This window comes from Talpa europaea, assembly GCF_964194135.1.
Source record: "Talpa europaea genome assembly, chromosome: 2".
NCBI lineage: Eukaryota > Metazoa > Chordata > Mammalia > Eulipotyphla > Talpidae > Talpa > Talpa europaea.
In genome coordinates, this window is record NC_140068.1 from 4233681 (window position 1) to 4374850 (window position 141170).

The following is a 141170-nucleotide window of genomic DNA, read 5'->3' on the forward strand; positions in this document are numbered from 1 at the left end:
GGCTCTCCGGCCTTCTCTCATGGTCTCTGCTTCTCTTTCACTCTACTGTTCTGCTCTGCTGGCGTCCCTGTGACGCCGCCCTTATGAGCCCAGTCTCTCAGCCCAGGTGTGCCCACTTGCGCATGCCCACACCCTACTCCAGGTGCCCGCCATCAGGCATGCATTCAGGACTGCAGATCCATCATCCATCCTGACGGCGGGAGGACAGAAAAGCCTGACACTTGACTTACCCTACACAGCTCAGTCTTAGCTTCTGCAGACAAAGTGTTGATGGTGCACAGCACACTCGCTCCCGTACAGCTCGTCCACGGTGCTCTCGCCCAGACTGCTCAGGGGGCTCAGGCCTGGCTGGCCTGGCCCTCCAGGGCTGCCTGGGAGGGGCCTGCACTCAACTGGGAATCCAGATCCTGAGAGGTTTTGTCTAGTTGGCCTCCTGTCTTCATGCCCTCCAGAGATGAAGCTGGCACTGTCCCCAGGGTGCCCAAAGCCGTCTGTCCTCACTCTGCCATCAGCCCTGTGGGCCTGGCGCCCGTCCCCAGGCCAGACCTGCCCAGCTCGCCGAGAAGCACACCTCATGCCTTGACATCTAACAGTGAATTGTTTTTATAACCCAACCAGGACTTTCACTTGTACCCAGAAAGCCAAACTCTGAACCAGGAGAAATGTCTTTGCACAGAGGAGTTCATTCCAGATGGCCATCAAAGGACTCGGTGGCATAGGCCCCCCAAAAAAACCAGCACCCCAAATGGCGGGAGAGCTGAGATTTTCTAAGTGGCAAAGGAATGGGAGGGACATGTAGAGCCTCACATTGCCAGCACGAGAAGGCCGGTCTCGGGGACCAGGACCCCTTGGTTGGACTTCCCCCACTGTGTGTTTTTTCAGCCACCAGCAGACGCTTGTTTCTGATGCGTTTTATTAGGAACGTAACACAGTTTTCCAAGTTCCCAGGAATGCAGGTGGAGCCCGTGAACAGTTAATCTCCAGGAGGGGTGGAGGGAGAGAGGACAAAGGGCTGTCAGAGCTTAATTGCACTTGTTCCTAACTTTTAGTCTAGGGAGTATATTCGTTTACTTATTTTTGCAAAATGGAAGGGATCCAGCCACATTTTTATTGTGGTTAAAAATAAAAGTTACTGGGCCTCCACTGGTGGTGCAGCAGTTGAGCACTGGGCTGCGAGGCTGGCCTCCGCCTCTGCAGTGCCAGTTCAATCCCCGGCCGCTGGCGAGGGTCCCACATGGCGCGACAGACCTCTCCTGCCGCCCCCGCTGCTCCCCTCAGCAGTGTGCTTCGTCATTCTGCCTGTTCTGTTCCCCGCTCTGGCTCTGGTGAATTCTCTCACCCTCCCGCGCTTCTGACTGTACCCAGTGCTTGTATAAATAAACAATCTTTAAAAAAAATAAACAACTTAATTCTTAATCTTTAAAAATACATACATACATACATAAATAAATAAATAAATAGATAGATAGATAGATAGATAGATAAAAGTTACCACGTTGACCATTTTTCAGGGTACAGTTTGTGGCCTTAAACACACTCACGCTGTTGCATGACTGTCCCCACCACCCATCTCCAGAACATTTTCATCTTCCCAAACTGAAGCTCTGGACCCATGGCATGCCCACCCTCCGCCCCCAGGCCCTCACACCCACCCTCCAACTTTGCCTCTGCAATTGATGTCTCTAAGCCCTCAGAGGAGTGGAGTTGCACAGATCTGTCCCTTGGGGCCGTGACCACCACGTCACTTAGCATCATCCTCTCCTCCTTCAAGGAGGAGCCTCCTGGCTGATGAGCTGATGAGCCTGCATCATTTCGCTTGGCTGGCACAGTGACTTTGTAAGAGCAGGTGATTTTATGCAGTGGTAGAGGATGCCTCAGTCAGCCCTGAAGACACCCCGAGGCTGTAAGGGGAGCAGTGAAGAGCCACCTCCAGGCCAGTGGGTGGCGCTCATGGCCAGCGGGGTGGTGGAAGTTGGGGCTTTCCGAACTCTCCCCCACAAGCAGGGCTGAAGGGACAGAACTAAGGCTTTCGGGCCTTTTGACTGGTGATGCTGCTGGGCTTCTGGGAGTTAAACCACTGGCGAGGAAGGAATCTTCAGAGAAGCCACCAGCTTGCCACATATGGTGTTGGCTTGGGCCTCGGTCTGCTCAGCGGACACTATGCGGGTCCGTCAGATGGCCTCTGGCACGGACCGGCCTGTGAATACTCTCTCTTCCCAGGTGTAAATAACTCCTGTCATTGTCACTTCACACTGGGTCTGCTTTGGGTCACATTCTGCAGTTGTCAGTGTGTAGGTGAGAACCCACCCTCCGGGCCACCCCCTCCCCCAGGTTGCTGGGTTTCAAGGAGCCCGTAGGCAGATCCCGCACATGCCGGGGCTCCCTGCCAAGGTGTTCTCATCACAGCCATGCCGCAGCCATGATGAGGAGGCAGGTGTGCTGGGCACAGGCAGAGCCACAGGCCTAGGCACCGTCACCTGAGGCGTGACCCTCACCAGTGAGGAGTAGGAGGCAGTGGTTCAGCACCAGGAGGGTGGTTCCCGGGTGGGTAAATGCACCTCTCGAGGGTCCCTCCGCTCTGGTCATCACAGACCCTCTTCTTTCCTCTCCGGGTCCCTCACACCCTCCCGTGTTCCTCAGGAGACCTCCTGAACTAATCGCTTGCATCAAATCCTTGCCTCGGGATCTGCTTTGGATGAGCTGTAACTAAATCGCCAAGGATAGATAACAGGCTCAGAGAGTTTCACTTGTTGACTCTTGCATGGCCAGTTAGTACCTTTCTCCCAGTCTTCCCCTCCTAAGTGCCCCTCCCTGCTCCCTGTAATAAGGCATTTCCATCTGGGTTGGCTGAGGTCGCAGGAAGGGAGTGTTAGCAGCAGGCCTTTAAATCACCCCTCCCAGACAGGTGGGGGTGTGGGGGGGAAATACATCACCTCAGCCAAGGCTCCCTGCAGAGATGTCACCCCCAATGAGGCTGCTTTGTAAAAACGCTATGCTTAGGAACCAGTCCTATTCTCAGCAGGACACACCCAATCTGTTGAGACTGTTTATTACAAATATATCTGGAATTTATAGATTTATGGGGCACGGACGACTGGAGAAGAGGGAGTCACATACACTTTCTGTGTGTGATGAACAGAGCACAAGATGGAGGCGCCCAAACCAAACCCCTTACTTGGAGAACAATCTCTGTCTACCTTACTCAAAACTCATTAGTTAATTGGAAACCAAGAATATGTTCTCAGGAAGGAGGAGGGGGCATGGGGGGCTGCATCTCAGGTTTGGGGTCCTCCAGAAATGAATGTTTCATGTGTGCCTGTGCTGCTTCTCCCTCGGAATCACTAACCTTCTATAGGGTAAAATCTATAATTCACATTGCATCTGCCTTTACAACTCAACTCTTTGTGTTAACACACCTATGTGCACATTAAAAATTAGTGCAGGGGGCCTCCCTGGTGGCGCAGCGGTTGAGCGCTGGGTTGCGAAGCTGCCCGCAGCCTCAGCGGCACCGGTTCGATCCCCGGCTGCTCCCCGGCCACCGGAGGAGGGTCCCACATGGTGCGCAGACCTCTCCTGCCGCCCGCTGCTCCCCTCAGCAGTGTACTTCGGTCCTTCTGCCTGCTCTGCTCCCCGCTCTGGCTCTGGTGAATTCTCTCACCCTCCTGCGCTTCTGACTGTACCCAGTGCATGTATAAACAAAACAAACAAACAAACAAATAAATAAATAAACATGCCTCTATAAAAAAAAAATTAAAAAAAATAATAAAAATATTTAAAAAAAAAAAAAAATTAGTGCAGGACCTTCCCGGTGGCGCAGCGGTTGAGCGCTAGGTTGCGAAGCTGCCCGCAGCCTCTGCGGCGCCGGTTGGACCCCCGGCTGCTCCCCGGCCACTGGAGGAGGGTCCCGCATGGCGCGCAGACCTCTCCTGCCGCCCGCTGCTCCCCTCAGCAGTGTCCTTCGGTCCCTCTGCCTGCTCTGCTCCCCGCTCTGGCTCTGGTGAATTCTCTCACCCTCCCGCGCTTCTGACTGTGCCCAGTGCTTGGATAAATAAATAAAAATTATAAATAAATAAATAAATAATTAGTGCAAGAGGAGCCCCTTTTCCAAAGGGACTCTAATTAAGATGAAGGCCAAAAATCCACGATATATGTGGGGGGGGGGGATGCTTAGTATATTGTCTTGAAAGGTAAAAGTAAAATGATGACAGAATTTATTTTGTAGTTATCAAAACTTACCGTAGAGTTGTACACCGAAAGCGATTACAGGAGTGTATGTCAATTACATCTCAGTAAAACAGGGACATGTATTGTCATTTCAACCACATTCTTTTAAACAAATATAAAATCAATTACTGATTTTTTTTTTTTTTTGCCTTTTAAAGAGCTCATTCTTAGGGGGTTCCTCTCAGAACACCGCTGCCATGGGCAGGGACTCTGGACACCCTCTCTGGCTGGGCCCAAGCCACCCCCCCACCACATCATCCCTCGTGGATGCCCGCCCAGTCCAGCCTCGGCTGTCCCACCCACTAGCCCCTCACTGAAGCCGCCAGGGACTGCAGTTGAGAAGCCCCCAACGGAGTCTTATCACCCCTTGACAGTGACAATTTTCTGTTGGTTTAAGTCACCGAAAAGAGCTATTTTGGGGCACGGTTTTCTGTTAACGTTGTACATAACATCCCCTGTCATCCCTTCCTTGGTGGTTATTATTGTCCAGCATCAAAGATTGGATAATTCTTGCAAAAGTACCAGAGGACTTCAGTGTTCCCAAGGGCACAAATCCCCTTCTTCAGGGGAGCCCTCGGCTCACCGCGTCCTTGGTCTGCTCCTTGGGCTCAGCCGCCGGCACCTCTGGCCCTGCCCCTTTGCTGTGCCGTGGTTCTCAGTGCTCACACCTTGGTTCTGACCAACTTCACGGCACCCCAGATATTCGGCAAAGCTGCTGATTTAAGCCCGCGGTCCGTTCCAGTTGGCTCGTGCTGACTTCAGGCACCGAAGAGAACGACCAACAGAAAATGCCGAGGCGGGAAAGAGCGTCTCGCGAAGCAGGGATTCACACGGGAGGGCACCAGCGCTGCACGTGACGCGGGAGGTGATCAATGATTTCTCTACTTGGAGACTTTTACCCCCCCACAATCTAATGTTAGGGAGCCGAGGTGAAATAAAAGTGTTTTATGACTCCCCCTTCCTCCTGTCTGTGACCCCAGCCCCCACGCTGCTCCCCCAGATTCGGCAGCCTTAACACCGGGGTGTCTAGCCTGCCAAGCTCCTTTCCACGAGCAAGAGAACAGGGAGCGTTGTCCATGCCTCGACGGGCCGTCCCTTCTGCGTGTAGTTGGTAATTTTACAAGGGAACGAGTGAAAAGCCAAAACGTAACCCAAAGGAATCATTTCCTCAGTAGTGAGACTGTAGCACGCCCGTGAGGCTCGGCCCGGTGCTGCTCACGCAGCTCTGTCAAGGCAGCTGCCCAGCCCGAGCCCACCTGCCCCGCACAGGGACCCTGGGCTGTCCACTGACTGGAGCCAACAAGACCATCCGCAGGGGACGGGGCGGGTGGGGTGGGGCGGCGCACAGGTGCAGACCATCCTTCCTGAACATTCCACCCTCTCTTGTTCTGGACTAAAGCTGATGGGGGCGGCGGTGCCCGAGTAACGTGCTCGTGTTTGTGATGTGGCGCAGAGGGAGGCCGCGCAGTCGGCAGCCATGACGTGGGCTCTGAGAAGGGAACCGGCCGTCAGCTGGCGGTGAGGGCGGAAAGAGATGTTGAAAGCCTGGGAAGGAAAAGTCCGAGGGGCCACCCAGCCACTCGGGCTCCCGGAAGGTGATGGGGGAGCTGGAGGTAGAGGGGTCTTCTCTGAGAAAGGGACATGGTGCGCCTGGGAGGCTGCAGGGCACCCAGTGTGGACGTCCCGCGGCTGGTGGGTGCTCGGGGCGAGCCCAGCACAGAGCGCCGGTCGGGCAGCACAGGCTTGAGGGTCATTAGAAAGTGACCGTCATGGGTCAGGAGACGGGGTGGGAGAGCAGAGGCCCCGCCACTGAGGCTGGAAAACACGGTCATTTAGGGGAGCAGCGGGGAGAGCGGGAAGGGAGAAGACCCCACAGAGGAGCGGAGAAAGCGGCTGAATAGAAACCCAGCCCAGGCACTTCCAGGAAGAGCAGGGCCATGCGTGGCTGGAGAAAAGACTCCCCCGGTGTGGCGACGCGGAAGCCCCCTCGCCGGCCGATTTCAATATGGCCATAAGGTGGACGCCCCCGGGGGAGCTGTGGGGGGTGAACTGTGGTGAGAAGTACGGGCGGTGAGTGTGCGAGAGGCTTCCCAGAGGGCTGTCTGTGAAGGGGGGCGAGAGCTGGCGCGGGAAGCCAGAGTGAGCCGGCCGGGTGCGGACGCCCCCTCGGGCCAGCCCTGAGGACAGCCGTGCCCTGGCCTGGGCTTGCGGCCCACGCAGCGGAGCCAACCAGCGCGTGGCACGTGCCCCGGTCACCTGGCGCTGTTGCTGCTGGTCTTGCCCGTGCTAGGCAGGTGTAAGGAGGCCCCTGGGAGGGTGGGAGCTGCTCTGCCAGAGTCCCCGCGGGCCCCCAACCCTGCGCGGGAGCTGCCCTTCCTGAACCGCCAGCGTGATGGCAGGTGTGTCCGCGTTGTTCTTCGCACTCAAGCTGCCTTCTCGGTTGGGGGGAACTTAGCTGTGCCCACAGCCACCGGGTGGGAGCTGAGCAGGGTGCGGGGAGTGACTTTGGGGTAGTTTGTTTTTTCCTTTAGAGGTGGGAGCAAGTTGGGCCTGTGGACACGCAGGGAGGCGACACGGGACTCGTCAGCGCGGCCGGCAAGGAGCACCTGCCCTTCCAGGACGGCCGCGCCATGAGAGGAGCGGAGCCGGCCTGCGTGTCTCCTCTGCCTGCGGAGCCGCTGGGGGCCGAGCAGACGGGCACAACCTGCGCATCTTAACGGTGGAGGAGCCGGGAGGACTCAGCCAGTGGGGAGGGGGAGGGGCGGCCATCAAGAGCCACCAGAGGGAACGTGGGCCTGCGGAGGGGCATTTTCCAGGCATTGCAAGGAGCTGAGTGGCTGGAGGCGGCCACATCACTCTGGAAGATGGCTGAAGGGGCAGCGCGTCCCTGGGCCCAGAGCACGCAGACCCTGCAGGGCCCCATAGGACCAGGTGTTTCATCACCCTAATCTGTTCCCCACTCTGTTCCTGGTGAATCCCCTCACCCCCGACACCTCTGGTCTGTACCCCAGTTCTTGTATGCATAAATAAATCTTTAAAAAAAAGAATTTGGGGGGCCTCCCTGGTGGCACAAGGGGTTAAGACTCAGCACTATGAAGCTGTCCGCAGCTTCTGCAGCACGAGTTCAATCCTGCCCAGGGAGGTGACCCACATGGCGCAGCAGACCTCTCCTGTCTCCCGCTGCTCCCCTCAGCAGTGTGTTTCAGTGGATCTGCCTATTCTGCTCCCCACTCTGTCTCCGTTAAATCCTCTCACCCCCCACACCTCTGGCCTGTACCCCAGCTCTTGTATGCATAAATAAATAAAAATAAATGATTTTTAAAAAGAGAGTTTTCTTGTTGATATGAGGGTGAAATGGTCATCTGGTTGCTGGGAGAACAGAAATTTGGACGAGGAAAAAAATCTTCAAAAGGGAGGAAAGGAGCAGAGGGGGCGGGTCATCCTGGGCTGGAGGGAGGCTCTCTGCCCAGCTTGTTGGTGTAGGAAGCCAGGTCACGAGAGGGGCACAGTGACGGGGAGGGTGTCAGGACATCTGGGGAGAGGAAGGAGCTTGGAAGAGCCCCCAAGGGCTGGGAGGGCGCCCTCCGGGCGGTGACAAGGAGCAGCTTGTAGGACCTGGAATGTGCCCCTGGTTTGGATGGAGGCAACTGGCCCAGGGCCCGGGCTGGCCAGCGAGGGGCAGGGAGCCCGGCACGACGGCGAGGGTGCGGGGACACGGGCCCGAGCACACGGGAGGCGTGACGCAGGGGGAGGGACCGCCAGAGTGAGAGGACGGGAGGGGCGGCGGCGGGACAGGAGAACGGCCCGTGCCACTGTGCGATTCATTTTCAGAGTAGCTGGGATGAGGCTGCCGGGGCTCTCAGCCGGGCTCCCCTCCAGTTCCCGCTCGCGGCCCCGCCCGCCACTCCGTCTCATCTCCTTCCCGTCAGCCCGAGATGGCCAGTTTCCCGCACTCAGTAGCCGGGCCTCTGCGCCGTCTCTGCACCCTCCTGGGTATTTTTCTGCACCTGGATCCAAGGCTCAGAAAAAAGGGGAGCAGAGGGTGACAGGAGGCGGCTCGGAGATGGAGACCAGGGGAGGACTTGAGGACAGGGAGGCAGAGGGCACCCGTGGACAGGCCGGGGGCTGATGCCAGGGGTGCAGGACAGGCCTGGCAGCCAGGTCCAGGGACTGCAGACACGGGCACGGTGACAGGGGAGACGGGGGTGGCACGCAGAACCGCAGGTGCCTCGAAGGCCCACTTCCCCGGCCACCGCAGAGGCGACAGGCGCGGGCCTGCTCTCCCGTGCGGCCACGCGCTCCCTTCACCGTCTGCCTGGCCTGCCTCCTCCCTTCTTAGTCCTTTGAGTCCTCCCTGCCTTAAAGCACCTCCAGGAGAGCTTCCCGTGAGGTCACCTTCCTCCCGCCTGCCGCGGGACGGTGCTTATACCCCGCGTGGATTGGCGGTGCTTGGTGCTGCAGCCGCGGGCAGGTTCCGCAGCTCCGTCTGGGCCTCGCTCGGCCCGGGGAGTTCTGCAGAGGCCGCCCAGGCCACTGGGCACAAAAGTGCAGACCCACCCTCACCACGGACGGGCACTGTGTCCCGGCAACCTGCTCCCTGAGCCAGGGTGTCTCGGGAAGGCGCCTCCTCCCTTGCCGGAGAAAATTAATTGTCCAAATGCCTGGGGGTGCATTATGCAGCCTGCGCTCCACATTTGCATCTTCACCTGCTTTTGCGTGTTTCTCGTTTTAAACTTATAGTTCACTTTTGGGGAGGGGCCCAGGGGAGAGAGGGGTCACCACACGGCCAGACAGACGCCAGCGTCCGTGAGGGACAGGATCCCATGAAAGGACCAAGCAGTGTCGTCTTGGAGCTCATCCCACCTTGTCTGCAGAAGGACAGTACGTCGGGGCTTCCTGTGGGTTCCTGGATCTTCCTCCAGCGAAGATTCCTTTGGGTCCACTCGAGACCAAGCACCCTGGGGAGGAGATGGACGAGGCAGGTCCCTTTCTCGCTAACCCTGAGCAGCGACGCCTCGGGCCGAGGGCAACAGAGGTGCCATTCTGATCTCTGGATTCTGTCCCTTTCCAGGGAAGAGGCTCTGTTTTCAATCAAAAACAAGATCATTCTAAATGCCATCGCCCCGTGCCCATCTGGGCTCCTGGAAGCGAGCTGCTGGCGTCTGAATCAGATCATCCCCACCGACGGCCCACCGCCCCCAAGCTCTCCGCTGGGAGACGCTCCTGGTTCCCCTGCAGAGTTGCCCCTGTGGAGACGGGAGTGTTTCCTTCCAAAGGAGGGTGGGGAAGAGCAGGTGGCACCGAGAATCATTTCATCACAGCCTCTCTGACCCTTCAGAGACAAATGGTTAAACTCACCACGATGAGCTATTCGGTGGATTTGAATATTTTACCCCAAGAGCTGCAGGAAGAAGGGCCACTTTCCTGGGCACCCCAGAGGGGCCAGCAATGTAATGGACAGGCCGAGGGGCTTCCTACCTAAATCCCAGACCTCCTGTCCGAAGACCTGGGTGTGGCCGGCGAGCACCCAGCACAGAGGCTGAGGAAGCTCTCAGCAAAGGGGCTCCTGAGGAAAATCCCAGGCTCCCTCCCAGCCCTTCCCGCCGCCCCTTCCAGGACGACACAAGGAAAGGCCCAGAAGGAGAGGGGCCCAGAGGTCAGAGCCCTGTGCCTGGTGCAGGGGAAACACCCATCGTCAATAACCAGGCACTTCACAAGGGGGGGACACCCCAAAGCACAGTCACCTCGTAACCTGTGAGTTGAATCCTGTTCATGAAAAGGTGTCTCAAGTGTATTCAAAGCAAATGTTCCTTGCAGGAGCCTCCACGAGAGGAGCCCACAGGCAGCTCCTGCAGGGCCCATGCTGCTCGCCCGGTGATGTTCAGCCGGAACCGGGGTGGGCAGCGTGAGGCCTGCAGCCTCTCCACAGGTCTTCGCATGTCCAGCTCAGTTCTGTTCTGATGGAGCCGTGTGTGTGTGTGGGGGGGGGCGTGCGTGTGCTCGTGCACGTGCGTGTGCATGCATCTCCCACCTAACAGAGCGGGAGACTCAGATGTCGCTGGGCCTGGGCACCATGCCAGCACCTGGCTGCTTTTCTTCCTCCATCAGCCACGGGCCAGCGAGCGCTTTGCAGGTGGGACACAAGGCTGGGGGGAAGCGCTCGCTGGCGCAGCCCAAGACAGCCTCACTCCCACACCCACGGTCGCCGTGCTCCCTGGGGCCTTCTTCTCCCTGGTGGAAAATGGCCCTGGGAGGGCTGAGTGGCGGGAAGATTGTTTGGTGGGCACGGACAGGACAGCGCTTGACACGCATGTGAGCATTTCCAGAAGCGACGCACAAGAGGACAATCTCAGTGTCGACGAGCATCTCATGCACGGGGGTGGGTGTCCTGGCCACACGGGGGAGAAAGCTAAGGCGTGCTCCGAGCACAAGGCAGGGGCTCTGCGCCCACGGGCCCAGGCTCAGACCACAGTCTCGATGGCCGCGGTGTTCCCGCCATCGTCCTGCCGTCTGGGCTGCGTCTCGTCCTTGAAAGCCCTGGTCAGCACCACTTTCAGGGACTCCTTGAACCTCTTCTTCTTACTGCTGCCCACAAAGAAGTAGATAAAGGGGTTGGCGCTGCTGTTGATGGTGGAGAAGAGGAGGGAGACGTGGTGCAGGCTCCGGAAGGTGGCCCAGTACTCGTAGTACAGCAGGTAGAGGAGCCGCATGGGCATGGCGCAGATGAGGAAGATGACGATGGTCACCGTGATGACCAGGTACAGCTTCGAGGAGTGGGAGGCCCACGTGTTCCTCCGGATCTTCACCACCAGGACGGTGCTGGACACCAGCATGAGCGGCGTGAAGACCAGGAAGCTCAGGACGCCGATGAAGACGATCACCGCCCGGCAGTCCCCGCGCGAGGGGCTCTGCTCCTCGTGGTCGATGCACTTGACATACTCCATGGTGGTCACCAGGCAGGACAGTGCCCACAGCAGCGCACAGACGCAGGCCGACTGGTGCTTGGGGCGATGGCACCGGTACCAGATGGGGTACAGGACGGACAGGCACCTCTCCACGCTGATGGCCGTCAGCAGGTAGAGGCCCGTGTTGTAGCCAAACAGAAAAGTCACCGATAAGGTGACGATGGTGTAGTAGCCGGAAGTGAGCTCCATCTGGAAAGCGTAGTCCACGGACAGAATGAAGATACAGAAGAGCAGGGAGATGTCAGCAATCGACAGGTGAGTGATATAGACCGTGAAGGGGTTTCTCCTCATCCGGAAGCAGAGGAACCAGAGGAGGACCCCGTTCTCCACGAAGCCCACGGGGGAGATGGTCATGATCGCCCAGTGCACGACGGGAATGTCCCCGCGGGGGTTCCAGTCGGAGGCGTTCTGGCCGCTGGAGGCGTTGGGGAGGGTCGCGTTGGCCCCGTCCATGAAGGGCCTCGGCTGGGGCTCTGGGGACGACTCTGGAAATAAGTTTAAAACACAGGAACATGGAGGAATTTGAACTGTGCATTGTAGCTTTCATTGATTAAAAAAAAGTTTAATCAGCTCCCCTGATAGGGATAAAATTAGATGTTTCCCCCAGAAAGGGTAGGGGGTTAAGGCCTGCCCCCCAACACCTCCCAGTTCTGTATTATTAGCTGCTTGTGGTTCAGCACCACAGAGAAGTCAGAATTCCCGGAGTCTAGTGTCTGGTCCACACTTTCTGTGCCTCCGCTGCTGACCCCAGGGACCGGGTTCATCGCATTAAAACACCGTGACAGAAGTCAGGTTTGGCAGGCCACCGTCATATTTAAATGCATAAAGTGCCGTCAGCGACTGGTACCTGCTCTTCAATATTGTAACCGTGTTTTTGAAAGCGCAGACAATTAGGAGGCATTTCTGTCCCATGTTCCCGATGTCGGTGACAAAGCTGGCGCCTACTCAGACCAGGTATGCCCGCGAGCCAGCCCCACCCCTGGAACAGATGGCGAGCGGAAGGAGGCACCGCCCGGCAGAGGCCTGTGCCAGGAAAACCCCGTGGACGGACAGTCAGCAAAGCCCCAGCCTGAAAACAACCCAAACACTAACTCTTCAAGGCTGCAAAGCAAAGGTTCTCAGAAACTTTTCCCTCACGCTTTAGAAATGACACAACAAATAAATGCACAGCCCACCTCTTCCTGCCGCAGAGCAAATACACTTTCACAAAGGAAACAGCTGTCCCCAAGCAGAGGCCCTGGAGCCAGCCCAGGGGACTGAACACCTCACCTGACTGCAGTTTCAACTCTCCCAGGCACGTGGTCCTGGTGGCCAGCGTGGGATGTCCTGGCCAGCGTGGGATGTCCTGGCCAGCACCGAAGAGCTCATCTTTCCCACGCCCCAAAGGAAGCTGAGGTCATCGGCCAGACCTTTTCCATTCCCCACTCTGCGTAGGTTACCGAAGCCTGAGCTGATTCCCTCTTCCTTTGTCTTCCCTGCTTCTGCCTGTTCAAGCCTTTCATTTTGTACAGCTTCTCAGAGCAGCTTTCTGCTCCCTAGGCAGGAAGTTGCCAAGACAAGACCTGGTGCGCTGTCACTTCAGACCTGGTGCGCTGTCTCCAGCACCGAGAGAAAAGGGTTAGACGAAACCAGGCTGGTGCAAGCAGGGGTGGGTTTGGGGCATCGAAGCCAGTAGCAGGGAGCGGTTGTGAGGATGGACACCGGCAGCCAGTGGAGTGAGGAGAAAAGAGAGGTCACCAGAGAGATGACAGATGGTGGGCAGGAGGCAAGAGCCCTTTCTTGAGGACCCCAGCAGCGCCGGAGACCGGGAGCCCCAGCATGAAGGTAGAAGAATGGAGAAGAGGGGGGATGGGAGGGGGGTGGTCGAGGGGGAGGGGTGGTGGGGTGGAGGTAGGGGTAGAGGAAGAAGCAGGAGTGGAGGGACCTTGAACTATCCTGACTTCCAGGGCTTTGACGAAACCTCAGATGCAAGGCCTTCAGCGATGTCACACACCTAGCGCATTCGCAGTGGCCCTGGGGGTCGGCTTTCTCTAAGTTTGCTCTGATGAACCAGGAAAGAGGCATGTGCAGGTCTCTCCAGAAATCGTGACTGCAGGGAAGACTTTGGGGTGATGAGGAAGGCGGGTGGCATCTTTCAGAATGCAGAGGGATCTTGGAACACAGAATTTCTTTGACACGATATCCACAGGAGTTTGTCCCTGACCTGTGTTCCTGATCTATGAAAATGAATATTTGGGGGTGCAAGGGGTTAAGTGCAAGGTGGTGCAAGGGCTAAGTCCCTGGTGGTGCAAGGGGTTAAGTCTCAGCACTATGAAGCTATTGCCAGCCACTGCAGCATTTCAGTAGATCCACCTGTTCTGCTCCCCACTCTGTCTCTGGAGAACCCTCTCACCCTCCCCCCTGCACACCCCAGTTCTTATATGCATAAATAAGTAAAATAAATCTTTTTTAAAAAGAAAATGAATATTTGGGCTAAGGCATAACTTCTCTTGATAAATAAACACTGAACAATTTTTTTTTTAAAACAAAGAGTAAGAAGAATCAGCTGGAGTACAAGCGGGTGAGAAGTCTGGAGGGATGCTGTCTGATAGACATGTTTGGAGCCACATCTGTGACTCAAGTCTTTCTAGAAGCCATGTATAAAAAAAAGTAAAACGAAGCAGATGAAATAAATTGAATAGCATATTTTATTTAACCCAATGTATTCAAAATATCATTTCAATATGTAATCAATATAAAAAATTCATGAGCTATTTTACCTTCTTTTTTTCACTAAAGTATTCGAATTCCTGCATGCTTTTATTTAAAGACTCATTTTTATTTATGTATGCATACAAGAACTGGGGTGTAGGCCAGAGGTACGGGGGTGAGAGGATTCATCAGACACAGAGTGGGGAACAGAACAGGTGGATCAACTAAAATCCACTGTTGAGGGGAGCAGTGGGGAGACAGGTGAGGTCTACTGCACCATGTGGGTAGCTCCCTGGCCGGGGATCAAACTTGTGCCGCAGTGGCTGGTGATAGCTTGATACTGCTGAGACTTATCCCCTTGCACCACCAGAGAGGCCCAAATTCCTGCGTGTTTTGACTCTTAGGGCCCCTCTGGCTTCAGACCAGCCATGGGCTTATCAGCCATGCAGGGCAGTGACACCCCTACGGGGCAGTAAAGGACTCAGCCATTGGAAAGCCAGACCAGCTCATCCAAAGAAGTCAGAGGTTCTCATATTTTAAGGACATCCCTCAATCACTGGGTAGAAACACAAAATTGGGACCTAGTAAGAATTTTTAAGAAAATTGACAAGAACAGGAGCCTCCCTGGTAGCGCAGGCGGTTGAGCACAGCGCTGTGAAGCTGTCCGCAGCCTCTGCAGTGCCAGTTCGATCCCCGCCGGCCTCAGAGCAACCCACATGGTGAGCAGACCTCTCCTGTCTCACCCGCTGCTCCCCTCAGCAGTGTATTTCATCCGTCTGCCTGTTCTGTTCCCTGCTCTGTCTCTGGTGAATCCTCTCACCCTCCCGTGCATCTGGCCTGTACCCTGGTTCTTATATAAATAAAAATAAATCTTAAAAAAAAAATTGACAAGAACAGTGTTGTGCCCCAGACACACCCCCACAGGCCACACTGCCTCCCAGTGCCAGCTCCTGCCCCGGCAGAAGAGCTCTCCTGGTCTGTCCCCCTCCTTTTGCTTGCTTTGCTCTTCCCTTCCAAGCCTCTGCCCTGAATCCACCGCCCACTGCTTCCACCTGACTCATCCCTGAAACAGCCGGTACCAGAGCTTCCTTCCGCACCACTTCCTATTTCTAGTCAACTTTTCTTCCTTGCCCCAAAGTTTCTAAATCCTCTCACAAAAATCAATCAGGAAACGCATGTCACACATCAGATCAAATTGCATTTTTCTTTTAAAGTCAAACCAAAGAAACCAAATATACTTTCTGAAGATAGGCCATCTCTATGGTCTGAGAAAAGGAACATCTGTTCCACTGAGCTAAGAGTAAAGAACAAAGAAATTGGTAAGACACAATCCCCTGCCCAATGTCTCAGAAATGGGTGAAGGAGAGCTTGGCCACACAGGGCAGGCACGTGCAGAAAGCAATGTCTCAGGTTTTGAGCAAGGCTCTGCGGGGCTGTGCTTTGAAGGGTCCATAGGAGTCAGTTGTCCAAGGAAGAGAAGGACCTTTTATGGAAAGAGACCAGATGGATGGAGGCCTGAGGGGCAGGATGTGCATGGTGGGGCCAGAGGAGTCTGGTGACCTTGGGTAGAGGGACGACTTTACCCGAAAATGAACAGACAGACAGATGGACGCCTGGGCCTGGTTATGATGCCTCATTAAATGTCAGGCTTATTTTACAGACTATGCTTCACCAACTTTTGTGCTTAAAAATTACCTGGGGTTGCTTATTTAAAATGCAAACTCTGGGGCTCCCACTGTTTCATGAAAGTGGGGCCCTAGAATCTGAATTATCGCGGCTCAGAGAATTTTCATGCAGGTGGATCATGGACCACGGTCTGACACGCACTGCCATCTGCACTCGGGAGCCGGTAACAGTCTTGGCACACATGGCAGGTGGGGTTAGCCTGAGCTGAGCTGCAGGTGGGCGAGCCTGGGTGCACCCAAAGGCTGCCTGGCAGGGACAGTGGATGAGGCAAAGGGGCTGTTGGAATAGTAAACAGTCCTGGGGAGAAAGAACAACTAGGATAATGGCCAAAGGCGAGAGGATTCTAGACAATTCCAAGAAGACCCCCAGGCCTTGGTGACCATGAATGGGGGGCAGAGGGCGGGAGAGGGGAGGGCCCACGGGCTGAGTTTCCCACCTGACGAGGCTGGCAGATGAGCGGCTGGTGACTGAGCTTGGGAGCAGAGGCAGGAGCTGAGAGAGAGGAAAAGAACGAAGTCAGTTAGTGGGGATCTGAGAACCTTCTGGAAGATAGTCACAGGGCAGATTGCAGGTGAGCTCATCTCCTGAGGGCCTGCATGCTTAATAAGCAGAACTTCCTAAGACACAGACGGGAAACCTTTAGAACATTAATCATCATGGCGCATTGGCTGACTGTGAATTTCAAGTGCGGAAGCCACCCAAGCCAGGGGCTCCCCCTCTGTGCCCTGCCTCTGGCCTAGACACTGGCCAGGTGTCCTCACTGACAGTTGTTTCCTGCTCCGGCCCATCTTTCCCAGCTGCTCACACCGCCGCCCGGGCCGCGCCCAGCCCTCCCCCCGCCACTCTGAGGCATTCCGCCATCGCCTCAGAGCTGTGACGGTCTTCCCCGGGGCAGACGTACAGGCACATCTGCCCACCAAGCCACAAGCTCCTGAACAGGGTTTGCGGCCTTCTTGTCTGGATTGCCAGCGCTGGACACACAGCAGACACTCAATACGTGCTGGGTTATTCCCAGAAATGAAGCCCAATGCCACGGCCCTGAAAAGGCACTCGGTGCCCCGGGAAAGCGAAGCCCGGGAGCCCAGGTGAGCCCAGGCCGTGAGGAGCCTTCCCGGGGGCGCGTGACTCTCATGACGGGCAAGCTCTGACCACGCGTCATGGGGATGGAAGGAAAACGTCTCTGAAAACCGATTCTCCTGAGTAACAACTTTCCCGATTGCTCCTGCTGGGTTGCTAAAAAGTACATGTCCAGCTCGTCAGACCACCTGGACTCCGGTCCCTCAGACGAAACAGCAGGTGGCGAGAAGCGTCTGGGACGTGCCCGCAGCCCCTTCCTCCCCGGCCCCTCGGCGGCTTGTGAGTTCCTCTCCCGCGGGACCCCACGAGCTCTGAGGTTGGGCAGGGGAGGAGAGTCTCGCTGACAAAACCACCTGGTTGGGAACCATTTGCTTTGGTGCCTCCACAGCTGCATCCTCAGGAGGGAGGGCAGAGCGGTGGCACCGCAGAGCTCCGGGGTTCACCACTGCGGGGCCCTCCGCGCCCCCATGTTCCAGGCCCACAGTGCTCTGCCAGGCGCTCAGCCCAGCCTGCACAGCGGCACCCCAGCGGGGGGCAGCAGAGCTCGCCCCCCGCGGCCCTCCGTGCCCCAGTGTGGTCAGTGACCCCGAGATCAGCGGTGGAAGCTCACGGTGACACAGCACAGGGGGCAGCGAGGGAGGACGTCCTGGGGAGCACGACGGGCGGGTCTAAAGGAACCCCTGGGGAGCAAGCAGCCCGCTGAGCACCAGGATGCCTCCGTGGGGACTTCAGGGTGCGTGTGCCTGCCCTCGGCTGCTGGCCTCCGTCAGCTGGGGGCCGAGAGCACGGGGCTGCCCTGCGGGACAGGGAGGAACTCGGGTCACGGCAGGCCAAGGTCAGCGTCACTCGTCACTCGTCACACGTGGCCCCACAGGCTCCTTTGCTCACCCAGCCAGTGCCTGGTGCTCCCTGCACTCCTGGTGCTCCCTGAACTCTGTGGGGGGTGGGGGTCCTGCTCCCAGAGCCAGCTGGGGCAGGGATCCAGGGCCCCCGGCTTCCAGCTGAAAGCTGAGCCAGGCTCCCACTTTCAAAAACTGTCTGGAAACCACGGGTCTGACCACAGCCCTCCTTTTCCAGGCCACTGAGTGGAAGCCGGACAGACAGTGAGGCCGGAGGCATTTCATGAGCCACTTGGGGGAACCTGGCGGCTGGGGGCACCTGAGTCTTACCCCGAGCTCCCCATATATCCCCAGCCTCGTCCTCCCTCACCTCACCTTTTCACGCCTCCCGGGTACCTGTTTCAATCTAATTACTGTTAATCCTTCCTATTTATGGACTTGAAGGCATCGTATTTCCTGCCTTACAGGCCTTTTTTTATTTAATTAACTCCCCTGCCGTCCCCAAATTCTCATCACTGAAAAAATGCTCACCCCAACAGGCTCATTTTATATTCCATTTAATCTTAACACAAAATGGGGCTACTTTGAGTCTTTTCATTGCTTTTTTTCCCTAACTATAAAATGGTATGTGTCCATTGAAGAAAATTTGGAAAATTCAGTGGGGAAAAAAATCACACATAAAACCATTACTCAAAATTAACCTGATTTAGCATTGGGAGATTTTTTCCAGTAAGTCTTTTTTCAAAGTCTCAAGCACGCTCTTTTTTAAAATTGAGATTACATTTATAGTCCATTTTGGTATCTTGCTTTTTTCCACTCAATATCTTGTTGTAAACTTTTTTTTCTGTCGCTATGAGGAGTCGCTATGTGGATGTTACCATGATTTATTTTTAACAGTCCTCTAACCTTGGACATATGGGTTGCTTCTCATTTTTCATCTTTTTTTTTTTTTTTAAGCCAAGCACTGTATGAACTTGCTTAGATGCAAATTTTGTGCACATCTTTAGTTATCTTCCTGGGACATGTTTCTAAAAGTAGAGTTGCTACACCGAGGGGTATACAGATTTTTCAAGATTTCAAAGCATGCTAACAAATCGTCTCCAAGAAGCTTTGCCAGTTACACTGACTTCAACAAAATATACATTTCTCTTCTCCCACAACGTCTCCATCTTTCAACTGTTCCGAATGTGGTAAGTGATGCAGAGGTGCCCCGTTTGGGTTGCTTCCCCGCACTGCTAAGGAGTCGGCTCTTCTTCCACGTTAATGGCCACTTGCGTTTCTTCTCGGATGGCTTCTTTTCTCAGGTTCTTTGCCCATGTCTTTGACTGAATTGCAAGAATTCTTCATAAATATAACACTTTGTCATATGTGTTACAAATTCTTCTCTCCCAGAAATGACGGGATTCTATAGACGAGCAAAAAGGAAACAGATTGGAATTTTCTTAAGATCATTCCTTGCCCTTGCAAGTCTGCCTGCGAGTATCTGCTGCTCCTTGAGGGTCAGCGGCTGAAGCGATGGTGTAGATACTGCAAGCCCCCCGATGTCTTACAGGGGCGCCCCTACCCCGTGACTCGCTGAGATTTCCCGTTTAGTAAGCAGCAACCCAGAGCAGAGCCTTTGACAGCCAGGGCCCCAGCCCGCACTGTCTCCTCCCCACGCCAGTTCTGTGTCAACAGTTTGTCTCTGTGTGACGGTCACTCAGCCTTGCATGAGACTGGGCACCTTCTGGGACATTTAATGCCTGAATAGCAGCAAAAGCCATGGCCACAATCAGCTCAGATGCCAGTAATTATGAAAAGCCTCAAAAGATGGACTTTTTGTGTGCTAAAGGGTGGATGTGTTTATTTATTTGGTTATTATTTATTAGAGGACATATTTTTTTGTATTAAGGTACTATCGACCCAATGCCAAACTCATAATGATGCCAAAACAAGGAGGGAGGAGCTGTTCTCAGAAACCCTGTCTCTGTCCCCCATTCTTCTGTGAAATGGAGGCACCAACCACCATGGTGAACACACAGGGGCTGCTGCTGGCCGGGGAGGGTGGTGATTAGGTGGTGATGACTGATGCCAAAGGGAAAATTCAGGAATCCACTCATCAGACAAACAGCAGAAGTGTGCTTGTCACTCACCAGCCTCGTGCCTTTACACAAGTCCTCCAAGGGGGTCGGCTATGTCTTACCCCCTCACACATGCACACACAAACACACACTACAACACACATACATGCACACAGGACACACACCCCAGCACCCTCCCGCACATGAACACACATAAACACACATGTGTACAAACACACACACTCACACACACTCCCACTGCACCACGAAATTCAAATCAAGAGCACCAAGGGAGACACCCCTCAGGGATATCAGACCTGCCCCCCGTCCCCAGGGTGGGAGGACTCTGGATGCAAACCAGCAACCAGGCTGCCCTCTGCTGCCCTTCCAGGCCGGGCCGTGGGGGTTGCCCAGGCACTGCCCCCCTGTGTGTTCCTGCGCCGGCCCTCCATGAGCCCTGGCTCCTCTTAGTAAGAAGGATTCTTAGAAACCGGGTTCTGGGCATTGGGGTACCCATTGCTACTGGGGTCACTGCTCCCAGGCCTTCTCGTGGACTGAGCAGAATAGAAGCAGATCTGGAGCCCTGTACACACACCACCTGTGGCTGACACCCGGATGTTCCTTCCCGACCCAGCCCAGAGGTCAGTCCATGTTCTCCTGTCCATGTTGCCTTGTCTGATGGGGAGAAACTGGCGCCTGAGACCCTCTGAATATTGACTGATTTGCTCCATCTACTGTGTCTGCCACCTCCCACCCCACCGGGCACCTCTCAGCCTTACTGTCAGGTCACGGCCCCACCACACTCCAGAGCTCTACCCTCGCCCTCCGGAGAGTGGCCCCGCATCTCACCGGGTCACCCCACCTCACCTGCTCAGGATGTGGCCCCTCACAGAAGCTGTGGCCACGCAGGCTGCTGGGGGAGGGGGTTGTTAACACCCACGCCCCTCCTGCCAAAATGGACAGGATTGCGGGCAGCGTGGCAAAGACAGGTCTGAGGATTCTGCTGCTGTCCCTGCAGGGGGGCGCCCCCGGGCCACGCTCTCTACCTACTTGGCCACTGGATGTGGATCCCATGCAAAGCCCAGCCCCTCTCACCCTCAGTGGCTTCACAAAATTGGCATTTTCAAGTTTTTCTGGAAGGCTGGGGTGTGAGGAAAGCTGGAGAAGGAAAAACACTTTGCCAACACGAGCCTCAAGGAAAAGCCAGCAGGAACCCCAGAATCAGCGGGCGCAGAGGGTGTGTGGTGGTCCCCAAAGAGGCGAGGGTGTGGGCTTTGCAGGCTGGCGGGTCCAGGCAAAAGTGCTCCCCACATTCCCCTCTCTGAAGCGAGAGGAGCAGGTGCACGATGCAGCTGGCGGAGAAGCAAGAGGAGCAAAGAAGGTAGAGACAGGGTGGGGCCCTCTCAGGCCTGTGAGGCAGGAGGCGGGGTCCACATGCAGCACCTTCACATTGCTACAGTTTCCTCTAGAGACCAGGAGGCAGGCCTCATGCCCTGCCACGCTCCCGTTCCCGAGGCCACAGTCCTCCCGGGTCCTGGCTTCCCGGTGGCAGGGAGAGAGGGAGAGGAAGACAGGGGGGTAGCGGGGGGAGAGAGGGAACAGAGAAAAAGCCAACAAAACCAGGGTCCCGGGGGGGCCACCTGAACCCTTTCCTTGTTCCTTGGCAACCGCGTGGGGCGCGATGCCCTCGCTGGCCCATCCAGGCGTGGGGCTCCGGAGAAAGGGCACCCCCCTTGGTGACAACTCAAATGGAAATTCCTCCCCCGTGTGTGCAGTAACCTGGACAAACAAGCCCGTCTGTGAGACGGACTTTCCATGGCACTGAGGGATCTGCAGGGAATGTCCAGGCAGGGACAACCGTCCTGCTTTGAGGCTTTGAGGCACGTCACTGCAGCCCCCAACCCGCGCCATCTGCACGGAGAAGCAGGAACGACTCGCTTCTCGCCAAGTGCAGGTCTCAGGGGGTAGAAGTGGGGGTGACTGTGTCCCGTCAGGGGCATTTGGCACAACTGGAGGTTTGAGTTTTCACCAAGGGGGGGCACCAGCGGGTGGAGGCAGGGAAGCCAGTAGGCACCCAAGGTGAACAGAACAGCCTCACAACAAGGGCCGCTCTGGCGAAAGTGTCCCCAGGCTGCTGCAGGGAGGCAGCATGCCCCCCCTCCATGCTGCCCGCACAGCAAGCCTGCACCCTGCATGTGCCCTCGCCGGGAAGCAGACAGACCAAGACGCTCACAGAGACGAGCACGAAGGAGCAGGGGGTCCCTTTGACCAGCCCCTCGCCACCCGGGGGCTCACAGCCCACCTCTAAGCCGAAGGTGGTGCTGGCGCCGGTGCCCCCGAGGGGAAGGCAAAGGGAAATCAAGCAACTTGCCTCTGGCTATGCCCAGGAGCATCCAGCCAAGACAGCGCCCAGAGGAAGAGCACCCGGCCAGTGCCCTGCCAAGCCCCGACCCTTCGCAGCCCCCACTAGCTCATCAACAACCCGGCAAACCTCCAAGTCCACCGTCAGATTGAAGAATTGATCCGAAGACGCTGCCCCTGCCCCGGGTCCAAAAGCAAAAGCTAACGGCAAAGTTTCAAGCCTGAAGTTGAACAAGTGTCTGGGGCCAGTGAGCCCAGCAGAGCAGCCAATTTCCCAAAACAAGCGCAGGAGGAGACTGGGTTTCACCCACACAGCCGGAGCATCCCGGACCCCACAGGGGCCCCCAGCCCAGAAGGAGTTGCCAGCCAGGAGCTTGGTGAAGGGGGGTCTTACCCTGCTTGTCCAGGGCGGCCGAACGGCTCAGAACAGAGGTGCAGGCTCCGTCGCTCCGCTCACCAGAGAGGTTCAGCGGGCGTGGCAGGGAGGCGGCCCCGGCGCGGGGCAGGGTCTCCGATGCCAACACCTCCGAGGACGGCTGCAGCCTCCCCTCTCGGAAGAAGCCCGAGTCGCTCTCCCACTGCTGAAAATATTTGAGACGTGCCAAGCAGATGGTCCCACGCTGATCGGCAGCAGCCGTGCTTCAAATGGCATCATCGGGTGACACACGCCAGTGAAAATCTTCAGGCTGGTCCCGGGCGGGAACAAGTGGTGATAGAGCGAGAGGAGACCCCAGGACGCCCCAGGCCGGCCAGGGCTAAGGAGAGGCCCCAGGAAAGCTCGCGGAATCGCGTGCAGAGGAGCTCGAACCAGCCCGAGAGCCTGCCTCAGCCTGCAAGTAGCGCGGCCTCTGGCGAGTCTTGGAGACTCAGTTTCCCGAGCTGGAGCGTGGAGCTCATCGCAGGGCTGCCGAGGCTGCCGCGGGCCGTGGGCTGTGGGTGCAGACCTGCAGGGGGCCCGCACCGTGTTCCGTGACGACACACCGCCCCCTTCCTGCAGCCCGGCTCGGAGTCCTGTGCTGGCTGCGGTAAGTGCAGCACAGCGGATGGGGGTCCCCCAAGCGGGCCCCGGGGCGGCGGGCACCCCGGGCAGTGCTTGGCAGCCTGGCTTGGAGACGCCAGAGGCGAAAGGCCCTTCCTCGCCAGGCACTCAAGTTCCTCTTCCCGCTGACCCTGGTTCTACAGACCCGGCGTCACGGCTCCCAGGCCGAGCAGGAGCCCGGGTGGTGGGAACAGCAGGGCCCCGCGGGGAAGCCCCCCGCCCCCACGGCAGCGTTTCTTCTTCCACAGGAGCGCTGCCTCCTCGTCAGCGGGTCAGCGTGGCAACAGGCCCCTGGGGCGGACTGGCTCCCAGCAGGGCGGGCAGGCGGCTCCAGCGTGTGTGGGAAAGCAGACCGCGGACCCGGTGGAGGACCAGAGGGGGCCAAGCGGCCGCTCGGGGAAGTCCAGCCTGCGGCTCTGTCCCCCTGGAGGGGAGGAGAAAGGGAGCCGGGAAAGGGGGCTCTCCCCAAAGACCCACACACCGCAGGCCAAGTAAGGTGGTTGAGAAGCCACGAGGCAAGCAGGTGAGCAGCGAGAGGGGGCCCCGGGACAGGGGCATTACCTGGCGCAGGTTCCCAGGGTGCAGGTCGGTTGCCTGAGGCTTCTCACTTCCCAGGGGACACTCGGAAGCCGGAGCGTGAGCTGGGCCCTCTGAGGCAAAGCAGGCAGGAGAGAAGCAGCGCCGGGGGCGGCGAGGCAGACCCGCCGAGCCAGGGCGACCAGCAGGGAGCAGGCTCCCCGAGGTGGACCAAAGGGGTGCCTTCAGGGACCCCAAGGAAGAGAGGGGGGAAGGAGAGCGGGGGGCACGAGGCCCCGCTGCCCAGCGTGCCGTCTCAGGAGCCCAGACTGGACGAACATTTCCCCTGGTCCCCCGGGGCCTGCAGCCCTGCGCGCACTGGCCGGCTGGGGGGAGACTCCAGCGTCATTATTTAAGTCAACAGAACACGGGGCCTCCCCGGTTTGCTTTTCCAGCTCCTCGCAGAGCAGAGGAGTCTGGCGGAGACACGTTACCAATTTGGACACTGGTCGCAGCACTAGGTGAATGAGGAACAAACCACAGGAAGCTGGCGGGGCCAGATGGCGCGCGGGGGGAGCCGGCCAGGGAGGCGGCTGGCCGGGGAGCCTGAAGAGATGGCGGCTCTTCCCCCGGAGCGGGTGGGCGGTGGAAGGCGCCAATTGTTTGTGACTAATTGGCAGCCCTAACAAAAGCAGGAATTATTGCACATGGAGTTTCATTTATGGTAGATAATGATTTCTACTTAGAGAAAATACAGCGACTCTCCGTAAAAATAAAACTGCTTGCATTCAAGCCACAAATAGGTTGGCTATTTCTGTGCCTGGCTTGTCTTTGTGAGTAATCAGCCTCCTCTTGAGAGGTAGGGAGCTTGGGGGAGGTGTGGGAGGTGTGGGGAGAATGGGGAACTCGGCCAGCGGACGCTGGGGCAACCAAGAGGCTGTGATCCCCAATGTCCAGTCTGGAAGAGTCTCTGGTCCCTCATGTCCAGTGTGGAGGAGTCTCCGGCCCCAAATGTCCAGCGTGGATGAGTCTCTGGCCCCCGTGTCCAGTTAGAAGTCTCTGGCCCCCAACGTCCAGTGTGGAGGAGTCTCCGGCCCCGACGTCCAGGGTGGAAGTTCTGGCTTTCTACTCCATGAGTCAACTCACACCTTCCAGAGTTCCCTAGAGAAATAACATTGTTTTCTCATCAAGAAAATCAGGGAAACATGGTAGAGGCGGCCAGGGACAGGGCTTTACAGGAGCGAGGAAGGGGGATCTGAACTCAGAAGGCCAGAGAACGGACCCACAGGTGGCAGGACCCGCCGCGGAACCAGCAGCAGTTGGCTCCGAAGTTCCAGGCCCGCTGGCTCAGTGCTGACCACGGCGGCCACTTCCCAGGACGCCTTCCCTGCCCACAGGAGCCTGGCCTTACCCCAGACATCGGGTCATGAGCAGCCCGAGCAGAGCGAGGCTGGGGGCTCCCACCGGCAGGGAGGCCCTGGAGGGAGGGGTGCGCTGCTGAATTTCCCGGGAAGGGGGCAGGCCCAGCGGGGCTGGGAGCCTCAGACACGCAACATGGCGAGCGCTGACTAGCGCAGGTCATCTCGGCTCGCCAGGGGCAAACACCTTCAGGAGGGTTAGCTGGGGCCTTGCAGACTGAGCATGCCCGGTGCTTTGTCCTCTCCGGGCATGGACGGGCTCTCGGGGCCGTGCGCACCGCCCGCCCGCTCGGGACCTGGCGCAGGGACCTCAGACCTCACCGGCCAGATCGAGTCCAAGATAAACCCTGAGAACAGAACTCTCGGGGCTGATCCGCAGCCTCAGGGTGTCGTCCCCAGGCCTCTGTGGGTCCCTCTCGAGTGAGGCACTTCACCTCCCGCATCTGAAACATCAGGTCTTCCCCGGGGGCGCTGCTCCCCCAGTTACACAGGCCTGGGGAGCAGACAGGCAGGCGCGGGAGCAGGCCCTGCTGAGCTAACCCTGATAAGGACCCAAACAGATCGCAGCCACAGAGAAGACCCAGCAGTGGGAAGCTGGGTCCCCAGGCCTGAGTCTCCCCAAACTTCCCCCCACCCCATTTTGAGAAGCTGCCAGGAAGGGGACCTTCCCCCCAGCATGCACCTTTGCAGAGTGATGTGGGGGGTGTGGCGTGACCTGAAGGTCAATGGCGCTAATCACAGCCCTCTGTTCCCGGGGATCGGCACAGACCAGCACCCCCTCCTTCCCGGCCTCCCCCCACTCTCTCTGCTCCCCCTGATGCCCCTCCTCCTGCTCCCTGCACACAGTCAGCACAGGAGCCTTGCCCTCCAGCGTCCTTACCTTGATCGTAATCATGCGCCATCCCTTGTGCAAGCATGAAAACATCCAGTTGTGAGAAAGGGTATTTTTGGAGCATTGCCTTGGGACGTGGCGGCTGTCCATGCCTCTGGATGTTCTAAATATTACCCCAAGTTCAGCCGAGTGCTGGGCCGACATGGTCTTGGCCCTTCCTCAAGCTGTCATTGCTGAGTTTTCCTGGGGAGATACTGATCGGCTAGCATTTGGGGGCTCCTGTAAAGAGAGACACACACAAAAGAAAACTGTGTCCGCAGCAGCAGTGGCTCGCACCCAGCCCCCTGGACCTGCCCTGCTGGCCTTGGGGGTGTCTGCCCCAAGGGGAGCTGAGTTTCTCCTGAGTGCAGCCAATTTGTGTGTGCTCATTGTGAAACGGGGGCAATGCGAAATCTAGCAGACCACGCACGGCCTAAGCTTGAGTTAGCTCAGAAGGACAAGTTAGGGCTGTGGGAAAATTCCAGCCAAAACAATAGAGGCCGGTTCCCGTCAGAAATAAGATGTACCCTTCGTTCCTGAAACCTGGGCTGTGGTGAAACGCTCAGCTGCTCGTAACAGCACAGTTTGGCTTCTGTACCCTGCTGGCTGTGGCACCTGCAAACTCCTGGGTGCGGTTTTTGGCTTAAAAACCCTTCCCAACCCCTGCTCAGGGCTGCTCCCTGCGAGAGGAACAGTCGCCGGCCGGCTAATAAAGCCTTTTTCTACATTGGATTTAGACTCAGCTCTGTGTCTGGGGGAGACCCTACAACCCCCATGAAGACCGCACGTGTTTGGGGTTTTTCCTTTGCCAGCTAGAATCCTGAAGACACACATCTGACCTGCCTGTGCAAATGCACTACATGACCAGTTATGAAAAGAAAGCGTTAGGAATTATTGATTTCATCAAAGGTCAAATCTGAGCACCCTTAAACTTGAAGTCAAAGGCGCCTCCCACATCCCACACATTCGGGGTCCCATCATTTCAAAGATCGGTTGTGTTAGAGTTCTCTCGTGTCTGACTTCCCCGGGTAGGAGAAAGTCATTTGGAGCAGCCACATCTGCACCCTTGAGCGGCCTCGCCGGGCGCTGAGAACGCCAGGCCTGAGCAGGCACCGGGGCTGGCGGAGAGCACCCTGCTCCAGCCCCTCGCCGAAGCCATCCGGCCCTGTCCGTCACCGTCGGCGCCGAGCAAACCCGCCCCTCATCCCAACACAACACGCCGTCGTCATTGCAGGGCCCGTCTTGGACCCGGCGGGTGTCGGCGGGTGCCCTTGGTGACCGGGAAACCCACGGGGCCTAAGAATCACTCATCTATCAAGGCCTAAGAATCACTGAACAATTTCGGTGGCAGCTTACAGTGGTGAAAATGTCCCCAGGGAGCCTGGCTTCACTTACCTGAAAATAACTCCATGTGGATCCCCAGACTATCTGCGGGTTCGCAGGTAGGAAGTCTGTGTCCATACACCCCAAGGCGGGATCGCTTACCCTCTGCTACCCACAAAATAAGAGTTACATTGTTTCTGGGTTATGAGGGTCCTAGATTTTCTGGGTTTGGGGGATCCTTGGTCCTTGACTTTGGCCATGAACAAATTCAAAGCCGTGTCTTTAGCAGAAGCAAAAGCAAAGGGTGCTGAGAGGCAGAGCACCCAGGGGGAGCACCCGGGGGGCAGAGTCCAGGGAAGAACAACTGCCAGGGAGGGCGGGGAGCTGCTCTCTCTGTCCCTCTCCAGGGTGCACTAAGCAGGTGCTCCCAGGTGTTGGCTTATTGGTCCAGGCAGCAGTTTCTATGTCACCCCCTTCTGCGCAGCACCCGGTGCGGTTGGGAAGCAGGTTGGGGCAGGGGTCTGCCTTCGCTCCTCTGGGCATGTCTTGGCTCTCCCCAGGCTTCCTTGCTTCTGGCCAGTGTTTCCTGGGGTCCTGGCTATTGCTGGCCATTTATTTTTCTGATAGGCCTTACCCTCTCAGCCCTAACTGTCTAATAAACTATTTCTGGCAACTGTCGCTACTTTAGAGCTACCTTATGCTTGGTTATAAAAATTGTATTGGATGGGCCTCCCCGGTGGTGCAGCGGCTTGAGCGCAGCGCTGTGAGGCTGTCCACAGCCTCTGCAGCGCAGGTTCAATTCCCAGCCGGCCAGGGAGAATCCCACAGGGGGAGGCAGACTCTCCTGTCTCGCCCGCTGCTTCGGTCCATCTGCCTGCTCTGCTCCCCGCTCTGTCTCTGGTGAATCCTCTCACCCTCCCGCGACTCTGGCCTGTACCCCAGCTATTGTATAAATAAAAAAAAATCTTAAAAAAATTGTATTAGACAAAAACAAAAATGTATCGAGTCTACTGGATACATCAGGCAAGATAAATTAGGCAAGATAAATGAAAACAACTATAATTTGGTGCCACCTTTCATCACTGTTCAGGGTAAACAGCCTCCGGTGGTTCAGACTTGACCACTCGACATGAGGTTGGCTCAGTCCTTGACCTTGGTGTTCGCTCTTCCGTCTTCCCCTCTCCCCATGGGGAGCCCCGGAAGCAGCGCAGGAAGGGACGGTGCTCCTGTTCTTCTCAGGAAAACGGGCTGGACAAGGGGGTTGTACTCTGGGCCAAGTGAAATGATTTCTTTTTTTTTTTTTTAAAGAATTATTTACTTATGCATAGAACTGGGGTGTAGGCCCGAGATATGGGGCGTGAGAGGACTCACCAGACACAGAGTGGGGGGCAGAACAGGTGGATCTACTGAAATCCACTGCTGAGGGGAGTAGACGGGGAGACGGGAGGGGTCTGCTGTGCCCTGTGGGTCAGCTGCCTGGCCGGAGATGGATCTCAGGCCATAGCAGTGACAGCGCTGAGACTTAACCCCTAGGCCACCAGGGAGGCCCCACCAAATGAAGGGATTTTCAATATTTTCAGGGAATCAGGGAGCGGTCCGGGTAGTTGCAGAGACCTACTGGTCAGTCAAGCCCAGTCAACCCAGTTAATGTCATCATCAGTCTGGGTGATGCTCAAATCCCTTAAATAGTTGTGATACCCTGGAACTGTAAAGGGAATTCTCTGCGGTGACCATTCTAGGAAGTTCTAGAACAGGAAAGTTCTAGGAGTAGGAGCCTTTCCTCACCCATTCCACTGTTGTGTTTTAAAAAGGAACCAGCAGGCCCAGAGGAGGTCTTTCGAGCTGGGCCCCACGAAGACCCAACACCTCCCTTGCATGCAGCCTCAGCCTCTCCCCAAAAAACAGCCTACACCAGTCCCTGGTTTCTTCTACCGCTCTAGGGGGCCACCCACAGGGCCTGACCCCTGCCCGCTCCTCAGGGAAGGTGACTTTGAAGAAACAATCTTTTCTGCCGCTAGCACCTGGCTCCTCCCTCTCTGACTACAAAACCTTCCATCTGTACAACCCCCGCAGAGCCTTTGCTTGCTCTGCCTGATTCATGAACATTTACCACTTAGATCTCTACATTTGTCTGGATGAATTTTGTTTTGAACAGTTGTTTTTATAATACAAACTGTAAAAACTAGGGCTCACAAGGTCTGGTGGGGCGCAGCAATGACAGAATAAGCATTGTAGGGGGGATTTCCCGGTCCTGCTGGAACACGGCACCCCAAAGCGGAGGGCTGACAACAAAGACACGTCCTCTCTCGTAATCCCGGAGGCCAGGAGCACAGAATCTGGGTGTCAATGGGCCACATTCCCTCTGAGGCTCTGGAGGACTCCTTCCCTGCTGCCTCTGCCTGCTGGGGGTGACTGTGGATCCCAGGTGTCCCTCGCAGCCGCGACCCTCCATCTCGCCTCCACGGTCACGTGGCCTTGTCTTCACGAGGCCGTCTTCCCTGCAGACACGAATCATGAACCCAGAGTCACTCCACCTGCTCCTGCAAGGCCTCAGTGCGAGTAATTACACCTGCCGTGTTGCCTGGCCCATCCAGCTGTCGGCAGGAGCCCTTGGGCGTGGTTAACTCTCTTTCCATCTTATTTTCACGGAAGCTGTGGGGGTGACACTCACCTGTGAGTCACACAGCGCTGAGGGCGCTGACATGGAACCAGAAAAACCAAGAGCCACTCAGACTGCGTCCAGAATCGAGGGCCTTTCCCCACAGGGCCCGAGACCTCCAGCCAACCCTGCCTGTGTGCCCTGTCCAGTCTACCCAGTGACCCCGCGCAGCCTGCATCCTGACCCCCAACCAGTGGGATTCGACTCTTTAGCTTTCCAGCACCCCACTTGCCAGAATGTACTGGAAGCCCCTTTCGCCATGCATTTGGGGAGGCAGGTCTGAGTCCTGGGGCTCCTGCTCTTGCTGTCCTGGCTCCCGATATTTCCCAACCCTTGGTGGGGTGTTTGTGGCTCCCATGCGCATCAGGTAGACAAGCCCTTGATTTGTTGGTGACACAGTGACCCGCAGTAAAATAAGATCCCATCCTGAGAAACGGGGCGCTAGTTTTGTGGATTTCAACATGTCTCCTTTTTGAGGGGGCGGGATACAAGTCCACCCTAACACCTGCTCTCTGGAGCGCACTTGCTCCTGCGGGTGCCAGGAGGGATGGCGAGTGTGGGGCTCTGCTCAGCTGACTGGGGAGCCAGCCCTGCTGCCAGCCCGGGGTGCCCCGTGTACCGCAGCCTCCCTGACTAGCTGGACCTCCCGGGCCGCACCCCACCCGCTGTGGTGTGAGCTCAGGGAAAACCAAAGCATTTCACTATCATCAAGTCCCGGTGAGCGGCACTGTGGGGGCCCTTGTCAGCGCTACCACAAAGAGGACCCCGTTTTCCCGTTTCTGAAGCCAGTTTCAAAGACCGGTTGAGGCGAGAGTTCTCCCTAACGTCGGGCTCAGTCTCATGCACACAGGCCCGAAGCCTCCTTAGAGAATTCTTTTTTATGTGTAATTGTTTATGTTGAAGGGTACACGTTATAAAGGTTAAGGTTTGAGCCATTTTTAAGGGTCCGGCTCAGCGACATGGGGTCCGTTCATACTCCCTGCACTAAGGCTCCGGATCCACTAAACACTCGCTCCCCACGCCCCCTCCTGCTCTGGGGCCTCACGTAAGTGGAACACGCCGTCCTGGTCCTGTCCGGTGCAGGCCGCTGAGGGAGTCGCCCTCAAGCCTCACCCCTCACCCCTCAACCCACAACAAGGAAGGGGACAGGTAGGGACATACTTTGCTGGTCTGTTCATCCGTCCATGACCCCGCGCATGTGGGGGGCGGCCGCCCATTTTATGAGGGCTGCGTTGGGGGTCAAGCTTACAGATCAATTCCCAAATAGCTCCTTCCCGTCTGGGTTCAGGGACAGTCGCTCACACAGCCTAGAAGGACTTGGCGGACGCTTGTAGCCCGAAACTGCATTTGGGCCAAATCCAGGGTCCGCATCAGTTCAGCTTCTTCAGTGCAGACAGAAGAAATAAACTCCAGCTAATTTGAGTAGAAAGGGGGCTTATTAAAAGGTCACTAGCTCGCTCACAGAATCTCCAGGAGGACAGAAAAATCCAGACCGAGTTAGGATGCCAAAAACAACGGCCTGATGCTAAAATCGTGCGGCAGAACCAGCGCCATCAAGACACTGCCCCGGTCAAGCCCCTGGGGACACGGCTACTCCCAGGCCAGCGCCCGGCCCGCGGCCCGGGGCGGTCTCCGACCGTCACCCACCAGCGGTGCTCAGGCCCCTGTTCCCTCTTGTCACCAGCAGCTGAAGCAAAGTCAGGACCAGGCAAATCAAATGTCTGTGCCAGAGTCAGACACCCCAGCCCGCGGAAGGGAGGCCCGCGTGAGGCTGTCCCTAGGGTTGAACCCCACAGTGTAGGAAGAGACCCCACCTCTGCTTGGCCAGAGGAGAAATGACAGCCACGTCAGGTTTAATGCCCTCCCCCAATCCTTGTCACAGGAGCTGGGGCCCCAAACACCCAGTGCTGCCCTAGGGCTGATTCAGGGGGCCCTGCCCGGAGCCCCACACTTGAAATGCCCCAGTGGCCTTCCTCCAATCAGGTCCCGCCACCAAAGTCCACACACTAGACCATGGGTCCCCGCAGCCTGTGGGCCCCCCTGGAGGTGGTGCTGTGGATACTCAGGACCTGGTTCCCTGGGTCAGGCAGCACCGAACCCGCTTCCAGGCCTGCACGGACCTGGGCCTGGGCCGGGGCCCACCACCCCTGAAGGTAGAGCCCCGGGTGGAGGGACGTTCCTATGTGCCCTGGGTGTGAGTGAACGCACTTGTGCTGGCAGGACACCCCACCCTCAGGGTGAGGCCCAGGCCCAAGTGCAGGAAGCGAGGCAGGCTGGCCATAGACCAGGAGCCAGCGCTGCCATGGGGACAGGTTCCAGAACATTCCAGAACGTTGAACCTGGCCTTCCAATTGTTACCAAGGTCTCTTTGTCAAGGTGAAAGGGTAGGAGATATTTGATTTATCAGCTCAGGAGCTTGGGTTGTGTGTGGGGGCGGGAGGGAGGTGGTAAAACAGGTATAGTATTTGCCATTTTAATCATTTTTAAGTGACAGTTCAGCGGCATTAGGTACAATCGCAATACAACCATCACTGCCATCCATTTCCAGAAACTTTCCACCAACCTGAAGCTCTGTGCCCCACAAACACCACTGCCCTCCCCTCCTCCCTGCCCTGCTTCCTGGGCACCTCCAACCTTTCCTTCTCCAGGGCTTTGCCCTCTCAGCCCCTCAGGTGAGCGGGACCATGTTTCTTCAGCGTCCGGCTTCCGAGCGTGGTGTCCTCGGGCTCATCCGTGCTGCGGCCTGTGTCCGGGTCCCCCCTATGGCCGACCCCGCCACTGTGTGCACCTCACCGCGTCGACCCACCGTGGGCAGACGCCGGGTCGATCCCGCCCTCTTGCTCATGGTCATGACCCAGGCAGCCGTGAAAGGCGGCAGCGGCCCTGCCCCGATGCGTGGGGGTCTAGAACCAGGAGTGGACTTGCTGGGCCCACCGGGACCTGGGGTTTAGTTTTCTGAGCACCCCAACCCGTCTTCCACAGTCACTGTGCCATTCTGAATTCCCACCGGCAGCGTAGGAGAACCCCGCTTCCCCGCGCCCTCGCCAGTGCTTGGCTGCGGTTTTTTGACAAGAACCTTCCTAGTGGCTTGTTGCATGTCTACATGTGTTGGCAGGGGCCTCCCTGGTGGCGCGAGGGGCTAAGTCTCAGCACGATGAAGCTACCGGCAGCCACTGTCGTATTAGTTCGATCCCCGGCCAGGGAGCTGCCCACGCGGCACAGCAGACCTCTCCTGCCTCACCTGCTGCTCCCCTCAGCAGTGGATTTCGGTCAAATCCACCTGTTCTGTTCCCCACTCTGTCTCTGGTAACTCCTCCTCACCCCTGCACCTCTGGCCTGTACCCCAGTTCTTGTATGCCTAAATAAATCTTTTTAAAAATTAAAAAAAATATATGTCGACAGGAGAGACTCCTGCAGCAGAGATGTGTACAGACACCTGGAAGAGAATGTGAGAGACACGCGGGAGGCGGGTCCCGGCGGCAGAGACCATGGCAGCCCTTGTCGTGACCTCATGGAGGATCATGTGGTACATTTTGAACTCTGGGTGTCTCCTCTGCCTCAGCTCTCCGGGCTCCGCCCAAACCCTTACTTGTGCCCCCGCCAGACGCCAGGAATCCATTATTTAAAGTCCTTTCTTCTCTTCTCTCTACGCAGGACGATTCTGTTAGAAATCTGGCACAGCAATGAACATGTAAATAGGTATTTTGACACAAAGAATGTGGGTCTCCACGCGTCCCAGTACATGGGCCCTACGCCGCTTGGCTTGGGCCGGTTCCGACCCCCACCACTTTATGGGGAGGTATCAGCTCCCAGGCAGTCCTAACACGTTACCTGCCAGGGGCTGCGCGGGTGAGAGGTCACTCAGGTGACGCCAGCTCCCGGCTGACTGGGCCATGAGTCAGTGGCGGGGTCAGTCATGTAGAAACACAACCCTTGTTAACTTTCCAGGCCTCAGCTTACTGTTCTGAAACCCCCTGACCTTCCTTATTCTGGAAACATCGTTAACCCGGGCCCCCAAGGCTACTCAGCCCTTCTAGTTTAGTTTCCTCCAGGTGAGCAGGCAACCCAGATTTGCGATTCAGTCATTCCAAAGTCCAACCAAGTCCCTTCTCCCCGCCCTCCGCAGAGCCCACTCTGCTGCATCGGGCCGTGGTGCTGGGAGCAACGGCAGCCTGTGGCATCCAGCGGCCGTGTGGGCCCAGGTCTGACCCACAGGAAGGTCTTGTGGGAACCACCTGTGTGAAAGAAAACGGGAGGAGGGCAGCCAGAGTGCAATTCCAACCCGAGGGAAGCACTCCTGGGGTGCGTCCCTGCCCCCCCACCCCTGTGAGCCAAGTTGAGCCCACGCTGGCTGGCCCTGGAGTCCCCTGGGCCCCAGCATCCTGCCGGCTCGGCCTGGGCTGGGAGCAGCCCCTGGGAGCCTGGGGACATGTAGAAGTGGCCTTTCTGGCACTGTCACAGCCCCAGCCTTTGGCCTTCACCCAAGCTGCTGGCCACTGGGCCTCTCCACAGCGCCTCCCTCCTGGCCTGGCCCGGGGACAGCCCCTGGCTTCACCATCCCTCTGTCCCCAGCAGAAACGTAAACGCCCGTTCTCAGCCCTGCACAGCAGCAGGCGGCCACCCCGACACCTGCACCGCACACCCCTCCGCCAGCTCCACCCTACTTGCTCGTCAAGCAGGATGCCCCAAGGCCCCATCCCCCAGGCTTCCAGGCAGGAAACTGGGGTCTCTGGGTGAGCTTCCCCCTGGGGTTTGAATGAAGTGTCCAGTGTCCCCCATCCTGGCGCCCTGCCCAGGCCCCATGCCCAGTGCCACCAGGGACTTGATGGCTGACTCCGCTGCTGGACATTTGCAGCCTGTCTCAAGACAGACGGGCCGTGCTGTCGTCTCCAGGTAGCCTGAGAGTCCCCAGGAAGCTTCTAGGGGCTCAGCGATCCCTTTTTAACTGTTTTCAGCCCCACTCTGGGCAGTGAGGTCTGTCCCAGCAGGGAGAGTGGTGGCCAACCAGCTCTCCCAAGAGCGAAAGCACATCAAGACAGATCTCAGAAGCAGCTTCCCGCCCTCACACGCGGGGAGGAGGAGTCTGAAATGGCTCCCCCAGTGGACGAGAAACTCTTCGGGGTTTCTTATTTTTTGGTGCCATCAAGTGGTGATTTAGGTTTTCAAAAACTGGAAATCATTCTGCTGGTTGTTTTGTCCGGTTTCCCTGCTTTCACAGACAGGTGGATTTTGAGCTGTTATTTTAGGGGGATTTTACCCCCAAAGTTCAAGGAAGATCCCTTTATCTTGGCAGACCCCAGATTCATTAAAGGGGCTGTTTCGGTGTTATAATTTTGGTGTAAAGAAGCTGCTTTGAAAAAGCCAGTGAGACTGGATTTCCCAGCAACACCCAGCGGCCAAGCGGTGCTGTCTGACTTCCACGGGCTTCCCTGAGGACGGCGTGGACCTGCCCAGGGTCCAGGAGACGCTCCTGCAGCTCTGTCCTGCAGCCATGGGCCCTCCTGCACAGGTCACCAGCCAGCAAGGGCCTGGGTCAAGGGCCACTATAGAGTAAATGAGGTAAAAATCAGGCTTTTTTACACCCTCCTGCCGCCAGTCTCTATGGAGGCACCTGAGGTCTTGCACGCCCCTCAGGGTGATAGACACCTGGGCCCAAAAGCCTGGGCAGCGCGTGTGTAAGTGACCTGGGCCTAGACGGGAGGGCTAACCAGGCAGCGTCACTCTGCAACAAGGAGCAAAGACCCGGGGCCTGAGAGAGAGGGGTGCTGCTCGGCGGGAAAGAATACCTCCGAGGGAGCAGCCCTTCTCCAGGGAGGATGGAGCAGGCCACCCCTCTGATGGGGTGTCGGCCTTGACCTGGGTGTGCCTCATCCTTCTCACGGCTGTGCCAGTTTGCCGGAGGCCTTGAGAACCAACAGTGACCCTGCCCAGCCTGGGGTGGTTGCACAATAGCCACGAAAGGCACTTTTCTTGTTGCCCCCAGACTTGACAACGTGGCTGCAGGTGTCCACTTGCCACAGAGAAGACACACCCGCTGCCTCTGAGGCTGCAGGTTCGCCGGCCCCCAGGTGAGCTGGGACATGGGCCTGAAACACCAGCTCTTCTGCCACCAGGCGAGGGCGCGTCCGGGTTTCCAGATTTCCGTCCGGGTCCTGGTTATTCTTGTGCCCTTCCCCAGGGCTCCCGAAATTTAGCAGAGGGGCGTTTTGTCCTTAGCAGAAGTCAACGCCAGCCTCCCCGAGCACGGGGGACGGAGCTCCCTCAGGCGGGGAGAAGAGTTAAACAAATTAAAAAATTTTTCACTTTGAAATAACTTTAGACTCACAGAAAAGTTGGAAAAACAAGTTTCCTCCTGTTTGTCTTCCAACCTTCCTGTCAGAGGCACAGGAGGAACCTGGTACAGTCCTCCCCATTCGGGAACGTTAACCCAAGCTGCCTCAAGCCACATTTTCCAGGCATGCGGGTCAGGCTGGAACTGGCTGGCGCCATTCGGGTGCAGCAGGGCCGCCCTGCCTTGCCTCGAGCCGGACCCAGGGTGGGCGCTCCGCCAGGGTGTGGGTCTTGCATCCTAACTGGTTTGGGCAACAGATCAAACCCGAGCCCCCGCCGGCACCGTTAGGCTCACGCCTGCATCGGCGCCAATCAAGTCTTGGGAACCGCTGGTTTGGAAAATGGGCCCATCGGGGGGAAAAGGCGAGTGACAGGACGCAGGACACAGGCCACGGCTTACGAGAGGCCGGAGGCTGCTCGGGAAGGCTTCAGCCTTGACTCCCCTTGGAAGGAGCTTCAGGAGGGGCCGACTTCGGGAGACACACCGTGTGGCGCGGCCTCGGCAGCACCTGTGACCCCCCAGCCTCCACGGCTTAGCTGGATCCCGGGCACCACTGCGCGCCAGCTCCAGGCTCTCGCCGAGGGGCGCTGTAGGGTGAGGAAAATGTATCAGGCTTTCCTGCCCTCCCGCCATCAGGGTGGATGATGGATCCCTGCTGTCCTGAATGCATGCCTGATGGCGGCACCTGGGGTAGGGTGTGGGCCGAGGTAGATGGGAGTCACCTGGGCTGAGGCGGGGCTTTTAAGGGCGGCGTCATGGGGACGCCAGCAGAAGCTGAGAACTAACAGAAGCCAAGAGAGGAGCAGAGAGAAGGCCAGAGAGCCCAGAGTGAAGACTTGTTGGGGGCTGGGAGGCCTGCCAGCCTCCCGGCCCCCCAGCACCCTGCCTGCCGTATGCCTGGTGAACCCCAATAAAAGCCTGCAAAACCACTGAGGACTCTGACTCCTCTACCCGGTCTGCTGGGTCAGAAAACCTGCCCCGTGTCCCTTCCTGTCCCCACAGGCGCCATCCCAAACAACTTTTGCTTTGGACCACGGGGCGTTGCGGGCACTTTGGGGTAACACAGCCAGCCACTTGGGCCTTAGAACACGTTCCTCCTTCCCAATCCCCCCTTTATAAACAAGCTCTGTTGTTGCCCCCCGAGATGGAGCCGAGTCTTGCGATTGTGAGCGTCCCCTGCCTTTGCGCCACCTCAGGGTGTACGAGCAGACTAACCTGGCGCCTACCTGACGACTTTTGGGAAAAACAAGACCAATGAGTGGCTGCCAGAGGGAAGGGGGCGGGTGAGGACGTGGGGATGAAGGACACACCTTGGCTATGAAGGCTGGGCCTGGGCTGCCGGGGATGGAGCGACACACGCGGCCTTCTCAGTGTCGCGCACCTGCACGCCCTGCCCGGCCCTCCGCCACCCGGCTGGTCGTCACCTCACTCTGAATACGCACCTCGAGTGAGTGGCTTTTCCGCCAGGACTACTCAAAACCTGCTCCCGGGGAAGTTCCAGATCTCCCCAACCTGCCGGCCCTGGTAGACGGATGGTCCGCGCCAGCTGAGCTGCCTGCTGCGAGGGGCCCGGCCCCCCATCTGCACCCAGGGGGAGGAGGACTCCAGCCCTGGCATCCCCCCGAAGGCAGAGCCTCTTTCCTGCTCCTGGAGGGACAGGGTCAGGGGCCAGTCTCTGGCCTCACCAGCCTCCTCAGGACCCTGCCCGTAAGTCCGGCCACTGCCAGCTGCACCGAGCCCCCCGGCATTTTATGCCTGTGGACTCAACATCGACAGTGAAAGGAGGGGGGTTGCGGCAGAAGTAGTCAATCGTTTACTTATTTTCCAAAGGCTGAGTCCCGAGGAATGTGCATGTTTATTAATCAGCTAAATGCACGTACAATCTGGACATCACGAAACATACAGAACAGGAAGCTTAAAGGTGAGCATCCATGTAAATAAGGCTCTCGTATTTTCTTTCAAACACCAACGAAGGGCTTGGCTTTTTTGCAGCACAGCTGGAGTGAAAGGTCGCCAGTGTGGGGAGTGTTCAAGGAACGCCGAAGGGGCCGCAACCTGGTGTGAGGTCCGTGGAGGGTAGTTGAATTAATCAGGCTTCTTATGCCACTGGCCCCTGTGGCTACCACCTCGGCCTTGCTGGTGTGAATACCGAAGGCGTGTGGGCACGGGAACACGTGCCTGACTGTGCACCTGGACGATGGGTGTGCATCCTGAGCCTAGAGGCTGGGGTGAAAGCAGGGGCAGCAGCGAAAGATCAGCGGCGTGACTACAGCAGAGGCGAGACCACGAGCCGGAGAGAGGACACCAGAGGGAGCCCAGGGAGAGTGTGAAGATTCACGGGGGGGCTGGGAGGCTCAGTTGCCTGCCCGCCTCGCAGCCCCCCTGCCTGTCCCTTGCCTCCTGGCCCCCCAGGCGCCCTGCCTGCCTGGTTGCCTCAGCAGCCAGTCTCCCTGAAAGGGTCAGATGGCCTTTCTCCATATGCCCAGAGGCGGCCTGTTACCTCTGGATGGGAACTAGAGGTCACTCAAGGCCCTGTGAGTGGGGGAGGTCTGTCACCATTTAACTTAAGGAACAGATTGTTTGGGGGGGCCTCCCTGGTGGTGCAGGAGTTAAAGACACAGTGCTAACAAGCCACTGCAACATGAGTCTGATCCCCAGCCAGGGAGTGACCCACATGGTGCAGCAGACCGCTCCTGTCTCCCTGCTGCTCCCCTCAGCAGTGGATTTCAGTGGATCCGCCTATTCTGCTCCCCACTCTGTCTCTGGTGAATCCTCTCACCCCCCCAACCCCTGGTCATTGTGAAACGGGGCAATGCGAAATGTAGCAGACCGCGCGTGGCCTAAGTTTCAGTTAGCTCAGGAGGACAAGTTACAGCTGTGGGAAAATTCCAGGCCAAAACAATAGAGGCCGGTTCCCATCAAAAATAAAATATATGTACCCTTTACCCTTTGTACCTGAAACACGGGGTGTGGTGAAATGCTCAGCTGCTTGTAACAGCACAGTTTGGCTTCTGTACCTGCTAGCTGTGGCACCTGCAAACTCCTGGGTGTGATATGCAATAGCACAGTTTGGCTCTGTACCCTGCTTGCTGTGGCAACTGCAAACTCCCAGGTGCGGTTTTTGGCTTTAAAAACCCTTATCAGGGCCTCCCCTGGTGGCGCAGCGGCTGAGCGCTGGGCTGCGAAGCTGCCCGCAGCCTCTGCAGCGCCGGTTCAATCCCCGGCCACCTGCGAGGGTCCCACATGGCCCGCAGACCTCTCCTGCCGCCTGCTGCCCCCCTCAGCAGTGTATTTCGTCTGACTGCCTGTTCTGCTCCCTGCTCTGGCTCTGGTGAATTCTCTCACCCTCCCGCGCTTCTGACTGTGCCCAGTGCTTGTATGAATAAATAAATAAATCTTTGAGGAAAAAAAAAACAAAAACCCTTATCACCCCGTACTTGGGCGACTCCCTACGAGAGGGACAGTCGCCGGCCAGTGACTGATTTAGACTCTGGTCTGTGTCTAGGGGGAGACTCTACACCATCATTACAGAAAGGAAAGCTAAGTCCACACACGAAAGCATCTCCAAAGACTTCTTTATGGTTGACGTTACTGACAGAATTTCACTTTCAAAACAAAAACATTCCCTGTGGGGCCCAGGCAGCTGCATCTGCAGGTGGCGTGTGATTCCCACAAACCCAACCCAGCAGGACCGGCAGGGGCCTGGAGGGGAGAGGGTAGGGTGGGCCGGGGCGCCTGGAGGGGAGGGGCAGGGTGGGCCGAGGTGCCTGTCCACCTTCAGGACCGTGGTCGTCCCAGCAGAAAGGTGACGAGGGCCCAGGTGATGACCACACCACAGACCCTGCAAGACAAGGACACGGTCACAGGTCCGGGCCAGGCGAGCTCTGGGTGAAATGGAGGGTCTGGAAGCATCGACTGATACATGGGTTGCTCCTACCTTCCCTGCCTTCCCCATGGTTCACCCAAACGTCCTGCCAGCCTTCCCCAGCGGCCCAGGATGGCCTCTCGGGGCCAGGAAGGCTCTGGGAGGTGGACACATTGCCCTTCGTGGTGAATCAGAGATGGACAGAGGCGGCCAGGTTTCTCGGCCCAGACGCCGACTTCTGTGCTACCTGCCTGCTCAGCCAGCCACGCTCATGGCTGCAGCGACTCCGCCTCTCCAGGGACTCAGGGCAGCGCCTTGGGTTCACCCCTGACCCCGTCCAGTGTGTCAAACAGGGTGCTGCTGCCGGCACCCAGCTGGTCCAAGCCACCGTGACCCGTTCGCTTCCTCCCCAGCCCCCAATCTGTCTCAACACAGTGGAGCCTGCAGTCCCCCTCTGCTAAAACCCACCAGCATCCCAGATGCCTCCCAAGGCGCTCTGCCCACTCAGACCATCCCCTGCCCCTCCCTCCACCAGGCTCTTCGTCTTGAGGGCCTGGCCCTGCTGTCCCCTCAACCTACTGTGCCCTGTACCTGGCTCCCCTCCCTCTCCCTGGCGTCTTCAGCAAGGGCCCCCATCTCCTTGACACGGCAACCTCCCCCAGGCCCCAAGTCACCCCCAGCCCCCTCTTGGTTTTAATAAATACCGATCAGCAGGCACAGCGTGGGTGCCCGTGTCTTCACCGCTAGTTACCTCCCCGAGAACGTGAGCTCAGTCCCTGCCACACCCCTGGATGGGCCTCGGCCCCACCCACCCCTGCAGACGCTCCCGAACACGCGTGCAACGTCTCTGTCCTCCCGGCGTCCCCGGCCATCCCCTGGGCACTCACTGCAGCAGGCAGTTGACGTCGGGGCAGTGTCTCCAGTAGCGGTACAGGGACACCTGCAGCGTGGGGTGGCCCCGGTACTCCTTCAAGATGCTCCGGGCGCTACAAAGCGAGGGCCCTTGGGTCAGGCTGCTGGCAGTGGGCCCAGGGTGGCACAGGGTGCGAGCTCAGGCCCATGGCTCAGGCACTTACTCCTTGAACTTGTTGGTCAAGAGCAGGAACTGGCTCCGCGTCAGCCTCCGGACATCAAACTTGCAGAGGTTCTGGAACTCGCGGTAGACCTGCTGCTCGCTGACGCCTGGCCACCTCCGGACGCTGAGGATGAGGATGGGAGGCCGAATGCTGGGGGAGTCCGGACCAGAGAAGTTCTAGAAGACAGGAAGGTGAGCGGAGGGGACTTTCCTTGGTTCCGCTGCCAACTTACCCAGGCTGAGATCCTGAGAAACTGGGAAAGACTGAGGACGGGGGCTTGAGTGAAGGAGTGAGTGTGTCCAGGACGGTTCTGACAGGAAAACACCAAAAAAGCTTCTCCACTGGGTAGGCGTGAGCACCACTTCGGCCCTAACTGGGGTCCTTATCAGAGCTCCTCTAAGCTAGCTGCTGCCCAGCCACACCTCTGACCCGGAGAAAGAAGTAGAAGGAAGGCTACTCACAATCTTGGGGACCCCAGCTCGGATCAGATTCACCTGGTTCAGGTAGGGAGCCAGCACACTGAGGTACAGAGGGAAGGAGAGCTCGGGGATGGACGCGGAGCTACATGGACAGAGAAAACCCCACAGCATCAGTGCCCGGTGGCCAGGCAGTGACCTCGCCGGAGCGAAGCTTCTGGGAGCAACAGGGAGGTGATCTCACACAACTCCCCTCCCACCCCTCCAGGCCGGGGGGCCACGTCAGTGTGCTTCCCCAACTGGCCGATCTCCAAGAGCGCCCTCAGTGGCCGAGCCAAAGCTCAGCTTCCAGGTGGCCCCTGGGGGTGACAACTCCCACTGTCACACATAGCGCAGGCTCAGAGGGTCACAAGAGGCCGCTGTTCAGGGGAAGGTCCTTGGTTCCAAGTGGCCGGCCCTCCTTGCTCAGCCTCCACATGGACACTGCAAAGGGCACAGACCCCAGGGCTGGGCAGGGTTAGGGCAGGTCCCCTGAGCCAGGGACAGCTCTTAGGCAGTGATGACCAGAGGCCATCACGGACGGCCCAGGGCTCCATGGTCACAGGCTAGGCACCCAGGGCTCCGTGGTCACAGGCTAGGCGCCCAGGGCTCCGTGGTCACAGCCGCTGACGTGTCAGAGGCGAGCTCTGCGCACAGCAGCCATTGCTGAAGCGGACAAACAGGCAGTGGCCAACTGAGCAGATACGGCACAAAAGTGCTTCCGAGTCGTCCCAGGGCCAGCCTGCTGGACCTGTGTCACAAAGGTCATGCAGGCCGGTGCTCGGGAACGCAGGGGGCTGGAGCCCACGAACCCTGCCCTGTGGGCGTCGCGTCTGAGGCTGCCCCGCGAAAGGTGAGAGTCTCACCCCTTATTCCAAGTCACCCCCTTCTCCCGGCCTGACCGCGGGACCTGAGCACTTGCCCTCCCAGCCCCAGCGACGGGCCGTGGGAGGCAGGGCAGGCGCTGTCTGGGCCTGGAGGGCAGGGGCAGCCTCTGGGGGGGACGGCCCGCAGACACACCCTCCGCACCCTCTGCTCCACACCGCAGGACAAGAGGCGCCGTCACTCACCCGTGCACTCTCCACAGCAGCAAGTGCGCCACTTTCAAGAGAACTGGGGGGGAAGCCAGAGGCGTGACTGACGGTGAGGGTCAAGCTGACCTCTGGTCACAGCTCGCCCGCGGTTTAGTCCCACAAGAACAGCCCGGCTGGAGACGGGAGAGCCCGGGGCGGGGGGGGGGGCACCCAGGAGGGGGAGAAAACCCCGTCTCCTTTGAGAAGGGCCGAGTCTCACCTGAGCCGCACAGGAAGGCGTCGTAGGCTGCTTCGTGGGGGTACTTTGTCTCCACTGAGACGTCGTTCCAGGAGCAGAAGAGGGCAAGGAGCCGTTAGCACCTGGCTGGGAAAGGGCTCTGTCCCCCACCCACGCTAGTTCCACCCCTGCGTGGGCTCCACACCCCAGTGGCCCTTCCACATCCACAGACCCCGGACTGTGGCTCCTCCAGAGACGCCCGAGCTGGTCTTCACCTCGGTCCTCCCGAGCAGCTAGGGCTTCCCTGGGAGGGGCGGCAGAAACCTGGGAGCCTCCTGACAGACTAACCCCCAGTGTGAGGGCAGCAGACCACACCCCCCCCCCCCCCGGGATCTCCAACACCTTGTGGGGGGGGTCCTCAAAGGAGGGAGCAGGTTCTGGGGAGCACAATGAAGCAAAGGAGGGAGACCCCCCAGACCCGCCCAGCTGGCTAAAGGGGGAGCAAGACAGGCTCTGCACCCAGCGCTCTGCCCCCAAGGAAGTGCTCGGACACCCACCGTACTTCTCGCACTTTCTGGCGTGGATGATCTCTGGCCCCGAGTTCTTGGTGGGATTCAAGCTGCTGTTAAAGAAGAAAGATGGGATGGAGGCCGGACCCCGAAACAGCCTCTGCTGTGCTCCCCGCCCCCGACAATAAACATTTCCTCTACAAATAGAAAGCCCAGCTTCAGGGGCAGCCGGTCAGGGCTTGGTCACCGGGCAGGGGACAGGCAGACGGGACGGGGTGCCGGAGCCCCTCAGGCTGCTCTGAGCTCGTATCCCTGCCCACACAGACTCCAGGACGTGGGGCGATCCAGGCGGCCCTGCCCTGGAGCTCCCCAGGCACGGGGCTGAAGAACAAACCCTCGCAGAAGCACACCGTGCCCCGTGGACCAGGGCCCGCGGTGCGGTGGTGCCTGGGGGTGAGGGCACTTGGGACCGCAGGCCCGGGAGGCGGGGAGCACACAGCACCAGGCAGGGCTTCCGGAGCCCCGGGGATCTGAGCGGAACAACTGTCTGGTCAAGTTCATGCTTTAGAAGGTCACGGGGTGGGGACAGGGGAGGAGGGAGGGCGGGGACACAGGCAAATGGACCTGCTCTAAGGCTGTGGGTAAGGAGAAGGCACGGGTTCGAGGACACTGAGGGAGTGAAACGAACAGGACTTGACGGGAGGAAGAGAGGGCAGCTCGGCCCTGGGGGCCCATTCAGGGGGCGCTGGCCCCTGGGCAAATGGCACGGCTTCGGCAAGGAGACTCTCCCTTCATCTGTTTTCCAACAGAAGCTTTTCATGCCCGTCCAGGTGCTTAGCCTCTGTCAGCGGCATGTCCTGCACCCGGGGCAGAGGTTAGCCGGACCGCAGGACACAGCCAGACACGCCACAGGGAGAGGGCAGGGCCCCGCGTCCTTCCCCATGTGGGCTGGCCCAAGCTTCGCGGCACCAGAGGGGGTTCTCACTTCACAGGTGGGCAGGCGGCGGCCCGGAGAGGAGAGGCGTTCTCTCAAGTTGCCTGCAGAGTCAGTGAGCAGCAAACTCGAGGTTTAAACCCCGAGGTCAGAGTCAGATCCAGGCCTTAGAGGCTCCGCTCTCACACGCACAGGCTGGTGCCGTGCTCGGCGCCTCCAGGCCCAGCACACCAAGGGCTCCAGGCTCAGGAGCAGGTGTGGGGCAGAGAGGATGCCAAGCTGACGTGGGGCGGGGGGGGGGGGGGGGGGAAGGGCTGTCCAGCAGCAGCCAGAGGCTAAGTCCTGTCGCCACGACCACAGGAGGGGATCCCTGAGTCAAGGGCCCAGTGAGCAGGAAGCAGGGTGGGGTGAGCAGAAAGTGGGGTGAGGGAGATGCTTGAAAGGAATTTAAGGGATGGGTGCAAGAATGAGAGGCTGCAGGAAATGAATAGAAAGAGAAACCCAAGAGCAGGGACCCCAGAAGGCAGGGAGGGGAGAGCCAAAGGCATCGGACACCAGGTTAACAGTAGCCACCTGAGTGACATGAGTGCCCCCCCTCCCAAATGCCTCTGGGCATTGTCCCATGAGCCAAATGACAGGACCCTGCCTGGGCAGGCTGCCTGAGAGGGAGCTGCAAGAAAGGAAGCCTGACCTCAGTGGGCTGAGGGGAAGTCGAGGCCTTGAGAGAGGCTTGCTGCAGGGAGAACAGTCGCAAAGGGTGGACAGCCCAGAACAGAGCCGTTTCCCAGGCCAGGACAACAAAGGCTGCTGCAGAGGACAATGAGTGGAGAGGCTGGAGACAGCCCCGGGGGGGGGGGGGGCTGGGGGGCCTGGCCGGGACACACGGCAGGTCCACGAGTGCCGACAGGTAGGACAGTGACAGAGATGGCAAAAACATCTGCAGGGAGTCAAGCGACTTCTTGCCTTTGGCCTCTTATTTTCTCCTGGGAAGTGAGGACCAGGAGGGCCCGCTTAGAAAGACCATGAAGGAGGAGGGGGAGAGGAGGCTGCCCTGTCCGAGAGAGAGAGGTGGAGACGGTGGAAACAGCATCTGCTAGGCGGAGCCCACACACCCATGACTTGACAGCGACCGACCCCGACCAGCAGGGGCTAAGGGAGTCTCTTTCTAAAAGGGCCCAACCTGGAGCTGCTGAACTCCGGCCCTCCCACCTCTAGCTCACTGGTGCACCCCACTGGAGAGGGAGGAGGTAGAGTCCTACCTTTCCTGTCCGGATCACCCCGCCCCCTGCACCCACAAGCCCCCTGTGTGGCCGGCTGGGAAGAAAAAGCAGGGTCACTTTTCCCACAGGAAGTTCAGGGACTGACCTAAGTACTAGGACCTGCCAACCAAATGGCCAACGTGCACCTATTATGTGCCTCGCTTAGCTGCAGGCCTGGGACCAACGTCAGGCACAGGAGAGAGGCCTGTTCTGGAGCCAGAGCCCCCCGGGAGCCCGTCACTCCCAAGAGCGGAACCAGATCAAAAAAGGCCCAGCCACAGAAGAGGCCGCTGCCCCAGCAGCTGAGGGCGCTGCCCCAGCCCCTCCCCCAGAGCAGGCTCCTGGAGCTCAGCCCAGCTCCAGCCTGGGCCACACAGGGAGGATCCTCTGCTGGGGGCCGTCCTGCACATTCAGCACCTCGCCTCTCCCCCTAGATCCAGCGGTAGCCCTTGGGGTGACAACCACCAAATGTGTCCTGGGGAGCACAAGTGCTCAGCACCCCCCACCCTACCGTGGCTTTCTTACCTGTTCAGGACTTCATAAACCTCTGTAAGACTGGAGACCCTGGGGAAATTCAGGTCCTGTGATCACGGAAACAAAGCAGGTCAGTGAAACCGCATGTGGGCTGGCCCAAGCTGGCGGCACCAGAGGGGGTTCTCACTTCACAGGTGGGCAGAAGGAGGCCCAGAGAGGAGAGGCGTTCTCTGTGGCTTTTGTTTGTGACCTGCTTTGGTGACCACCAAGTGCCATTAAAGCAACCTGCCACCGTCGCCGCCTCAGACACCACCGTCCTATGCCTTGCAGCCCACGAGTCCTTGTCCTCGGGCTTCCTATAAGGGCCCCAATAACCCTGGCGAGAAAAAGCTGCCACAAACACCGCTCATTCTTTCTTCAAAAGACTAGTGCTTAAGGGTCCCACAGGACGCACATGAGCCCAGGCCCCAGGCCATGCCAGGGACACATGGGTAGGACAACGGGCATCTCACAGGGCCACCGGGTCCACAGAGCCCGTTTCATCTCTGTGGGAAAGAGCACACGTCGGGCCCTCAAACCTGCCCCACAGCCCATGTCCTTCCACTGTCCCCGCCGGGGAGGGCTCGGGCATGAGGAGAGATGCAGCAGCAGCAAATGCCTTTGGAGCTAGAAATGTGTGAAGCACAAGTAATAAGTGTGTCTGCACAAAGACGCACCAGGTAACCCTGCCCCGTTTTGTGGCTCCTTCAACAAGTAACTCCGGGTGATGGGCTGAAAGTGCCAATCTGGTTCCCCTTCCCCAGAGTTTCACTCCTCTAGGGAGCATTTATGCAGTTGGGGCTCCCTGCTCTGTGGGGCGTGCACACCTCCAGCCACACAATGAAAGCCACTAGGGAGTTTCAGCAATGACGCTGCCCCCCAGCGATAAGAGGCCGACTGCAGCCCAGGAGTCAGTATGGAGTTTGCTCGTCAGAGATTCCAGCGCAAGGGGTTGAAGACCTGGCCTTTAAGTCTCAGTAAAGATGTTTTAGATTCTTCAAAAGGGGTATGTATCAAGTTCTAGAACAAACTCCTCCACTGCCCCATCTACATTTACCTACCGGCTATACACAAGTCAGTCAAAACTTGCGAACTTGAAGAAGAAAAGGAAAAAGATCACCTGCGAACTAATGTGATGACCCAGAGGCGCTAAAATACAAAAGGAAGCCAACAGTGGTTGTAGAATGAGAAGAATTAAGGGCCTCCCTGGTGGCCTCGGGGTTAAGGCTCAGTGCTATTACCAAGGAGGCCTGAATCCGACCCCCGGCCAGGGAGGTGACACCACAGGGCACACCAGACTCTCTCCTGTCTCACCCACCGCTCCCCTCAGCAGTGTATTTCAGTAGATCTACCTATTCTGCTCCCCACTGTGTCTCTAGTGGATCCTCTCACCCCCCGCACTCTGGCCTGCACCCCAGCTCTTATATGCATAAATATTAAAAAAAAAATTCTCTAGCCCAAAGTGATTCCATTCATTACCTTCCAGATATCCTTTGTCACATTCTTGGTATCGATGAGAACAGGAAAAAGGTTGTGGATATTCAGTTTAAACTCATCGTAGCTTTCTGAAGGAAAAGACCCAGATGGGCAGAAGTCAGTTTGTCGGTAACACGCACCTAAGAGGTGGGATCCTGTGTTTCTGAGTCATATACAGTATTGCAAAACAATGTTATCTTAATTAAAAAATCATGTAAAAAAGAATCCTACATATTGACTTCTAAATCAACAACAAACTGAGTTTGCTGGAAAAAATGGCAAGGAAAATTCTCCAACCAAACTTATCCCAACATCGGCTAATAAATAAAACAAAATAGGAATTGAAGATGTGCTAACTCCCAATCACTGAGGTCTCTCAAACCAACCCGCCATCACATTTGTAACAGCGAAGGCCAAGTGGATTTCCTTTAACTGCGGGGTGCTGGCTATTGTCAATGTTAATGCCATTTCCAGAGTTCCAGCCGACAAGAAAAGAGGGGTTATCAGGAAGGCAGATGTGAGAGCATCATTTGGAAATGATTACTCAGAGAAAATCCAAGAAAAGCAAGTGAAAACTTTGGCAATAAAATACTCTAATAGAAGAAAAAATGTACACTATGCGCATATTTATCAAAACTATACATTTATATCTCTGTCTAGTTTAAAGAGGTTTATTACAAAACCCGCCCAGGCCCCTCTCCTTGAAGCCAAGTGCCTACTTTCAATTCTTTTCCTTTGGGTTCACTCCTACATCCGACCCCCTGGGGATCCTCCCAGCAGCAGGCACTGAACTACAGACTTCCTGGCATAGAAGACAACGCCCCGCTCATCCCCCTTCTGGGACGTCCAGCACCTGTACGTCGCTCACGAGGACTGCGTGCCGCTCTCTACACTGACCCTTTCTTACAAGTCTTTTTTTGCTGCTTGCCTAGTTTTGCTGGGCGTGCCCACCACTGTTAATTCTATCCCAACTCTCACTGCGCTCGCAGAGGAGTGTTACCAATTTCCTGGGTGCGCTCTCCTAGAACCTCTTCACCCCTTTAATCTAAACTTCTGTTTTCTGTACATTTATTATTTCATGTGTTTACTCTTCAAACAACTCCAGGATGTTCGTGCTATGAACACCCTCCATTTTACAGGCAAGGAAACAGAACAGGCAGGTTAAAGCAATGTGTTTTAACGGCCATTCCACGGCTGAGGGTCCAGCAACAGACAGTCGTGGAAAAGTTCGGTGCAGCCACAGAAGAGCACCCAGCATCCGAGGTTAATGACATAAACAGATGCTTTCAGTGAGCAAAAAGGCCTAAAATCAAATCCACAGTATGATCAAATGTGCAAAAACTCACAACGGCAGAGAAAACAGAAAGTGCTAGGGTCACAGCTGAGATTCAAGGAGGCTTGTCTCCTTCACACATTTCTGGTCTTGTTGAGATTTACACAATGAGACTGAAGGCCTGTCGGGGTGGGAGGGCCATCCATTCCAGAGGGCTTTCCCCCGAGACAGTCCCTGGCTTCCACTCCAGGAAGAGGGACAGGCACAGACCAGACAGCTGCAGGCCCGGGCTGCGGCGGGCACAGTGGGGCCCTTCTGGAGCACAGCTCTGGACCAATCCCCTCACCAGGTGGCAAGTGCAGGTCAAAGGGAGGAGAATGGCAGGCCGGGCCCTACCTGGGAGAGGTCTGTAGAACTTCTCATGCAGGTGCAGCAGGTCCATCATCATGTTGTGTCCCACTAACGGCTACTTGGAGGAAATCGACAGGTGAGAGACATGAAATTTTAAAAACCAAAGTAGTTCCCATCGACAAATGGCAGTCTCTTGCTCAGGCTGTAGCTTTAGAAGGCGCTGCATCCCGGCCGCCACGTGGTAATACTCCCCAGTTTCACCCCGACCCCATGAAAAGGGGCCCGACCACTTAGATTCAAGTAGGAGGGGCTTGAGGCAGGGTCGGCACTGGCATGGGGAGGGGGGCCGAGGGGGTGCTTCAGGCCCCCTGGTATTGACTGTGTGGGCCTGGAAGGAGCAGAGGAGCAGCGCCATTCCTTATGGACATCTGATCCCAGTGAAACCTGCAGGACTTGGTGAGAGCCAGGTAGGAGCCAGAAAGGCAGCTGCCAGATCAAAGGTCTCCCTCCTCTTCAGGAATCCAATTTTATTATTTTGGGGGGGAGGGGCTCATCAGCATGCATGGCCAGAAATACAAAAAGGCTAATGACCCGAAAAAGAGGTGATGTTTCCCTACCTTTTGGGCTTTCACCAGCATCTGGAAAAACACAGAAAAACCCCTTGCAGAGAGAAGAATCTTCTCCTTCCAGCAGCTCTCCCGGTCACAGGAGGCATTCTCCAGGTACCAGCGATGCTGCTTACTCACTTTCTTCACTATCACCTGCCGTGAAAAGCAGAGACAAGCTCCCTGAATCCTGAGCGGCTGAGAACGAAGCCAAAGAAACAGTTCTTCACCTCGAAAGGTGGGAGAGGTGCCAGATTTGGCCCAAGGAGTGGGAACCCACGGAGCGGCTGAGGCGCCCCTCTTCCAAGTGAGGACTCACCCCTTTCTCTTTCAGCATAGTCCAGATCTCGGGGAGAGCCTGCCTCAGCACCAGCTGGACCTCAAAGGCCTGGAAGCCTGCAGCAGGGAAACACAGGCCCACACAGAATCACCTCTCCCTCCCGCAGGACAGGTGACAGCCAGGCAGCGCTGCACTTGCTCAGGTGTGCCAAGCCACCGCCGGGAGGCCCGCCCACCCCCACACTGCCTGGGGTAGCTGGCCCACTGCTAGCAGCTTTTGCTCTCAGGGCAACCCTTAAATGGAAGAGCCAGAGAGTCTCATTTCTATGCGGAGTCCAGCTGCTGATCTCGACCATCTTAGAAATGAAAATTATGCATTTTTTCTTTTAACCTAAAGCTACTACACACACACACACACACACAAACCCCCACATGTGAAAAATAATCTTCCAAAACAAAATTTAGTGAAAAGAGAGATGTCACTTCACATTTCTGCAACTGTCTTTGCTGTCTGGGATGGAATCATGTCTGAGTCTGCATTCCATCGGTGCCAATTTCTTACTGAAGCAGATAAGAAAATCCAGCCCGAACACATACAAGGCCACAATGCGGAATCTGCAGCCAACACCAACGCACTTTCTCAGACGGACCCAGAAGCCAGCGGCCTCTCTTGCGTTTCCAGTGATCTCACGCCTGGTTATTTGGAAAACACCATTCTGATGTTCTTCCAAATGTTTTCACACTTCGTTACACAATTTGAACTAAAGACATTCATACAATTGACTGTGCAGCAAGGCCTCGGCACTGGAAAGCTGACAGAAGTATGGCAGCAAGAGCCAGGTCTACAAAATTTCAATATTTGATCAAAAGCTTGAATTCTGTCACCAGCAGACACGGAGTTATTCTCCTGGAAGTGACAGGCTGACTTTTCTCACTTGAGAAAACGACCTAAGATACGCAAGTCAAAAAATAACCACATTCAGTTCTTTCGAGTGAAACTGGCAATTCCACAGGACCAAAAGCAGCAGCTTCAGGTCTCAGCTCCCAGCCTGGATCAGAGCGTTTCCTCGAGACAAGTGCTGTGCCTGGAGTGCCTGACGCGTCCTTACCCTGACACTGGTTGGGGTCAGATCTCTTTGCAGCCACATGCGCTACGTGAGCCAATGCCCAGGCCAGAAGGAGAGGGCACACGCCCTCGGGCCCCAGGCAGGAGAGCAACCTGCCAGCAGCAGCCCCACATGCGCTAGCAGCCTCCTGCGTACCCGAGATCCCCGGGAGGGTCATCCAGTCGCCTTCCTCCGCCAGGTCCAGCCACCGCGTCACCTCGTCAATCACCACCTTGATTTGGTCTTTATCCAGAGAACTGAAAAGAGGGAGAGTAAAGGGAAAAGATTGGGGGAAACCCCCAGGGCCCCAAGTCACAGTTAACACCAGAGGGGACCTGAGGCCTCCTGCTGTAACAATGTGACCTCAGCAAGACGACAGATGCCCATGCTGCCTCTGGCCTACACCCCAGCTCTTCTACGCGAAGTCCAAAATAATAAAGAAGCTATACCCCACACACACACACACCCAAAACCATGAGTTTTCTGAGTCTTATTCTGTGACAGGAACCCAACTCTGCCTTGACACTCCGGCAGCTTCCAGACCGCTGTCGGCCCCCTCGGCGTCCCGGGAAAGGACAGGCTAGTACGGGGCCTCTCGGACCTCGGCTGTCAGAGGTGGAAAAGCAGACAGGCCTTTTGGTCGGTGCCTTCTCCCGTGGGAGTGAAACAAGAACACGATGTTGTTTTGAAATGAGGAAAGACTTCCTCACGGTTGAAAATAACAGAAGGTTCATTCAAGTTGTTTTTTTCCTTACAAAAAGCTACATATTTATTGGAAAATCATAAACAACGATTTAGGGGGAAAAAACCCAAAAATCTCCAACATTACAGAAGATGATTATCCAGAACAGATCACTGATCCCAACGTTCTAGAGTAAGCAGCTGTCTAGTTTACCCCCTGCCTGATGAAGGCCAAGAATCTACAGACCAAAGGGCTTCACCTATTTGTCCCAAGCTACAGAGCCAGCTGGCCTGGGACCATCCTTGTCACTCACTAGGCCCTTCCCCAGGGCGTCTGCTTTCCGCAGAACCAGGTTTCGAGTAACACCAGCGATCCTGCCCTCAGGGACACAGCAGGCTACAGCACAGAGCCGGGCATGTGACCAGCACGGTCATCGAGGTGACCCCAGAATTACCCCTGAAAATTCACACTGAAGGCCTATGCGGCAGCGCGGGGAAGTCCCCCGGAGCCCTTCCCCTGCTGAGTCCAAACGACATCAGGAGCTCGTTCCCGCTTCATCTTTCAACCCTGAAATCACCCTCAGAGCAGCGAGCCTTTCCTCAGGCACGGGAGTGAATCTTCCTCATGGCTTCTGGCTGAGCAAGCGTCACAGCTGAAGGTGCCTGTGTGAGGTCCCACACTGGGGACGGCACGGCTACCCCGGGGAAGGCAGGAAGACAAGAGCCCCGCAAGCACACGCGGCGGGCGAGGCTCACCTGCGCACCCGCCAGTTCCCGGTCAGGATGCTGTGCTTCATCTTCTTCTCCTGCTCCTCGTTCATGTAGGGGATGCCCTTTTTGAGAAACTAAAGACAGGAAGAGAACCACGAGACGACTCAAGGGCAAGCTCTGTGCCAGGAGCAGGGTGACGAGACCCCTCCCCTGCCAGTGTGCCTGCACCGGGAAGAAGAAGGGACAGGACGGGAAGCGGCGGGCGGGGCGGGATGGCCAGCTGGGCCCCAGCGCCACACCTTGTTGTAGTCGAAGCCGTACTGATTCAGGAACTGCACGCTGGACGCCTGGAAGGAGAATTCCGAATCCAAAGTCCCAAATGTCGTAGGGAAGAGAAAGAAGTTACAGGAGTGAGCTACATACCTACAACAAACCAAAACATAAGGAGAAAAGGCCAGAAACACGCCTCAGGCCCCAGGCGCGAGCTCCGGCTTGGGCGCCGCCTTTCACTCAAGATGCAGATGAACGTTGCTCTGCTTCGGTGCCATGACTGGCACTGGGGGAGAGGAGGGTGCAAAGGGCAGAGATCCTGCCTTGGGGACAAGATGCCCGCCCCACAACACACACACAGAGACCCAGGAGGGCACCCATCAGCATCCTCACTGAATGGTACTTGGGGACCCCACCCCTTCAGCCTCACTGTAACTATCCTAAAGGCACAACAGGACACAGCAGAAACAGAAAAGGGAGCACCCTTAGGGGCAAGTCAGGGGTGTCTGCAAAGCCCCCCCCCAGAAGGTGCAGTGCCCAACGAGACTAAGAGGAAGGGATGATTTTGCAGGGGGGAGCGGAAGGCACAGGAGTGGGAGGGAATATGGAGCGACAGGGGCTCAGAATAGGAGGGGAACAGGTAGAGGAGCCGAAAGGGCAGGAGCCCTGCCTTGCAGAAGGTCTTACACATACTTGTTGGTCTCTCCTTCGACGCTGGAGAACACCGACAACCCTGGAAGGGCGGGTAGAGCCGTGAACACCAGAGAAAGGCCACCAGAGCCACAAAGATGAAACACTCTGAAAAGCACTTTGCATCCCCAGAGCCCGTGGCGCTTCCATGCAGGGCAACCCATTTTAATAAAAGAAAGGACAGACGTGAAACTTGAGAAGCGTCCGATGGTAACTCACATTGAAATAACAAATACAGTGATGGGTGGTTCTTCAAACACAGAAGTAAATATTACATCAACATTTTTTATGGTTTTAAAATTCATCACACAACATAAAAATCCATAAAATATATACTTCCCTGCTTTAAGATGTGTGTACTGCTGGTGAGATCACATCCAAGTAGGAAAAAAACTCCCAAAGTGGGGCTATGACACACCCCTAAATGCTATTTAGCACTCTGCAAAGAGGGCTTACAATTTAGAAAAATGAGCACAATAGAAAATAAGCAAAGGATAAGGATGGGGGAGAAAACACACACGCGCTGTAAGGTCAGCAAAATCTAGCCCACGGCCTGTTTTCATAAACAAAGTTTAATTGGAATACAGTCAAGCTCTTCGCTGTTGGTGTATTAGCTGTGAATAATACCAGAATTGAGAAACTGCAGCAGAGACCATATGGCCTGCAAAAGCGAAAATATTTACCATCCAGCCCTTAACAGAAAAGGTCTGTCGGCCCTCTGTTGAAAATATAAATCAGAACAGCAGAGCATTTTTCCTCTACCAGGTGGGTAGAAAATTTAAGGCTGATAACGCCCAGGGAGACAGGGAAACAGGCGTGACTGCAGGTAACGCTGGTCACTGTAAACACTGGGGCTGAGGGAGCCAGGAAAGGGAAGCGTCTGGACACACAACCAACCCTTTCAAGCACATGTTCCAGCTCTGCGGTTCCATGGCCAGAAGTACATCAAGCACAAACCCTCACAACGGGACAGTTATCCATAAACTATACACCAGGGTCAACGAAGCTTATTTTATTACACACACACACACACACACACACACACACACACACGGTAACTGAAGTATGCACTGGTGGGAGACTGAGTGAGTGAGCAGATACGTTTGGCTTGGAATATTACACAACTGTTTCAAATAAATTAAGAGATCTGTACGTGTGGATGTAGAAAGAGCTCTAAAACCCATTCGTGGAAAAAAAAAGTGAAGAAAACGCCTGTACCGTGACCTTGTTTGTGCAAGTTTTCTTTAAGCAAAGAGCACGCACATTTTCCCTTGAAACAGGGTTCAGAGTCCTTAAGTTACTCAGGCATGAAACAGCTGCTAAATGAAGTGAGATGCTAAATAAAGTGCCAAAGTGTCAGGTCCCGGAGGCATCACAGGTTGAAAACCCAACAAGCAGGAAAAAATGATAGTCACTGAAAAAGTGAAGACAGAGAATGAGAAATACCGCCAGCAACGCTCAGCCAACAGGCGACTCAACTCACCGATCTGACAGATTGTGAACTGCTGGATGCTCTGCCGCGTCTTCAGGTACCACTCCGAGGGCAGGTCAAAAAGGCTGCAAAAAAGCGGCATCTCATTCCACACCGGAGGACCGCGAGGCTCTGCCTCCGCCTGCCCGGCCCTCTCACCTGGGCAGCGCGGTTCCTTCCAGTCAGGACCACCACCGGCACGGAGGGCACACGGGCGGGGTCCCAGATGCGTGAGAGTACCCCACAAAAGACACCCCCACCCCGTGCCCACAGGGTGCCCGCTGGGAAAACGAGCCGGCAGGCCCCGAGGCCTGTCAGGGAGGCACAGGTGGGCGGCAGCTCTGGCCTCACCTGATCTGCTGCGGCTGCGACAGGTTCGAGCGAAGCCCAGTGAACTCTATGTCCAGACCTGCGGGAGGCGAGAGACACCCGGGTGCCCAGGGCGGCCGTGGCCGCCACCCCCGCGCCACCCGCTGCAGGCGGGAGGTCCTGGAGGCGCCAGGCAGGCAGGAGGGGGCGGGCGGGAGCCCACACGGAGCCAGCCGGACACCGGGTTCGGGCCGCGGCCCAGGCCCAGAGGCCCCCCCACCCCCGCCCTCCGGGCCCTGCTCGAGCACCGCGGCCTGGCGAGGGTCGCCACTGGGCCCCGCACCCCCACATCCCCCTCCCCGCGGGGCGCCACCCGCACCCCCCTCCGCGGGCTCGGGCCAAGGCTGCCCCCCCCCCCCGCCCGGAACCCCCCCGGCCCGGAACCCCCCGCCTCACCCACGAAGTCCGCGCCCAGGACCAGCTCCTGCAGCAGCGGGAGGCTCTGCTCAAACTCGTCGGCGCCCACGTCCATGGTCACCTCGCGAGGGCGCCGCCGCCACGTGCTGCGACGCGCTTCCGCCGCGACGGGCCTTAAAGGGCTCGCGCCGCCCCCGCGCCGCCCCCCGCACCTGCCCCCAGGCCCCACCTGCCCCCGCGCCCCAGGACTGGGCTGCTTCCCGGCCACCTGCCCACGTGCTCCACCTTGCAGGGTGGTGGTGGCCCACGCTCGCCCTCTGCGATCGAAGCCGCTCCACCTTGCCGGGCGTCCACCTCACTGCAGACATCCAGGGGTCTGAGAACGCATTTGCATGTCGTTTGCCAGTCATTGTCCTTGTCGAGAGGCCTGGGAGGACAAACAGGCCCAAACAGCAGCCTGGAAGTACTCAGCAGGCCGGCTGCAGGGAGGATGGCCCACACCTGTCTGCATTTCCTAAATCAGGCCCTCTTCCCAGCTTCCCCTTCACTGCCCAAGTGGTCAGCCCTGTCTCCTCCCGACACCCATCTTTTTCCTCCCTTTGTGTTGAGTCACGGCTGTCCTGGAAACAAGTTTTACAGGAAGACTCCAGCACTGCCCATCACACTGAAGAAATCCCTCCAGGGCAAGCATACTCCTTGCAGGAAGAGCCCCACCTACTGCATCACTTTTAAGTAAACCCTACTTCTGCCACTGTCATTTTCCAAAGCCACTAGTCCAGTCCTTCGTCCTCTTTGAATTCTAGATTTGTTTGAACAGGCTTCCAGAAATGTGGTCCTCAAAGTGAGTGCTCTGGCTATTCTTTAAGACCAGAAAAGGAAATATCATAATTATAATGTACACTTTTAAATGTCCCCTCTGGGGAACTTATTATCAAAGGGGACTAGTGAGTAAGACACTGCAGCCTGAATGTCTCCCTCTCAGTCAGTCACATTTTTTCAAACACTAGTGCTTGCATTATCTAACTTTTATTTTTTTTTAAAGATTTATTTTTATTTATACATACAAGAGCTGGGGTACAGGCCAGAGATGCAGAGGGTGAGAGGATCCACCAGAGACAGAGCAGGAAACAAAACAGGCAGACTGACTGAAATACACTGCTGAGGGGAGCAGCAGCGAGACAGGAGAGGTCTGCTTCGCATGTGTGTTTCTCCCTGGCCGGAGGGGTATCTAACACATGCTGCAGAGGCTACGGATTGCTTCATAGTGCTGTGCTTAACCCCTTGAGCCACCAGGGAGGCCCTATCTCTTTTAAAAGTAATATTGAATGCTCAGATTGACAGTAACATTATTTCACGTCTAAAGAAATATGTAATTGGACAGACATTTAAAAAAATGGGAGAATCTGCTTGAGAAGCCATCTTAACTGCTGACAGGTTCTTCCTCTTGTCTTAAACAGCTTATGCCTTACTTTGATTTAATCAACTTGACAAGCGCCATGGTGATTCCACCTGCTAAAGCTTCAATTTTAGAGTAACCGGAAGCGCAGGGCTTCATGTCCTGTCTGATGGGCTTTGCACTTCATGACAAGCACTGCACACCGGCCCTGGCCTTTCCCTCCACGCTCAGTTTGCCTTGCACGCCTTTCGTCTTGCAAATCCGCTTCTGCCTTTTAGGGTCCAGGAGCCCAACTGAGGTTTGGATTTGCCTCTTTAATCTCCACATTAAGACTTCTTCGAGTAAATTTAAGTCAGATAGGGACATTTCCTATTTAAGAAACACCTCCACACCTTCACAAAGCTGTTCTGCTTACCTGAGAACACCACTGAGCCAGACCCAGTAACAAGGGCTCCCTGTCTCTGTCTGTCACCGCAAGCTCAAAGGCATAGAATATCTCATAAAATCAGAGAAAAGTTCACAGAATGCCTTTATTTGTTAGTTTAAACATTTAACTTGTTCTTCAAAAGTTATTATTATTAATAGCTTTTCTCAGATAATTTTTCAGGTCCAAGAGAAGGGAAATACTTAGCCCTTGTTATAAAAAAAAATCCAAACACCAGGCGTGGGATGAGCTTAACGACAAGTAACATTCCGCTGTTAGATTCTCACTCCAAGGTTTCCCAGCCGGCTCTCCCAGAAGCTCCCCTCTACGGCCGCGCCGGCTGACAGCTTGGCGCACACGTGCCAACAGAGCTTCCCCTTCATTCATAGATTCTCCGAGGTTCCTGCAGCACCACTCCCCCTTCTATCATAGCATTCTGGAATCGTTTCATCTGGTTTGGAAGATGAGAAATAAGGGAAGAGATTGAGTCAGCACCACAAGTAAGCTGCCAGAGAGCGTCTGTCCCCCAAAAAGTAAACTGATCTGTCCCCTGTTACCATCCCTGCCAACACTGGTTTTCAGCAAGTGGTCTTAGTGACATATGCATAAAGAATTTGCAGTCAAGCTGTTAATATATGAACAGGGAAGTGGTGTGGTTGACCTGTCTGTAAAATCAAGCCAGCCAAGTACATCAGCCCGGCCCTGCCAGCTGCTGTGAGCCTGCAATGTGGCCGAGTGCATCAGGATACTCAAGAGCACATGGAAAGGGAAGAGCCATTGCTGTGTGGCTATCTAACATCAACAATTAACCCAACACCTTTTAAATAAGCACATAAGGGTGCCTCCCTGGTGGCCTAGGGGTTAAGTCTCAGCGCTTTCACCAGTAAGGCCTGAGTTCGATCCCCGGCCAGGGAGCCAATCCACAGGGCACAGCAGACCTCTCCTCTCTTTCCCCAGTGCTCCCCTCAGCAGTGCATTTCAGTAGACCTGCCTTTTCTGCTCCCCACTGTCTCTGGCAAATCCTCTCGCGCCCCCCCCCATACACCCCAGATCCTCTATGCAAAAATAAGTAAATAAATCTTTTTTTTTTTTAAATTATATAAGCAGGGGCCTCCCTGGTGGGGCAAGGGGTTAAGACGCAACTTATGAAGCTATCCACAGCCAATGAAGCACAATTTCGATCCCCGGCTAGGGAGCTACCCACATGGTGCAGCAGACCTCTCCTGGCTCGCCTGCTGCTCCTCTCAGCGGTATATTTCAGTCATTCTGCCTGTTTTGTTCTCCACTCTGTCTCTGGTGAGTCCTCTCACCACCCCCCCTCCTCTGGCCTGTACCTCAGCTCTTGTATGTATAAATAAATAAATCTTTTTAAAAAAAATTATATAAGTACATGAAACCCAAAATACCGAGTCTGAGGCTGCCTCCCACGGAGTTGGCTGGTAGACCATGAAGTTGATCCCGGCCTGCAAGCAGCGCTCTGCCAGCACTCGGCCAATGCTCTCACAAGCCACCACGTTTCTGGTACTATAGAGATGCTTTTTAATAGCCCACTCACGAGTGGATGCCGAAACCACAACCTGGCCATTCCGATGTTCGACCACTGCTTCGATATGATGCTGCGTCCTTGTGACTCGCAACCTAAAGGAGTTGAGAAGAGAACTGAGCTATTCCAAAGCTAAATTCCTTCAGATCAGTAAATACGTAAACATTTCTCAAGACTGCAATGTTTGGTCCATTAGCTTCAAGGTGTCCTTGCTCTCCTTTCTGAGGGCATCTTCAGTGATAAACCAAATGGCTCCACTTTAACCTCAGATGTTCAAGAGAAAGTTGGTATTTCTGAGAGTGGAGAATTATTTACACAGCATCTACTTCAAAAAAGGATTTAAGGAGGCAAAGCTAAGTGAGTGACTACACTGGGTAAGGATATGCTAACGCTATGCTTTTATTTTCTACCGAACACCAAAATAAATGTAAGATACATCAAAGATTTAAATGTGAAACCTGAAATCAAAAGAGTACTAGGAGATATAGAAGAACACTTTTATAAGCTAAGTCTATTTAAATATGATTTCAAACCAAGTCATCTCGCTTTTATAAAAGTGACAGTTTTCCGTAAGTTCTCAAAAAAAAAAAAAAACCCATAAGTAATAAGTCAAAAGGCAAGTATGAAACAAAGGTATTTTAAACCATAAATTGTTCAAAGGGTTAATTTCCATAATATGACACGAGCCTACTAGATACTGCAGCACAAGTTAGATACCTGGCTAGTCAGAGAGCTGACCACATGGCCCAGCAGACCTCTCCTGTCTCCTCGCTGCTCCCCTCAGCAGTGGATTTCAGTGAGTCTGCCTGTTTTGTTCCTCATTGTCTCTGCTGAATCCTCCCCCCTCCTCCCGCCTCCCCCCCCCACCCCCCCGCAACTCTGGCCTGTCCCCCATTCTTGTATGGATAAATAAATAAATCTTTAAAAAAAATGGATGGACAAGACAATTCATTGCAATGGTTTGCAATGGTAAAAGAAAATTGTCAACTGGGAGTGATTAACTGGAGTATCCATGCAATGGTTTTCTATAGTTACTAAAAGAAATGATGTAGCGCTTTATGAGGATAATAGCAACAAAAACAACTCAATTGCTGATATAATTATTTACAGACAGCTATGTCTCAAAATCATCCCCCCCTTTTTTATTTTATTTATTTTATTATTATTATTATTATTTTTTAAACGATCTATTTATTCATTTGTACAAGCACTGGGTACAGTCAGAAGCGCGGGAGGGTGAGGGAATTCACCAGAACCGGAGCGGGGAGCAGAGCAGGCAGAAGGACCGAAGTACACTGCTGAGGGGAGCAGCGGGCGGCAGGAGAGGTCTGCGCGCCATGCGGGACCCTCCTCCGGTGGCCGGGGAGCAGCCGGGGATCGAACCAGCGCTGCAGAGGCTGCGGGCAGCTTTGCAACCCAGCGCTCAACCGCTGCGCCACCGGGGAGGCTCACACCCCCCCCCCCTTTTTTAAAGCTGCAGAAATAGGGCCTTCCCGGTGGCGCAGCGGTTGAGCGCTGAGTTGCGAAGCTGCCCGCAGGCTCTGCGGTGCCGGTTAGCTCCAGGCCGCCAGGGAGGGTCCCACATGGTGCACAGACCTCTCCTGCCACCTGCTGCTCCCCTCAGCAGTGTACTTCGGTCCTTCTGCCTGTTCTGCTTCCTGCTTTGGCTCTGGTAAATTCTCTCACCCAACACCCACCTCCACCCGCGCGCTTCTGACTGTACCCAGTGTTTGTATAAATAAATAAATCTTAAAAAAAAAGTTAAAAAAAAGCTGCAGAAATATAAAGAGAAAGGTTAAGTAACTTTAGCAAAATTATAACTGAGTAAATAATGGAGTTAAGATTTTTTGCCCAGGGAGTTGGTCGCTGAGTCAATACTCCTCCCCACCACCAAAGATATCCAAGCTGTATCTGCAAGCATCGGGGTGGGATAGGAAGAGAGAGAGAGAACATGATGCAGAACAGTGTAAAGGTTTCCTAAGATTTATAACTAACACACCCTTTCGGATTTTATATATATCAATATGTACATATGACACTTTTTTTTTAAATAGAGGCATGTTTTATTTATTTATTTTATTTGTTTGTTTTGTTTATACATGCACTGGGTACAGTCAGAAGCGCGGGAGGGTGAGAGAATTCACCAGAGCCAGAGCGGGGAGCAGAGCAGGCAGAAGGACCGAAGTACACTGCTGAGGGGAGAGAGCGGGCGGCAGGAGAGGTCTGCGCGCCATGCGGGACCCTCCTCCGGTGGCCGGGGAGCAGCCAGGGATGGAACCGGCGCCGCAGAGGCCGAAGGCAGCTTCGCAACCCAGTGCTCAACCGCTGCGCCACCGGGGAGGCCCTACATATGACACCTTTTAAATGTAAACTAATATTAAAGAAAACACTACCATACAGATTCTCAGTAGGATTTAGTATGAAACAGCACATTTAGAAAAGCGGGCTCCACTTCTGGTGCATGTGCTAACCCTAGTCAAAATCCCAATCTCAAACCAGAGGTTGGCAAACTTTTCCCTTAAAGGGCCAAGTGTTGGGCCTCCCTGGTGGCACAAGGGCTAAGCACCCCACTATGAGGCAATCTGTGACCTCTTCCCCAGTAGTTCGATCCGGGCCGGCCAGGGAGAAACCCACATGGAGAGGCAGACCTCTCCTGTCTCCCCTGCTGCTCCCCTCAGCAGTGTATTTCAGTCATCTGCCTGTTCTGGCACATTAGTTGAATGAATTGATGAAAACAACTTTTAGGGCACCATGAACTGCTCTGTCGGTCAAGAAGTAGCAGGTGCTGTTACCTGTGCCAGAACTGTCGGGAGGGCCACACAGTCCCCCAACCCCGCTCCTTCCTGGCTACACCCAAGAGCTCCAGGTTCCGCGGGTTCCGGTTGGTGAACTCTGGGGCAACAGCTTCATTTTCCGGAGGGTTTGCTTCAGGCTTCACCGCTGGCTTGGAACCGGTGGACAAAGCCGCGACCCCACACCCTAAGAAATGGAAGCCACCAGGCGGATCTTAAATGCTGAAAATGGACCGAACCAGGATGCTCTAACGTCTTTCCCCTACCACTCCCCCACCCTGAAAGGGGAACAAAAGGTATGTGTGGGCACAGGCTGTGGTCATCACCGACTTTGGACTTCAGTGTTCTATTGCTATCCCCACAGGCTGCTGCTTTCCTTTCCAAGGGGGCATATCGCATACAAAACGCGACCCGTATATACACATTGATCGGGCAGGGCCCGGGGCGTAATCTGAGCCTAACAAGCAAGATTACCGGGGTTCCTGCAAACCGACAACAACTCCCAGAAGCGCGGCCGAAGCGCCATCATCGTAGGAATCGCGGGCAACGTTGCCAACAGCCTAGCCGCCCGTCCTCACCGGCGCCCCAGCAGCTCGCTGGGCGCAGCCATGTTAACTCCGGGAAAAGTCTTAGGCCCTCCCGGCCCGCGGCGCCCGGACCCGGAACTGACCAGCCCCTGCCGCTGAGTGGCCGAGAGGGCAGTCTGTTATCTGCGTCCTCCAATCGCCGCCTTCGCGCGCTGCGTGCCGACGCCGCAGGTGACCAACCACCTCGCGGGACGCACTTGGGGGTGGGGCGCGACCCCTTCGCTTTAACCCGAGCTCTCGCGGGAGGTGCGCGCCCAGGGTGCCCGTCGCCTACGTTAGCACACCTGGCGCGCAGGTTGCAAAGCTCGCGCCGATCGCAGCCGGAGCCCCTGTCGCTGGGGGGATCAGGGGCGACGGACGGTGTGTTAGGCTCCAGGGGCCGCCTTGCCCCGCCCCAGCCGACGCGCCAGGGCCCCGGAACAGTGACTTGCGTGCTCTCCGAACGCGCTGCCACGCTTCGGGGGACAAGAAAGGCTTAAAAACTGTCGCGTAGGAGTCGCTTCTGTACCTTAGAAAAGGTGGCCCCCCCACCCATCACCCCCAAGTTCCTGCCTAACCTTTTCTAGAAGGCACTAGAATGTGCAAGTGCGCATGCCCAGCTTTTCCTGGCGCGGGGGGAGGGGCGCTCGGCCTCAGCCGAGCACCAGCCTCGTCCCCCGTTCGTGACGCACTTCCGTGCTCCTCCCGTCGCGCTTTGACGTTTGCTCTCTAATTGGACAGAAGTCCTCAGGCCGCCTGTTCCCTCGCTTCACTTCCCGCTCGTCGCGCTTCGCGCCCCCGCCCCTTCGTTTCCCGCCCTGCCCCGCGGCCGGGTGGCGCTGCTCCCGGCAGCCCCCGCGCGCCGCTCGGGCCGTTCCACGCCGTCGCCGAGTCGCTGGGGCGCCGCCGGCCGAGGCAGGAGACGCCGGTTCCCGCGGGGCGAGCGAGGCGGACGCGCCGGCGCCACGATGGAGGGGCCCCTGTCGGTGTTCGGGGACCGCAGCACGGGGGAGGCGATCCGCTCGCAGAACGGTACGCGCGGCGGGGCCCGGCCGCGGAGGCCCGACCCGCCGCCGCGGGGGGGGCGCCCCCTCCTCGGGAGGGATCCGGGGTGCGGCCTGGCGCCCGAGAGCCGCCCCGAGCGGAGGTGCGCGGCGGGGGCGGCCGGGCCGGAGAAGCCCCGGGGCGCCGACACGTGCCCGCCGCGCCGCCGCCCTGCGGCCGGGCCCTTTGTTCGGGCCGGAGCTGCGGCGCCTATCTCCATTTTGGGGCGCCCTGGGGGCCAGGGAATGGGGAGACGGAGGCGGCCTCTGCCCGGCGAGCGAGCGGCCGCGGCCGAGGGGCTGTGCGGGGGCCGCGGAGCTGCGCCCCGAGTGGGGTGGCGCCCGGGCTGCGGCGGCCGTGCCGAGAGGGCCCGGGTTCGGCTGCGTGGAAACGCGTCTCACGGTTGCTCCATTCCACGTGTTTGTCTTCAACAAATCGAAGGCCGCGCCCTTCCTTTGCACTACGGATTTTTTGATGCGCAGGTCAAGAGACTGTTCATTTTAATGTTTTTTGTGTTGTTTTTTTTTTTTTTTTTTTTTTTTTAAGGAAAACCTGTTAGACTCTCAATTAAAAGGCTCTGCCCTGTTCGGGTAGGAGCAACAGAGCGATTACGACTAGTAGATTTTTTTTTTTTTTATTCTAAGAGAACGAAGTGGATACTCTTTAAAGCACTTCATGTCTTTGCGTATAAATACAAAATGAAACCCCCACCCCCATGTTAGACTTTTAATAGCTGATTTTTTTTAAATAATTAAGATAGGTTTGTGGATTTCGAAAATTCTGAAGTTGATGGTCATTTACTTGAAGCTGAGATCATTTTCCTTTGGAATAGTGAATTTTCCAGTTTCTTTTTCTCTTTATAGTTATGGCTGCAGCTTCTATTGCCAATATTGTAAAAAGTTCGCTTGGTCCAGTTGGCTTGGATAAAATGCTGGTGGATGATATTGGTGTGAGTATACTTACATGTTTTGCTCGTTTTTTTAAAAAAGAAAAAAATAGTTCTTTAAATATCTTTGTGAATTCTTTGGCATCTTTTGCTTTTTAATTTATTTTTACAAAGTCATGAAATTCTGTCTTATCAGAATGCTCGTGTTGGAGGTAAAGATGAATGGGTGTCAAAATGGGGTTGTGTTAATTTAGGGATATCCTGTTTCTATAGGTGATTTGTGTTTCCCCCTGCCCTGTACATTTCTTAGGATGTCACCATTACAAATGATGGCGCAACCATTCTGAAGTTACTCGAGGTAGAGCATCCTGCAGCCAAAGTTCTTTGTGAGCTGGCTGATCTGCAAGATAAAGAAGTGGGAGATGGAACTACATCTGTGGTAGGTAGCAGAGCTGAAGACTAGTTGTTTTTCTAAAATCAGGCTTTTAGAAAGTGAAGTCATAGTAAAGTCATTTGCTTCTAGCTCAGAAATAAGTTATACACTACTTAGTAGAAGAAAAAAATTGTTTCTTACATAATGGTTCAGAAACAAAATTTGAAATGTGGTTAATCTCATACAAGTGGAAAAGAATTCTCAGCTAATTTTATGTGACCTGTTGTAAATATTTTTCACAATTTTTATGTTTTTTCCACAACTATCATAGTATTCTTCCATTATAGTTCTCAGTTTCTCTGAGAAGCTATTTGCTCTCTCATTCACAACATGAGACTTGGGATTTTTTAAGCCTTTTTAACTATTTAGAAGAGGAAAATTTACCAGTTTAGAAACAAGCTATAAAAGTGATGGGTGTGTAGCCTCTACTATTGTGCTGTGGAGCTAGTGTATTAGCTAGAACAGTCTTCTGGCTTTGACCACTATAGAGGGGTTGGTTTTTTCCCCCCAGATTTCTAACAACCATTTACTCGTTTCTCTATCAGCACTAGGTGATGCTTAAAACCTGATGGTTTTGTTTTTGCTATGCGTTGTGCATAGTGAGTGTCAGGCTAACAGCAATGAATGTTTTCTCAACAGGTTATTATTGCAGCAGAACTTCTTAAAAATGCAGATGAACTAGTCAAGCAGAAGATTCATCCCACGTCCGTTATTAGTGGCTATCGACTTGCTTGCAAGTAAGCACGTTGTCAATCAAAGTTTTATATTGTTCAGAGTAGTTATAGGTGATTTACATTCTTTGACCGATGACTAGATCTTGAGAAGGTTGTAAGTTAAGGGTTAGATAGTAGTACTGAAAATGAGGAGTAGGGCCTGTGTTTTTTTTTCCCATTTGACTGCCACATTTTCTCCTCATAGATTTTAGTGGCTATGCTTGTGGGATAGATTAAAATTGCCATGATCTGAAGAGGGAGGGTTTATTTGTGTCCTCCTTCTATATGAAATGGCTGAACAGGAAATTGTGCCTATGACATTTTTACACTCTGTTAAATTTGATAAAACTAACACAGTTTGCATGGTGAAACTAGTGTTTTCTCCCCCACTTTAAACAGGGAAGCAGTGCGTTACATCAGTGAGAACCTAATTATTAATACAGATGAACTTGGAAGAGATTGCCTGATCAATGCTGCTAAGACATCGATGTCTTCCAAAATCATTGGAATGTATCCTTGTTCAGTCAGTAATGTTTAGGCTTCTGAATCTGTGCGTTAGTCAGTTTTTTGTGCCAGGTGATGGCTGTTTTGAAACTATTCCCCTTCTTGTTTTTCTGTGGGGAAACATAATGTAAAAGTAGTGTGAATTGCAGGTGGTGATAAATGGTACTCCAGCACTTTCATGGAATAAACTGCTTGTTTCTTTGATGAGATTTGCCAAAAGGAAGTCCCTTTGACTTACCCTTGATTTCCATGTGCACCCTTTGTCAATCCCGTCGTCTCTTCTCCTTAACTGTTGACTTAGAAATGGTGATTTCTTTGCTAATATGGTAGTAGATGCGGTACTCGCTGTTAAATACACAGATGCAAGAGGCCAGCCTCGCTACCCAGTCAATTCTGTTAATGTTCTGAAAGCCCACGGGAGAAGTCAGATGGAGAGTCTGCTTATCAACGGCTATGCCCTCAACTGTGTGGTGGGATCACAGGGTAAGGCTCGGATTTGGTCCTGTAACGAGAGTACAAAAGGTTAATTAATGTTGGCTTTTTTGTGGGCTGCACACTGCACAGCTTCAGATGTGCATGTAGTGTTGTGTAACAGCCCGAGCCCTTATAATTAAAGGGGAAACAAAATTCTAAGAAATAACGTGTGTTTAATGCCATTATAATGTTTTTAAGTAATAGCTTAATTTTTAATTTTCTGTATATAACATTTAATATTTCTGTGCTTTTTATGCTGTAAGGATAGGTGTGTTCTGTAAAATGTAGCATTTTTATGGATACAGTAAAGAAATTTAATATTATATTCAATTATAGGCATGCCCAAGAGAATAGTTAATGCAAAAATCGCTTGCCTTGACTTCAGCCTGCAGAAAACAAAAATGAAGCTTGGTGTGCAGGTGGTAATTACAGACCCTGAAAAACTGGACCAGATAAGACAGAGGTATGTTGAGAGATTCTTCTTGGCCTTTGAAAGGGGTGTTTGTAAATTCCACTGTTAGGGTAGGTGCCGTGAATGCAGAGCAGGCAGTGACCGATTTCTACATGTGTCTGTCTTAGAGGCCTTTAAATATTAACATTATAATCAAGGTGAAACTATTTTATGTAAAATTCCAGAAAAATTAGATAATAGGATGGCATTTTAAGAGATTTGAGGTCATCTAACCAAAATCAACCTATTTTTGTGGAAATGTGGTTTTAGGGATGTGTTGCTGTTAAAGATATAAGAGGCAGGGCCCTATTTTCTCGGTAGCTCCTGCAGCGACCAATCAGTGTTGACTGGGAGCCCAGCACCAAGGGGACACAGTATAAAGAGCTGATTGTGAGGTGTGGTTTGGCTGTTAACACTTGACCCATATAACTCAAATATTTAAAACGGTCAGATTTTTACACAACGGAAACCTGTCTTAGCCGAGCAGGACTGTCCCGTCTTAGGCGTTTGCTTATATGCTCCTACCCTGCCTCCTGGCGGAGCAGAAAGTGTCCTTTCTCCATCGAAGGCCACTCCCTCTAGGATAAGTGTTCCAGATCCTGTCGCCTTCTGCCTTGGAGTGTTGCTTCATTGTTTGATCTTCCTTGCCTGCATCCATCACTCATTTTGCTGTTTCCTTCCTAGATTCTACTTGTAATCTCTTTTGTCCTTAAATAAAAGCATCTTATTCACACATATTCCTTGTTACTTCCTAGCCTTCCCCATTTCTTGACAGCCAGCTGTCTCAAGAGTGGTTTATGTAAGAATTTTCCCAGTGCTCTCATGCCCCCTTTCAGCTGTGGAGGTCCACTTGCCCAGGTCCCGCATGTGATGTCCACCAGATGCTTTTCGGTCTTCCTCTTGCCAAGCCTTTGACTAATTCCTGCTTGACACACTCTTGGCCAGGAGGCTTTATGATGCTGCCAGATACTTCGTTCTTTGCCTGGGCCGCCACTTCTCAATTTGCTTCCCTAGGATAACTCCTCATTCCCAGGACTTCAGAAAACCATTTCTATGCTGGATACTCCCAAATCTAGTTCTCTGTGCTCCAAATACATATTTTTGTTTGAATTGTATACTTTGTAAGCACTTCAGTCGGGGTGTCTAAAACTGAGCTTGTGCTACCCCCAGATCCACTGCCATTTTAGTGATGGGAAACCCCTCTGCTCAGGCACAAAGAAATACTCTTAAATCCTTTATCACCAAGACCACTTGATTTCTGTTTTGAAGTTACATTTCAGATTTTCCTCTTTCCATTTCCCTGCTCTTGTCCAGACTATTTGAGAAGCAGCAAGCTGGTGCCTGAGTTTTGCTCTCTCTCTCCCTTGGGCTGTTGTCCATGCAGCGGCGAAGGTGATCTCACATGACTAGGTTTTGGAGACTTCTGGGCACTCAGTTCCTCACACATTATCTTCACTGTCGTCTGGCTTCGGCTGAAACTGTTTGCCTCCATTGCTGCGATCCACCAAACTTCCTTTTCAGGCCTTTGAGGAAATGTTCCTCCCTTGTTGTGGCGAATTTTTAGTTGCCAAAAAGCTTTCTTCCTCCCTCAGTCTAAATTACACCTGACCATGAACGCTCATACACTGCTGCACTTGTGTGACTGAGAGTGTGAGCTTTCGAGGTAGAGACTGAGGTAGAGACTGATGGTTGCCTTCGCTTCGCAGCCTGGTCCTTAATATAGAGTCTGGCACACCGTGCTTGTTTGCATAAGCAGGAAGGTTCTTCAAAAGTCTCTGAACGATAAATGACTTGTTACATATTGTCTGTTTTTAAGTCTGTATCTTGGTCCCGTAGCTGGCTTGTGGACCTCAACATCTTCTCACTCAACTTCCACATGGGTTTCCTGAGTCAGGAACCTCCCTGTCACTCCAGCTTTGAGTTTTGGCTTCTCTGTTCAGCTCATTTGTCCTCACCATACTCCTCTACCCAGTTGTTCCCGCCTTGCCTCTCTGCTGTACAGTTTCCATGTTAACACTGGGATTCTTTTGAACAGGTTTGATGAAACCATTCTTATTTAAAATGACTACATTTGGTATCTGCCCAGACTCCTTACTATGCCTGTAAGATTCTTTTTGTTTGTTTGTTTTTAAGATTTATTTGTTTATACAAGAACCAGGGTACAGGCCAGAGGTGCTGGAGGGTGAGAGGATTCACCAGAGACAGAGCAGGGAACAGAACTGGCAGATTAACAAAATACACTGCTGAGGGGAGCAGCGGGCAAGACAGGAGAGGTCTGCTCGCCATGTGGGACCCTTGCCGGCAAGCTGGGATCGAACCCACGCTGCAGAGGCTGCGGGCAGCTTCACAGCGCAGTGCTCAACCACCTGCGCAACCAGGGGAGGCCCCTATGCCTATAAGGTTCTTGATCACAGAAGGTAACAACTTTGGGTTGCTACTCAGAGGCTTTCTTTCTCTAGAGAATCAGATATCACCAAAGAGCGAATTCAGAAGATCCTGGCAACTGGTGCCAATGTTATTCTGACCACCGGTGGGATTGATGATATGTGTCTCAAGTATTTTGTGGAGGCTGGTGCTATGGCCGTCAGAAGAGTTTTGAAAAGGGACCTTAAGCGCATTGCTAAAGCTTCTGGAGGTATGTCTTCTGGTTCCCCGTGTTCATACATGTGACCCTATCTCTTACATAGTGAGTGGCAACACTAGATTTGGATACAGTGGGGCTTATTCCCATAATGCTTTCTGGAAGAAATAGATTTGTGGAGCCGTTTTTCATAGAATTGCAGAAGTTCTTAAACCCTTCGCCTCAGAATGACATGGTGGTTTCCATTTTAGAATGAAAGGTTTATCTGATGCCACCTAACCATAAACTTAAACTTGTATTTACATATCACTTTCATCATAAACATTTCCAAGACAGGATATGAAAATGTGGGAGAATGTAATCAGATCTTTGTGTTCATCTTAATAGCAAATATCCTGTCAACCCTGGCCAATTTAGAAGGTGAAGAAACTTTTGAAGCTTCAATGTTGGGACAAGCAGAAGAAGTGGTGCAAGAGAGGATTTGTGATGATGAGCTGATCCTGATCAAAAAGTAAGCCGCTTAAGTTACAAAACTGGCACATTTTATTGGCGTGAAAATACACCCCCTTCCCATTTATTTGCTGCTATAGTCTTTCAGTGATATGAGCAGTTATACGCGTGGGATAAAGGAACGCTGGACCACTGTAAATTGAGATGAAGTTGCCATTTCATCTCGCCTGCATGGTCTAGACAGTGCTTTTTAGTACAGCAGGTGTAAATGTCTCGTGGGAGCAGGACTGAAGTTGTGTCCTTAAAATATGACAAAGTACTGACGTTTATGTTCTTAATAGCACCAAGGCTCGCACATCTGCATCAGTTATCTTGCGTGGGGCAAATGATTTCATGTGTGATGAGATGGAGCGCTCCTTACATGATGCGCTCTGTGTGGTGAAGAGAGTGTTGGAGTCAAAGTCTGTGGTTCCAGGTGGCGGCGCCGTAGAGGCAGCCCTGTCCATCTACCTCGAGAACTACGCCACCAGCATGGTAAGCACAGAAAGCGGGTTCTTCTCCAGAAGGGTTTGAATGATTCTTTCTTGCAACTGCGTGTCTGTGTTTTAATATCTTCCGTGAAAATACCTGGATTGTGTGTTTTTTTGTTTTTTTTTTTTTTTTTTTAGGGGTCTCGGGAACAGCTTGCTATTGCAGAATTTGCAAGATCTCTTCTTGTTATTCCTAACACACTGGCAGTTAATGCTGCTCAAGACTCCACAGATCTGGTTGCAAAGTTGAGAGCTTTCCATAATGAAGCTCAAGTTAACCCAGAACGTAAAAATTTAAAATGGTGAGTGAGCATAGTTTACCCACCTCTTTTCGATGTCATCTGTGTAGTTGCATGTGGTAATTTGGCCTTTAAATTCATGAAGGATGATGGCTAGTGATTGTTAGCACTGGTGTGTCCTAGTTAACAACTGATTCCTGGCCTCTCGCTGGTTCTCTGGGTCATCAGAGAGGCCTTGCAGAGACATAAGGGGGATATCTTGGGATGCTCTGTGTCCATTTAAAAAATATTGAATGACGCTCAGAATTGGTTATTTTAGAAATCAAGATGTCCCTATTTTACCTAAGCCTTTTCACAACTTTTCATTGATTTTATTTGTATCCAGTTGACACAAATCAGTAGTATAAAGGGGCAGGGGCTGGGTATGCTTTGGTGGCAGGATCACTTAACACTTGGTTGTTTTTCCTGAATTGCAGGATTGGTCTTGATTTGATCAATGGTAAACCTCGAGATAACAAGCAAGCAGGGGTGTTTGAACCAACAGTAGTTAAAGTTAAGAGCTTGAAATTCGCAACAGAAGCTGCAATTACCATTCTTCGAATTGATGATCTCATTAAATTACACCCAGAAAGCAAAGACGACAAGCATGGAGGTTACGAAGACGCTGTTCACTCGGGAGCCCTTGATGACTGATCTGATTTCTCTTTATTTATAACAATGTTAGAGGCAGTTGTCTTGCCCTTGAGTGTTACCCATTAAAGTACACCACCTGGCACACCTTGGTTCCTGATGGCTCCCTGCCTCACTTTGGTCCTCTGATTTCACATAGTACAGCTTAGTGCCTAACTGGTATAAAAGGAAATGAGGTTAAAGTTTAGTTCAGGTTTTTTGCTTTCCCCGCATCCCAAGTTTAGCTCATTGTTACACAGTCTCATCCTCTCTGCACACACATGGCTATCCCCATGCCACCCCCAATGCATAGGGCAGCCACACCGCGATGTCCACCCATTCGCTCCATGGTGTGCAGCAAGGTGACGAGAATCCGACAGCCAGACGCCCCGAGAGGATGGCCCAAGGCGATTGCCCCTCCTTGCACGTTGACCTAAGGGGAAGAGGGTTCTGTTAACTGCCATGTGGACAGACGGCTAAGATCCGCGGTCTTTCTCCTTAATATGCCAATAAACTTACCCTTTCAAGTTTAACTGCTTATGCACTAATTCTACCTGCCATCTGCCCTGACTACCTTCTTTTATTACTTTATTTAGGTGAACTAAAATATGCCCTGTTCACATCTGACGTGAATGAATGCATCAGAGGTGCTTTGCCTTGGGAAGCAACTATGTGAGCTGCCCAGTCCCCGTGAGCCTGCTTTGCATCTGCTCTACATGGCGGGTGCCTGGGCACGTAAGCTAGCTACACACATTTCGCTGTTTACAGTTTTAGCCTCATTTAGACAGTTACTGGAAGCTCTCAGGGTGACCTGATGCCTCTTTACCTTTTCTGGGTTTAATCCAAGCTCTTTAGCTATTGCCACAGAGAGTGCTGCGAAGGCTTCATTGATCTCAAACACATCAATTTCCTCCAGTGACCAACCTGCTTTCGCAACCTAGAAGATGAAAGGAAGAGGCTTAAGAACCCAAGCTCGTGGACACAAGCAGGATGCGGGGTGTGATGGGGAAGGATGCCTTCCAATTGGACCCCGGGTGTCCAGTGTTTGTGGTGGCACAGGTCTCACCTTGGTGACAATTCTAAAAGGTCAAGGATAAATCCCATAGATCGGAGTGAGGCAATAAGTAGAATGAATCCCCTCAATGGGTGATCCCAGTGAGCTTTGCTGCTCTGAGAAGGGAGACGAGGTTGTCCAGCATAAATGAAGCTCATTTAAGACTACCGGGAAAAGGGAACAGGTGGAAACGCTCCATTTCCAAGGGGTGGGAGGGCAACCAGAACAGAGGTATCCCAAGGAGCAGAAACCAATATCGAATTAAGGTTATTGGCCTGACCCCAGTTTCTATCAAAGTACTATGATTCAGAATTAAACTCACAGCTTGCTTTATTGCTGGGATTGGTCCTGTGCCCATGATGGAAGGCTCCACGCCTACTTGTGACCAGGAAACTATCTGTGCCAGAGGCGTAAGCCCGCGACTGACAGCTGCTGACTTCTTCATGAGAACCACAGCTGCAGCACCATCATTTATTCCTATAAAATAGGGACATCTTGATTTCTAAAGATGCTCGTTAACTTGCGTTCTATGCCTTGTGTCCTTAACACCTAAAGGCCTGTGGTAAATTATCAGCACAATGGCAAAGCCACTCGCAGAGTGTAGTTCTGTAAGTAGCAAGTTCATCACTGGAACACCACCAACAGAGCATTCCTGCAGAAGGTGTGGGAATATGAAAGCAACTGGGGAGCAGAGATCAATGAAAGGAAACAGAAAAAGCCTAGATCTCAGGAGATATTGGGGACTTCTGATTGTGGAAAAGGGCTCCCTATTTTCATCTTTATGTCCTGTTAGGACGGGGGATATCATGTTTCAGTACAGCTTAAGTCAACAAAAGAATATGGACAAATAAGTGATAATGAAATAAAGGGAAGCTATAATTTTCCCCTAAAGCAACTGAGGTTGTAGAACATTTGTGTCTAGCTCAGGAGAGGAGACAGAAACGGGTAACTCAGTAGGCCGCTGAAGATGGTCTCCCCCACTGGCCCTTCAGAAAACCCACCTGAAGCATTGGCGGGGGTCACTGTGCCGGTTCCATCCGTAAGGAAGTAAGGTTTGAGCTTACACATGGCCTCTAGGGTGCTCCCATGTCGAGGAAACTCATCTGTTTTAACTTCAATAGGACCTGCAAAAAGAAACAGTCAATGGGGCTTCCCTGGGGACACAAGAGATTAAGTCTCAGCACCGTCAATCTGTCAGCAGCCACTGCAGCATGAGTTCAATCCCTGGCCAGGGAGCTGCCCCCAACGCGCAGCAGACCTCTCCTGACTCGCCCTCTGCTCCCCTCAGCAGTGTATTTCAGTCAGTCTGCCTGTTCTGTTCCCCACTGTGTCTAAGGTGAATCCTCTCACCCCCCACCCCCGCATCTCTGGCCTGTACCCCAGATCTTGTATCATAAATCAATCTTTAAGGAAAAAAAAACAACTACTTTCAATTCCAATAGCAGCCAAATATGTACTAACAAGAATCACTGAGTGTTAAAACACTTTATGAGGATTGTCGTCAGGAGACATTTTCCATGTTTTCCAGCTCCTTTCTGAGTTGCAGCAGTTCTGGGAGCTCTGTCCAAAAGGGTGCGGTGGTTTAGGGCCACAGATCTGCAGCAGACTGGGCTGGGGAGTGTCAAAGCCACTCAAGGGCCGGAGAATCGACGTCACCTATCAGCAATGGAACCTGACCGGAGCATTCCATATTAGATGACGACAAAGTGACGCAGAAATCCGCCCCAATGTATGAGTGTTGCCGTATCAGGTCTGAGGTGGGCCCTATAGGGGCAGCACCCGCTCCAGCCTCGGCCACCAGGAGCCACCCATCCAGTTTCTCAGGAAACCTGCTGAATCTACACAGCTTGTGGGGGGGGGGGGGGGTTGTGGAGCAATCTGGCTCCTAGGTGTCTGGAAGCTGACAGCTTCCCAAGTCTCCTCACCCCATTAACATTTCCTCACCCCATACCCACAGCTTTTCTTTGGGACCTGAACTAAGACACAATTTGTAAACATTCCCATGTATTACTCTTTCGGTATTGCTCTTACCTTTAAATAGTCACACTGCCGTCTAAACCGTTTATATTCTCACCTTTTCTAGAAGATACGAGGACTGGCACAATCTCTTTGTCAAAATGGCCTGCTTTCTGTGCACTCTCTGTCCTGTTCTGGGACAGAACCGCAAGCTGGTCCTGATCTTCTCTGCTCACTTGCCACTTTTTGGCTACATTTTCAGCTGTGAATAAAAATAATAAAGGAAAAAACAAGCATATTCAGAAACAGGCCTTCGGTTGCTCGAGTTTTTCACGTTTAAGAACACAGGAACCGCCGCGAGACTCATCAGCCTGTCTTCCTACACACGTCTTCTTTCATGCAGATTCGCCAATTATTTGGTTTTTGCTGCATTTGTTATTTTTCTGAACCCCTTGGGAGAAAAGTTATAGATATCATGCCTCTTTATCCCTAAATTTTAATTTCAGTGTATGTTCTCCTCAAAACCAGGCTATTTTCTTACATAACTTACAAACTACCGCTGTCAGTGTCAGGGAGTTTAACACTGGCACAACACTGTAATTCTTGGTCCACATTCAAATTGCCACCCACTGTCCCAACAAGGCCCAGCTTGTTTGCTCAGGCCTGGATCCTGGACTGCATTTCCCTGTGTCTCTTTTTTTTTTTTTTTAAGAATTATTTATGCATACAAGAACTGGGGTGCAGGCCAGAGGTGCAGGGGATGAGAGGATTCACCAGAGACAGAGTGGGGAACAGAACAGGCAAATTGACTGAAATACACCGCTGAGGGGAGCTGCGGGGAGACAGAAGAGGTCTGCTGCGCCATGTGGGCCGCTTCCTGGCCAGGGATCAAACTCCTGCTGCAGTGGCCACGGACCGCTTCATAGGCTATGTCCCAATCCCTTGTGCCACTAGGGAGGCCCACCCTGTATCTCTCAACCTTGATATTTCTAAGAGTCTGGGTCAGTTCTTCTGCCAAGTTGATTTGTCTGTTTCAAATTAGATTAAAATTATGGCAAAAGGCATTGGATCAGAACGGTGGTGGTATGTCACTGAATATATGCCTCCAGCAGGTATTACCTGGCACTGGACAGAAATGCTGCTTCACTCCCCATGTACTCACATCTGCATGTGCTGACATCTGTATAGACCCACATTTTTATTTTGTTTGCTAAATTGCAGCCCCATCATTATATGATCACGCTGATAATGTTCAAATCGCTCCAGATTTGAGAGGTGGGCGCCCTTCACCTGGCCTCCCCTGCACCCCTGTGCTCTTGGCACTTTGGCCCCCGCCCTGGGATGAGCTGCTTCTGGAAGGGAGCCTGGGGCACTCAGTGGAGAAAGGCATCCAGACACAAAAGCCCAGCTGTCAGGGCAGCTCGCTGCTCCAGTGTGTCAGTCTTCAGGCCTGTTCACTAGGGAGGTCCACCCACAAGCCACAGCTGCGTGTGCATGCACTCCTGGTCACACCAGACGCTCACACCACCTCCCACACAAGCTTCGGCTTCCCCGCCCAGCCATGTCCCCAGAACCTGTCTACACCACTGGGAAGGGCGAGCCTGGCAACCAGGCTCCCTGTGTGCTCACAGTTCTTTGTCCTTGTAGGTAAAACTTTTAAATACAAAAATACTAAGTGTCTAACTCAACGAGCTTTGATGAATGCGTGCAACCCAGCATCCCACACATCTAACAGCCGCGCCACTTCGGGCAGCTCCACTGTGGAGGAAAGGGCGTGCTGACCACCTGCCCGGACCAGCTGCAGCTGGCACCTTCTGCATGGCTCCATGTGGCAGCAGCCCTCCCTGTGCCAAGCCATCCTGTTTGCTCCTGTCACCCCTGGACAGAGCTGGAAGAGCCCACTATTTGCTCCCTGCGCCCCTGAGCCCTCTCCAGGTGCTGAGTGAATAAAGCTGCTGTGAACATGCTTGTGCAAAGCTTTAGTCAATGTTTTCATTTCTTTTGGGTAAAGAAACTGCCAAAGCAGTCGCACCGCTGTATGCACTCACCTGCAGTGAACATGGGCATCCCGGCTGAGCCGCACCCTGGCCTCATATAGTGGCTTCAGTGATTCTGATTTTGATCACTCTAGTGGGCACACGATTTATCTTAGCGTGAATTTGGTTTACATTTCCCCTGCAAGCAGTGTGGAGCACCTCTCACGTGCTCACTGGCCATTCTTGTATCTCCCCTTTGTGAAATCTCTCTCCAAATCTCTAGCACATTTCTCAGTGGGCTGTTTGTCTTCTCATTATTGTTAGAGGAGGCCTTTCCACGTTCTAGACACAAGCCCTTTGTCAAATACATGACTGGACTATTTCCTCCCAGTCCCGTTTAATCATTTTCTAAGCAATACTTTTTTTTTTTTTTTTTTTTTTTTATAGAGGCATGCTTTATTTATTTGTTTGCTGGTTTGTTTGTTTGTTTTGTTTATACATGCACTGGGTACAGTCAGAAGCGCGGGAGGGTGAGAGAATTCACCAGAGCCAGAGCGGGGAGCAGAGCAGGCAGAAGGACCGAAGGACACTGCTGAGGGGAGCAGCGGGCGGCAGGAGAGGTCTGCACGCCATGTGGGACCCTCCTCTGGTGGCCGGGGAGCAGCCGGGGATCGAACCGGCGCCGCAGAGGCCGCGCGCAGTTTCGCAACCCAGCGCTCAACCGCTGCGCCACCGGGGAGGCCCTCTAAGCAATACCTTTAAAGATAAGCAAAGCCTTAATTTTTAATAAGTCCATTTTAGCACATTTTTTTGTTTAAGGTTACTGCTTGCTCTGTCTTGTCTACGTACTCCCAGGTCTGGAAGTTATTTCTTAGGTAGTCTTCTAGTTTTATAGCTTTCGCGTTTACTCTTAGGTTCCAACAGCCCCTGCTCTCTACCCCAACCTTTCTGGTATGATTGATGCTCTTACTGGAAGGTGCTGAACAACTCCGGGGTTGCTGCACTAACATGAGATGTCCCCTCCTGCCCGCAGGACTGCCTCCTGCAACCCGACACAACCACTGAACTGTATGGACAGAGGGAATGGTTCTATGAAATAACTGAACAACTCAACTTTGGAATTGTGGGACTTCTTGAGTGGTTCCAAAGACACAGAGGAGCAAGTATTTGCGTCCCAGAACAGTTGTTTTTGGGTTTTTTTTTTTTTTTTTTTTGGCAAGAGGATTTCATCGGAAGGGCTCCAAAGGCTGGGTGGAAACTGCATTTGAGAAAAGATACTTATATATAAACTTGTCTAAGTAAGGTGCCCACAGGGAGACCCAAACTCTGCCTCTTCTCATGAAGGCAGGTCCCAGACTGCTCACCTCCATCCACTGCACCTCCTCAGGTACCTCCCTAATGGGCCTGCCTCTCTCCCCATTAAAGTCTTTCTGCCCTAGAGAAGATATTTAAAATGGCAACTGAAGCCACACAGATGAGTTGCTCACACTGGGTCTCTGCCAGGTATCCAGGAGGTAAACATGTTATGATTTAAACTGGGCTTTTTCACTTATTAAAAAAATTAAATGTCCCTTCTGTTCTTAAGTTCTGCATATTATGTAGTAAAGACATGAGTAATTCTGACCTTCCAGTTGCACTGCATAGGAACCTTCTAGATGGAGGACTAATGAAGACGTGCTTGGTCAGTGCAAGGAACAGCTGGACCCAAAGTAGAAGTCTATCTCTGATATTGCCTTTACCGGAACCACTATTTGAGGGGCACATGTGGTGAATGAGAGATTGATCCAAAAAAAAAAAAACCCTGAGGTACCTCCTACCCCTAACATTCCCTGAAAGTCAAGGAAAGGGCTATTTCCTCCTCACTCCTCCACTTTCAAAGAGGAACTATGTCAGTCACCAGGATACAGAACGACCAGGACATGCTCCCTGGCCCTTGAAGAGGAAAGCACCAGCGCAGTCCATGGCCTGATCTTTCTTGGCCACTCCCCAGGAAGCTGCTTTCTGCTGCCTCACCTGTGATGCCCATGTGGTAGCCGTGAAAAGCATCCGTCAGGCCATCCCGGAGGATACTGTCGCTCAGTGGCGTTTCCCCCATCCTGACTCCGGCTCTCAGGTGGGCCAAGTGAGGCGCCTGGAAACAAGTGCAAATGGGGTTGGCCTGGCTGTCACTCGTCCTCTTGTTAGGCTCACACTGAGCACCGAGGGGGTCCTCAGAGTTCCCCTTCCCCCCAGCTCCAGGCCATCCTTCTCACAGAGTGCCTGAGGCCCCCCGGAAGCATCGGACTACTCCACCCTGCGCACTTTTGGGACCCCATGACTGTCCCACCCACACATCTCATTCCCATCACTCCTACCCTCCCGTCCCATTCCCTCATTATTCTTTCCCTGAAGAAACAGCTAGCTGTCTGTTCAGCGAAAAGCTCACATGCAGGCCGAGGCAGGGCTGACAATGTACTACTTATCTTTTTTTTGTTTAAGATTTATTTATACAAGAACCGGGGTACAGGCCAGATTCACAGGAGGGTGAGAGGATTCACCAGAGACAGAGCGGAGAACAGAACAGGCAGACTGACAAAATACACTGCTGAGGGGAGCAGCGGGCGAGACAGGAGAGGTCTGCGGCGCCAGGTGGGACCCTCACCAGCCGGCCAGGATCAAACCCGCACTGCAGAGGCTGTGGACAGCTCCACAGCGCTGCACTCAACTGCCAGAGGAGGCCCTGTGCTACTTATCTTTTTTAACGAGCATTTCTTCTCACGGGAAACTGTAGGGGCAGTAGGCTCGGGGCAGACAGATAAAGGAGAGTCCTGCAGCTCTCAGTGGCTTTTTCCAGGCGTTAATGCTCTTTCTACGCCAATTGCTAGGGGTCAAGTCCAAGAGCTGGTAAGGCAGGGGGGCCAGGAGGCTGGCAGGCCTCCCAGCCCCTGGCCAATCTGCACGCTTTTCTCTTTGGGCTCTGTCTGGCACCACCTCGGGGCCCTGTCTCTATGCAGTCACTCATCTTATTGCAGCCGTTCTCCCCTGTAGTGATCTGAGTGATGCCTCAGACAGCCTCAGCCTCCTGGCTCGGGTGTGCACACTCACGCATGTCCACACCACACTCCAGGCGTCAACAATCACAGCCCACGCTCCTTAGTGCCTCTTGCATTCAAGGCCATAGGTGATAGCCAGAGGCCAGCGGGGTAGAAGCCAGAGTACCACTTACCTTCACAGTGCCTACAGCAAGAACAATCAGGTTGCCTAATTAAGTGATGGGGGGGTGGGGTTCTGGGAACTGGGTGTTTTTAATGCTCAGGAACTAGCCGCTATAACAGAATGACAGCGAGGGAGTCAGGTGGTCTGTTTGAATCCAGACTCAGCCTCAGTTCCCTTACTTGTAAGTGGGAACGAGACCACCTATCCTCTCAAGACCAGGGATGTGCGCGCCTCGTGGAGACGACGCAGGCACTGGTGTTTGTGAGGGAAACCACTCTGATTGTGTGTGCTACTTCCAGCCCGTCTCCTCCGGAACCTCCAAAATGGCTGGGCTGAGCAGCCCCTGCCCAGGGAAGCACCAGGTCAGGACTGGAGCTGCCTGAGGAAGAGGGTTGGGAGGGAGGTCGGGGCGGGGGCCTGCTGTGCCGATGTGAACAATGGAACCCGGTACAACAAATTCCACCTGGCAGACCTAGTGGCGATTGGGCCACCTTCCAGCCACCTTGCCCAAATTCTATTCCCCCCCCAAAAGGACAACAAACTGCTCCCCACGTGCTCCTAGTCAATGGCAGGAAGGCAACATCCCTTTTCAACCTTTCCTCATGATGAAAAATAGGTGAGGGATAGATAGTAACTGACTAATTCACAGATTTATTTCAGTAAATATTTTTGCTTTGTTATAATTTAGAAGAAATATATTACTTTCCAATCATACTGGTTGATAGCATTTTCCTTCCACCCGGGCTTCCCACCAAATGTATAGGATAATCTACATTCAGGAAGGTTAAATCCACCTTTGGCTTATTTATTTACCGTTGAGTCCAGCTTGGGTATTCACTCTGCTCTAAGGCGATATAGGCCTATCATTCAGAGCCCCTGCATGCCCTCAGCGGCCTCACCTTGCTCATGCTTTCCATGCCGCCGGCCACCACGATGCTCGAGTCACCCATCCCTATAGACTGTGCTGCTAGGCACACGGCTTTCAGGCCTGACCCACAGACCATTTGGCAGCTCCATGCTGGAACAGAGTAAGGGATTCCTGCACCCATACTGGCCTGGCGAGCAGGGTTCTGCCCACAACCTGGAAGAGGAACACAGATGTGTCTAAGCAATCAAGGAGAAAGAAAAGTTCTGCATGACAGTTGATGCAAAATCAAGAGATTGCCAACTGGGTCTCTGGCCACTTCTGAGAGCCAAGCCCGGCTCCCAGCAGAGGCCAGAGAGTTGTGCACACACTACACCAAGGCTAAGTCTCATGTGGAAGTCAGTTCCTGCTGCTCTGCATTTTATGGGTAGCAGCTTTGTTCCCCAGAGAATCACCAAGACCTCATGAAGGACCTGTTCTTCCATGCATAGAAACTAGACTTATGATGGCGGCCATAATGGAGCAGATACAGATGGCAAATTCTAATAGTGTTCACATGTTAACAATTGTTTATCAATAAACATGTATAGGGCCTCCCTGGTGGCCTAAGGGTTAAATCTCAGCGCTGTGCACCCCCTCAGCCTGTGTTCGATCTCCAACCAGGAAGCTGACCCACATATGGTGCAGCAGACCTCTCCAGTCTCAACTGTTGCTACCCTCAGCAGTGTATTTCAGTAAATCCACCTACTTCCCACTTGATCTCTGGTGAATCCTTTCACCCCGCTGCACTTTTGGCCTACACCCCAGCTCTTGTATGCATAAATAAGTCTTTAAAAAAAATAAAGTTGGGGCCTCCCTGGTGGCACAAGGGGTTAAGACGCAACATATGAAGCAGCCTGCAGCCTCTGCAGCACAAGTTCAATCCCCCCGCTGGCCAGGGAGAAACCCACATGGCACAGCAGACCTCTCCTGACTCGCCTGCTGCTCCCCTCAGCACTGTACTTTGGTCAGTCTGCCTGTTCTGTTCCCCACTCTGTCCCTGGTGAATCCTCTCACCCCCCACACCTCTGGCCTGTACCCCAGCTCTTGTATGCATAAATAAATAAATCTTTTAAAAATAAATAAATAAATAAATAAAGTTGTAGCACCTTTGGAGAGCAAGGAGGAAGTAGTTATTGGGAGGGGACATGTACCTAGGGACTAGGAGGGAGTTTTTGTCTGAGTTGGTGTGTTTCTTTTGTGGTCATTCCTTGTGCACTTAGGTGGACTTTTCTGAGTGTATGTTGCATTAGAATAAAAGAATTAAAATGTTTAAAGACTAAAGGAACTATTCTTGACCTCCTGACAGGGCTTGAATAAGTATACACTTAAGCGTCCCTATAAACACAGCCCCGAAATTCCTGCTGTTCCTAAGGCTATTTGCTTCTGTGAGCCCAGTTTAAGGCAGCTGGGAAGAGGTGACTGGAGGAAGAAAACCTCCGTTAAGAAGCATTTCTTTCCTTACCATGATCAGCTGCTTACACAATGAGGTCTGTACAAAATCAGGATGACAGATACCTTCTATAACTCAACTTTGGGGACTTCCCTTAGTGAATGGGAAGAAACCCACCACAGAGAGGGTGGAGTTGAAAGTGTCAAGCAGTCTCAGCCACCACCATCTGTCATCAAGGGCCAGCAGAGATCATGCTCGCATTTGCTTGGTGAGTCTGTGGGGGAAAACTGGTGGGTCAGTGACTGAAACTTAGAGATTATATTCACCGCCATGTTATTAATCTGGGATTAGGCTGGAGACTGAGTGCCTGGTGGTAGATAGCAGGTGCTCAGTTAATATTTGTTGCATGACTGTAGAGGCTTAAGGAGTAGGGCAGATGTGCGGTCAGGTGCCAGCCTGCCTAAGTAAGTTACTTCGCCTCTCAGGTTCCCACTTACTTATCTGTAAAATGGAGGTGAAAGAATCTACTAGACTGGCAGGGAGAAGTAAATGAAGTGGTGACAGGAAAGCACCCAGAACAGTGCTCTGAAGGCCCAGTCCTCAGGAGGCCCTCACTAAACACAGCTAATATTTTTATTATATTTTGTAAAGATACTACAGAAAAGAGTCATGGAGAACAGAGAAACCAGGAGTGGGGTCCCCTATGATGAATAAGTGTGGGCCACGGGTCTGGAGTGGAGAGAGAGGGGCCAGTGGGAGGCTCAGTGGAGAGCCAAGGGCAGAGGTGGGCATTACTCTCACGTGCAGGGCCCTTAAGAGCAAGCGGAGAAAAGGGAGTCAGGAAGACCTAGAAGGTAAATACACAGAAAAATGGGCCAAGTAAGAACAAAAGCTGGTTGTAAGCAAAGGGACCTTGCAAATGGTCACTACAAACTATCAGAATGGATGGCACTGAGTGAGCAGGACACCGGTCCATAACCAGCTGCTGGGGACATGTCAGCGGAGGGCGGATCTATAGATCCTGGGAAATCAGTGCTCTCCAGATTCAGAGCTCCCCAGGACAGTGAGCCTCTCCCCCAGGAGAGAAAGCCAGGCCTGGGGGGTGGGGGGGTGGGGCAGGACACCCCTGCGGTGCAGGTACCTGCTCCACGCTGCAGCCGTACCCAGTTCCCTGCATTTTTATTGAATGTGTGACACTCTGGAGGCGGAAAGAGGCCAGGCGCTCCGGCCGCTTCAGGCTGGCGCTGCTTGACAGACAAAAGCAGCGGAGGCCGGCGGCTGGGCTGCCGCCTGGCCGGGCTGGGGCGTAGGCTGGCCTCCGGTGCAGGGCGCCCCGCGGGCAGGCGCGGAGGCACAGCCGCAGTTTCCGCCAGCCGAGCGCGGGGAGCAGGTGAGCCTCCCCACAAGCCGCCCTGGGCGAGTGCCGGCGGGCGGTTACCTGCTGCCAAGACGTGCCCCAGGATGACCTCCGACACCTCCTCGGGAGCCACGGCCGCCCGCTTCAGGACCTCTCTGATGACGGCGGAGCCCAGGTCGTGGGCAGGAACGGTGGACAAGGCGCCGTTAAAGGAGCCTAGGAGAGAGGGGACCCCGAGGGCGGTGAGGGGGGCGCCCCCGAAAGGGGGCGGGGAGCGCGGGCCGGGGTGCGCCCTCGCAGGCCGCGTCGCCGCTCGCCTGGGCCCGGGGTCCCCGCTCTCCGCCGCGGGGCCGGGCAGGCGGCGGCCCCAGAACCCCCGGTGGCCGCGGCCCCGCGGGAAACCTCCTCATTCATTCCCGAGCGCGGGGCGCCACGCGTCCCTCACAAAAGGGGCCCGCCCCGCCCGGCCCCGCCCGGCCCCGCCCGGCCCCGCCCGGCCCCGCCCGGCCCCGCGCGGCCCCGCGCCCGGAAGAAGGCAGCCCGGGGCGCGAGGGGACGCGCCCGACGCTCGTCAGCGCGCCGCGACCCCCGGCGCCCGCTCAGACCACCGCGGCGCCGCCCGGCCGAGGAGGCTGCTCCCGGAGCTGGCCAATCAGAGGCCTCGCGAGAGAGCGCCTCTCCCCGCCAGCCTATGGGAGAGCCGGACAGCGCGGTGGCTCTACCCGGGGAGCCAATCAGAGCGCGCGAATCGGAAGGGCCTCACCGGGCGAGCAGGGGGCGGATCTGCCGCGCCGACCCGGGAGGTGCGACGCGCCGGGGCCCCGGGGTCCCCGCGGGGGGGCCCGGCCCGCGGCTCGAGCCCCGCAGCGGGCGCCGGCCACTCACCGATGACGGTCCGCGCCGCCGAGACGATAACCACAGGGTCCGAACGGGCGCTCATCCTGCCGCGCGGCCACGCCTGCCCTACCGCGGCTGGCTCCCGGGAGAGTGAGGCGAAGCCCGGCCGGCCTGGGCTTAAGGGCGCGGGGGGCGGAGCCGCCGCCGCCCCGCCCACGGCCTCAGCGGCCCGGCTGCGCAGGCGCGGGCAGGCCGGCGGCGGGGGCGGGGGCGGGGCCGGGCCGCAGGCTCCACGCCCCGCCCCGCGCGCGCCCACGTCGGCACGACGCCCACGCGCCGCGCCCGCGCCCCCCCCAGCGCCCCCGCCGAGCCCCGCGGAGCTGAGGCGGGTCTGGGCGGGGGCGTCCGGGGCCTCGGAGGGTTTCCTGGCATTTTTGAATTTAGGACCTCGGGCGTCGGGGAGAGGCGCGCCCCGGAGCCCGCCCCGGCCCGGCGGGGACGCCCCTGCGCGGCGGGGCCGGACCGGCGCCCCCCGGGGCTCTGGGCTCGGCGCCGGCGGCCCCGGCCGCTTGGGGACCCCTGGGGCTCCCGCCGGCGCCCCCGCCGCTGCCCCCGCGCCCGCCTGCTCGGCCTCGAGGGCGGTGAGCACCCGCGCGCCCGCCGCCCCGGACGGCCTCGTCGAGAAGAGACTCTCGGGGTCCTTTGCCCGCGTCTTTTGGGGCCGTTTGTCGCTGCTCTCGGCGTGGGCAGGCGCTGGCGCGCACGCGGGGCGTCGTGGGCTCTGCCCGGGCCCCCAGGAGGTGCCCCCGGCGCCGCGGGGGGCGGGTCCGGGCGGGCGTGGGGGCGGCTCCACACTCCAGGATTCCCCTTCCTGGACAGTTGCGCGCGTGCGAGGAGAGGAGCGTGGAATAACCAGGCGGGTCACGCTCATCTTTAAAGCCATTTTCAAAGTCTGTGGCTGTCGGGCGACGTTCCAGATCTTTCAGCGCCCTTGAGGCCCCGCAACACCTGCCCGTCCCTTCCCAGCTGCTGCTCCCAGGTGTCTGCCCGGCCTGGTCTCCTCTGCAGAGAGGTCTTGTTTTGTCTGGTCTCCCCCGAGCCTGCCGCGGTCGGGTGTTCTGACACAGAGGACTACATGCTCATCCGATGTAGGGGAATCTTCATGATTATCATCCAAAAGCTTTCGCGGTCCCCAAAGGGGTGGAGTAAGTCACCCACGGGTAGGGACTTAGAAACGTTCAAATAAGTAACGCGGAGACACGGCGCATTGTCCATGCCGCGGGGTGTGTTTGGGCTGCGGGTAAACACTTGGGTGGGGAATTTGGATGGCTGGCACTTCGTGGCTGTTTAGAGTGGACTGTACACTCTTAGCTCTTCCCATGAACCCTCTTACGGTGATTGATTCCCAACATTCGTTTTACTCCAAATACGTCAGTCGGTGCCAGCAAGCATAGGGCAGGTTCACTATGGATTCAGGCGGCTGGATAAGGGGAGTCCAGGAGCCCTCAGTGGGTTTTTCAGGCTTTACTACTCTCTCGGGAAAGCAGACACACAGGCACATCAGGCAGGGAGACTGGCGTGCAGGGAAGGCAGACACTGGCCGGGCAAGGGGTGCGGGGAGGCAGGCAGTGAAAAAGCCCCCAGTCCCACATGACTCTCTGTCTGTGGGCTCTCTCTGGTGTTCTGTCGTGGTCTTGCCTCTTATGTAGTCACTTGTCCTCACGTAGCCGTCCTTACATAACTGGCCTCTAGGCTCAGGCGTGCACACTTACACATGCCCACACCCATACGCCAGGCCTCCACAATCAGGCACGCATGCCCGGTGCCCATGCTCCCAAGTGCTTTCTGCCTCAACACGATCAAGGCCATAGGTGATAGCCAGAGGCCAGTGGCATAAAAAGCCCGATTAAAACATTTACCCTACAGTCAGCTTAGTCCTGGCCAGTGGTTTTGTTACGGCAATTCCCAGAGAAATCAGACGGCAGTTGGAGGTGGAGAGATTTACAGGTCACACCGGGGGCCCAGTGGGATTGCTCCCCAAAGGCTGAGCACCCAAGAGTAAAAATGGAGGTTTTGTACAATTTGTGTGAGGAAACGTGCTGTCCCATCCATCACAGCATAAGCATTCTTTCTTGTTCGGGAAGGAGTCAAGGTAGCCATGGCTACCACTGTGTACTAGCAGTGCCGCACACCCAGCAACTTCTCTGCTCCCCCAAGCAGCAGACTCGAAGAAGACTTCCCCTAAGCAGCAGACTTGGGAAACTTCCTGCTTCAGCTTTAGAATGGACATGTGACCCAATCAGCCCCCAAAATGTGAAGGATGCTTGCCGGGTGACTCCAGGAAAGACAATCACTACACTGCGTGGAGACAGGTGGATCCCTGTGCCCATGGGACATTGTGGTGTCTGGATGTGAAGTCTGGAACTGCTGCGACAACTTTTTGAATATAGGGGATGAGGTGCTACTGCCAAGCCTACAACGAGGACAGGAGAGCAGAGGAAGAAATCGCGGACATCCGTGGGGCCAACCCCACTGGCCAACCCCAACCAACCCCAACCCCACTGGCCAACCCCAGTGGCCAACCCCACTGACCCTCTGATCTTGTGAGCATGTGAGATCGATTTTCCTTGTTGTTTGAACCCGTTTGACTTGGGAAGCTCTTCTGTTACACACACCTAAAGGCATCCTGAGATGTCCATGCTGACCTCCTGGTCGGAAGTTGAGGCTTCAAGTGTTTAGGAGATGAAAAGTTGACATCACTGGATTGTTTTTAAAATGGGATGAAAAAAGCCACTGTACATCTGGCCTGTACCCTGGTTCTTTTATAAAATAAATAAATCTTTAAAAAAAGAAAAAAAGAAAGAAAAAAGCCACTACAGAAAAAACCGCTTTACTGTCCTCTTTACACTGAACCAGCCCCTTGCATGGGGCCAAACCATCCTTATTCCAAGAAACCAGCAAAAACAAGAATATCATGTTTGCAAAGACAGGGAGAAGTAAACTTTCCCCTACCTTTACTTGTGATCCTGCCACAGAAAGGAATATCCATACCAAGGGGAGCTTCCATGGTTTCTGCCCCACCTGGCGAAGGGTAAGTTAACAGACCAGTCAAAGAGAAACGGCCTAGCCTGCTAGGGTTCTGGCCGGGCGGTGCAGTGCCTGAGACCACAGAACAGGCGGCCTCTGTCACAGGCAAGCCTGGGGGAGCCTGATGAACCGAAAAGCTTATTAGGCCCTGGGATCCCACATTAATGACGGACCAAATAAACCCAAGAAAATAAACACAAGCTGAAGAAAGGGCGGGGAGGCGGGTAGAGAAGGAAGAGCTGGGACAGCCGCATTTCCTACGTCAGAATGCCACAGAGGCTAGAAGGCTGCTGAGCCCAGCGGTGCCCCCTGCCAGTCCAGCAGCACACACCAGGACTCCTGCCGGCAATGTCGTCCTCAACACGAGAGGTCGAGGGATTTATGGGGACCTTTTCTTTAGCTCCATGCTCTACACATTCTCAGTTTCCCCTCAGGCCACTGGCCACTCCCCAGTCTCCTTTGTGCACTTACTGTCCCTGCCCCATAATGTAGCCCCCAAGGCTCGCACTCTGCATGGCACCCTGGGCGATGCCGGTCACTCCCAGGCCTCAGTGACCACTTAGGTGCTGACAACTCCGAAGTATCTCCATTCACATTTCCCGTAGACACCTCAGATCTGACACATGGACCAAACTCATTCTATCCACCTGCCAGTTGTCAGGGAGGTCATCCAAGGACCGGACAGCCGTTTGACCCCCTGGGTCAATGCAGGCTCCCTGCCCCGCCCATGGAATATGCCCCACTTGGCTCCCCCTCCCAGGAACTCCTCCAAGGACACAACCGTGGGCTAGAAATGTGGCTCTGAGATCATCTGGACGGAGTCCATGACTGAACGCTAAGGACTTGACATAGGCTTTGGTGATCTGGCAGGTTTTGGAAGTTGCTTTGCCTGCTGCAACTGCCACCTACTGCTGTGCCGTGGTCTGCCTTCCCTGTCTCCTTGTTGGCATGGTTCAGATCACGCCTGGGAACCCCCAAGGCTGAGGCTGTTACCCTAAAACAGCCTTTCTTTTCTACAGAGGCTCAGCGAGTTGTGTAACTACCTTGTGTCACACGTAACACCCCCTTAGACATCCCTCCCTTGAGAAGTCTTCTTATTTCTTATTTTCGATGCCTTCCTATTTCTTATTTTCGATGCATCTTCTACCTAGCCTTATCTTTCTGCTGACCACACTATCATCCCTAGTTTCTTATCTTCTCTACTAGACTAAATCACCTTTGCAAGAGGGTCCTGTTCTACTGCTGTCCTGTTCCTGGTTTCACAAACAATGTTGCAGGAGTCCAACCTGGAGTCCCATGTTCCCTACAATGAGGGTTAACACAAGTCCCCCATGACGGAGCACGTCAAAGGCAACACTTCTTACAGATGACGGAAGTAAATGAACCCCCAAGAAAGTGCAATCAGAGGGGCAGGCGATGCCTGTGGCTGAGAAACACAGCACACCGGGGAGGGAACTGTCGGGATGGCCCCGAGCATCTCAGCACCCGAGTGGTTAAGTGCATTGAATCCGGCTGAGGCCAAGGGAACCAACACTTGACTGCACTGTGCAATAAGCGCTTTTACAAAATTGTTCTCATTAAGATCTTAGCAACAATGGCACCCACTAAACCTTGTAAGAGATGGCAGCTGGTACATTCGCCAGGAAGGCCGGACCTTTGTAAAATGTTTCCTTTCCACTTGCCACAAACTGGAACCATTTTCAAGGGCCCATTTTCAAGGGCTGCAGTTCTTAGAGACTGTTCTTAAGTAAACCTTCTTACCTACTGTCTTAAACTGTGTAGTTAAAATCTTCTTTACCCATTGTTGCACTGCCAGTTCATGGGATCCTTGCCAGCACCGCTCAGAGGGATTGTGATAGCATCCTCAGCAGCTCAAGGGCATTTCTTCCTCTTGCTCAAGAGGATGGTGGGAGGCAGAACGACAGCACCAATCCTGAGCTCTTGGAATCAGGCCTCTTGGAATCAAGATATGGTTGGGCTGCCAGCTCTGAGGTGGGCATTACCCATGGAGCTTCAGTGGCACCTTAGAGGGCAGCTCCCCCTGAAGCCCGTCTCCGAGTCTGTAAGTAGGGACAACAGGTGTCTATCATGGGGCGGTAACAGTGAAAAAGCCAATAAAATAAAATACCAGTCAGTTCTGGCATGCAAACTCAATAGATGCCAAAAATGTTAAGGCATTTCATTTTTTTTTTTTTTTTTTTTTGCTACCTTTTAAGGACAACTCTCTGGAATAACGCTAAGGTAGAGACACTGAAACTTCCCTATCGAGCTTGGGCCATATCCACGTGGACTGCCCTGAAAGCTAACCTTTGGCTGTGTGCGTGAAGCTGCTGTCACAGGCTGGGTGTCCGTATCCAGGAGTCATCTAAAGGATGTTTCTGTCTGTGCTCGTAGAGAAAACAGGCATTTAGCGGGGGCAGTAAACACTGGCAGTTTTCCACCTTTACATCAGACATCACAAGCTATTTACCTAAAACTAATCTTTTCTCTTCCAGCAAAGATTATCCAAACAAAAATTGGCCTTCGGAGTACTTGGGCCAAGGGAGATGGCCCGTCACTGGAGGGTGGTAATGGCTAACACGTCCAGAGCAGCCACTGGGCTCACCACAGCTGCCCAGCGCTTCCCACACTCCCTTGATGCTCTCGTAAGGGAACCAGATGCTTCAGAGACTGAGACCATTTGTACAAGTCCTGAAGCAGATACCTGGCTGGTAAAGCCAGGACTCAAATCCATTAGCTCCAGAGGCCACTCTCTGGATATGATCTGACCAACTCTTACTGCACTCACCCCAACACAGCAAGTACCCAATTCCAGAAAAGAGAAATACTGATTGAAGTCAACATTTCTCTTTGCCCAAGAGAACCATTTAAGTGTAGAGTCAACAGAAACCTACAATTGGTGATGACACAACAGGCCTGTTAAATCAAAATCATCAGCTGAAAATCTACTACTACACACCAACAACTACACCATCAAGAGAAATTCTTTTGTATAAATTGGGGGTGCTAAAAAGGCACACACTAACAAAATCCAAAGTCAAAGCCCACAACACTTGATAAACCCAGGGAATACTTAGTATTTTAGTACACACCAAAATGTTTGACCATCACAAATTTATTTACTTGAAGACTGCAAATGGTTAATCAGAGACAGGAACTAGAGTATTCTGAACACACCACCAGGTCAGATATACGCACATGCCAGAAAGGCAAAACAGTTTTCAAGTTGTACCTGTTTAGTATTCCAAGTCCATTCATGCAGTTCCTTAATTACAAGTAATATCAAAACTAAGAAAATACTGTGCTTTCAGCAAATTCACATTTCACCTCAACTACATACATGAAAAGCTGGATTCCAAAGTCATTCAATACCATAGACCTCAATACTTAATATTTAAAATAAGACACAAAATAGACGCAGTAAAAATATTTTCTCCTTCATTCTAAAACCCCAAAGACTTTGGTATTAGCAGGCATGCTCACTGTCCATGGACACTTTTCAAACATCACTGACTGTGCAGGTATCCTACTTCAATGAATCACCCAACAACCTCACATCATTTCACAAAAACAAATTCAGCTTTTCAATTATAAGTCAAGTGATACGTAGGTGATTATTTTCTATACTTTCCCATATTTAAAAAACATTTTATAATATTTATTTTTACAGGTCAGGGAGAAAAAAAAATAAAAGTATACTCCAAGTTCATTGTGCAAAACAAGGCTTGATTAAAAAAAAACAGGTGCACCATCAAAACTGATGCATGGACCGAAACTTCTTCCCCTTTGTGGCATGTTGAGGAATAGGCAGAAATTCAGCCATTCAATGAAAATAAATGACAAATGCTAAACACACCAACAAAAACCAACAAATGCATGAGTTACAATAAAAATCTTTATTTAGGTTTGGTCAGTACAGGTAAGATATACTGGAGTCACAGAGCAATTTGCATTAACAGGATTCAACAGTTCATAAAAACTGAGTAACTATGCACACAGACTTCTTAAACATTCAGTCACCTAAAGAGAAAATGCACAGATGTATGGTGGGAAAAACTGCAGCTAACACTGAAACTACTACAGGACTCCATCAGCAAGTCCAGCTTTTAGTGATAAACTACTGTACCGGGCAAACTTGGCAGTCACAGCCTCACATCTACTCTAACAAGTCTGAATGGCGCAGAAGTATAACAACAGCATGAGTGAGAATGCCCTTGCACAGCACAGGCCCTACACGGAGATTTATACAGACATCATCGTGTTCTACTTGAAAGGAGGATTTCCATTTACAACTTCACATTAACTCATATAAAAATAACTTGACCCTACTCAAAATGTCTTTTTAGCAACATTCAAAGTAATTAACTGTTATAATTCCCAAAGTGGCAGAGGTATTGAAGCAAAGGAAGAAAATTAAAAAAAAAAGGGGGGGGGGAGAAACAAAAACACACACACCCACAAAAAAGGCAAAGAGTGACAAAGTATGCGCTACTTCGCCGACAGTCTCCTCTCCCAAATTCAACGACACTGTATAAAAATCTGCTGGAAAAATATTACAAAACCGAACCCTGTACATTTACACTTGAGTCCAAGCCATTCTGCGCGTGGCGGGAACCCGCAGTTCGGTCACCTTTCCCACTCACCGTCTTCTCCTCCTGCGGGTCATGGCTGGAGTCTGTGTCATTTGAGTGGTGTGTGAGAGAGTTTTCACTGCCCGTGGGAGAGTCTACGCTTTCATACCCCGCACTGAGTGGGTTTATGTAACTAACACCTCCTCTGCCAGTTCTCTCCTCCGAGCTGTGGGAGGCCTGATTACCATTCCCTGGAGAAGAAGGAAAGTCATCCTCGTGGGCGTCCCCCTCCCTGTGAAATCCAGACCCAGACGTCCTCTGCCGGGAGGAGCTGCCGTTACTTGGTCCGTTGGCCAGTCGACTGCAGTCTTTTCCTGTGGCCTCCGCCTGTCCTACAGGCTCAGAAGATGTAGTCCTGCTGGTACTTGGGGCGGAGGCTTGAGACTGCTGCTGCTGGTACTGCGCCAACTGCTGGCGTGTCTCCTTCAGCTGTTGCTGAAGAACGAGAATGGTGCTCTGCATTCCCTCCACTTCTTCGTCAAGTTGAATGATGAAGTCATTCAGTTCTGTGCAAAGGGAAGAGTCAAACCTACTTTATTATCTTTTATAACATATGTAAAACTATTCCTTAGTGGCTGGAACAAAGCCAGGCAATCATAAAAGTTTGCAATTCTAAAATCACAACACAGGGTATTTTGAAGTTTTGCTTGGAATTTTTGAAATAGTTACAAGGAGTTGTTTTGGGGGATAAAATAGTTAAAAATAGATTAAGGCAACCAATTTGGGTTCGTGTAAATTCATCTGGTCATATATGACTGAATACAGCCCACAACATCCTCAGCACATTGTTTACCTTTGTGTGGACAAGGCTGGTGACGAAAGCCTTTTCTCAGCTCTTCAGCTGGATTAACCTCTAGGGAACAGGTGACCAATCTATACTAACACTCCAAAAGGGCATACTGTTTACCTTTGTGTGGATAAGGCTGGTGGTGAAACTCTCAGCTCTTCAGCTGGATGAACCTCTAGGGAACAGGTGACCAATCTATACTAACACTCCACAAAGGGCTATGTTGTAGCCAAGGACTATTATACTTTCAAGAACAAAACAGAAAACTCTTGGAAACTGATAAAAATACATGTCCAGTAAGTCCTACAAAAGCACTAGAGGCGGGGAAAAAAAATCTTTCAAAATCTCCCATTTACCGAAGTTTACAAATGGTAAGAGCTGAGAAACACTGCTATGAAAGGTAGTTTTAAAGATATGCTTCTTTGCGATTAACTGTTATATATGTACGAATTCTCAATTTAAAATTTTCCTTATTAACTACTAACCTTCCACATGAAGGGTTCACCAAACAGCATTGATGTACCTATACTTGCCCCCCAAGAAAGATGGCAGCTGAGAATTATGTTCTTTTGGTCTTAGCAAATTTTAGCATTAGACTGTATACACTACATAGGACCTTAACAAGTACAAACGTGTTTTTTAGACGACTGAAAATAGCCAAATACTTAAAGTCTTACACAGAGGAAGTAGTTAAATGAAGATATTCTCCCCTTTAAAACTGAATATAAATTTGGAGGCCTATGTAATACCTTAATAACACAACTTTTCTATCTTTAACCAAATCCCACAATGAAAAACTAAAAATGGAAATCTGTAAACTATTAGGAGAATGGGAGAAAACGCCACTAAATGAAATGGCTTTGGTTGCCAACTCAACTAGAGCTATAGGCAGATAGCAGCATGTACAGAATATGACCTATACTATTCATGCCTGGCAGTTTTTTTAAAAGCCAGTGCAAAGTTAACCAAACTTTTCAAAGGACCCCTTACCATCCTGACTGCTTTTAAGCTCCTCACTATACTTCTTCTGTAAAGCCAACTCAGCTTCAAGTTGTGCAATACGTCCCTGGGACAGCTGCCTTCCAAGTTCTTGATTCTCCTGGATTAGCATTCGACACTTCGCCATTAACTTTTTGCCTGTTTGGCTGCAAAGGAAAAAGTCATCCATCACAAAATGAAGACAAAACTCTCTTACAAACCTTATCTGCTTGCAATTATTACAATGATAGATGTAACATATACAGAACTAGGTCACAGTAGGTACCTCCCTTCAATTACCATCTCCTGTTCTGAAACAGGCCCAACTTCTGCATTTCAGAATTCTGCCAATCCATCAGCAAAAGCAAACCCAAAACAAAAGCACCAAAATGGCAGCTTTCTAGTGTTATTACAATGATTCTGAAATCTATTTTCATCCCAACCTTTGAACTTCAAAATTAGCTACTTAACACATACTTAAGATACACCCATATTAACAAAACACTAAGGTGCTTAGCTTCATGGAAAGTTCTCGGAAAGATAAATGCAATGACAACCATACGCTCCTTTAAAATACTTGATAGACGACAAACTGTACTTCTATTTATTTTTGCTAGAAAAACATTCAGTAAGGATACCTCTTAAAGGCAGTTTTTACAAGAACATCTACTAGCTTAAGGCATATTAAATAACTGTTTTCAAAGAGCATTTAAAAAAAAGCCTAATAAAGAGCCTAAAGATTGCTTTTATTCATTAAGTTCTCATTTAACTTCTTTATGTGTGTGTGCATATGGATATAAAATACATGTCTGAGCTGTCTTTTAAATCTGGGACTTGCTTTAAACAAATTATTTACCACGTGCTAGTGTATCATACTATCAATCTACATGCACACACACCGTAACTTAAAAGTAATCACAAAGTAATCTCTCAGAAAACTTTTCTGCCTTTTCTTTAGCATCAGCAATAATGGAAATGATCACTTTTAACCCTATGCACTCCACTGTCCCCTCTCAGGGGACATCGGAATTCTAGCATATCACTCGGATGTCCCCTCTCAGGGGACATTGCAATTTATTAGTAATTACAGGGAATTGAGGTCATTTCAACGCAACTTTTTGAGACATGCATGTTTCTCTGAAGTTTTATCTTGAAATGGTACAAGAAATTAAATCAAAATATCGTAAAATGGTTCAGAGTGCAAAGGGTTAAGGGGCTCTGATTGAAGAATATACCTCTCTGACTTGGACAGGGAATTAAAAATTTTTGTCATTAAGTACTTTCCTTTTTTCTTCTTTTAGTGGGGCTTCCCCTTGTCTGATTCAGAATGCATCTAAATCCTATCAAGCCCTAAAACTTTTTTTTTTTTTTTTTTTTTAATAGAGGCATGCTTTATTTGTTTGCTGGTTTGTTTGTTTGTTTTGTTTATACATGCACTGGGTACAGTCAGAAGCGCGGGAGGGTGAGAGAATTCACCAGAGCCAGAGCAGGGAGCAGAGCAGACAGAAGGACCGAAGTACACTGCTGAGGGGAGCAGCGGGTGGCAGGAGAGGTCTGCGCACCATGTGGGACCCTCCTCCAGTGGCCTGGGAGCAGCCGGGGATCGAACCGGCGCCGCAGAGGCCGCGGGCAGCTTCGCAACCCAGCGCTCAACCGCTGCGCCACCGGGGAGGCCCAAGCCCTAAAACTTTTTAAATGAGAGCACTTTGTAAACTGATTCTCAATCTTTTAAGCAGAAGTTTATAATTTACTTCCCTTCACAAATCTGTGGTACAGTAAAAACAGCTTCTCTTTGCTCAAAGGAACCTGGGGAAGCCACCAGCAAGCCCAGGATGAGGGTTGATTCCTTACATGGCAACTGTTCCCTTGTTCACTGCCACTATAGGACAGACCTTATTTTCCTTCCGTTAGTACCTTCAGACTTCCACTCAACTAGAGTTTGGACATCAAATGAGGAATTAAGAATAGGCACCGCTATCAAAGATAGTGGCATTCCTCTCATTTCACAGCCTATGTACCATAACTTTATTTTCTTGAATGATATAAAGCACCAGTGTTTTCCAACTAATCTGAAAAATCTCTCATGAATTTAACAAAGATTAGAAAAAACAGACAACTATGAAATCAACACATTAGTGATCTGACAACCTCACATAAAATATAATTTAAAATGATTCATAATCATAACTCATGATCTAAAATAATCCTATCACTTCTAAAATTAGTAATTGTTGAAACATCTTGACAAAACTGCTATTCCTTAAACATTCATTTTGTTACTTATGATCTGTATCATATCACAAAAAAAAGTAAATAAAAGAATTCAATCACAAGTAACTCTCTTTAGAACAGGTTTTTGAAAAATTAAAACAAAAACACGGACCCATTCCTAAAATCAAATAATCCACAAAATATATACATAAGAAATGGTTTAAATAAAGTTAATAACACCATACACTGCCTTGTTATCAAGGGGAAGGGAAACAGGCTATATTGGAGGTGTTCAATTAGGTGATTAAAAGCAAAGTGAAAATTGTCAAGATACTTAAAATATATCCTTCTGAATGAACAGTTTAAAATAGTGTCACGTGTATGAAATATTTTAACCAAAGTAAAGAAGATAATTCAGGGAATCTTTCGTCTTCAAAATTAAAAGAGTAGGAAAGTAAAAACAACAACAAAAAATTTATGTTACTTATCAAAATAATGCAAACATGTAACTATCTGCCAGATTAGGATCATCAGATTTTAAACAAATTATTTACCAAATGCTAGTGTACTTGTACCACTGACTGAGCACTAGTTCTTTCAAATTAATGGTGTAGTTATAGTACCAGGTATAAATGAAGTTATTTATAGTACTGGACATACTATGTAAGGCTAATTTTAATGGAATAAAAATCCATTTATAGGACATCAAAATAAATTATGACTAGTACATTGGAAGCATCTTATAACCATTTAAAAAATGAAATTAAATAACTATTAAAAAGTGCCCAGGTATAAAGTGGGGTGAAGCTGCAAATCACCTGAATATATAATGGTGACATTAAAAAAAATCCAAAAACAATATATAAAAAATGACTATACATGCATAGGAATTATCCTTATAACCAAGAAATTTAATAGTGGTTATTGTGCCTGAATGAAGAAGGCAAGATCATATCCAGGAGTGACTCTTTCATCTCGATTTTTTGTTGTAATTTTTTATGGAAAAAAAAAAATTAACAATGATTAAGAAAAACCCATACACCCCCCCCTTCCCAAAAGCATTATCTAAGCAGCAAAGAAGAATTCTAGCAAAATTTGAGCATATATTCCAATATTTACTCCAGAATTATTTCTTGACCTACTAAAAATTTGTTGGTCATTTATTTCTATTGTGACCTTATATAGCATCTTCAAATATATACAAAAGTCTTACTAACTTGGGCACAATAACCTATTTTCAAACAAATTTGGTTATTTACTTACCCACCACCAACCCTCACAAATTGTGAGAATTTTAGAAGCGGATTTTTTGAACGTCACACAAACCACTTCTGGTTCAACCCACCCTCTGCCCCACAATCAGTTCCCTAAAGCACAAACATACAAGATACTTACAATTGATTTGAATGATTAAGAGAGAACTTAAGTCACCCTTGTTAAAACTGCACTTAACCGTTGGGACAATCTGGAACTTTATCTTCCACTCATCTTAGACTCCATTATCACCAAGTGAATATTCGAATTGGTGACTTATAGAATGACGAAAAAAATTCACCTCCAGGATTGGATGGAAGCATGAAGAAAATGCCTCATTTATCTAAATGATCAAATGAATCTGCTAGATATGATCACTACAGCTTTGTCTTCAATTCACAAAATGTCTCACTGAGGCCAGCCCACAGCTCCAATACATATTTCCCCAATCTTCTGGGCGGCACCCTGTGAGGCTGTCCCACATTAATTTCTACTGCAATATCTTGGGACAAAGTGTCAAAAAGTAGCAAGAGTCAAGTCTCCTTGTCTTTTATGCCAGCTGGAAAAAAAAGTCTTTTAAAAAATGAGACACAGAGCCTTCCTCTTCTCTTGAAGAGCACAGCAAATTTCCCCAAAATCAATCTGCTCTCCACAGGCCCCCCCCAAATCAAAATGTTAAAAGTACAACAAAACCATCATAGCATTCCTTGAACTTAAAAAAAGCCCAAAACAAAAAAAACCCCAACTATTTCAAGGCACATTTAATTTAATATCAAGAGTGCAATACAAAAGGCCAAATACAATGAAGGACCACATTCCCCCATGAATATCAAAGACAATTCTCTTGGAACATGTGCCTGTTGAATGGAATGGGGGTTCAGTAAGTTTTACTACTAAAAAAAATTAATGCAGTGAGTCCCATCACAGCCAATATCCTTATACAATCTGGTCGTGAAATGAATGTTTATAATGCTTCACACAGTTTAAACCTCAAGTTTGATACCACACCTTCATGTTTGTACAGTCCTCAGTAAGTGCATCTACAGTATTAGCAACCATTCAAAGAACAAACCATTGATTAAAACCACATTGATTTAAGGCTCAGTAATATAGAGCCCCAAAAGAAATGGTTAAATATATGAACTATGTGTACTGATGTCTATTATTTGAATTCTCTCATAACTACTGAGTTGGTTCTTAGCAAATAAACCTTTAAAGGCAAAATTCACCTCATTTGAGTTTTGACCCAGAAGTTCAACAACAATCACGAAGTCCACAGTCTTATTGGCAAAACTGATATACAGTGTCTCTAAGTCACTATGCTCAAGGTTAAGAGCGATGCATATTCCATTTTTACATTTTACTGGAATTTTACATGTTCAATTCATGATTTTAAATCTCTAGGTTTTCATTCCTCCAAACTGTCTGAAGACACAGTGTGCCACAGACTTAAGACTTCTGTTTCTCCCTCTATTTTCTTCAAATAAACATTTCTCAAGTGTCTACATGTTCTAGAAGGGAAATTTTCGGAGGTGGCCACTTCTTCGGAATAGTCCGACGCCATCAGGCCTCTGAAGCAAGGGGAGGGGGAAGAGAAAAAAGCTGAAACACAAGGTTCATCTGGTAAGTTTTACATTAACCATTACAAGCTGAACAGTTTAAGAATGTGGCTTTTTTGGCTCAAAAAGTCTGAGTCTTGGTGTGGAAACGAGTACTTGGCTGTCCCACCACAGTTTTCTCGTAGTGGGACTGTGAGGGAAGTCTTGACTGGGGAGTATGATTTGTTTACCTATCAGGCGTAAACTTCCAGGCACTCAGTTCATTTTGGGCTTGTTCCAGTTTGTCTTTAGTCTGTTCCAGTTCACCTTTCATTTTTAGGAAAAACAAATTGATGGCTGGGTCTACCATTGTTGATCTCAGTTGGGCGACACTGGGCTGTTGGACTTGCTTGAGGTACTGGATTTGAGTCTGTGCAGAGCAAAAGAAATAATTACTACCAACTCAAAGGAAAACATCCATGATAAAAAGGTGGGGCAGAAAATTCCTTTTGTTCCCTAGATTTACCAACTTGTTTATTAAGGTGCCTCTCTGACCCCATCCTAAAACCCTCTAGGGAAAAAGAACAAATTAAAAACTATTTAAGGTTATCCCTGTAGGAATTAAAGCCACTTGATTATATTTCCATATGTGGAACCTTTGAAAAAATCTGTTCTGTTTACTAAAAATGTTGACACCCACTGGGGAAGGAAAAAAGCCAAGTTCAAAATACTAATTATGAAAGTGTACTATTGAGGTACTCAGTTTACTAGCTCAAATTTGGGCTATCAAAATTATCCTATGCACAAGTCCCCTAAAAATATGCCAGGCACAAGATTATAATTAAAAATACATTTGCATTTTTAAGTTTAAAAATACACGTTAGTTATAATTACACAAGCTGACATTACAACTTTATAAATAGCTCCTTAAAGCCAAAATAAAGTGTATGCTCATTTTTTCCCTTTTGAGTAAATCTGGATCACAGAAATATAAAGCTGGTAGGTGACTGATCTAGTCCAAACTGCGTATTTGTAATTCAGCGAAACTCTCCACGGACATAGTACCAGAACTGGGAGAAGAATTCTCTCAATCTCCTGAATTCAGCCTATGACCTTCCCACCGTCCCAGAACCCATCTACTTACACCGGAAACCTTCCACTGACTCCATGCTACTTAATAGCATTAAAAAAATTTCTAAAGTTTGAAATACAGTTCATTAGCATAAAATGCACCAAGATCTTGCTGCACACGCAAATGTAAAAAGGACTTAAGTTAACATTTCATAAGTAGCTCATTTCTACCATAAATTGGAAACTTTCCTGAGCAAGCAATACAATTCTTATTTCACATAGGGGTATTTTTAAAAGTAACATCTTAAAAATGTATACCTACTTATTCATCATAAGACCAGTCACTAAGATACTTTTAACAGGAAGGCATGTCAGATGGTATATACCACATACCCCAGCACTAGTGAAGACAACGCTTCTCCAATGCTAATAGAGTAACAACGGCAGGTTTACAGTGTGAACTGCTACATATAACCTTGCCCTTTTTCCTTGTGTGGTTTTTTTTCCCCTTCAGCTGCCCTTTCTGCAACATCTTGCCCTGTATTCTGGCTGAAAGAACAGTCAGTGAGTTGTGCAATTGGCCTGTACAAAGAACTATACAAAAAATGTGGCTGGAAATTATAGGTTCTAGTTGAAATAACCTAGCCCGAGAAGAAAAAGGGGTGATGGAACATCACCAAAGGCATGATCAAAGAACAGGCATGAGATCATCAAAACTACCAGTGTATATATGATAGCTGGAAAATCACAGAGGAGACTTGACAGCTACACTGCCTAGCAAGTGGTAAGAAGTTCCTGAGTTACAAAGTCTCCTAGGACTGAAGGAGAGAAAGAATTTAAAACTCACTGGTGTTAAAAGAGCACCACAGGCATCATCCATCTACCAAGTATTAGCACCCTGAAGGTAAGACTCACCCTCTGCATGCACAAACACTTAGAAGAGTGGCATGCAAACAGTGACACCTAAAGCTTTTACATGAGTAAGTGATAAAATCTACGATTATGAATATCAGAACAAGGAAAAGAGAATTAGGTTTGAAAGTAGGCACCTGAGAAGTGGTGGCTACTCCATTTGATATGAAAATCACAAGAGCAGAAAAAATTTTTTAGATTGGCAGGGTAGGGGCAACACAGAAAAGAATTTACATTCAAACTGTTGGTGAGGATTCTTTGAATCAATTGTCCACGGGTTTAAAAAAAAAAAAAAAAGCCAAATGTTAAAATGTCAGTAGCTGAAATACAGAAAGCAATGGTGTATTGAGAGAAAACATTTACTATTGACCTTGAAGAAAAGCATCAGTGGTAGTAAAGGTGAAAAGTAAACTGATAAGAGTAATGAGAAGGAAGAGAAAATAACAGACACTACTCTTTTCCTCAGCAAATATGAAAAAATCTTTTAGTGAAGGAATAAAAACTTTTGTGAAAATGTGGACACTGTGCATAGGAAGTAAAAGTACCATGCCAGGGCCTCTCTGGTGGTACAGGGATTAAAGACAGCACTATCAAGCTATCTGCAGCCACTGAAGCATGAGTTCAATCCCAGGCCAAGGAGCAACCCACATGGCACAGCAGACCTCTCCTGCCTTGCCCCCTGTTCCCCTCAGCAGTGTATTTCAGTAGATCTACCTGTTCTGCTCCCCACTATCTCTGGTGAATTCTCTAACCACCTGCACTTCTGGCTTACACCCCAGTTCTTATATGCATAAATAAATAAATCTTTGGGGGAAAAAAAAGTATTAAGGCTAAGCTCTGAAGAATTTATTGGTGAGAGACGGCAAGGAGTGTGTCCCCCTATAGTGACCAGAATATTGACTCACATCAGATTTTAATAAACATGCACCTAATGAATGGAGATTTCACAGAAGAACCAAAGATAGTTTCAGATTTTAACATCAGGAACAACAGGGAGAGAGCTGTCACTATTGTGTTTAACATATATACAAACACTACAAGGAATGGACTAAGACTATCAAAGACAGCCTAAAACTGAGTCTACGTTTAACCAGGAAATGATCAAATATCACTAGATCTATAGAGACAAGGCAAATAGTACAAATGAAAACATATAGTGATTAAGGGAAATATAAAAGTTGTGGGTACTAAAAATTAGTTTTATGGAAGAAGGGATAATAAAGAGAACACAGGAGAAACGAGTCAGATGGCTTTCTCAGACAAAGAAGGAATAAAAAGCAAATGCACCTCGTAAGCTCAGATATAAAGCCATCGAAAGGTATCTGGAATCAATATACTAAATAAACCATGGAAATTTTAGAGATTATCTCAAAACTTTGGACTCTGTAGCCACACACAAAAACATTTTAAATGTAAATGATGTAGTTACCTACCAAAATTTGACTTTCAGTATATTTTCACCTCAAGTGTATCTACAATAACAAATGTGCATCCGTATTTACACAAAGAGCATAACATTTGCATTAGTACTAACATACATAGTGCTGCGGATTGAAAACCAACTCATGAGAAAGACTGAGGCCTGGGAAGACTTACAGTGCATTCTTGCATCTCTTGCTCCTTTGTTGCTAGTCGCATTACAAGGATGTTTTCCCTGCGCGCAGACTCTTGCTGTTGTTGCTTCAGTTTTTCTTCAGACTCCCTTAAGCCAGTTACATCATTAGCTGATGATAAAGAAAAATAAATGCAAAACAGGAAATATAATTTTAAGCTCAATTTGAACCAACAGAGCAAAGTTTTGGCTGTCTTTGTCAAGGGTAACAAGTCAGAATAAAACATTTCATTAAAAAAAAAAAAAAATCAAGAATAGGGCCTCCCTGGTGGTGCAGGTGGTTGAGCGCCACACTGTGCAGCTGTCTGCAGCCTCTGCAGCACGGGTTTGATCCTGGCCGGCCAGCAAGAACCCACACGGCGAAGCAGACCTCTCCTGTCTCGCCCACTGCTCCCCTCAGCAGTGTATTTCATCTGCCTGTTCTGTTCCCTTCTCTGTCTCTGGTGAATCCTCTCACCCTCCCGCACATCTGGCCTATACCCCGGTTATTGTATAAGTAAAATCTTAAAAAAAAAAAAAATCAAGAATAAAGTCTTAGTTCCTGAGGCCTCCCTGGTGGCCTAAGGGTTAGTGTAAGCACTGTCACCGCTATGGCCTGAGTTTGATCCCTGACAAGGGAACAGACCCACATGGCGCAGCAGACCTCTCCTGTCTCACCAGCTGCTCCTCTCAGCAGTGTGTTTCAGCAGATCTGCCTGTTCTGCTCCCCACTCTGTCTCTGGTGAATCCTCTCAACCCTTGCAATCTCTGGCATACACCCCAATTCTTCTAATCAAACCAATAAAGTACTTCATTAAAAAAAATTTTTTTTAAGTGGGTAGAAGAGCTAAAAAGAAACTTCCCTGAAGAGGAAATACAAATGGCCAACAGGCATATGAAAAATGTTCAACATCACTTGTAATCAGGGAAATGCAAACCAAACCACCATGAGATACCATCTTACACCAGTGAGAATGGCACATATTAAAAAAACAAGCAACAACAAATGTTGGCGAGGGTGTGGAGAAAAAGGAACTCTCCTGCATTGCTGGTGGGAGCGCAAACTGGTCCAACCACTATGGAGAGCTGTGTGGAGATTTCTGGACCTACTAAACATAGAGCTTCCATATGATCCAGCAATTCCACTCCTAGGTATTTACCCAAAGGACACAGAAATATCAATTCCAAAGAACACCTGCACCCCTGCACCCCTATGTTTATAGCAGCACTGTTTACAATAGCTAAGCTTTGGAAACAGCCCAAATGCCCCAAAATAGATGACTGGATCAAGAAGATGTGGTCCATATACACCATGGAATATTACTCAGCATTCAAAAAAGATAAACACATGCAATTTGCAGCAACATGGATGGCACTGGAAGGGATCATGCTCAGCGAAATAAGCCAGAAAGAAAAAGAAAAATACCGGATGGTCTCACTCATAGCAAGAATCTAGAAAACTTAAATAAGGGACCAGGAAAATGAATAACTATAAGAAAGTGAAAATCAAAATCAACAAAAAACTATGAACCAGAGATACTTTTTGGGGGGTGGGGGGTGGGGGGCGGGAGGGGAGGGATTGGGGTCAGAATGAGGGGGTTGCAATTGTATGGGGAATATAAAAATAAAATTTATTATTTAAAAAAAATTTTTTTTTTTAAACTTTCTGTCTTAACTTTATAACAACTACTTTCTAACAAGGAAGTATATTTTAATCATGTGTGCCACAGGCAGCTGTGCTACAGTGGTTCACAACCAAAACTAAGGGGGAAATATGTTTTTATAGTCTAATCTGTTCCCAATGACACAGGAAAAATACCATGATTTGCATACAGTATTCAAATGTATATATTCAAATATATATACATATACACTATGTGTATATATTCAATATATACATGACAATAATTGCAGAGTCAATCACTACTTTTAGCTTTCATCATATTCTTCTGTGGATTGAAGCTGAAATTTCGGGGCATTAAGTTTTCTGGAAAACAGTAATGGATTTTATACTCAAATAGTTAAGCTGTTCTAACTCAGTGAAAAGTGACAAAGATATGTTTTGAACGTATAAACTTTTGGCAGTGTTATTTTTAGCAGATTTTGAGAAATGTTTAAGTATTTAAGCTCTCAAATGTATTGCTGGGTGCACCGCTTCTAGAATGATGACTCATGCTTCATTCAAGTTCCTCTGTAAACGCAGTCAGGACAGATCAAAAAAGTTGATAAAGTGGCTCTAAGTTCCTTACTGACGTTCCCAGAATACTGCAGATAATTCTGCTGTAAGTCATGCCCTGTATGATCACATGTTGGTTCCCCCCAATGACTGAATGCCTCAGAAGAGATGTCTCTTACATCTATTTCTGAGCCCCAGTGCTTGGACATAGTTGTTTAGTCACAAACGCTTGAATGAAAGTTACAGTTCCTTAGTAAAATCAATACCCTGTTTCTGTAACAATCTAAGAGGAGACACTCATATCGTGCTCGGGAAGCCAGAACTCCAACTTACAGTTAAGATCCGTGTACTTGCCCTCCAGAGCTTGCACGTAGGCTTCGTACTGTTTCCATCTAATACAGAAATAAATTTATATATTAGTTGTTACACTGAAATTGCTTTTATTAAATACAGCAGGAAAAAACACATTCATAAACTCATAAACTTAACATTGAGAATTCCGCTGGCAAATTTTTAGGGTCTCTTTCATACCAAGATCGATTTTACCTCTAGTTTAACCAACCGTACATTAGTCGCTTCAATATTCCATTTAGTTAATAGGACTAAGAGAAAGAAAATACACAGGAAAGTGTTCTCGACTGAAAATATACTAAGTGTGCTCCACTGGGTCAGATCGCACACCACAGTGGACTTTATATCATTGATACCAAGTACAATGCCTGGAGGATAGAAGCCAAATGAAAACCTCTTTTTTATGCCACTGCAAACAAAAGACATGCAAGAAATGTGCCTAATTATATGGGACTGAGGAGTCTCATCTTGGCTCTTGTGCATATCACTGAATATCTCAAAATAATACAACTTTTGCATGTAAAGAGGAGGAAACAATGTCCTATTTGTCAAGATTATATTTTCATACCATCTCTAATTGGCAAACAATTCCCATAAATGCCATTGTTATCAAAGTATGAGGGGAGCGTTTTTCATAATTCTTCTATCCTCAAAATATAAAACTTATGAACTGGGCCTCCCCAGGCACAGCGGTTGAGCGCTGGGTTGCGAAGCTGCTCACAGCCTCTGCAGCGCCAGTTCGATCCCCGGCTGCTCCCCAGCCACCAGAGGAGGGTCCCACATGGCGCGCAGACCTCTCCTGCCACCCGCTGCTCCCGTCAGCAGTGTGTTTCGGTCCTTCTGCTTGCTCTGCTCCCCGCTCTGGCTCTGGTGAATTTTCTTACTCTTCCGCGCTTCTGACTGTACCCAGTGCTTGTATAAATAATAAATAAATAAATCTTTAAAAAAATAAATAAAACTTATGAACTGCTCTTGGCAATTATTGCAGATGAAAAACAAGACTTTCTCCAGTCCTACAGTTAAAAAACTGCTAATGACAAGAACTTGCCCAAACGACTGCTATGCTGTGTAGCCAGGCTTTCAATCTACTCTTCTTAAAGCTAATAAAGATTACAATTCAGTCAAGTACATTCCTATTTTTATAAGAATACAACTTAGAACACACATAGGACATTCATTCAATTTTTAGACAACCATAGAACTTCAATCAAGAAAATCTGTAGCAAGAGAGCAGAAAACAGATCAATTAAATTAAGTAGTTGATTAAAAAAAAAATCACCGAGATTTAATGACGGGGTGGAGGTGGGTGGGAAATACCTAAAAGTCAAGTTAGAATTTCTCAGAGGAAGAAGTTAAACTAAGCTCACCAATATAAACTGCGTATGATTTAAAAATTTTGAAGGTAACCTGAATTAAAAAATTGCTACCATGACTTCAACATTAAGATTACAGTACTTTTATCCCATTATGGTTAAAGATTGCACATCGGCACCAGAGCAATTATCTAAGGCTAAAAGGCAAGAAATGTACTGTATCGGTGGCATAAAAACACCACCAACACTTCAGTGGTAACACACAGTGTCTACCTTAGGATGATAAGTGTGTTTTTTTAGCATACTAAAGATATAAATTGCATGTGCTGGGAAATAAAGGCAAGCTATGGAAAACTGCCCCTTTTGTGAGATTATAGCAAAGGAAGTTAAAAGAGTGCCCACAACACACTCTAGCAAACAGTGAAAGATGTCATCTGTGTCTGTCTTAAAACATACTTTTTCTCCCCTCTACTTCTTGCCTGATGAATTATTATATTTATATCCAAAAGGGTGGGTTTATTATAAAAAAGGGAGAGAATAAAGGAGACCTGAATAAACACAGTGGGCAAAAGAGCTGCTCCAAAAGAGAGGAGTCTGCTAAAAGACAGGGATGCATAGTCATAGGTGGGCAGCCCTGGAAGGAGAGCTGCCTTTGCCCCTTTGCAAAGGGAGAAGGTCAACGAAGTAAAGCACCTGTATAGGCTCAGGTGGGCAGAAGGGCTGCTACCTGGCTGCTGAATTTACTAAGCTCTTCAAATAAAAAAAAAAATTGGGGGGCCTCCCCTGGTGGCGCAGCAGTTGAGCGCTGGGCTGCAAAGTTGCCCGCAGCCTCTGCAGCGCCTGTGTGATCCCCGGCCGCCGGTGAGGGTCCCACATGGCACGCAGACCTCTCCTGCCACACCTGCTGCTCCCCTCAGCAGTGTGTTTCATCAGTCTGCCTGTCCTGTTCCCCGCTCTGGCAAATTCTCTCACCCTCCCGTTCTTCTGACTGTACCCAGTGCTCGTATAAATAAATAATTCTTTTTAAAAATAAGTAAAAAAATATTTTGAAACTTCTAGACAAAAGTTTAATGACCTTGCAAATGCTGCCCTGAAAAATGCCCATTTTTAATTTGAAAGTTATCGTGTAAAAACCTTAACCACCATAGTAAGAGAATACAGAAAATACATAGTTATAAAAAACAAAACTTGTGATTACACTTTGATTCCTTACACTCAAATACTATAATGCTATACCTGACAATCTGCTTTTGAAAAAGCATTTATTGACAAATACAAATTCTCTGCATGTTAAAAATAAATTCAGGTTGGGGCCTTCCTGGTGGCGCAAAGGGTTATGCACAGCACTGTGAAGCTGTCCACAGCCTTTGCAGCATGAGTTTGATCCCCGGTCAACCAGGGAGCTACTCACATGGCGCAGCAGATCTCTCCTGACTCGCCTGCTGCTCCCCTCAGCAGTGTATTTCCGTCAGTTTGTCTGTTCTGTTCCCCACTCTGTCTCTGATGAATACTCTCACCCCCTGCACCTCTGGCTTAACACCCCAGTTCTTGTATGCATAAATAAATCTTTAAAAATAAAAAATTCAGGTTGCTTATTAAGTCTAGACACTACCCACACGAGTGATTTTGTTCTTTAGTGTTATGCACTCCTCTATACTGACATAATGAAGAGACAGGCCAGAGGAAATATGTTCAAAAAGCATATTAAATGATTTGAGGATAGTTAACATTAAAACACTATCTGAGGGGCCTCCGTGGTGCCGCAAGGGATTAAGACTCAAACTATGAAGCTACTGGCAGCCACTGCAGCACCAGTTCGATCCCGGGCCAGGGAGATACCCACTGGCACAGGAGACCTCTCCTGTCTCCCCGCTGCTCCCCTCAGCAGTGTATTTCAGTCAGTCTGCCTATTCCATTCCCCACTCTGTCTCTGGTGAATCCTTTCATTCCCTGAGCCTCTGGCCTGTATCCCAGCTATTGTATGCATAAATAAATCTTAAAAAAAAAAAAAAGTGACATGACAAACATTAGAATCACAATATGTTCTACAGAAACCTCTATTTTTTAATGAAAGTACATTTTACCTTAGAATTAACTCATCTCGTGCCATAACTTTGAAGTCTGTTTCACTCAGTCGAACCTGTAGAGAAGAATTGAAAGACAAACTGAGTACCCCTCCTAAAACTTTTAAATATTAAGTACTACTGGCACTCATACTCTTTGTAGTTTTAATGAAGACAGAATCACAAGTTTGCGAGTTTTTATTTGGAATCCCCTTACTACTGAAGACAAACAAAGCCCCTCCTTTTCAAAGTAGCTCTGAGCACCCCGGTGGCGCAGGAGTTAAAGTCTCAGCACCATCAAGCTAGCACCAGCTACTGCGGCTTGAGTTTGATCCCTGGCCAAAGAGCTAACCCACATGGCACAGCAGACCTCTCCTGTTTCACCTGCTGCTCACCTCAGCAGTGTTTTCGGTCATCTGCCTGTTGTGTCCCCCCCAGTCTCTGGCCTGCACCCCAGTTCTTGTATGCACAAATGAATAAAATTTCAAAAAAAAACTTCAAAGCTGAGACTGAAATGGCTCAGCACGATTTTTTTAAATCTGAATTTATTGGAAAAAAATTTAAAAAGTTGTTACCTTTTATGTGGACATGATTATGTAAATGTAAATTAAAACACCAATGAGCTATCACTACACAGTTAGAACGGTTGAATAAAAAAAAGCGGTAACACCACTAATTCACATAATTATAGAAAGAGACTAATTACAGTGATTGTGAAGGGTTGGGATGGATGGAGAGGGGATGGATGTGGCCATAAAGGAGCAGTATAGGGGTGGCCCATGGGGAGGTCTGAGTTACCCATTCTGGTTATGGTGATGGGTAGAGAAAGCTTCACATGGTAAGACTGCATAGAGCTAGACACACATACACACTGCACACATAATCTGTAAAATCTGGATAGACCCTGTGGATTGTACTAATGTCAAGTCCTTGGTTATACTGTTATACAAGGTGTCTGAGAGTTATGCAACATTTTAACATTGAAGGAGGCTGTGAAGCGTGCACAGAACCTGCTTTCAAGCTATAATTATTCCTAAGTAAAAAACTGTTGTTAAAAAGGGGGGCATAATATTCCAGCTAGATAAAACTGCTTTGTAAATTGAGAAATAGTAAATGTTTTTCCTACACCAAATTAACTGAAAGGTGAAATGCTGCTCCTGTATTAGTATAAAATTTAAACTCCATTAGTTTTCCTTATGCTACTTAAAAACGTTTTTCCTTTCAAAAGTATTTTAAATTTATATCATGATCAGGAACAAGTACTATCATAAAATGTAAGAGGGAAAATCATTTTACTAAAATGTAGCGAAAATCTTAATAGAAAGCACACAGTAATTTTCAGATGATTAAAGTACAATTTTTTTTTCCTTAAAGGTAATTTGACTTTAAATCTTAAGACAAATTTTCATTAATACTGTATCTAAATTTAACAAAATTTTTACTGGGTAGTAAACATGTATTCTACTTTTCTGAACGATTACAAATCCTCTTAGAAACAATGTTATTTCTTTTGTAGTCCTTGTGTGTGTGTATGTAACAGTGACTAAACTGAATTAATGCAGGGATGTAGAAAAGGGAAAATTGAGACTAGAAAACAAAACTTTAGAGTAGAAAGTATTTAAGAACTAACAGGTATATATGGCCTCTTAAAAAATACAGAAGTGATTTCATATTACAATGACGTTCCCTTCATAATCCAGAAAAAAAGGTAAAATAACTTAGAGAATTTTATAATCTATTTTGATATTATTTGTAGTTATACAGCTAGAAATACCTGTGTAACAGAGGCTAATAGTAGACTGTGGACATATCTTTATAATAAAGTGTTTCAGAAACTGATTATATTCTTAAAAAAACATTGCATATAAGATACAAAATCTAGCACATTATATGCCCACAAAACTATTATTAAGGTAAGGGAATGAGAAATAAGCAAACAATACAGGTAGTTCCTGCATTACCCCTCACCAAACTGCTTAAAATACTTACCTTTTTGGGAAGAGGTTCCTCGTTGGTCATCTTGAATCCTAGAAAAAAAAGGGTAAAGACACTCAATTGATTTTCTCCCAGCTACCATAGGGGGGAAAAAAAAATAATAATGGCTTTATCAGACCAATTTATTACTAACTCAGTAACAGCCATATTATTGAGGTATTCTTATTTTTTAATTCTTTTTATTTTATAATTTATTTACAGAAGTTGCAGAGATATTGCAGGGTTTCCATATACTTCACACTTAGTTTCTCCTTTGTTAAGACCTTGTATTATTATTGCTACTGTTATTTTTCAAAGTTCTTCTGTCAAAAAAGTCATTTTTGATGTCACCATAAAGGATTGAGAGAGGGCCTCCCCGGTGGCGCAGCGGTTGAACGCTGGGTTGCGAAGCTGCCCGCTGCCTCTGCAGCGCCGGTTCGATCCCCGGCTGCTCCCCGGCTACCAGAGGAGGGTCCCACATGGAGCGCAGACCTCTCCTGCCGCCCGCTGCTCCCCTCAGCGGTGTACTTCGGTCCTTCTGCCTGCTCTGCTCCCCGCTCTGGCTCTGGTGAATTCTTTCACCCTCCCGTGCTTCTGACTGTACCCAGTGCTTGTATAAATAAATAAAATAAATCTTTAAAAAAAAAAAAAAGGATTGAGAGAAATGTAATTTCTCACAACTGTACTACAGAATTTTGCAGAAAGGATTACCAGTTACTAGGCCTTTCCTTTTATAGGTACGTTGTCACACTGAGACAAGACTACCATCAGCAGAGATAATCTGCTCCTGTACAATGCTTATATCTGAAATACAATACACACACCAATACTTTAATGAATACATTCCTACCATTAATTTCATGTCACAGAAATAGAATATATGTATTTCATGTAACTCAGAGGTAAAATTATAATGTACTTCATAATAAAATTTTATGTAAAATTCATCTAATCTGTTGCAAAAAGTAGGTTAACAAAATCAGAAGTATTAATGCTGCTTTTTATAGTGAATGCCAAGAGTAGTTATTAAACCACAAATTCGCACAATAAAAAGTAAAAAAAATCCTTTAGCAACATGGCTTAAAATACAAAAAAAAAAAAAAATCTATATGATAGGGAGATGTAACTAACCTAAGAAACATAGTAACTTGGTATGAAATTTCTATGATCACTAAACTACTGAATCAGAGTTCTGAGTACCAGTACTGCTTTTTAAAAGCACACACAGTAACAATATATACAAATTAAGTTCCTATCCTGAAAACACTTCTGCTGCTTCCTAATATTCAAATTTGATAAGGAGACAAGCTAACTTGAAGTTATTCATAAGCATCACTTCTAAAGTAGTCACGAATACTCCCATTTTTAACTATCTCATTTTACACATACGTCTAACAAATTCCAAACTATTAAAAACTTAACCCAAAATTCTATAGTGAAAACTGAAATCTAAAAAGGTACTTAACTCCTTAGTGAATATTTAGTGTTCCTTGAAGGAGATAACTTCCAATAGCTTTTTTTATATTACATATAAATCCCAACTCTAAATTATATATTCCAATGACACCATCATCAAATCCTAGGTTTCAGACTAGTTACACAGTATTGAAAATACTGGTATATTTCAGGAGGAAAATGAATTTTGATATTATAAATTATTTGCATCATTCTATTCAGGTAACAATCTTATCACTGGATGTAGCAAGTAAAACCCCAAGATTCTGAGCTGACTGAGTCTTGATCAAATCTCTGAACAAATCTAAGAAGTCAGAACTATATTTCTGATTTAGATGCCTTGCAGTACACACAGTATGAACTGAAGCATGAACAAGTGACTTTTTTGGTTACTATTACAATCTTTAAACGCGAACTAAATTAATCTAATTTTGTTCAAAAAACCAACCAAGATGACCACCCACACTGTAATTTAGAGAATATGGAAATTTAAAAGTTACTATGGCAGAGTTCTAGGAGTGGGTCTGAAAATAGCTAAATGTATCACTGTGGCTAAACAGTCCATGGTTAATCTAGATGCTGGGTACCATTTGCTACTCTATTTTAGTTATAAAACTGAAGTGTCCAGGCCTCCCTGGTGACACAAGGGGTTAAGTCTCAGCACTATGAAGCTATTGGCAGTCACTGCAGCATAAGTTCCATCCCTGGCCAGGGAGCTACCCACATGGCACAGCAGACCTCTCCTGTCTCACCCGCTGCTCCCCTCAGCAGTGTATTTCAGTAGATCTGCCTGTTCTGCTCCCTCACTCTGTCTCTGGTGAATCTTACCTCCTGTACCTCTGGCCTATACCCCAGTTCTTGTATGCATAAAAATCTTTAAAAAAAAAAAAAAGTGATGGTGGGGCACGGGGGGGGGGGGCCCTCCCTGGTGGCCTAGGGGTTCTCACCGCTATTGCCACTGTGGCCTGAGATCAATCCCTGGCCATGAAGCTGACCCACAAAAGGCCCAGCAGACTTCTGTCTTGCCTGCGGCTTCCCTCAGCAGTGTATTTCAGTTAATCCACCTGTTCTGCTCCCCACTCTGTCCCTGGTGAATCCTCTCACCCACTCCCTGCACCTCTGGCCTACACCCCAGTTTTTCTATGGGAAAAAAAGAGTGATGATAAACTTGAATTACATATTGCTTAGAAGGTATCTATTTATGCTTTCTTTATTTAAAACATTTGTTTATCTGTAATGGAAGTGAGGAATAAAGAGAGATTTAGTACAAATGGTTTCACGTGTCCACGCTCAGTCACACGCTTCTCCACATGCGGAGAGCCAATTTCAGATTCAAAGCATTCAGAAAAGAAAGTCCTCCCTTATCCTTAGCTGATGAAAGAAAATCTTTCCTCGAGAGTCCATGATACTCCATATAGATTTAATAAGCCTGGAGAATGAGAAGCAAATTAGGACAGGCTTAAAATTTTAAGTGTCAACAACACAGAACCTGATTCTCAGTTTCCACTTTTACGTTGTATGAATGTGCTACGAAATTTATCATTTCCCAAAGCATTTTTTTGAAGTATAACTGACAAGTACAGCCATCTAAAGTCAATTCTAGGTTCATAAAAACAGTGAATATTCCAAGTTCTGAGAACAACCTATTCTGTATTATAAAAACAGAGTGACTGAAATAATTAAAAGTCAAGTGAAACTGAATCCTGAATCTTGAAGGAAAAAGTATACTAAGTGCCATGAGTCATTTATTTAATAACCACAGCTTTTCAAAGTTACCCCCCCATTTTCCAGACAATGAAAATGAATGAGTCAGTCACCAAGTGATTAGTTCAGGCTAAAGCAGCTATTAATTACTGGGGGTTTGGGGGGCTAAGACCCCAAATTCAGTGCTTCTCAAAAGTTAGTAAGTGATGAAGAGGGATAATTTTCTCACTCAACTTCAATGATGACTAAATTTACCTACTGTAGAGAATGCAAACATAAATAGAAGAAAAATAGAAAAAAAATTCAAAATTAGCCAATTTGGCTACATTTTTATCACACTTAAAACGATTAATATAGGGCCTCCCTGGTGGCGCAAAGGGTTAAGTTGCAACCCATGAAGCTCTCCGAAGACACTGCAGCACAAGTTCCATCCCCAGCCAGGGAGCAACCCACATGGGGCAGCAGACCTCTCCTGTCCTGCCCACTTCTTCCCTCAGCAGTGTATTTCAGTAGATCTGCCTGTTCTGCTCCCCACTCTGTCTCTGGTGAATCCTCTCACCCCCACACCTCTGGCCTGTACCCCAGTTCTTGTATGTATAAATAAATAAATCTTTAAAAAAAAGATTAGTTTTAAAATTACATAAATGTTTCAGTTATTCACTTGGAGAATTCAAGATAACAGAGCTCTGACGCTTAGAGTGTTAGAGCCACTACATCTCCCTTATGATGGAGTTCAGTTTTGGTCGGCTGAGTGCCTAGCACCCCAGCTCCTAGTACATGCCCTAGCTGAGTATTACGATCTTAAGTCATGCAACTCAGTTCTCTCTGAGGCAAGCACCCCATGCAACTTCAGTAAGAAAGCTTGTATCTTGCTAAAAATAAGTAACAATCTGATTTAAGTCTTGATACTTAGTAGAAAAGGTACTAATTAGGAACAGGAAAATACCTTGTTGTGCCTCTTTGTATCAGTCATGTGATCTTGTGATACAGCTAGATAAAGCCAGCAAGTCACTTTAACTCAGGTACAGCCTCTAAACCAGCAAAAAGAGGATATACTAATTCTGTCTGGCTCACCAAGTGCATCTCAGCGCCTCAAATGCCTGGGAAAGGTGATACAAAGTATTTTTCAATAAGCTACTAACACAAAAGACAACTTTAATGTGCCTTCAGGAAAGATTAAAGTCAACCCCATCAACTACATGCTCAAGGGTGGAGAACATTTATTATTATGACATTACCACTGCACTGAATTCTAATCCAAGGCAGCACCTCAGCATGCAGTGGGACACACTGTCACGGGAAAACAACGAACACAGTAACAGGGAAGACTCACATGCAGAAAACCGAGGAAACGTAAATAAAAGAAATAAAGCCAAATATTATCTAGCTGGATTTTGGTTTGCTAAAGGACCCGCTAACATAAACCATTTTCAAGAGCGATATGCAGTTACAGAAAAGCGACTGTGACAGCTAAACATTTCCGAGGGGATTCTAGTCCATAAACCCACAAGACTGAAAACTGTAACATGCTGCACAGATACAATTTCTATAGTCCTCATTCCCACACCACAGAACTACTACAGATTTTCTGAATCACATATGCCAACTTATTTCTGACCGTTAAAAATATTTTGAGCAAACAAGACTCAAACTGAATCGGAAATTCCAGGTATTATAAAAGTCTCCGCATTAGATGAGCTAAGTCGCAACCATCATCTCACTTCAGTTCTCGGGGAGTTCGCGAAGGCCCCCCGCTGAGAGAATGACAGTCCTGGTCAGTCGCTCACTCCGCGTACTCCAGGCAAGATCTGAGGCACTCGAGATACACACGGACCCAAACCCTTGCATTTTAACGTCGACCTTATCCCCGGCCACCTCACGGAACGCAAACTGCCTCCCGACCTGCTGTCAGGTGCTGCCTAGAGACAAGAGTGAGTAACATCGAGCCATCTTGAGAGGATTTTCCCACAGGGTGGCTTTTAAATGTCTCCAGTACGTGCGGCAGAGAAAACCTACGTGATGGTCGAAATTTAAAGAAATCAAAATCCGGGAAGGCCGTGTCACGACAGCCCCGCGCCTGCTCCTCCCTCGGCGGAGACCGGGCGCGGGAGGGCCGGGCGCGAGGCGAGTCCAAGGGCTGCAGCCCGCGGGCACCGTCTACCTCGGGCCGGAGGCTCTGTGTTTTGCTTTCTGAATTCGGGGATCTCGGGCTTCAGCACAGTCCTCTGGGAGCAACTGACTTGATCGAAAGCAGAACTTGGGCTTTCCCACGATGAAATACGACCAAGAAAAAAAAAAAAATCAACGAACAACAGCCCTGCAGGCTCCCGGGCGAGACTCAGCAACCACGGGCCCCCCGGGGCACCTCGCTCGAGAATTTCTTCCACGCAGGACGCGCGCCCCCTCCGGGAGGGGCGCCCCGGCCGCCGCCGCGGGAGAGGCTGCTCCGCGGGGCGCCGGCTCCCCCGCCTCCCGGCCGGAGCGCGGGGCCGCGGGTGAGGCCGAGGCGGCGCCGGACGCGCCCAGGGGGCGGCCTGGGGGTGGCTCCCCCGCCTCCCGGGCGACCCCGGCCCGGCGAGGGCGGCGGGGCGGCCTCGGGCGGCGGGGGCGGCGCTACCGGGAGCGGGGCCGGGACGCGGGTCGCCCTCCGGGCCCGCCCGCCCGCCCTGCCCTGCCCCGCCGGGGGCGGCCGCGCCTCTGCCGCGGGAGCGGAGAACCCGGCCGCGGCGCGCGGCCCGCACCTACCTCGCCACAGGGCGGCCGCGCCGGCGCCCCCGTCACCGAGGCCGAGGCCGCTCGCCGCCCAGGCCGCCCGAGCGCCGCCGCCGGCCCCGCCGCGCTCCTCCTCCCGCCGCAGCCCCGGCGCTCCCCTTTATTTGCGGGTCTCGCTGCCACAAAATGGCGCTGAGGGAGGAAGCGAGGCCGCGCCGCCCCACCCCCTTCCGCTCCGCCCGCGCCGCGCCCCGCCCCGCGCCGCCCGGCGCCCCGCCATGTTCGCGCGCGCGGCCCGCTCACCGAGGGGTCGCCCCCGGCCGTGGCCGCCGCTCCGGGCCCGCCGCGGGGAGGGAAGGCGCCGTCCGCGCTGAGGCGCCCGACCCCGGGCTCCAGGCGCTCGGGGAGGAGCTGCGCCTGCGCGGCCTGCGCCGCGGCCGCGGGTGCCCCGGCTCGCGGTGGGGGCGGGAGGGCGCCAGACGGAAGGCGGGGCTCCGCGAGGTCGGAGGTCAGCCGCGGGGGATCACGGGAAGGGCGGCGGGGTCGCGCTGGGCGGCGCTGGGCGGCGCTGGGCGGACGCGCGCGCCGGGCCACCTGCGGCGGCGGCGCGGCCTGTGGCGGAAGGATCCGGGCGAAGGCGCGCGTGGTTGGCCGCGCTGGGTGCGGCGGCCCGACGCGTCCGCGGGCCGGCGGCGGGGCCTCCTGGGGCGCGCGGGCCGCCGGCGGCCGGGGCTGGGGGCGCCGCTCCTCCCCTGGGTGCTGCCCGCGGGCTCCGGGGGCGAAGCCGGAGCAGGTGCCGCGGGGAGAGGCCGCGCCTTCGTGAGACTCCGGGACACCGGCTGTGGGGGGAGCGCGGGGAGCCCCCCGCGGCCTCGTGACCCGGTTACAGGCTCGTGCGGTGTAGACGCCGCCTGGGCCGCGCTGACACGACGGCTCCCCGGGGCCCCGGGTGATCTGCTCCGCGGGGGGCCCAGAACTGCCCCCGAGGACTGTCGGGGCGCCAGCAGGAGCGGCCCCCGCGCAGGGACCCCGCTCGGGTCGGGACAGAGAATATTTGCAGCCCGCGCCGCGGGGATCCCGGGACGGAGCCAGAAACGACGAGAAACACGGGCCGTTCACGGAGGGGCGGAGGGTCCTGCACGCGGAGGCCCCTGTCCTCGCCCGCGCGGGGAGCGCGCCCCAGGGCCCTGCTCGGCCGGAGGGTGCGCCCCGTTGTGTGGAGCCCCACGGAGTGCCAGCGCACTCGCATAAGGATTTATTTTTATTTATGCATGCAAGAGCTGGGGTGTAGGGCAGAGATGGGGGGAGAGGATTCACCGGAGACAGAGTGGGGAGCAGAAGAGAACAGGTGCATCTACTGAAATGCACTGCTGAGGGGAGCAGCGGGAGACAGGAGAGGTCTGCCGTGCCCTGTGGGTAGCTCCCTGGCCGGGGATTGAACTCCCCCATCACTGATGGTGCTGAACTTTAACCACTCCGCCACCAGGGAGGCTCCTCAATTACATTTCTAATCCTAAACTAACCCTGAAAATAAATCTCCACAAATAGAAAACACATATCACGGGTATTACCAGCTGCAGGGTTACTTGTAGCAAAAATTCGGAGTCAGCCAAATGCCCATTACCAGGCGCTGGCTGACCAGGCACATCCCTGGCAGGTGGAACCCTGGAAGGCTGCCCTGGAGACTCCAGGATCCTTACCTGTGGAGGGCGCTGGGGAAAGGTGGAGGGGAGAGAAATAGGAGAAAGAGTTGTCTGAACTGTGAAAGTTTTTAGGAAGCCAATAAGTAAAAGTAAAAAAGGAAAGAAAGTAACCCAAAGTTGACAGGAAATTGAAGCAAATGAACTGGTTGTTAGAGAAAAGACACTCCCCGTGGGACGTTGAACGCAGGGCTCTGAGAATAGGTGGGATGTATCCCAAGGACGAAGGAGTATCACCAAGTACTCTGCTTAACTGGTGGTTTCTAATTAGTGGTGACATTGTCACTACGGTTGTGCAGCTGTACTGTGGGATAACAAACATTTTAATGTAACACAAATACTTCCAGAGTAAGGATGAGATACACATCTAAGATCAGGGAACTTCAGGAGCATCCTGTAATGTTACTTTTTTTTTTTTTTTGCATGTTTTATTTATTTGTTTGTTTTGTTTATACAAGCACTGGGTACAGTCAGAGGCGCGGGAGGGTAGCAGAGCAGGCAGAAGGACCGAAGTACACTGCTGAGGGGAGCAGTGGGCGAGGGGAGCAGCGGGCGGCAGGAGGGGTCTGCGCGCCATGCGGGACCCTCCTCCGGTGGCCGGGGAGCAGCCGGGGATCGAACCGGCGCCGGAGAGGCCGCGGGCAGCTTCGCAACCCAGCGCTCAACCGCTGCGCCACCGGGGAGGCCCTGTAATGTTACTTTTAAATAGGAAACGTTGGGGCCTCCCCTGGTGGTGCAAGGAGTTAAGCCACAACCTATGAAGCTATCTGCAGCCACTACAGCTCCAGTTCCATCCCCACTCCCTTCTACCCCCCCCACAAGCTCCCCACATGACACAGCAGACCTCTCCTGACTTGTCCGCTGCTCCCCTCAGCAGTGTATTTCAGCAGATCCGCCTGTTCTGCTCCCCACTCTGTCCCTGGTGAATCCTCTCACTCCCCATCTCTGTCCTGCACATAAATAAATAAATCTAAAAAAAAATAAAAATAAATAGGAAACATTGATTTGGACAAACAAATTTTTTAAAAAAGATTTTATTTTTGCATAGAAGAGCTGGGGTGTAGGCCAGAGGTGGAAGGGTGAGAGGATTCACCAGAGACAGAGTGGGGAGAAGAACGGGGGATCCACTGAAATACACTGCTGAGGGGAGCACCGGGTGAGACAGGAGAGGTCTGCTGCACCATGTGGGTTGCTCCTTGGCCAGCCAGGGGCTCGAACTTGTGCTGCAGTGGCTGCGGATTGCTTCATAGGTTGCGTCTCAACTCCTTGCGCCACCAGGAAGGCCCTGGACAGGTGAACTTTTAAATACACTTCCATGACGGGGAGTGGGGAGGAGGAATAGGTAAAGCAGGTTAAGGACCAAGGGGAAGGGTCACTGGACTTGGTGGCGGGTGTGGTTGGTCTCTACATTTATGGAGTGTCAAGCTGCGCTCCTGAAAGTGGTAACCAATGGTACCTCCATTTTTAAACAAAATAAGCAAATTGAAGACCAAACAAGAAAATAAAATTATAGGCATAGCGTAACAAGACATTTAAAAGGCCTAAACAAAATATCTGTAAACAAAACCCAGAAATAAAAATCCATTCTATTGTAGAAAACATGCGTGCGGGCCAATATATGGAAAATACGCATTAAGTCTTAAACATCTTTTGAAAACCTAAAAATAAATTTCCTAGTTCTGTGCATGAAAGACCCTGCACTCCCTTGAGTGGCCTCTTGCCCAGTTTGCCAGTGGCCAAGTTCCAGGGATGCTGGACTGACAGGGTTAAAACTGGAGCCGTCCGGGCAAGCCAGGGGCAGCCCCCTTGCAGTAACAAGCACACTCCCCGCCCAGCTCATGGTTTCTAGATTCCCTTCCCACTACCTGGATCCAGAGCTCCTGGGAGGATTGACTGATGCCCGTTCTGTGGCAGGGAAGGGATAAGGTGAGGCAGGCGTGTTGTGTTCGTATGCGAAGGGAGATTTGTCCAGGCCTGAAGAGACCAGTCCATGCTCATCTGTGGGGATGGGTGTGAACAGTGCTTGGCGCAGAGTGAGAGAAGAGAGGGGGAGTTGGCTAGAGAGACACTGAGACCTTTTGGAGTGATGACCATGTGCTGTGTTATGATTAGGGAGTTGGCTACGCAGGTACATACATTTGTCAAAATTTCTCACATTGCACTGTAACCCATGGCTGATGCCAGAGACTGTTACAGGTGGTGCCCCTGGAGGGGGTGCTGGTGAGGATAGATAGCCCCAGGGGAAATACTAAAAAGTGTTGGACTTTGCGGTGGAGACTGATAAAAAACATAAGGGACATAAGAAGCAGAACCAGGATTCGGTGTTTGGATTCAGCATTTGAGGATTCGGTGCGTTTGAGGATTCAGTGTTCAGGATTCAGTGTTTTCTGATCTTCAGTGATTCCCGGGCCAGCCATTCCTGCCCCCACCACGCTGACCTTCCAGAAGGCTGGTGTGGGCCTCTGAAGGAGGTGGAGAGGCCTCCAGCAGCCAACCTCACAGAGGAAAAGTTCAGAGGCTGCAGGTAGCCGAGTGACTGAAAATGTTCTTGGTTTTTTGCTGTTGCAGCCTGGCAGAGAAGGCGAAGACCCAGGGCAGGCGCCTCACTGAGCTGTGAGTGCAGCCTTTGTCTGGTCATTTGGTTGCTGCAGCTGCTGTTTTGGGTGTCATTTGTCTGGTGCTGTGCTGGGGCATCTCGGCAGCCCCGGGAACATCTCCTGTCGTGTCTCCTGTCGTGTCCCCTGCTGTGTTCCTGAGTTGGATCCTGGCCTGTATTCTGGTTGCCACCTGCTCCAGGTCTGCAGTGTCGGGAAGACGCCATCTTGGGCGTGACCCTTGGTCTTGTCAAGCAGAAAACTTACCTGCTGGCATGGATGTGGCCTATTTTGGGAGAGGAGCTCCATGTCCTCAGTGGTGGGAAGACGCCATCTTAGCTGCTTTTTTGTTTAGGACTTGAAAGCACTGGACTCTGCTTCGGGTGAAGTGAACAGCCATTTTCAGCCTCAGCAACTCTTTGTTTTTCCCTGGTTTGTTAAATAAATCCCATTGTTGTTCTCTTAGCCTGAGTAGCCTGCAACTGTGTGCTGGGTAAATAAACTCAGACACTGACTGACAAACTGTTTGGACAGTGTCCTTGGCTGGCTTTAGTGCCCCTTGCTGTCCTGTACCACAAACATGGGTGCACTTCATGTTTTTATATTGTATGTATATTTTTATATATTTAATATATATTTTCTATATATATATATATATAATGGGGACCTAACGAGAAGTGGGCACCCACATGACTGATCGGGGGGCATATTCAGCTCTCTCTGGATTGGAATTAGGGACAAAAATAGTGACGCTGCCAGCGTTAAGTCACGGCTATTGAGCTGATTGCTGTAGAAGTTACTGGTTTTTTGAACTATTGCGATAGTAGTGATAGAGGCCTAGTTCCTCCACGAGTCCACTCAGGAGGTTTCCTTCCTCAGGTAGTGACTCTGCCATGAGACTTTCACCATTCTGCATCCTTGGTGGAGGTAGGGGCAGAGACAGCCCAGGCTGGGGGTGGGTACCCAGAGTTACTTGTTTTGGGAAACAGACTTGTCCAGTTACTGGGAAATCTGTTTACTTGCAAAAAAGAAAGTCAACTCTTTGAGAAAACATCCCCTATCTTGATCTCTCTCTTTTTTAACTTGTCATTCATTCAGTGCAAATAACAGCACTTTCTGAGCAGGAGTTGGTGTGCCAGCGTTACGAGCATCCTTGTCCTGCTTCCAGCTTCCGCTGGCCATGGGCGCACTGCTGGGGGCCAGGCTCTTCTCGCTGCTGGTCCCTGGTTGTGCCGGATATGCTGCCTCAGACCAGAGAGGAATCGGGTGGGGGAGGGAGCCAAGGTTTCTTACCAGGACTGTTGTTAGCATCTTGGTAGGGCACATCTTTTGTGCATATGCAAAGTGTTCTGTGCATTTAGTTTAGGGCATTTTGCCTTCCTGAGAAGCTGCTGACCGCCCACAGCGCCTCTCTCATTTGGTGAAACTGGAAGTGTCCCTTCTGTACTTCCAGTACCCCTGGGTGGATAGGACGCCCTGATGAGAACCCCTTGTCTACGTCAGGTGTGGGTGTCATGGTCTCCACCAAACAGCAATGCCCAGGCTTCTTGCCGGCTGGTTCTGAGCAGGGCCCTCCCCAAACCTTCTCCCTGTAACCAAAGGAGCAGGAAAGGGGCAGCCTCCAGCTGATACCCCCATCCCTGCCAGCACAGGCTTCTCATTCAAGTGCCAGTGAGCCAGGGTGTGGTTCATTGAGGAGACACCCCAGGGCAAGACCTACTCACACTCCAGACACCCAAACTGCAGACAGGAGCCCTTTACACTCTGCGGGGACGCGCGCCACCTGGTGGGGACAGCGGGACGCTCTGAGTGCGGTGCTGCCAAGTCAGTCACCAGGGCTGAGAAGATGACAGCCCCGCTGGGTGGTGAAGCCGGAGGGGAAGGCCCTAGAACCTCCCACCTCTGCACCAGCCTCATTCCCCTTAAGGAGGGAAAGTCCCCAGTGGGCGCCTCAGGGCAATCCAGGGTCACAGTGTTCTGGACAGGGAAAGACATAGGGACAGGTGGAGACAGACAGGAATGGGGGTAACACTTGCTGCGTGTCCCAGTCCTGTGGGTTCAGGTGTCCTCACAGCCGAACATCTAGGGACGGGGGGCCTGTGCCACCCCCATTCCACAGATGGATGAGGAAGGGGGTCGGCCTCAAGGCAGGGGGGAGGTCTCTCTACACAGGACAGTCTCTCCCAGGACCGTGAGGAATAGAAGCTTCAGCTCCATAATGTGCAACTCCTGCAGAGAATGTGGCTGCAGTAGCTCCATCTCACCAGATGGACGTGAGAGAAGGGAGTGTTCCCTGTTTGGGACATCCTCCACGGCCAGAGGCCCTGGAGCTGGGTCATGTCTGGCCCTGGGTAGGAGACACCCTACGCCCTGGGGGATGGGGCTGTTCCTGTCCCCCAGGGGAGACGAGAAGAGAATGACGCATGCAGTGAAGTGACCACTGAGCCTGAGGAGAGCTGCTGTGCCCGCGGGGAGTGGCCGAGTGGCCGTGAGCGCGGGGCTGGGCAGGAGGCAGTGGGAGCCCCAGGGCCGGTCTTGTCCCTGTGAGGAAATCGGGGCTGTCCGCAGGCATGTCTGGAAGGCGAGGAAACACTGTTTCCAGAAGCCCATCTTCAGAGCTTGGGTGGCTGCAGGGAGTGAGCCTGGGAGGTGGAGCTGAGCCCAAGGGAGGAGGGACCACGTGGTGGAGTTGCCCCTCCAGTGCCCCAAATACAGGCCCTGGCGGGAGCATAGACGCGCTCCTGGGGTCGCCACGTTGGCCTGGCGGGCTGGTTTATTCTCTGCCCCTGGAACAAGATGCGGCTTCTGTGAATCAAAATCTAACAAAAAAAGAAATTCTTAGATAACAAAAAGTCATAAATCACTTTTAGTTAGAACACGGCATGTTAGCCTAATAATGAAAAGTGAAAAGCAGGGGCAACCAAGGGTTTATTCGGGATTAAAGGATGAAAGCCATCTGGGGTGCACAGTTTTAGGTAGAAATATAAAATGTGCCATGAGGAGGGTAAAAGTGGGAATTTTTGTAGGGGAAAGAAAAGAGGAAGCTGATGTTATCGGTTAAATAAACAGCGCTGATTAGTGCTAGTAAACTTAAACTATTCTTGGCCATGTAGTTTCTTTCTTTCTTTTTTTTTAAAGATTCATTTATTTATTTATACAAGCACTGGGTACAGTCAGAAGTGCGGGAAGGTGAGAGAATTCACTAGAGCAGAGCGGGGAACAGAACAGGCAAAATGACTGAAATCCACTGCTGAGGGGAGAAGCGGGGGAGACAGGAGAGGTTTGCCACGCTACGTGGGACCCTCGCCTGCTGGCCGGGATGGAACCGGCGCTGCAGAGGCTGTGGACAGCTTCACAGCATGGCCCTCAACTGCTGGGCCACCAGGGGAGGCCCATGCCCCTACTTTATTTTATTTAAATATTTTTTTTTAAACTTACATTTATTGAGGTGATGGTTTGCATCACACTATCTGTCTTAGGGGTTTAAGATGACACTCTGCAAATGTCTTTCAACAAACCCACCACCAAAGCACCAGGAATCCTCCATCAGAACCCCCTGCCCTCTGCCTCTGCTCCCGCCCCACCACATCCCCCTTCTGGTGGCCTTAGTCAGAGTCCAATGTGCTCTGCCCCCTCCCCCCATGTTCTCCCCTCTCCCTTCCCTCCTGGAGGCCTCAGATCTATGGTTTGAGCTTTCAAGGTTTTGTCTTGCTACAGGGCTGGGAGAAGGGCAGCCCAGACCCTGCAAACCTGCCTGCTCTGTATAGGTTCTGCCATCCGCTGCATCAACAAAAAACATGAGAGTTTAATGGGAAGGAATTTTAATACAATAAGTAAACAATGCAGGGAAGACAAAGAATATGGATTCTAAATCAAGCACCTAGTTACCTGTTCCCTCGTGGAGAAAAGCCCACCCAAGCAGGATTGGCCCAGAGCAAGGCCCGAAAGCTGCCCCAAGTCTAAAGCATGTTCCAGTGGGGACCCACAGAAAAGGGTCAGAAACAGCCAGATAAGTCTGGGAGGAAAAGAGCGAATTCAAGATCAAGATAAAAGCTGCCATTGTCACCTCCCCACAGGTCTCTCACCCGCATCTGTGTCACCCAGTCCCTGACCAAAAGGCAAGCGCAGTTTCTTCACGTGTCTCTCGGCTCCATGTGCCTCCTCCAGGTCTCCTTCTGGCTCCATCCTGCTTCCTTCCTCAGTCTCCTCTGCAGCTTCTTCTCCTCCCTTTAGCTCCACCCTCCCTTGGGTGGGGCAGGGAACCTGGAACCTCCCCTTTTCCTGGGGACCCCCCTGTTGCAGTCTGACCCCACTTAGGTCTGCTTTTCACAGGCTCAAGCGTAAGTGCCCAGTGCTCTGTGAGGAAACGCTGCTGTTTAAATTGGCGCCTTCTTCAGGCAGGTCTGCAGCAAGCTGGCTGCCCGCGGTGGGGGAGGGCAAGGAGGGGGAGGGTGGGCGCTGCTCTGACTCTGCCTTGTCTTCTGCTCCTTCTCTCTTTAACGTACTGATCTGGGATTGAGTTCCAGGATGGAGAGGTGTGGGGTGATGCTGGTGGCTTGTGGGGACCCAAAGGGGGTCTTGCCTGACTACTGTTGTCTCTGTGGCAGGGGTTTGAAGCTCGCTCCCTCTCCTAAAGCTCTGGCCACCTCCTGCTGCTTAGGGTTTCTCACAGGTCTACACTGTGTTCCATGGGACAAGAAGTGTGAAACAGGGCCTCCCCAGTGGTGCAGCGGTTGAGCGCTGGGTTGCGAAGCTGCCCGCAGCCTCTGCAGCACCAGTTCGATCCCCAGTTTGATCCTCCAGTTCGGTCACTGGAGGGGGGTCCCACATGGCGCGCAGACCTCTCCCGCCACCCGCTGCTCCCCTCAGCAGTGTACTTCAGTCCTTCTGCCTGCTCTGTTCCCCGCTCTGGCTCTGGTGAATTCTCTCAGCCTCCCGTGCTTCTGACTGTGCCCAGTGCGTGCATAAATAAATAAATAAATAAATCTTAAAAAAAAAAAAAAAAAGAAGTATGAAACATTGGGGAGTCATTTGAGTCTGGGTAAATTAAACAGGGTCAGGGGGCTGTTGAGTTTTGGGGCCCTGATGCATCCAGGCAGGTGCAGGCCCATCCAGGCATCAGACACGTACACCTGGGAAAGGAGCTGGAGCAAAGCCATCTGTCACAGACCCCCCAGGACTGAAGCTCCCCCAATCCCAGCTGAACTGATGCTCCACCTGTCAGAACCCCATAGACTGAAAAACTGATTTGCATAAAGAGGACCTGAGTGGGGACTAGCCTGCCTTTTGTGTGCATAGGTGTTCCTGGGGCAGCAGGGACCTATATTTCTCAGGGCTGCATTCTTGGAGCTGCGGTTCCCATAAAACCCTCAAATAAATGCTTGTATTTTGCTTCAGCCACATCTTGTTCATTCTGGGAAGAGAAAGAAAATGAGATCTCTGCCTTGAACTTGAAAACTTTACCCTGAACCTAAAATTAGATAATGGGAAGCCAAATTGAAAAAAAAAAAACATACATTCTGCCCCAAAGACCAGACGTTTAGACACAACTTCCAAAGTTCAGTCACAGAGACATTTGTCCTTCACTTAGCAACTGGAAACTAACTAGACTCTAAGTGTGGTCCAGGAAGTGGGAGTCCAAATAAAATCTCACATGTGTCTTCAAAAATGTATTTTTTTCAAGATTTATTTATTTATGCATACAAGAGCTGGGGTACAGGCCAGAGGTGCGGGGATGAGAGGATTCACCAGAGACAGACTGGGGAGCAGAACAGGTGCATCCACTGAGACACACTGCTGAGGGGAGCAGCAGGAAGACAGGCGAGGTCTGCTGCACCTTGTGGGTAGCTCCCTGGCCGGGGATCAAACTTATGCTTCAGTGGCTGTGGAGAGCTTCATAGTGCTGTGTCTTAACTCCTCGCGCCACCAGGGAGGCGCCAAAATGTATTTTAACTTAAATTATGCAAATGGATATTCATTCAGTATTTTTTGGATGAAGATTCAGAAAAATACTGGGTAACCCGCCACCACACCAGTACTGCACTGTCTGTAATTTCCACCTTCAATTCTCTAGAGTGGAGGGGGGACCTCGAGGTACCCGCAAAGCCACCTGATCCTGTTTGTAGTGACTTGGGGAACATTACTTAATTACTCATCTCAATTTCTTTATTTGGAGAACTTGGTAAACCATTCATGGAGATGAAACAAAACCACATAATCAAGAGGCTGGCGTGTCTGCCCTCCGTAAACGCCAGCTGCTGTCATTTGTGTGTGTGATCGCTCCCCTCTGCGCCCTCCCCTGACCCCCAAATGAGTCACTGTCCTCTTTGCCCTCGGTGCTCTATGCCCCAGAGTTTGCACACGGATGGCAACCCCTGTGCTCAGCCATCTCTCATCGTGGCTCCTACCCTTTGACTCATAGACTTGTGGGGGACCCCAGGGCACGAACACTTTTTTCTTTTCTCTCTTTGTTGGTGCCTAATTACTTCCCCCACTGTTCTCATCATTCAGTTGCACTTTGCTCGAACTTACTGGTTTTCTCCAGCTATTGGTTTTCTTTCTTCAGAGCAGATCCTAAGAACTTCTTTACTCTCCCTTAGAAGTCACTGGGCTGACTCATCAGACTCAGCCCCAGCCCAACATCGTGCTGAGAATGAGAAGACTTGAACAGGGGGGAGCTGGGGTGTCTTCTCATGCAGTGAACAACCTGCACCACGTACAGCCTGCCCAGTACCCTGGGGTGCCTGGATCTCCCTGATGCCTTCTCGGTCCCTGACCCTGCTGCTCAGCTCTGCCTTCCACGCCCAGGCCCCTGCCACGAAGTCCCTTGGTTTGCTGTTTGTGTAGCGGCTTTAGCTCCATGGCAGCAGCTCTCGGCTGCTGGTGGCCTGGCTCTGCGGGACGCTGGGTGAGGTCTGGAACATCCTTGGTGTCGCCACTGGAGATGGCCGGGTATGGTGTTTCTGGTGGGGGGTGCCAGGGAGGCTGACAAGCACTGACATTGCACGGGCCAGACCCCACAGCCCCACATTTCAGTGGCGCTGAGGCCGAGAAGCCCCGTCCCCTGTGCTCTGACTTTCCCCAGACTCCCTGCCGGGTGGTCGAGCCTCCTGCCAGCATCCCCATTCAACAGTCTTGTCTCAAGAGCAACAGCACTCGAGGCGGAGGCTGCAGCCAAGGGCCTTGCTGGTTCCCTCCTGGCTGCTGCAGATGAGGCAGCCGCTCCTGCACATGCCCCGGGGCCGGGTCCAGGCTACAGAGGCTCGTGTCCCTGTGGGCGAGGGGGGCAGCTTCTCCCGTGGGAAATGTGGGCCGGGCGCACAGGGTGTGGGCAGAGATAGATGGGATTCACCTGGGCTGAGACTGGGCTTATAAGGGCGTCGTCACGGGGACACCAGCAGGGAGCAGAAACAGGGGAGAACCACGAGGAGCAGAGCAGCAGAGACCACCAGTGAACACCGGAGAGCCCAGAAAGAGGGAAGTCTTGCTGGGGGCTGGGAGACCTGCCGTGTACCTGGTAAATCCCGTAAAAACCTGCAAAAGCCACCAAGGGCTCCAGGACGCCTCCTTCACCCGTCTGCTGGAATCATAGAAAACCTGCCCTGTGCCCATTCCTGCCCTTACAGAACTCCCCAGAGACAGAGCCGGGAGAGAACAGGCGGATCCGTTGAAATCCACAGCTGAGGGGAGCAGTGGGGAGACAGGGGTCTGAAGGGTCATACAGCACCTGGGCCTGGGCCTGACCTTGGGCATCGCTTGGGAGCTGGACACCCTGGTCGCTTGCCTCGGGCCTAGGCACAGGGCCACGGAGCCTCAGCTGGGGTCCCCAGCACCCTAGAGACATTCAAGGGCAGGCGCTGTCTGTGGAGGTGCACGGCCCCCACGCTGGCACCAACACTTCTCTTCCAGGGCAGAGGTGGCTGGGGGGAGGAGAATGAAATCTGGGGAGCAAAACCGTGGCACTAGTCCCTCTCCCTGCTGCCAGGGCCTCACCAGGGACTCTGGCTGGTCCCAGGCCACATCTGGAGACTCCGCAGGGCCACACCCTCAGCCCTTTCTGTGCATGTTTGGCTCGGGAGCCATGGTGTGGGCTGAGAACCTGGTGTCTGGTCTGACACGGAGCCTGGAGGGGCTGCCAGCTCCACTGATATGGGCTGGGAGAGGTCGTGGGCCCCTGGGGTTGCCTCTGAGTGAACTCCCACCAGAGCTCCCCTTTCAGCGGCACGCGGGACTATCCCCAGGAGAGTTCCCCACGGGCACAGGTGTTGATGCCATCCAAAGGGCGGGTCTATGTTAAGGAAAGAGAAGGGACGTGAAGGACTTTGCGCAGGCACAAGTGGGCAGAAAGAGCTGCCCCTGAAGGGCCGTGTGTGTTAACAGAGATGGCTGCCAGGTCCAGGTGGGCAGGGGAGCTGCCTCTTGCCGGGCGAGTCTTCTTCTCTGTGGGAGGGCTCGTTCCTGCGGGCCTGGGGCCTGCTCTGAACTTCATTGTGACTGGGCTGGCGGCCAGGGATTTTTCTACATGAGATTGGGATGGGGAGATTTGAAAGGACCAGTGAGTTTTTGACAATGGCCCCCACCCTCCACATCCCCACCTCTGGCTCAAACCCCAGTCTGCGCCTCCAGGTACTCACTGTTCCAGAGAGCTTGTTGAATGGCTGTGTCCAACCTTTCTCCCCCCACCTCCGGGCTCTGGTCTTGTGATGTCTCCTTCCCACATGTTCTACTCTTGGCCTCCACTGCCATGACTGATCTGCATTTTCTCACCTGAAGAACCAGGGCTCTGACCAGCTGACAGGATTCTCAAGGACACCTGTGGCTCTGAGTGTCCAGCTCAACCCTGGAGGATGGTCAGGTCTTTAGCTCACGTGCTTGGTGAAAAGAGCGTCTTTCCGCAGCCAGCAGGTGGCAGCAAAGCCCTGCCCTGAGGGGCCTGTGGGCCAGGGGGTGCTCAGTCTCCAGTCTCTGGGGCTCCAAGTCCAGGACTGGTGGCGCTGGGTCCTGCTGATGGAAATGACAGCAGCAGCAGCAGCAGCGTCTTTATTGAGAGTTCCACGGGCGCCCCCACACGTGGCTCCTGGGAACATTGCTCCCTGGGATGCTCAGTGTCTAAGGAAAGGTTCCTGGGTCCCATTAAGAATGGGAAATGCTGCCTTCCAGAGCACCCCTCCTGCTCTGAGGGGTGCGCACATAGTTCCTGCCAGGATCAGAGAAATCCTTGAAGTGAAGTGAAGAGTTCAACTTCATTTAACCCAGAGACCCTCCCACCCCAACTATTTCTTTTCTAAAAACACAAGATCCCTCCACACCTACCTCCCAGCTCAGTCTCTGCTGAGGCTCTGGAAACAGGAATGCACTCTGGCTTGGGGGTAGGGGCTCCTCCAGGCTGGGGCCTGAGGTGGGCCTGAGGTGCTGCCAGGGATCTTCCACACTCACAGCCTCCTCTGCCTGCCTCACGTGAGCTTTCACTTTGGCCTGCAGCCTGTCCACCCGGTCCTGGAGCTGGAGGACAGCCTAGCGGTCCTCCTCAGCCTGTAACAAGGGCATTGTATTGGGGCCCCAAATCCATTGCTGCTTCTCTGGGGTCTGATCCTCAGAGCATTTGCTGACTTTTTATTTTTAATTTTTAAAAGATTTATTTATGCATGCATGCAAGAGCTGGGGTACAGGCCGGAGATGCGGGGGGTGAGAGGACCCACCAGAGACAGAGTGGAGAACAGAACAGGCAGATTGACTGAAGTATGCTGCTGAGGGGAGCAGCGGGGAGACAAGAGAGGTCTGCTGCACCATGTGGTTTTCTCCCTGGCCAGGGATGGGACTTGTGCTGCAGAGGCTGTGGATTGCTTCATAGTGCAATGCTTAACCACTTGTGCCACCAGGGAGGCCCTGACATTTTATTTTATAAATAAATCTTTTAATTAATTTATTATTTTTGAGGATTTATTTATTTATGCATACAAGAGCTGGGGTGCAGGCCAGAGGTGTGGGTGGTGGGAGGATTCACCAGAGAAAGTGCGGGGGGCAGAACAGATGTATTGACTGAAACACACTGCTGAGGGGAGCAGCGGGGAGACAGGAGAGGTCTGCTGCGCCATGTGGTAGCTCCCTGGCCGGGGATTGACCTCGTACCACAGTGGCTGCGGACAGCTTCATAGTGCTGAGACTTAGCCCCTTGCACCACCAGGGAGGCCCCATTTGCTGACGTTTGTGGGCCCTCTACCTGGTAAGTCATCTCCTTGACCTTGTGTTCATCTCTGGGGGCCGCCTTCAGAGCCTCAGCTCCCCTCTCTCTGCCTCCAGCTCATGCCCCAGCTCCTGCACCTGGGCGTGGCGAGAGAACGTGGCATCCAAGTCAGCTCTCTGGGGCTTTTCTCACGTCCTCACTTGAGCTGAGCTCCCCTGTGCAGGGGAGAATAGAGAGCCGTTTTGGGCCAAGGCAGCCAGGTGCACACAGCGCGGCTCAGAGACAGGCTCTGCCAGATGCCCCATCTCCGGGGCCCGGGCGGCTCGGTCAGGGCTGTGCTTTCTGCAACCTGCACCCCGATCCATGTGGCCCGGCTGGTCCAGGAAGGCAGCAGGGTGACGGAGGGTGTGGGGCCTGGGGTCCGTGCAGATGTGCTCAGCCCAGGGGAGCGACTGAGCCCAAGCACGCTGGGCTCAGGTGAGTCACTGAAGATGAGTTTCCCTGTGCTTAGGACACAGACTATAAGCACCTGCCCGGCCTCCCTTCAACGTGGAGATCAAATAAGACAACGTGAATGTGCTTTTTTAAATGGTAAAGTGCCACACAGGGGGTGTTAATTTTATAGCTGCTCCTGCCCCTTCTGAAGTCTTTTTTTAAAAAAAGATTTATTTATTTACGTATACAAGAGCTGAGGGACAGGCCACAGGCACGGGGGGGAGAAGATTCACCAGAGACAGAGCGGGGAACAGAATAGGTGGATTGACTGGAATACACTGCTGAGGGGAGCAGCAGGCAAGTCAGGAGAGGTCTGCCGCGCCCTGTGGGTAGCTCCCTGGCCGGGGATGGAACTCATGCCCCGGTGGCTGCAGACAACTTCATAGGTTGTGTTTTAACCCCTTGTGCCACCCGGGAGGCCCTCTTCTGAAGTGTTGAGGGGAGAGGACAGTCACCAAGGCTGCTGGTCACCAAGTGCGGCTCCTGCTTCACAGTCCAGACAGAGACAAGAGGTGGGGGTGGTGGCCAGGTGCTGGGGATCCCAGAGGCCAGAGACGGGGGTGACTCTGGACTTGCAGACCCACTAGATGGACCCTGAGAAAATCCAGAGGCTACCTGTTCAGGCTACCTGTTCAGGCTTCCTGGGTCCCAGGAAGCAGTCTCCATCTAGCTCGACAAAACACCTGTTGCCCCACGATGCTCTCCAGGCCTGGGGAAGGTTGAGGAAACTAAGAGGACTGGGCGGGTGGCAGTTGGAGGAGGATCCAGACAGCTCACTACGTGGGGAGCCAGAAGGGCTGAGGAGGGCTCCCCGTCCCCTCAGGAATCCAGAACCCTAGAGGATGGCAGTGGATCCCATCCCTCCCTCAGGACAAGTGGACCCCGGCCTTCTGTTGGGTTCTTGCCTTGAGTTCCAGCTGACCAGTGTCTGTCTCTCTCCTGAGGCTCGGCTATGACCTAGTATCCTGCATCAGCATCTGTCACCCTTCTTTCCCTGCAGAACTGTGGTGCGTTCTGGTCATCTTGCTTTAGCATATTTTGCTTATTTTTGTTTGAGAGTTTCAGGCTGCTTTCCTGACCTTAAGTTGTCTTGTTCAGCCCTCTCTAGAGACAAGTCTCCTACCGCTTTCCTGGCCAGATACCACCTCACAGCTGGCCCCGACCAGGCTCACACTGGTGGATCTCCATGTTTTTGTTTTAAAGATGTATTTATTTATGCATACAAGAGCTGGGGTAGAGGCCAGAGATGCAGTGGATGAGAGGATTCACCACAGACAGAGTGGGGGAACAGAACAGGCACACTGACTGAAATATACTGCTGAGGGGAGCAGCGGGCGAGTCTCTTGCGTCATGTGGGTTTTTCTCTGGCCGGGGATCTACCTCATGCTGCAGTGGCTGTGGGTTGCTTCACAGTGTGGTGCTTAACCCCTTGTGCCAACAGGGAGGCCGTGGATCTCCATGCTTAATGCAGACTTGTGGTGAAGGCATTGAAAGGAAAGCTGGTGGCGACCCTGTGACAGCTGCGGCTCAATCTGTTCTTCTGAGTGATGGTCTCTCAGCCAGTTTTCACCATTACAGCGTTCACCCCATTTTCTAAGGGATTCTCAAGCCCTGCGTAATAGAATGATCTGTGTGACCTCCCTGATGTGCTAAATTTCTTTGTGTGTCATTTCCTCGTAGAAAAATGCTGGTTGGATCGAAATGGTTTGTTCGCTTTCACGCCGGGCTGCGCTTCTGCTGATTGGGGAGCCCCGGACATGAAGCTGTCTCGTGTCCCTTCCTTCCCCACCCCCACCTGCAGCTCCCAGGCCACCTTCCCCGCCCATCCCTTCCCTCCACACTCAATTTTCTCTCTGCTTTTTTCTTGTACTTTGGATATTTTCAATCAAAAAGAACTCCTTGTCGGGCCTCCCTGGGGGCGCAAGGGGTCAAGCGCAGCACTGTGAAGCTGTCCGCAGCCTCTGCAGCACGAGTTCAATTCCTGGCCAGGGAGCTACCCACATGGCACAGCAGACCTCTCCTGTCTCCCCGCTGCTCCCCTCAGCAGTGTGTTTCAGTAGATCTGCTTGTTCTGCTCCCCACTCTGTCTCTGGTGAATCCTCTCACCCCCTGCACCTCTGGCCTGTATCCCAGGTCTTGAATACATAAATAAATCTTCAAAAAATTTTTTTTGAAAAAAAAAAAAAAAAAGAACCCCTTGTAGCTGAGCAAACAGCCAGTGTCCCTTGGTGGTGCTGCTGCTCCCCCTTCCTTGTCAGACAGGGCTGCCTCCTGCCTCTCGTCAAGACACGGCACCTCCTCTCTGGGCGCTGCTGCCCGTGACCCTCTTGTTCCAGTTGTATCAACCATGTTGTCTGCCCTACCTCTTCTTCTTGTCAAAGTCAAAGTCAGAGCTTCAGAACACTCTTTGTGTCCCAGAGCAGTAACTCCAAACTCTGATTCCAGAATTTCTCCTTGGCTTGAAAAATTCTCACAATGAATCGATGATCCTCACTAATTGACAATATTGCCCGTGGGGTGGAGAACCTGCCGGGTGGCGAGGAGCTGAAGTCTGAGGATGCCATTGTGGAGGGCTGAGCCCTCACTCCAGGGAGAAGGGGAAAATGCAGCTCTCAGGTTTCCCAGGAGGCAGCAGCAGGTCACCGCCACAGGACATGCCATGTGCAGGCAGGCAGGGCGGCAGCGCTGGCGCAGAGGAACTTCGCGCTGAGAGAGAGAACTGAGGACTGAGAGGCTAGGAGACTGCTCACGGCTGCCTGCTGAGATGTGGGGTTGGAGACAGAGATTATAATGCGTGGAGAAATGGGCATCCAAATTTGCATGATCCTGATGTCATTCCATGCTAGGTCCGGATTAAGATTCACTAATTTTTGCCACCAGCAGCACAGGAGTAACTGGCCGTCTGTGCTGATCAGGCCCCGGTGCCCATCTGTCCCGTTACACTGGTGTCAGCTCCTTCACTTGGTTAGGGCTTGTCTGCCAGTCTGCTCCACTACCAAGCTTATGCTTTGCTACTTATCACTAGCAAGGGTGATGCAGAGATTTACTAAGTGCGGTAATAAACCATCACATTTAATCAAAACCATGACGTTTAATCAGAAAAGTCTCTCTTTGGACTCTCTGTCTTTGATTTCAGGGTCCTGCACCCCTTCTATCCCATGGCTGGGTTCAATCCCTGGAAAAGGGTGAGGAGACCTCGCAGACAGGCCCAACAGTCTGGAGATCTGGCCGCAGCTCCACAGACAGCAGCTAGGATGGTGCAGGTGATGGGAGCGGACAGCAGAGGCTGGGCAGGAAGAGGTTAGTGGGGCCCTAACTCTGAGCAGCCTGGGGGTATCCTGGCTCAGCCCCATGCTGTCACCTGGCAGCCAGCCTCCTGCAGACCCCAAGCCTCCAGGAAGCTACCCCTGCCTTGAGCAGAGAAGATGAGGGGAGATTTTGATGTTTTGGGGAGACACAGCTGGGCCGAATGGGATAGAAGGTGCAGGACCCTCAGAGCCTGTGTGCACCCCCAGAGTGCGGAGAGGCTAAGGCCCAGGGAAGAGACTCTTAGCCTGCTGCCTCCCAGGCCTGAGGGAGCAGCCGCCAGGCCGCCCTCTCAGGGGTTCCCAGTCTGACCTCAGCAGCAGGCACAGGCAGTTCCCTGAGCCTGGAGTCCTGACCCCCCTCAGCCTGGGGCTGGCTCTGCTGGTGGGAAGGAGGGAGGAGGCTCCACAGGCTGCAGCCCAGGGAGGGCAGGGCTTGGGGATGGGGGTGGTTGTGGAGGGGCAGACCCAGGAGAAGGGACCCAGGATTCCCTCAGCCACTGGCACAAACTGGGTTTCTTTTCTGATGCAGAGATGCTGTTAGGAGCGCCTGATAGTGTGACTTTCTGGGCACTGCCCCTTCTTGGCCTCCTCTCTATCTCCAGCTGCTAGTCCTGACCCCAGGAGCTTCAGTCCTGCAGCAAATTCAAACACCTGCTGAGAGGCGCTGACTGGGAGGCCACACTCAGCACCTTTCTGATTTGGAGAAAACCCAACACTTCATGCTCTGCGCAGAGGCCCCTTCTCCTGGTGCTGATTGTGGGCGTCTCTGCACTTGAGCTTCTCCGTACTTGAAGGACACTTTTCAAAGGCGAGGTCCTTTTCCACCTTTACCTCTGCCGTGAAAATCAGACACATCCCTGCACCGTCACCTTCCTCTGACAAATGATGTGTCTGGGGCCTCCCCGATGCCGCAAGGAGTTAAGCACATTACTGTGAGGCTGTCTATAGCCTCTGCAGCACCAGTATGGCCTCTGCAGCCAGGGAGCTACCCACATGGCACAGCAGACCTCTCCTGTCTCCCCGCTGCTCCCCTCAGCAGTGGATTTCAGTAGATCTGCCTGTTCTGCTCCCCACTCTGTCTCTGGTGAATCATCTCACACACACACACCGCCCACCTCTGGCCTGCACCTCAGCTCTTGTATGCATAAATAAATACATCTTATAAAAAAAGAAACTCCTGCTGATTGCTGAGAAAACGCCCTACAGGAAATGTCAAGTGCCATGAGTCATGTCCCCGAGTCTGCCTGGGTCCTGAAGACTTGAAACCCCGCACTGCCCACTTCCTTGTGTTCCAGTATTAGTTACCCCCCAACTAATGCTGTAGGGACAGTCAGGACAGTCAGAACTCGCCTGGCAACTATACCCAAGGCATTCCCGCAGGGCAGCTGTAATGGCAGGAAGCGTACAGTGCAGAGTCTCTATGACCCAGGCAGGCGGGGTGAAGAGGAGAGAGCGTAGAGGAGCTTTATTGGCAGGAAGGCAGGTGGTGAATTCAAATCTGCCTCCCTGATTAAGAATAGGGATGAGGTCATACAGGCTTTGGGGACTGGAGTTGAGAACAAATGAGAACAAAAGAGTTAAATTTTATTGGCCAAGGAGTGATTGAGTTCGGGGCAAAGAAATGTGGACCTGGCTGAAGCTTGTGGGCTAGTGTAGGGGCAGGAAGTGTAACAGGGTGGTCCCCAAGAAAGGGGGAGGTTCCCTGCCCCACCCAAGGGAGGGTGGAGCTGAGCAGGAAGAGGAGAAGCTGCAGAAGAGACTGAGGAAGGAAGCAGGATGGAGCCAGGAGACCTGGAGGAGGCGCATGGAGCCTAGAGACACGTGAAGAAGCTGCGCTTGTCTTTTGGTCGTGGACTGGGTGATACAGATGTGGGTGAGACCCGTGGGGAGGTGACCATGGCAGCTTTTATCTTGATGTTGATTTTGCTCTTTTCCTTATGGGCTTGTCTGGTTGTTTGTGACCCTTTTCTGTGGGTCCCCACTGGAAGATGCTTTAGACCTGGGGCAGGCTTTGGGGCCTTGTTCTGGGCCGATCCCATTTGGATGGAGTTTTACCCACGAGGGGACGGGTAACTTTGGGTGCTTCATTTAGAAACTAGACTCTTTGCCTTACCTGTATTGTTTCCTAGTTTTATTAAAGTTCCTTCCCATTAAAGTCTCATGTGTTTTGTGTTGATGCGGCGGATGGCAGAACCCATTTAGAATAGGCAGGTTTGCGGGGTTTGGGCTGCCCCTCTCCCTGTCCTATAACAGAAGGACACAGCGCAGGTTTTCTGATCCAGCAGGCCAGGGTAAGGGAGGAGTCGGAGTCCTGGAGCCCTCAGTGGCTTTTCATGCTTTTATTGGGATTTACCAGGTGCACAGCAGGCAGGGGTGCTGGGGGGCCGGGAGGTTGACAGGCCTCCCAGCCCCCAGGAAGTCTTCACTCTTTCTGGCTCTCCGGCCTTCTCTCTGCTTCTCTGCTCTCAGCTTCTGCTGGTGTTCCCGTGATGCCGCCCTTAAAAGCCCAGTCTCAGCACAGGTGAATCCCATCTACCTAGGCCCACACCCTACTCCAGGTGCCGCCATCAGGCCTGCATTCAGGACCACAGGATCCATCATCCATCCTGATGGCGGGAGGGCAGAAAAGCCTGATATGTCACCTTACCCTCCAGCAGCCTTCCTACCCATTCTAGTGGGCTTAGGCATGGGCTTGGGGCTCAGGCATGGCTTCCTCTGTTGCATCAGTCTCTTTTGCAGGTGGGCACTTGGCCACTCTCGTGTTTCTGCTCAGGAACTCACGAATAAACTCCAGGCTATGGAGTGGTCATCAACATCTCTAGCCTCACTCCAGGTCTCTCTTCAAAACAGAAGGGCTCTGGATCTTCTGACAGTGGAAAAAGGGTTGTCCCTCAAAAAACAATGTTGCTATTACATCAGCGAATCAGGTTTGGTGGAATTGTAAGGTGGGTGCAGGGGGCCTGGTGAGGGCCTTGAAACTGCAGAGGGATTTCCACCTTTGCCTCAGCTCCTGGAACCAGAGGCCACCACCCCACACAAACAGGATCTGATAATGATCAACCAGAAACCACCAAAAAAAAAAAACCCAAGCAACTTCGGTTCCACATACCCAGTTTCCCGCCTAACCTTTTGTAGGGGAAGGCAAAAGTATGAGGTTTTTCTGCCCTCCCGCTGTTAGGGTAGATGAGGGAACCCTGCAGCCCTGAAAGCGAGCCTGAAGGCGGGCACCTGGAGTGGGGTGTGGGCATGCGTAGGTGGGTACACCTGGGCTGAGAGACTGGGTTTATAAGGGTGGCGCAGCAGAGTGCGGTGTGGTGGTGAGGTGTGGGGGATGGACTGCAGCGGAGTGTACGGAGGAGCGCAACGGAGTACAGCAACTACACAAGGCAGAGAGCATGAAGACCACAGGCCTCCTACAACCGCTAATGAACCTACCTGCTAGGGTTTGGCTGCGTTACACCTCTCCTCACCCTATAAAAAGCCATCTCCCCCCATAATGGGGAGACTTCTCGGACCCCGTGGGGATGGGCGAACCTCGCCCAGGGAGCGCAAAAAAGTTCCTGCCTGTCAGAAACTTGGCCTGGCCTCCTCTTCACCCGGCCAGTCCTTTCAGGAGTAGAGTGTAAAAAACTCTCAGAACTGGCAGAAGACATGGCGTGTCAGGTGAGAGGCGACAGCGCCCCACTGGCCTGGCTGAGTAGCCCTCTGGCTGCAGGGGTGCTCCCACTCGTGGGGCTAGATTTTATTTTGTTATTTTTCCTCCTTGCCCTTGCAGCTCTGGTTCAACACCACGTTCCAGAGAGAACCTGTGCTACCTTCACCCAACTGTGCTGCACCACTACTCGGCCTCCCCACCAAGGAACCTGGCAATTGACCCGACTTCTTGAGCTCCCCTCCCCCATAGCGCCCCATGTCAGGAAGTAACTAAGAGGTCCAGGTGTAAGGTCAAGGCCAGCGCAGGGAGGGGGCAGGAGAGGGGAACTTGAACTGCTGCCCTCCACAGTCCAGGCGCTGCCTCTGCCAGGTTTGCACCTGGTCTGACAAAAACCTGGTCTGGGAAGCCTCCCTGAAAACAACCAGTTTGGGGGGGGGGAAAGAAGACTGCTTTGCATGCTCAGCTTCCTGCCAAACCAGCCGCAGCCCTAGGAAAGCTCCGCCCCATCCCCCAAAGGGTGCAACTGCTCCAACCCCCACGTGGCTTGCCCAGGGGTGCAATAAATTTCCTGGCTGGCAGGGACTGGGCCTGGCTCTGCTCTTTATCGCGCCAACCCTTTCAACTAGAAAGTTCCAAGTAAGGTTGTTTAGATTCTTGTTTTCCTTTTTTACAAGGTGTAGGGTAAGGAAAATGTCAGGCTTTTCTGCCCTCCCGCCATCAGGATAGATGATGGATCCTTGTCCTGAATGCAGGCCTGATGGTGGCACCTGGAGTAGGGTGTGGGCATAGGTAGATGGGATTCACCTGGGCTGAGACTGGGCTTTTAAGGGCGGCATCACGGGGACGCCCCCAGAAGCCTAAGAGAAGCCTAGAGAGAGAAGCAAAGAAGCAGAAGCAGAGAGCCCAGAGAGAGTGCAGATTTGCTGGGGGCTGGGAGCCTGAAAGCCTCCCGGCCCCCCAACACCCCTGCCTGCCGTGTACCTGGTAATCCCAATAAAAACCTGCAAAAAACCACTGAGGACTCTGACTCCTCCTTTACACGGTCTGCATGGGATCAGAAAACCTGCCCTGTGCCATTCCCGCCCTTTACACAAGGTTTCCCCGCCCCTCGGAGAGTGCAGGGGCCCGGGCTCACCGGAGGGCAGTGGGAGGCGGGACAGGGAAGGCCCAGGAGGCCTCGGTCACCTGAGATCAGGGAAGAGGCTGACCCTGAAGGGCGCCAGCGGGGCTGCGAGACGCGGCGGAGCGAAGCGCGGCAGAGCAGGCGCCGCCCCAGCTCGCGCCGTCCAGGGGGACAAGTCGGGGCTGCGGGGAAATTCCAGCCAACACAGAGGCCGGTTCCCTCAGAAATAGGACGTGTGCACCCCACTAGGACTTGGACCCTGGGCTGTGGTGAACCGCTCGCTGCTGTGACAGCAGTTTGGCTCCGGACGGCTCCCCGCCCCCCCCTTCCGCCGGCTGTGGCACCTGCAAACTCCCGGGTGCGCTTTTGGCTTTAAAGCCCCTGACCGGCCTGCTCGGGCCGCTCCCCGCTCCCCGCGAGGGGACAGGCGCCCCCGGCTAACAGGGGCTTTTTTTAAAACCTGACGCAGACTCGGGGCGTGTCTGGGGGAGACTCTGCACCGGGACAAACACATAAAACGTGAATAAACGCAACAGGCTTTTTTCTTTAGGGCGCTCCCGAGGCCGGGGCGGGGCGGGGGGCGGGTCTCCCCTGCAGACGCGCGTGGGGTTCGGGGGGCGCTGTGTGGGGTGCGGGGGGCTCCGGGCTCCGAGGAGACCCTCAGAGTCTGGGGGAGGCCGAGGGGAGCAGGGCGGCCGTTTCGGAGCCAACCTCCCCTTCCCGCGGTCCGGGCCTCTCCCCGCCGCTGCGCGGTGCCCCCCGCCCCCCCCCGTTTCCTCACCAGCCTCCCCGTGTGGGGGTGTTACCGAACGCCGGCCTCAGTTTCCCTCAGCCAATAAAAGGAAACTGAGTTTGAGGAAAAGGAAAGCAGTTTTATTTGTCGACAAATGAGGAGGGCGGCAGACTCATGTCCGAAAAACCACCGTCCTGCTCTTTGGCAGCGGGCAGGGGTATCTATACAGGGGGAGATGGGCGGGGGTCCGCGAAGGGGAGGGCGAAGGGGTCCGCACAGAGACAAGTGGGCGCCAGCTCAACAGGGAGATGGATGGGTGTCAGCTCCTTCATCTTAAGGGAAGGGGAAGGTGTCAAGGCACAGAGACGGGTGGTCGCCAACTTGTTTTCCTTAGGGCGAGGGGGAAGGGTCTGCAGGGAAACCGGTGGCGCCAGCTTGGTTTTCTTCCCAAGGGGAGGGGAAGCTGCAACTAATGGGAAAGACAAGCCATCAATCCTGCCAATGCTAGATAAGGGGAAATGCAAGAAATGGGGAAAAACAAACTTGTTAACTGTATCAGGGGTGTCTCAGGCCAGCTGCCAGCTGCGCCCCGGGAGGGATTTGCGGGCGGCACTGCCCGGGGCGGCCCTAGGACCCGGAGCCCTGACGGCCCGGCAGGGGGGACCGGCGCTCACTCGCCGGCCGCGGAGGGGCCTGGCGGGGGGGGGCCACGGAGGCTCCTCCCCTCGGGGCGTCCTGTCCCGCCCCCGCCACGGGCCGGGAGATGACCCCACGCCGGGGGGCGGGGTCGTGGGGGGCCGAGGGGGACGGCGCGGCCCCGCGGGAGCACGCGGGGTTCCCTGAGCCGAGGACCGACCCCGACGGCAGGGCCGAGGGGACCCGCGTCTCCCCGCCCCGCCCGCTCAGAGGCCGCGGCCCGGCCCGACGGGGACTCGCGGGGTCGGAGGTTCCCGGGACGCGTCCAGTCCCCGAAGGTCCGGCCGGGTCCCCGGGTCGTCAGCCCGTGTCGGGAACCCCCCCGCCCCGCCTCGCCCTTGCTCGGCCCCGCCCCGCGTCTCCCCCCCGCCGGTCCCCGAGGCTCCTCAGAACTTCGGATTCATTAGCGGCCCCGGTACCGGCCCAGTCTGGTCCGGGGGTCCGGGCCATGCGCCTCCTGCTGGGGCTCCTGCTGCGTCTGCTCTGCTGCTCCCCGGCGAGCCCCCTCAGTGAGTCCCGGGGGCGGGCGCCCTGAGGGGTGGGGGAGGGGAAAGTGGGGGGACAGGGGTGCTGAAGACCTAGAGGGGGGATGGCGGGGTCCGTGGGGTCCATGGGTTCCGGGACCCCGTCTGTAGCGTCTCCTTCAGTCCTGCCCTCCCAGGGTTTCCTTCTTCCCTGCAGACGCACTCAGGGTTGGCATCACCGTCACTCCCGCGCCCACCCGCACCCCGCCAGCCCTGGTGTGGGGCTGAGGTTGAGGTGCAGGGGGAGCCCTGTTTTTCCTATGACTGCCGGAGCCACAAGGTCACGCCCGTCTGTGTTCAGGGGAAGAAGGTGGAGGCTCCGCTCAGGGAGGACCTGAGAGAAATTCTGGAAGACCTGACGGCAAAGTTCAAGGAGAAGCTTCTGGACAGTGACCCAGAGGATCCCCGAGGCAGGGGTGAGGG

General features: G+C 52.2%; 6 protein-coding genes across 6 annotated transcripts; 1 reads left to right on the forward strand and 5 right to left on the reverse strand.

Moving 5' to 3' along the window:
* Positions 1-10685: 10685 nt before the first annotated feature.
* On the reverse strand, positions 10686-11642 carry MAS1 (MAS1 proto-oncogene, G protein-coupled receptor; the record flags this gene model as incomplete). The annotated part of the gene is made up of 1 exon (XM_084228794.1): positions 10686-11642. One exon carries the CDS (start codon positions 11640-11642, stop codon positions 10686-10688), a length of 957 nt encoding a protein of 318 aa, XP_084084920.1.
* Positions 11643-39837: 28195 nt separating this feature from the next.
* Positions 39838-55676, reverse strand: PNLDC1 (PARN like ribonuclease domain containing exonuclease 1; the record flags this gene model as incomplete). The annotated part of the gene is made up of 19 exons (XM_084228795.1): positions 39838-39901; positions 40813-40911; positions 41002-41177; positions 41463-41562; positions 42527-42569; positions 42750-42803; positions 43265-43329; positions 45935-45990; positions 47402-47487; positions 49068-49137; positions 49640-49783; positions 49947-50023; positions 51169-51269; positions 52450-52538; positions 52704-52827; positions 53368-53407; positions 54848-54921; positions 55187-55244; positions 55601-55676. 19 exons carry the CDS (start codon positions 55674-55676, stop codon positions 39838-39840), a joined length of 1596 nt encoding a protein of 531 aa, XP_084084921.1.
* Positions 55677-57760: 2084 nt separating this feature from the next.
* Positions 57761-62242, reverse strand: MRPL18 (mitochondrial ribosomal protein L18; the record flags this gene model as incomplete). Its single annotated transcript, XM_084227780.1, has 4 exons — positions 57761-57832; positions 58788-59019; positions 61717-61903; positions 62191-62242. 4 exons carry the CDS (start codon positions 62240-62242, stop codon positions 57761-57763), a joined length of 543 nt encoding a protein of 180 aa, XP_084083906.1.
* A 1008-nt stretch (positions 62243-63250) lies between these two features.
* Positions 63251-71280, forward strand: TCP1 (t-complex 1; the record flags this gene model as incomplete). The annotated part of the gene is made up of 12 exons (XM_084228099.1): positions 63251-63314; positions 64190-64275; positions 64523-64651; positions 65285-65382; positions 65758-65868; positions 66164-66345; positions 66673-66799; positions 69247-69422; positions 69756-69879; positions 70160-70352; positions 70487-70650; positions 71064-71280. 12 exons carry the CDS (start codon positions 63251-63253, stop codon positions 71278-71280), a joined length of 1671 nt encoding a protein of 556 aa, XP_084084225.1.
* A 108-nt stretch (positions 71281-71388) lies between these two features.
* ACAT2 (acetyl-CoA acetyltransferase 2) lies at positions 71389-84031 on the reverse strand (the record flags this gene model as incomplete). The annotated part of the gene is made up of 9 exons (XM_084228295.1): positions 71389-71689; positions 72083-72193; positions 72633-72787; positions 73312-73434; positions 74385-74528; positions 78256-78373; positions 80337-80518; positions 83173-83307; positions 83977-84031. The coding sequence occupies 9 exons, from the start codon at positions 84029-84031 to the stop codon at positions 71519-71521; spliced, it is 1194 nt and encodes a 397-aa protein (XP_084084421.1). The 3' UTR covers positions 71389-71518.
* Positions 84032-91568: 7537 nt separating this feature from the next.
* WTAP (WT1 associated protein) lies at positions 91569-109910 on the reverse strand (the record flags this gene model as incomplete). The annotated part of the gene is made up of 7 exons (XM_084229065.1): positions 91569-92152; positions 93424-93578; positions 98666-98844; positions 101994-102121; positions 104498-104556; positions 107913-107968; positions 109881-109910. The coding sequence occupies 7 exons, from the start codon at positions 109908-109910 to the stop codon at positions 91569-91571; spliced, it is 1191 nt and encodes a 396-aa protein (XP_084085191.1).
* Between the last annotated feature and the right edge of the window lie 31260 nt (positions 109911-141170).